Below are 127,397 nucleotides of genomic sequence, written 5' to 3' on the forward strand. Positions count from 1 at the left end.
CTTGGGGAAACAGCCCCCAGAATGTGAAAGGTGTATCCAAGAACAGCATTTGTCTCCCTTCCCCTTCTCTCATATACTCCTGACTAAAGCATGTAACTAACAGAATAAATTTCTGTGAAACTGAAACTTAGAAAATCCATCTTCTGCACTTAATAAAATATTTAAATTCAGATAGTATTATTGAGATTGGAAACAACGCTTAAGATCATTGAGTCCAAGCAATACAGAACCTTTCACTTGACACTTAAAGAAAGTGTTGTTGCTCCCTGATATGCCTATTTGTTCATCTAGTGCTTAGAGCATTTGCTGCGGACAGGGAAAGTTTTGATTGTAGGAGGATATGTTTAAACCCTTTTCCTGAAGTGTGCTGGCCACTAAGCTGCAGAAGAAGATTACTGTTATCAGTGATTAACACATGCATTATTACTCATCACAGATACTGCTATTCTAAAGGCAATTAGGTGTCAAGGATCTTTGGAAAGTACAGACCTAATTCATTTCATGTTACTGTTTGTTCCTGGGAGTAAACAAAAAATACTTGGATAAGTGCAGACACTCAATATCCACTTTTAAAACAGTCACCCAGAGCCTATTCTGGCAGACTACAGGCAGTTTGCATTGTCACCTGACCATGCTGCCTGCCATCTGTATGATTTCCTAATGCCAAGTGGTACTGCACACAGCCAGCTATGCTGGCTCTAGTCCACATGAGGATTCCTGCACCAAAAGGTGGGAAAAGCAGAGCAATTTCAGGTGCAGTATGGCTGTTGCAGCAGTACATAAAATGGCCTCGTGAGAGAATGCATTTGTCCATAACAGTAGGTTAAAAAGAAGGGGCTGGTGGACAATGTTCATTGCTGAATGAGGACTTCATCCTTATCTATTTGGAAAAGTCTCTTTTCTAGGACTTGATATTCTCTCTTTCAAATCCTTGATTTTGTAGTTTTACTGTGACTTGGTTACTGTGCAGTGGTTCAAGCCACTGCTTTACCTTTCAGGAAGAAAATTAACCACAGTTGTTGTTGCATTTTGAAGATTTAAAAAAGTTTAACACAATTCATTACATTTTAATTAATGCTACCTGATGTTACCTGATAATGAAACCTACACATCATTAATGTTTAAAATGAAAATAATTTCAGTAAAATCAAAAATATTATTTTTGCATTCATCTTATGTAACAATTGTAATGTTTTTCTAACACCAGGCTGAATGATAGTGTTCTTCAAAGAGAGAGTCCACAGTCTTCACTAACATCCCTTTGAATTAAAAAAGTATGACTGCTATGATCTCATTGCTGATCACTGATGATGCTAACAATGGAAATATTTCTTGACTTGGATTTGTGCAGTAACTCTTGGATTGCTTTACTTGTATTTGTTAAAAAGCTGAGATGTGAAACAAACTCAACTTTCTTTTGAGCAAAAGCCAGAAACACTGTTTACTAAATAACATTGTGATTTATATTTTGCTGCCTGAAGCAATTTGCTATCTGTTCTATTTAAGGGTTTAGACAGTTTCTCCTTTTCCCACTGAGGGTACTTAGCTAAGCAGTATGTGGAGGCTAGTAGGAATCTTCCAGAAATGTCCTTCCAGCCAGTGGGTCATAGTCATTCCTGAAAGCCTTTTAACATTAAACCTCCTGTAAAGCAGTAAATGCTGAACCAGGGCAGGGGAGTTGTGGGGCTTTTTAAAGTAAATAAAGAATTTAGTTAGTATCTATACAAGTTATGCATATATAATTAGGCTTTCCTTTGATTTAAATTATGGTAATATGATAATTTAGTTATTGCTGCCAAAAAACATGTTAACCTGTTAGATTAACACTGTAATACTTGCGTTTGTATATCCCCAGTGCTTGTAAAAGTGCCTTTCACTTGAGAAGTCCCAAGTGATTTGCACATTGAGCATTACTGCTACTAGACTCTGCTACTAGACTCAGAAAAATGGAAATTCTGAACAACTTGTTTTTAGAGATTAAGACTTACGAGAATTTCACCTGCAAATCACTCTGAAAATAAAACACTTCGAATAATAGTTAGGGAAAGAGAAGGGTATCTTGATTTATGCTGTTGTTATCATTATATTATATTCCTGTCTTAAGCAGAATTAGAGATAAAATAGTAGTACAGCCTGATAGTTTAATACTATTATATCATTTTTGTAGTTTAGAATTTAAATCATAATCTACATGACAAATAAAAATTAGTTGTGAGCCTTTATTCCTAGGTGAGTGTAACAGAAAACAAACAGACAACTTTGTAGGTCTTGCAATTGCTGTTCATGTAAAATTGCAGTATACGCATTGGAAAAATCTGTGACCGTAGAGTGACTTATTAACTTCTATGTTCATTTAATTCCCAAGTTTTAAAAAGATAAAAAGTGGAGTCCAATTCTATAAGATGGAACCAGAGAGAGCTATAATTTGACTGTAACATTAACTTCCTGCAAACATTCTCTGTGTGATAAGATGTAAAAGAAAATTAGCATATTCTTCCTCCCCTGAAGTCTAATTCAAATTATTTTAGAACTAGTTTAACTTCTGACAGCTGAAATGCATACATTAGCTATCTAGAGCCATCTGCAAGGCAAACACATTCTTACCTCATATGTTTCATATAACTGAAACATGTTGTCTTTCAGGCACCATCAGATGCCATGCTCTGACTGGTAATGAATTTTGGAATCATGCATCTCCCTAAGGATTTATAGTGCATGGATTAAGGACGGGGTTTTGTGAATTGCAGTTATTTTCACACTTTGATTGTAAGTCTAAACAATATTTCTTGGGTAGCAGCCTGATTATATGAAGAGTTACTACTCCAAGCCAAGGATTATTTTAGGTAGGTTGGTATTACATAGGATTTAAAAAAATACTACATTTCCATTTTAATTTACCAGGATGGTCAGCTAAATTTTTTCTGTCAGTATCAAATATCCTCCATTTTATAGAGGTAATACATTGAAGCTACATGAGATTTCCCATCTCCAGTCTGAATTTCATTATCCAGCTCAGAAACAGTGGAGTATATCACATGATTAGCATTTTAATACTCATTTATTTGACGACAGAGTAAAAAGGATTTGAAATAATTAATTTTTAATGTTTGCATCTGTATCAGATGACTTACTATGATCCTTTTATTGGTGGCATTTACATTCTCTGCTTCACTGTCTTGTTTGAGGATAAAAGATTACATATGGAGTATTTTTAAGTAATTGCCTGATTATATTTTAATGATTTAATGGAAATGTAGAAACACTTCAACTAAATGTTTAAAATGTTTGATGGAAAATGAAATAGATTATTAATAAGTTAAAATGGTATCTACTGAAAAGTCAGAATATAATTACTGCAGTTTTCTCATCCTAAAACGAAAGTGCAAATTTAAATAAGCCATCATTAATATAGTAGCATAATGATTTGTATCACTTGTATAACATCAATCTAGGAATCCTGGGAGCAATTTTATTTCATTTGTAAATTAGTATTGAGATGTCAAGGGCATGAAAGTGTGTTTTGTAGAGTGGACAATAAAAAATGTGGCTGAGGGAAGGCAGCATTGCTGTCGAGTACCAGAGAGGTATCTGTAGTATTGAGTTCCAGAATATTGTTTAAACTCAAAAACTACTTAGATAAGTGCACACAGGACAGTGACAGCTGCTACAATATTACAGGAATATATTTTAAATTTCAAACAATCCTGTGGGGCTTTTTCAGTAACATTTCCATGTATCATGAATAATCCTGAATGAAGCAGTATACTTTCCTGATCAAGGACCAAGGATTAAAGAGCCCTTAAGAAGATCAGGTCCAGGCAGGCTGAGCCAAGACCTTGAGGGCTCTCATCTTCACAGAAACAATGAGCAAACAGGCCCATAAGCCACTCTTCTGTTCTTACCAGCCATAAACAGAACTGAGGGAACAGTCAGTTGTTTTCTAGGCAGTGGTCTGTAAAATAATCTTGTGCTGTTAACACTGATTGTGCTTTTACTGAGCCAGGCTGAAGGGCATTCATCCAGTACCTGGCACTGCTACCTGGCACTGCTACCCAGTACTGCTATCCAGTACCTCCCTGGAAGCAGCTGCTTTGCTGTCCTTTGCTTATCTGCTATTTTACACCTTCACGGTTGCTTTCCTGCAAGAACCAACCATACTCTGGCTCCTGGCATCTTTTTTACAGGGACACAGAAGTTCCTTTGAAAAGATCTTGGGGTTTTATTTACATCTAATACAACAAGGTGTTTTGTTCCTCTTTGTCATGCATATATATTTTCCTTCCATTTATATATGCCACAACTTACATTAAAGGCTGTAGAATAAGTCAGGTTACAGTTCCTCACCTGTGTATAAGTTCAGAATTTTGGGAGGGGGGTATGTCATGCCTTAGCAAAACCAACTGATTGAAATAGAAGAGCAGCCCCAGAGGGCAAAAAAGCAATGAAAAATAACAGCACATCATCTTGCCGTCTTTGGACAGACTCCAGTAGTCATAGGTGAACCAAAATACCTTAAGAAAACTGGGAGTATTTGGGAATCCTTTAATAAAGCAGAAAAGGAAAATCAATGTGTGCCATCAGATGACCTACATAATTCCCGAGGACTTGTTATGGGACACCTCTGCAACAGAGGACACCAGAGTGCCAGAGGAGACTGTAGAGAGTGCCTTGCACAGCACTCAAAGGGCAGGGAAATCCATTTGGTCTCCTACATAACTCTGCCCTGATGAGAGTCTTTCCTTGAGAAGTGCTGGGGTTTTAGGAGTTCTCCTAGGTTTTTTTCTGTTAAAGGAATTTTCCCCATACGTGTTGCTAGGGGGACAAATTGCTGGGTATTTAAGAAAAACAAAGAACTACCCACTAGGAGTGGGGTGCATCTGGCTACTCTTTTGTTTCACCTGGGTGTGCGATTAGTCGGTCCCTGAACGCTGGAGAGGGAGGCTGGTTTTCATCAGCTGCTTTTCCTTCTGCGGAGAAAAACCCCAGGATCCCCAGCCCGCCTTCCCTGCCCTGCTGGGAGCCGGGCCGTGGCCACCCTGCCCCGCCGTTGCTTCGAGCCTTTGCTGCGTTGTAGCCCTGCTCGCCCAGCCTGCCCAGACCTCCGGGGGGTTCCCCGCTTGGATACATCTTGTCTGCCATCCGGGATTTGTGCTCGTCCCTGCCGTTCCAGCCTGCCGTTCCCGAGGGTCCGGCCGGACACTGGGATCGGCTGCCCAGGGGTTTGTGAAGCCTTTGTCCCATCCCTTCCCGGGATCCCAGACCACCAGTGCCGCGGGTTTCCCGAGCTCGCTCCGGAGCGCCCCCTGCAGCCGCGGGGGAACCATCGCACCTGCCCTGCTCACCGGGAGCCGCCAGCGCCCCTGCCGGCTGCGAGCGGAACTGCACCCGAGGGGAAAGGGCCCGGCAGCCGAGAAGGCTGGCACTGGGTTTGTGATTGTTCGCTGTTACTGCCATGGTTATTGCTGTTTGTTTGACTGGTTATACACATATAGATATATAATAGTAAAGAACTGTTATTCCTGTTCCTCACATCTTTGCTTGAAAGCCCCTGGATTTCAAAATGATAATAACTCGGAGGGAAGGGGGGTTGCATCTGCCATTCCAAGGGGGGCTCCTGCCTTCCTTAGCAGACACCTGTCTTTCAAACCAAGACAAAAAGCAAGCCCAGAGCTTTTTTTTTTTTCCAGTGTCAATCTGATGACTTGTCCAGAAGCATTCCTCTGATCAAATTTGTCGGTTCATTTGGTACATTTTCTGCAGTGTTCATCAGAGATGAAGTTTGTCCTGTAGGATTTGCCTGTAATAAAATAATTTTAGTGAAACCAAACTATGGGACTATACATACCCTCAGTCTTCTTTTAGGAACTTTTTAAAGTAATAAAAAAACTGTAAAAATATGATTAAGTGAAAAGTTAAATGTCCTCAATTATACATTATTACATTTCATGGTTAACCTTCCACAGTGTAACAGTGGAAAGTACTTTCAAATAAGGACACATTTTAGTGCCTTACCAGAAACGTAGAAATATTTCAACCAAAGAAGATATTTGCTGGAAAATTAAATAGATCATTATTATTTTTAACTCAGTAATTTTATTAAGCTAATATTGACAGTATTTATTTTCCAGGATTACATCACAGCAACAAAGAAATCCTAATACATTTAAGATTCTGGAGGTTTAGTTTACTTTCAGTCATAGAGGAATCAAATATAAGTAAATATAAAATGTGAACTTCCTTTCACAAGAAATTCTCAAAACTACAGAAATGCCATCAGAACATGTTTTACAGTAATAGAAAAAGTTTGTAAGACACAAATTCAGTTGCAGGTGTATATGAGAAACTAGATTTTACAGTGATGACTCTTATTGATTCTGCTGGGATCCAGATCACTGCTGAAGTCTATCTTAAATATATTTAAGGCCTTGGATCCCAGTATAAGAAATCCTAAAAAACCCATTTTGGAGAAATGTGATCTTCAGTTCTGCATCAAGTCACTTTAGAAGGAAGGTCTCACATTGAGAATGACAAACTGAGGCAGCCAAAATTAGGAGGTAATGTTTGAAATTTGAATTCAAACCCTTACCTGTAAAAAATTAGATTTTAAGCTTTAAAATTTAAATAATAATAAAAAGTTTAGCTATAAAGTCAGCATATCGATTTCTGACAGTAAGATGACTCATACCGAAATAATACAACTAAACTTTCTGTGATTCTTTCCTTAGTACTTTTCTGAGTACTGCAGACAACTGCAACAACCAGATTTCAGTAAGTAGGAAGAAAAATAACCCCTTAAAGATTGAACTGTTACCAAAGAGAGACTGGTTGTATTGACTCAAGATAACAGTGAAAGAAAAGAAAATTAATTATTCTAGACAGAGAATTACAGATATGTACAGAAAAGAACAGAAATGAACAAAAATGTAGGCCAAGTTCTTCCAGCATTGTACTGCCTTTTGTTATTAAGGGAAAACATGATGTTCTCCTCAGATATTTCTGTTTTACTTACCCATTACTGAGGAATCACTTATTCTAGTCCTCAACCAGTCAATTGTGTGTCGACTCACAGAATTACTCATATGAGAGAAACTTCATTTCCTTAATCATCTTAGTAGTCCTTTGCTGACATCTCACTAATAGCTCTGTATCTCTTCTGCACAGGGCAGACCAGAACTGGACACAGCACCCCAGAGATGGCCTCATCAGTGCTGAGCAGAGTGGCAGGATCATCTCCTGTGACCTGCTGGCCACACTGCCTAATGCAGCTGAGGACACCATTAGCCTTCTTGACATAAGGATGCACTGCTGGCTCATACTCAATTTGAAGTCTACCAGGACCCCCAGGTTCTTTTCTGTAGAGCTGCTTTCCAGCTGGGTGACCTCCTGCATGTATTGAGGCATGGGGGGACTGTTCCCAGGTGCAAGACTTTGCACTTCTCCTTGTTGAACAGCACGATGTTCTTTTCAGTCCATTTCTCCAGCCAGTCAGAGTTCCACTGGACAGCAGCACAACCCTCTGGTGTATTACCCACTTCTTCCTGTTTTGTCCTCTGCAGCTTGCTGAGGGTATGCTCTGCTCCAAAATCCAGGTCATTAATGAAGATGATTAACAGGATAGGACCCAGGTTTTTTCTCTGGGATACACCCCTAGCTACTTGCCTCCAGGCAGACTTTGTGCCCCTAATCAAAGCACTCTGAGCTTGGCTGTTCAGCCAGTTTTAAATCCACCTCACTGTTTGTTAAAGATCCTATTACTGAGAGAAGCCTTGGTCTGAACTAAGGTGCAAATGAGACCATATGCCAAAGTCAATAGTATGGATTTTATTTAACAATAAAATGAGTGTGAAAGAGAAAGACAGAGGGAGAGAGAGAGAGAGAAGGAGTGAAAGAGATAGAGAGCAGAAGATAGTCACCACCCATGGTCCTTCTGGTCCTTCTTTAGCTGGGGGTTCTTGGTGGTATGGGTTTTGAGGTCATTCAAAGCTTTTCACTATTTATACATTTTTGTAAGCAAAGGAATTAATGGTCATTGTCTACACAGTTCTCTTATTCTATTGGCTAAATGATTCCCTCACTTCTAATGATAATTAGTGCCATGCTCAGTCTTCTTCTGGGTTGTGAGTCAGTGGCTGCAATCTCCCCTGCAAGAATTACCTTTTACCCAGTCTGAGCTGACTTCAGCACAGCTGGTGAGCTGGCTTTCCTTGTGGCCCATAAATTCAGCCATTATCACTGATTCATTCTTCTTCCCCAGCTTTGTTTACCTCCCCCTAGGCCTGAGATAACAGACAATAGTACCACCTTTATCTTGTCTCAAGTATTCCTTATGGTGGCTCAGTTCACAGTCCAAGTTTCAGGTATCCACAGAGGCATATTTGGGGGAAGGGGCCTCTGGTGGCTGAAGATGCCAGCTGTCCTGTAACTTGGGGTGATCTTTGTTTGACCAGTGATATGCATATGAGCAGCTGCTTCTTTACACACTTCGTCACAGTGTGAATTTTTGTCTGGATTACCCGGGATGTGCTAGCCAGACCTTGCAGGCTTGGAGTTACGCCATCCTGTCACTCCATTCTGTGCTTATCTCATGACAAAGTCTTTCTGTAGTAACTGCATTTGCAACAGAAAACTGTGATCTTTAAGTCCTTACACTATAACTGTCTTAGAACTTTCTGCTAAATAAAAGGCATCTCTAAGGAGAGCTTCATGTCTTGCTCCAGATCCAGAGCAATCCACATCGTATTTTTCCTCCTTCCTCACAGCATCTGCCTGGGTGTGGGGCTGAACATCAGCACATGCTCTTGATGTCCTACCTTTCTTTTCTGTTCATCTGTGACCTGGAATTCCCTAGAGAAAAGTGTGCATCTCATGATGTTGTCAGGATTGCAAAGAACAAAAGATGCTGAAAACACATCCACAAAAGCAACACTACACACTGTCAAGACAGTTACTTGTCAGATGATAGCTAAAGTAGCTACTCTTACTCCCAGACTTTCACATTATCAGCAATAATTTTCTCTAAAAATGACAAAACATACCTAAACTCTGGTTCTTCCTTCTTTTCCATCTCAGTATCAGTAATTGAGGCTGTTGTTGATGTGATAAAACCACGAGGTGTGTATGTAGAATACTGGAAAAAGCTTAACTTGGATCTGAGCTTCTGTAGGCAGGGCAAACAGCCATGAAAGACTCTGCTGTGCTTCAGAGCAGCTACTCCCGGAGCAGCTATTGTTTGGGATTTTTTTTTAGAACTGTCTCATGGGAGAAGTAAAATGACTGAACGTTTGGCAGGTAGGGGAGCTACAAACATACCCACTGCTAGGCAAAAAACCTCACACACTTCTGAGTATGCATGAAGTTCCTTTGCCTGTAAAAGTTAGTCTTGTTCTGGATTTCTGCTGTCTTCAACAGCTAAATGGTCTTGACTAACAGCACCAGTACTGACTATTCTTCATCATCAGAATGTGTTAAGATCCAGACCATACCTCCAGATGATTTCTGACAAGAGCTGACTGCTGCCTGGAAAGTACTGAAGCAAAAAAAAAAAGGCTGCTAAGCATGAAAAGAGGTAATTCCCGTAGTGAAAAATTCAGCAAACCTTAGCTGCACCCACAAAAGAGATATCAAAGAAGACAATGATTGAAAAAAAATTTTAATTCCACCAAGCAAAATTGTGAAATGGCTGCAAAATAATCAAAACAACTAAATTTTATTGTAAACATTTTAATACTAAGGTAGTTAAGAAATACAAGCTTGCTGATCAGTACAAATTTAACCAGAAAATAGCCTACAAAGGACCTGCTCTGGCTCCAAGAGATATCAACAGCATTACAGCAAACTTCAAATTGGAGCCTTTGAATTGTAACTGCATTTTTACAAAGCTATGTATCTCAAAAAAACCCAATACATGACAAAAAAAGTGCATCTCCACTCTATACCTTTTAGGTGTTTTCCAGTAGCGGATGTCTCTCAGAGTTGGAGTAGTCTTCATCATGTACATTTTTAATAATTTTAAAATAATTTTCCTCTGGAATTAATAACAACCAGTAAAACAATATTGCTCAAGAAGCAGTTTATTGTTTAGGCCTTGAAGAAAGGTAGAATTAAACAATTAGAAATGTCCTACAAAATTGTGAGACCTACTAACTTCAGAAAAATGTTGCACTCTCAGCCATCAATTCTTATCAAAAATGTACAGAAGGGGCCAATTTAGATTGGATTTTTCCTCTTCTTTGTTGCCCTTTTTCAAATAAAACCATAGTAACATGTTATTACTGTATCCTGCAGCCGTAGGGAGGAGGAGAGAAGATCCAGCAGGCAGGAATTGTGCAGCAAGATTCCTTTATTTAATTATTTTACAAACTCTTTTATAGACTTTTTTCTTCCTAGTCTAATTGGACAAAGGATCAGCCACCCCCTGGGTTGACTGGCTAAAATCCTAAAACATCCATTGTCAAAATATTTTCCTACTGTACCATAAACAAAGCTCTGCAAGGTCGCAGGTGTTCATAGTTTATAGAACTCTGCAAATATCTTTGTGTGAGAGAAAAGTATACCATGGGACTAGAAAGAAGCAGGAGAATTTCTTGCTGACAGCATTTTTGTATCCACAACACGTTATTAAAAATGATGAAACTTTTTCTTATATAAGTAGTTAGCACCTATATTACATTTCCTATGTCTCAATATATTTTTGAATATTTACTGAAGGATATTGCTTTATCAGACATCTCAGTTAAAAAAATTTAAATAACATTACTGGAATTTTAGACTATGTCACTTGAGTTAAAGTAATTTTTCATGACATTTTTTTATTTTAGTTTTTTTATGAGATCAAAAGGTAGAAGCAGTTTTGTCTTAACAGGTGAATTGGTCCCTCCCTTTGCTGAGATATGAGCAGTAATTTCATAAGTTTAGAGTGGCAAACAAAAATTGCAGTTAGAATGCCAGTCTTGGCATATATGAGAGAAATGCTTAAAGTTACTGATAATATTTTAGCATACACACCCACACATCTGCATGTACCAAACAGGAGCCTATGACATATGAGGAGCCCCCAGATTCTAAAAGACTAGCTTTTAAAAGACTTTCACCAAATGATTTATTACAGCTTTAAACCTTTTAAAACATTATGCGTACTGCCACTAATAATAGAGCCAGTCACTTTTAGGTAGAGACAAAGTAACTAAGCGGATTATTATTACAAAAATGCATTTTTGTCACAAACACAACTATGTGGTGATGGTGAATTTCAGTTTTCACATCTCTTTAAATTTGCATCTATTAAAAAAGATGGCAAAGTTTATTTAGTCTAACCAGTGTAGTTACACTTGTAATTTTAAATTCTACTCTTATATTCTTGAAAAGATTGTTTTATGCAGCCTGTAAGAAAACTAAGTATTAGTAGTTGATTTACTGCTGGTTTTCAGATTAAGTGAAAGTTTCTGGTCCTGATCCCTTCACAGCCTGTAAGAGGTTGACCATGCTGGAGCTGCTTCAGTAAAGGAATATAAACTCATGCTTAATAAAACTCTGATTTCATTCCATCACATTTGGCAGATGGCACCTTCCACAACACACTTCTCCTTGTTCTCTGCTAGAACAGGGGAGTACACCACCTACTGAAAAACCACAGGTCTCCCACACAAATTCTGATACTAGAGGGACAATATACCTACACTCCCATGCCTTTCTAGATGAAAGTACAGTGTACTTTGAAGAGTCATGCCATTAGAAATAAAAACTTCTTTGTACCTTCCTGACAAGTAAGGCCCTAAAGTATCTTGTGCCATTCTTCAGTACCTGATTCCCACATTAGTTTCTAGTATCTTTTTCTATAATTTAATAGATGCTCTTTCACTTTCACTTGAAAATACCATGTAAAGCAGCAAGTCTGGAATGATTGTTGAACTGGCTGCAGTTTGGTACTGTAAGTCATCAATCTATATACAGAATAACTATAAAGTGCTTTAGAATTGTTTCACAAGAAAGGTGCAAATAAATACTGTGCCCTCTTATGTACTCTCCCATGAGACATGAAGTCCTGGAGAGCCCACACTTAAAGAGTATCCTCAATTATTACAGCAATTTAATAATGATACTGATTTACACTGGAGAATACTTCTATTGCCAGTATTTATTTGGGTCAGTGTCTCACAGCATCACAGCCAGCAGGCCTACTGCTTGCCCTCCATTAGCTGTCTTGCTGAATCCAAACACACTCACCTGGATGGGTAAAAAAGGCACAGTGCTACACTGGAAATCTGCACAAAAATGGTCCTCTTATTGTGCAGAACTTATGGCTGTTAGTTGATTCCTTTTGATGGCTATTTGCTGAAAAGATGAACTGGCAGCACACTGCGGTATAATTTTTCTTTTTGGTTAATAGGTTCAAAATGTCCACAGTGGAATGCTGACAGGTCTATCAGTTGTCAAAATTTTTCAGGATTTGGATCAAGCCACTGAAATAGCTCTGATGAATGTCTATATAATGCATGGTGCAGCACTGCTCCTGCTCCCAAAAGATCTGAGTAAAAATGGGAAGCATCTTTATTGCTTTTATGTGTGATGAATTGAAGCACCAGTGAGTGAGCAAAGTGTGTCAACAGGAGTCAAACCCCAAAATGATTCTATGGATGACATTCTGTTGTGGTACACAGACCTCCCCTAAAAACTGAGAGTACTTCTACAGAGTAATCACTTTATAAATTAGAGGTAAATTATTTTCCCATCAAAATCTCCCAAAGGCAAAACTCCACTGAATGAAGTATGATACAGATTTCACAGTATATTTGTAACCAAACTCAAGTACTTTGTCACATATAGCAGAAGAATCAAATAGCTTCACAGCATGCTTGATGCAGTCTATTACAATTCTGAATGATAAAAATGCAGTGTCAAACATTTTACCTTTTTAAATATTTTTCTATTCACATTTCTGTGGTTCACATGGCTGTCATTTTCCTTAACTGTTATTTCTACAGCCTAAAGAGGGAAAAAGAAATAACAAAGAAAACAGAAAACAATAAATCCTATAATCCAGTTGACTGAATAAATGTAGATTATCACCATGTCCATATCAAACCACCATCCACAGCTATCATCCTCGAAGTCCATATAGTCCATCCTGTGAGCAGCATGTGGGAAATGCCTCCTTGTTACAGTATTTGAGTGCCTTTGAAAACCTGCTGAAAAACAGACTAGGAGATAAAAATCTTTTTAAAAGAAACCAGATTGACTAGCAAAAAAAAGTTAACACTCCTTCCCCCAGTTATCAAAAAGACAAATAGAAGCAGAAAATCTCACACCTCACAGCTAAGTTTCATCACTTTGTCGGACAAGAAGCTATCTGTGGAATTGATTTTGTAAGACTTAAAAAGTAACTCTGTGTTCCATGTCTAGAAAATAATATGTTTGTTTGTTTGTATTTGGAATTCTCTACTATAGTTAAGTAATGCTATCTGCTTATTTTATCGAGATCTATGAACACCTCTCTTTTGGTGCCTTCTTTCACTGACTTTGACTCAGTGATCTAGAAGTGAAAGGCTCCATACACTGTAATCAATCTCTTCAGTAGTTAATTAATCTGGATTCCCTAAGTCTACTGATCTGAATTCTTCAGTAATCAAAACATATCCAGATTTGTATATACATAGTTCAGTGGCTGAAACACATTTGAATTCCTATTTCTAGAGTCTGAGATTCTTTTTCAAAACAGTCTTCAAAATAAATTCTGCTTGCTTTAATATTATGTGCATTATGTTTAATATAAAGCGTACCAGGTTAAAATTCAATTTTTAAATCACTGTTTGTATGCTGATAACACCTTAAAAATATATAGGCAGATGCAAACAAGTCAAGTGGAAGTAAAAATCCTGTGACTACAAGATGGCCTGAATGTGGGGTCCTGTCCTCTTCATTGTTCCCCAGACTTCTCCATGTAGCAAGAGAGGTACTGTGGAAGCATAGATCTTCCCTATGTCAAGACATGAGGTTAGAGAAGAGTCTGTGCAACTGTGTCAGACAGTAGGTTGTGGTACAAAAAAAGCCTGGGAGCTGTGGTGTAAAGGCAGAAAATCTGTCCCATTCTGACAAAGGACAGTTGTACTCTGGATTTTCATCTGTTTTCATGTAATGTGCAATTTTTATGAATCATTCTGTGATTCTTTAATAAATTCTGATAAGAAAAATACCTTCAGATGTCTGTATCTCCAGCCAGAGTGGAAATAAGCCATGTCTCTTAGCCATCTGCAGATAAAAACTGAGAGCTGTAGAGCTCCTCAAAAACTAAACAGCAACAGGGAGTAGGGGTTTGAATTATGAAACAGAAGACCTGAGGGAGCATCAAACCCCTTCTAATGTATTTTCTCCTTCTTAAAAAATAAATCTTATCATACAGGATTTCAGTCCCCAAATAATTTATGCATGGGCATGTATTTGTGAGAATGTGTTATTTAACTTCCTTGCACATGCCTGTGTTGCTATACTCTGAACAAGAACTTCTACTCAAATCACATGAATATGCATGCACAGTGCCGGCAGAGTCTGGCAGACTACTAGTGGGAACCTGTTACTAGATAACAAAAACAATGTTGTGTGCAAATCACACTTTTATATGCACCAAAGTGTGCAAACCAAAAACGATTGTCACTACAGCATCAGCAGGCACATCTGTTGTGTTTTGCAACCTTCTGCTGAAGTACTAGCAAAACACAAAATAAAACTACAAAAAAACTAAAATAGTCTCCCAATTTTATAAATTGACCTACTTTTTAAAAACTTGAGAATAGAAGGTATCAGATAGAAAATTTTACTCTAAAAATGTCCCCAAATGAATAATAATGCAAGCTACAATAACCATTTCCATTATAAGTGCTCATGTAAAATTAAATTATGTACGAACAAGTATTCTGAGGTAATCAGATATACCAAAGTACATAACTTTGGCACAGTCTCTTCTTTCTGCAGAAGATAAGATAGATCTATTGAAAGATTGTGAGAAAAAATGCATGTACAGACGGAGACCTTCCCATATGTGCCCTTGCAGCAACTGGCAGCTTAGTGTGCTAGATCTTTGGAAGCTGTTTTCAGAACAATGTGTTAAAACAGCATTACATGTGTCTCTGCATGCTTTTGAACCAGATCTCACACTGACTCCATTTACGGCACTTTATGTCCCTTGGTGCAAGAGTTTTGGAGCAAAGAAATTGTTTTCCTTTCAGGTAAAACTAGAGACAGAAGATGAGCTCTAAGAGCTCAGAAGTGTTCCAGTAATATGCTTTAACCACTAATGGGCATTTAGCCCTTGGGATTGCAAGTAAGTTGCCTCACATGCAAATGTGGACATCTGACCCCACAGCACCAATTTTTGTGCTCTATTATGGCTCATATAATTGCTAATGCAAGAATGCCTCTGAGAGACCATGAATAATCTTTCCTAAAACATCTTTATGCCATTCATAATTTTACAGACCTCTTGTATCTGTCTTCTCTAATATGCTTTCCAAACAAAAGAACTTTTAAATTTCCTTTGTATGGAAAAGCTTCAATACTTCAAATTATCCTTTCCACAATATGCTTCACCCTGCTTTATCTTTCTCTGAGATGATGTAATCTAAAATTATATGCAAAACTTGAGATGTGGGATCACCGCAAATCTAGACAACGACATAATATTTTCCATTTTGGTATGATTTTAATAATTCCTGCTTACCTTTTGACTGTGCCTATGCATGAAATGTTTTCAGAAAATTAATCCCAGTATTATCCAAATGTCTTTTTTTAAATGGCAATAGCTAATTTACAGCTCATCACAGTGCATATTATGCATTATGGAGATGGATAGCCTTTGTGGCCATGTGCTCCACCATCTGACTGTCCTCACAGTGGAAGTGTTTTCCTTACTTGCAAATCTGAACTTTTCATATCTCCTAATGCTCATCCTCTTGCCATGCATCACTGTGAACAGCTGGTCTTTCCTCTTGGTGGTCTCCTTATTGATAAGGATGATAAGGTTGACTAGAGATCCTCCCCAAAGCCTACCCTTCCTCAGATTGAAGAAGCCAGTTCTCTCAGCCTCTGCTTTCTCGTCAGGTTCTCCAGGCCTCTGAGCGCTCTAGTCTACTGCCATCTTCCCCATACAGGGGAGGAAGACAAAACGGCAGGATTTTAGATGTGGTGTGCTGAGTAGTAGGGGATAAAAGCTCCATGTACAGGTTTTCATACATCATACTCCTGGTCACAAAGCCCAGGCTGCTGTTGGCCATCTTCACTGCCAGGGCACACTTCCAGCTCACACTTGCTCTCCATCAGGATGCCCAGGCTCTTTACAGAGATCTGTCCCCAGGCTGTAAGTGCCCAACCTGTCTCATTGCCAGGGGCTCTTGCTTCCCAGATGCAGGTCTCAGCATTTGTCCTTGTTGAATTTCACGAAGTCCTTCCAGCACAGTTCTGCAACTTGTCTAGGTATCTCTGAATGGCAGCCCTGTGCTAAGTCTATCAATCTGTCCTTGACTTTGCTTTTCCCTGCAGACCAGAAGAAAATGTATCCTTGCTTCCTCAAGGTCACTGATCAAGACAACTGTTAGCTGTCAAGTTCATATTTACTATCATCAGTGAAGTGAGTAATTTAATATCACTGTAAATTTTATCAGCTATATATGTATCACTTTCCCAAATCACATACGAATGTTCTGAACTACAAAGACCGCTGTGGCATTCCAACAAGGACTCAACTTGGCTTGCTACGTGCTCTTCTACACTGTATTTTCCATCTTCTACTTGGGTCTGTTTTTCTTTTTAGGTCCCTGGCAAAAGGGTCTTTGTCTGCTGAACACCTGCATTTCTCCAACTTGTTGTTCTCTCTGAATAGCAGCCCCATTGAGTCTACCAATTTGTTGGCACCTGCAGACTTGATGACAGCATGGAGGAAAAAACCAAAATTTCCAAGTATTCTATAATTTTTCAAGTATAAAGGTGTTTTTATGTTCTTTTCACGAATAAGGTATCATCCCAAACTTCTTGCATAAATGCCCGCCTTCTCCCATACACACATCAAGAGGCATTATGATTCCGGTTATGCTAACATAATAGCTAAATTGCAAGATTTGCTAGTTAAGATGAGCTGTGAGATTTGTATTTCCAAGAAATAAAAATCATATATTGCCAGAGAGGTTTATGAGAGAATAGCACTTATCCTGTGTGAATGACTGCAGGCATGTCCCATTGACTCTGCATCTTGTGCCCCAAGCCTCTAACTCAGTCTCAAGTCTCCACTGAAACTCAAGTTCCCAAAGTATCCAGTTCCTTCCCCAAATCAAGGCCACAATGCAACCACCATCCTTCTCAGATCCAGACATCATTCCTTCTGCATGAAAAGCTTGAACCTCCCCACCCTCTTGCCTCAGTATTTCAGCTCCACACACCCACTGTCTCAGAAGTCTTTTTTTCTTAGAGAGAGACATACCAAATTCCAAACCCTTCTTGCTCCAGGATGCACACCAGGACCTTCAGCTTTCCTATCTTAAAACTTCTTCTATCACCTTTCAAGGCCTTTTCCACAGCAAAATCATCTTTGCAAATCTTCCTTATTATCCTGCTCTTACCTTCCTCTCACTTTCTCTCTCTTCTCTTTGCATATTTCTCTTCTCTTGCCCATCTGATTTCACCCATGGGCTCTCACTGGCTGCTAACACTTTATATCCATGTGTGACTAAACTTGCATGATAGGCTAAACATCTCTCCCCTTTTCTTTTCCATCCCCAAAATCCAAGACCTGCTTTCTGATAGTAGCTGGGCTTCAGAAAAACTGGATGTAAAATGGACATAATTCTTATCTGAAACCATTTTTACACTCACTATGTTGTCTGTCTTACCAGTTATAGGACTTTTGCTGGGCTTTTTGTTTAAATGTTGAATTCTATGACAGTCTCAGAGAGGTAAATCATGTTGAAGCAGTAATCTGTGCATGCATGTCATTTATTGAACTCACTGTGCATATGATACAGGTACTTTCTGCACATGAACAAATCAGCTGCATGCGGGCAATTTAGTGAGGAACACACAGTAACTGCTTTTAAAGGTGTCAAAGAGTGCTGTCTGTTTTATTAAAAGAGTCTAGGTAAGCAACTGGTTACTGTGAAAATCTGTAAAAGCCATGTCCTGAAGCCTTTCATATGGGACACAAGACTTGATTCCATAAGGGATACTCCTTTCTATAAGCCAAAGTGGCTGGGAACCACTGTTACAGCTAGATGTCTGTTTTGTGACTTCCATAAAGCATTTAACATGAAAAGAAGAACATGCTACAGACAATACTATGCAGAAATGCCAAAATGTGGAAGTGTCACTACTGACATACATTTCATTTGTCAAAACAAAAAGCTTGTAAAAACTTCAGTCCTACAGAATCAAGCACCAGGCAAACAATGCTTCTTGCTGTCTGGTATCAGCAAAACTATTGGCATTTATATCTAAGAATAGTCTCCCCTCTCTTAAAACTTTATAAATCCTACATGGATCTGGGAAGAGAATATACCAAAATGAACCAAAAATATACAAAATGGAAAGAATGAAAAATCCCAACCAAAACAATTCATAGAAGTTCCTGTAACAATGACAGTTCTTAAAAATATTTATTTCATACTGCTCTAACTTCTCATATTATTTTCAAGACTATAAGTACTATTTTTTTTGGATAGCTAATCTCAGTGTTTTTCTACAGAGATATGTAAACAAAATAAGCCCAGAATGTAAGGTTGTTAACTACACATCAATACATAAAAGCCACTTGAATTTAGCATTTCTTTGGGTCATTTATGGTCAGTCCCTGAAATTAACATCTCTCAGGCCTTTAGAACAGAGTGGAGGCAACTTGTCATTTGAAGTTTTTCCTCTGTGAAATACTGTAAATTGCATTCCATCACAATTACAATTATTTTCACTTGACAAAGAGATTTGACAGTCTTACTCTGGATAGGAAATAAATATAAGATCTTTTTCCATTCAAATACAGCTTGTCAGATTTCAGTGAAAATTTGTAAGTGAAGTTTTTGCACATTCCTACTATTAGTCTGAATTCTAAGAAAAAAAATAGTACCTCTCCAACAGTTAACAATTATGTTCAGAATACTAAGCAAATAAATAAAAAATCTGAAGACAGTTACTTCTTGCTATTTTATAGCTGAATAATTCAGCTTTTACCAGTTAAAATACAACCCATGAAGTTAGCTTGTATATATAGACAAATAAGCAGATTGTTAGAGAAGAAAACGAGGAAATTTAAAAATTAATAACAAAACCAATAAAGCCACATTAAATGCATGCATACACATTTTACATTGGATATTCTGCATAACTAGAATTTTCACTCATTTATTAAGTAAGAAGTGTATTTACCAATTTTATGAGTATTATTCAATGACTACTATGTCCAGACCCTCTCAAAATTCACAGAAAAAGTAGAACTCCTAATTTCTGTCTTGGGATGCTTATTTTCCTGAAAATAAAGGAATCAAGAAACAAGAGGACTGTGGGAGGGCATAATGAGCTTAGAAAGCAAGCTTAGTCTGTGATTATTATCACAGAAAACATAATCATCTGTGATTATGCTATAATTATCAATACTCACAAATAGAAGCCACTTGGCTAGCTTAACTGCTAGGATATATACTAAAATGGGAGTAATTAATCCACGTCACAGTGTAAAAATCACTTGACTTTGGAAGACTTGAAGGAATTTTGGAAGCTAGTCAGCAAGCAGATCTTTTTTTTAAGTAACTAGGTGAATTACCTGTTTGCTTTTTCTTTCTTCCCCTAAACACACAAAGTACCAGTCAGGATATTATGTAACAGCTGAGGACTGATATCAAGGAATGAAGCTGCATGGTCCCATCCATGTCACAGAGATCTAAATGCATAGGTTGCATACATTCTAGACCATAAAATGTCTTCCTTTGATTTTAAAGGTAAGTTTTGTACATGTATATTGATGACATAAAAATGACAGTTATGGTAATTTTTATGTATTTGCCTTTAAGACGGGGAGTAGTAATCACTTTTGTTCGCATTTCTTTGTAGATAAATTGTATCTTAACAGTGAACTTAATTTGTGGACAACTTCTCTCTTTCCCATGACAGTGCAGACAGTGAAAACCAAGGAATCTCAAACAGCATCAATAATCTATATGAAAGTATAGATTAGTGTAGTATGTGCATCAATAATCTATATGAAAAAATAATTTTGAAAAGTATTCAGAATATTGTAAATCAGTGAATTTTTGTCTTATTTTTAATCTATTTTCTATTTCTTTTATCATCATTCATCTCTCTCTGCTGTTCCTACATTTTACCACTGAACATTTCTATGTCACGTTCTCAGATAACCAAATACTGTATTTCAGCTGATAGCAACTCTTGCTAAGTTATCATCACAAAAGCCTTTACCCATTTGTCTCATACAGCTGTAATGGCATCACCTCCCTCTAGTTTCATTCTTCCCTACAGCTCCTCCCTCCCTAACTACTTACAGCCTTGGGCTCTGTACAGACTGCTACCTCACAATATGTAGAGGGGCAAAACTATTGATATTTACAGGCAGACAATATAATAAGAGATGACTGAATAAGTATAAAATAGCATTAAAAATACGTCATATCCCTTCTTGTCTTTACTGTGAACGCTACTTGGCATGCTGCTTAATTCCCTCTAGATTCTTATTTTGTGACCTGCATGATTGCTGTCTTTTGTCAAAAAATAATATTAACTCAATACTAATGATGATTTAACAAAAACTTCACAGAGTTTTGTTATAAACTGCTGTTACAACCCTTTTAGTGCTTAAGGCTTTAACGTTTGAAGCCAATTTTAGTGAAATATCATAAGATAACAGTAATGCAAATAATTTCTTAAAAATAAATTCATGCATTGGCCCAACTTCTCTTAAGACAGGGACTGTGTGACAGCAGAGGTCAGAGGGAATACACATAATAGGCATGCCTCACCACACCCCTCCGTAAGACAAGGCTCTGAGTATTTACACAAAACATTTAGTTTATATGCAAATCTGACAACATACATCCCTTAATTTCTCCAGAGAAACTGGTGAATGGCCTACCTTGGAGCCATGCCATTGTCTTTAAACAAAGCCATGTTCAGCTTTAGCTAATGTCAATGGACAAAATTCCTATTTCTCATCTGAGCAAACAAAAGAAATATTCCTCCAGAGAATGAAAAATCCAAAGTACAAGACTGTATCTTCAGAAAGCTGGCACAGTTTTTCTGAACTGAAAGTTTTCTGATGCTGACAGTAGTCAACCAATTTTTAGGAAGTTAGCCAAGGTTTCACAGAAAGAGCTGTCTAAAAAGCCTTCATAGATGCTCAACAGAAAATCGAAAATAAATTTTCATAAAGCAGGGTTATTTAAAAAGTTAATAGGAAAGAAGCTGTTTGAAATAAAAAGAAAATGCTTATGAACTGTTAAAAATTCCTTCCTTTAATCCTTGATTAGATGTGTAATAGCTGTTATCTCTGATTTTTTTCTGATGCCATTTCAAACATTCAACTTTATCTACTTGGCAAGGATATTCACCAAAGCTCCTGAATTTATTCTGCTGTTTGCTCATCTCTGGCTTCTTTGAAAAGGCATGCTTAGGCTGGCACTGGACTAATTAAAATATGATCACCTTTTCTTGCTTATTGTTCTCACACATCACCTTGAGCGCTTCCATGGCTCCTCTTTTGTCCTTCATCAAATTAAAATGTCAGCTTTCGTTTTCACTTTAAAGAGTCTCCACAATTCCGTATTGCCTAGAAAATGTTGCCTAACTTTTTACAATTATGCTGTGCAAGCACCATATTCTTCCAAAAATCTTGTCAGGTTTCTGCCCAATAAATGCTCCAGGATCAAAATGAACTTGTGTTTATGTCCAAATTTGGAATGGGCACAGACCTATCTGTCACTGGTACAGGTGTATGAAGTAGTAATCACAGGCATGCTAGGTAGGAAAAACACTGTACATGGCTGTCCTGCTTTCTTCTCTGTCAACTCATTGACAGCAATGAAGCCAACCATCTACCATCTGTGGAAGGTATCTTTTCAGCTTTTTACCGGCTAGCGCTTGTAGTTCAATGCCTTAGAAAGCCTCGAGCAGCCTTGAGAGGTAGCACGGGCAATCTGGCACTTTAGTAGCTCTAAAATCGGTACCTGTATCAGCTGCAGAGCAAATACCATCAGCAGAAGCAAAGAGGGAGAAATACAGCTCCCTGCTCGCTCAATTTCCTCCAGTTAGAAGCTTTCAAAACAAACAGACGACAAGATGCTCACAGGAAGGATAGCAGAGCCAAGAGAGGCCGGGGCCTCCCTCGATCGTCTCTTGTATCGGGGGAAGGGGAAAGGCGAGGACTGGGGGCGGACCCGGGGTGACCGGACAGTGAGACACTGCTGAAGAGTCTGAGTTACATTTGGTTTTGCCCACGCTTAGAACAAAGGAGCTCCGAGCACATGGGCAAGAGCAGGTGTCTTTGGGAGGGGGAGGGGAAGCTCAGAGCAGGCAGCAACAACCATCTAGATGGTAGATGGTAAAAATATAAAATTGTTACTTTTATAGCAAACAAAGTTTCTCTGAGGTATCAAATCAAAGGACTGAAAACCAAGAAAACTTAACTTTCAAGATAAGATATTTACACCAGCAGCGTTGAGACCCTTTAGGGGCTACATGAGTGCAAACTGCTCTCCTAGGCAGTGCATTTCAGTGCTGGGGAAGAACGTATGACATAAACTTTACTAACCATAATAGTTAACAGCTAATTAAGAATATAACCATTTTTTCCTATTCTACTTGGCACAGCTGGCAAGGATTATTCCCCATTTCCACTAAAACACATAAAAACCACTTGCTAATTCCTATGAAGAAAGAAGGCATCTTTTCTTCCACTTGTTCACAGAGACCAATCCTAACCTGATCTAATCAAAGCAGAATTTTGCACAAAACATAAATACTAAAACCAAGAGGTATTTTATGCTCTGAACAAATTCTGTGATGAAAGACTACCACTTCAAAAAACTAGTAATTCAAAGTTTACCTAGGGTGGTTAAACTAAGATTATGTATTGTTTACAATTGTCTCTAGAGAGCAAATAGTAAATATTTATGTGATCTTATTTAATTAAAAAAAAAATTCTTTCATGATGGCTTAAATAAAATTGTAATGGAAGACACTATTGTCATAAAACTGTAGAACATCTCATAAAACAGGCATACTCAGTAGTCTAAAAGTCTTCCTACCCTATCATTCTTTCTCTCACAAGTCAAACTATGAGGAATTGGTTGGCATTGAAAAAAACTAAGAACAGGGCAAGCATATTGCAATACTTTTCCCTCTCAGTCCCAGGGACTTGCAGTTCCAGGATCTCTGTAGACAAATGTGGTATCTTTGAGTTTAACAGGAACAAGAATCTGTCATTATTTAAACCCATGCTTTGGCATAATGATAATTTTATTTAATGTCTTTTAGTTCTTTTGCAGAGTTCTAGATCTTTTATTATGAGACCAGGAACAACAGCAGCCCATACACTTCTGTCCCGATTTTTGTGATCTTAATTACCACAATCATCCTCCCTCTTTTAGTAATCTCTTTCTTTGTGTGAAGCATTCTAGTCTATTTACATATTCCTCATCAGGAAACAATTGAAACCTGACTTTCTCTTTTATCTTGTCTGTACCCTTCCCGTTAACTACCTTGTTTTGCGATGAAAGGAAAACAATGTAAACATTGCTGAAGAACACTAGGTACCAAGACAGTCTCCTGCCACTCCTTGCACATCATGTTAGTTTTTATTATCCCAAATATTTCAGTACTGTAAACAAATGTTACATCTTCATATCTTGTAAACAAATATGCTGGATGCTAGAAGCTGTAATATAGACCCACACAGGACCCATATAATATCCCTTCAGTGAGAAAAGTTAATCATTAATTTATATTCCTTGTTTGGTATCTTTTAACTGGCTATTAATGCTTCAAAGAACTTTCCCTCTTACCCTGAACACAGCTATATTTTATCAAGCATCTTTAGAAAAGGACCTTTTTAAAGATTTTAGGAATTGTAGGCTGCAGAGTCAAAACCACAATACCTCCAACTCCCCTACAAGTTCATTTGGGTCTCTCTGTGGGACCATGGCTTTGTAAGAGGTCCCAAGATGTTCTTAGTTTGTCTCACTGACCAGTATGAACACTTGGTCACCTAAGCAGAACTAAAGATGCCAATCTAACATCCAGTCAGGTCCATGTCAAACAGGGAAAGGCTATAGTATGCTTTTTTTGCCATGGCCATTCTATTCAATCCTTGGCATTGCGTAATTACAGCTATCAATATTCCTGGTACACCAGTCTTACAACATCATGGTTAAATGGAAACAAGCAATCCTGATGACACATACAAATTAGCTAGAATTTGATTCCCTTCAGTGCATTGATGAACCAATAGAGACAAATCAGCAACCATAATTTTTGAGCAGTAAATTACTCTCCTACACAGGCTAGTGCTGGAGGCAATCTTTAGGAATGGAAAAAGGTTACAGAACATTCTTTTCAATCAGAGTGTGGCTCTGAAGGAGTCCCTAAAGAACAGCCACTGCAAAAAAGCTTAAAAGATAAACAAGGCTATTGATACTTGCACAATGTTTTGTACCAACACTGTTGGCAAAATAACAGGGACAAGTGGCAGCTCTGAAGCTGAAGCTTAAGATATCTCTGTGGCAATGACTTTTTTATTTTAGTTTCCCGTCCATTTTATTTTCCTTCCAGATTGACTTCTACTTGGTGAGGTGCAGAAGGAGAGGCATAAAGGCTAGCTAGAGCACAGCTAGGAGGAGGCACCAGCTGGAACTGAAAGAACTTGTGGGCAAGAAAAATGGGTGCAAGAGTTAGGTCCAAGTGCTGAAAAATCAGCAAAATAACAAAGTTGCCATCAGTGGAGCTGACCAAAGACACTCAACCAGCAGGGCTTGGATTCTGTCTTTCTGTATTAGTGTACTATAAGCCTAACAGACGTTCTGAGACAACACTTTCCAGTAAAGTCTCTTTTTTTGGCAGAAAATTCACTTTCTGTGAAGACTGTAGATTGCAAATGCATTTGTGAGAAATAGACGTGTGCAAATTAACTTTTTGTGATTTCACAAGCTCTACTGAAGAATCTTATGAGGAGACACCTGAGAGAGCTGGGCCTGTGGAGTCTAGACAAAAGAAGACAGAGAGAAAAGCTCAATAACACATAAATATCTCGAAGGCAGCTGCCAAGAGGATGGTGCCAGACTCTGTTCAGTGGTGTTCAGAGAACGGGAAAGGGGCAATGGCCATAAACTAAAACACAAAAGTTCCGCCTCAACACGAGGAAGAATTTCTTTACATTGAGGGCTGCAGAGCTGCCCAGGGAGGTTGTGGAGTCTCCCTCTCCAGAGACATTAAAAACCCACCTGGATGAGTTCCTGTCTCACCTGCTCTGGGTGACCCTGATGGGACGGAATAGTAGAATTTGGGAAAAATAGCCCAAAATAAGGATTATTCTGGGATCCTTCTTATATGCCAGCACTACTCTTTATAGCTAAAATTAAATGCTGCACCTTCTATTTTCAGTAACACCTGTCTTGTTTTCTTCTCAGTAGATCACAGTATCTGAACTTGAAAACTAGTATTACTTTTTTTGGTTATTTTTAAAAAAAGGAAATATGAACTTAAAACCTGTAAATTTTCTCAGTTTTTAACATCCTGCTTTTGTTGCCTATCAAACTGAAATAACGATAACAAGGATCTTGAATCAAGAAAGTAAATTTTAGTGTTGTACCCCTATTTTAAAGACAGATATTTAAAAATGTACCAACAGGTATTATCAAAAGCTTTCTCTAAAGGAAATTGTTCACCATTTTCTCTAGAGAATGATTACACAAAAGGACATGGCAGATGTAACCTACTGAGATGGTGGTAATTTCCACTGGTATTAGTAGCCTTGGAAAACACTCTATTGTGTAGTCCTTGACTGATGTAGAAGTCAATCTTTTTATTAAGTACCTAAACAGATGAGTTCAGGAAAAAATCTGCACAGATTTCATGGTATGCAACACTGGAGGAATGTTTTCTAGAGTAAACATTTGAAAAGATAGAAATAAATATTCTATTTTTAACTAGACTTTCAATTTAACTGCCGTATTTTAAATAAAAACGTTAGCAAAAGTAACACTTGGAGGGAATTTCCTATTAGCCTAGGAATAATTATGATTTCAAACAGTCACCAAGGGTTGTAACTCAGAGGTTTCATAATCCCCTTCTCCTGCTCTGAACACCCACCTCTACTTTTCTGGAGCCATCTCTACAACCTTACTCTATATGCAGGCAGCCAGCACCCATCTACAATGCTACCATCACTTTATCCTCTATCTCTTCAATGCATTTCTATCTCAGATTTATGCAAAAACTTTTGAAATAACACTTTTAGGCCCAGTGCACTGTCTCAGTCATTTTTAATTTCCGCACTTGATTACACAAAAGTCACTGTCAAATTAACTATCATATTTGCAATTTAAATTATCCTAATCACTTCTTTTAGCTCACATTTCTGTATCAAATTACTTTTGGAGACTTACCCTTAGTTGGTGAACTTTCTGTGACTGTACAGTGCTTACAGAATGCAATTCCACTTTAATGGCATATAAAGGCCACCTGTTATTAAACTATGAATATATGATAATAGGATCCAATTAAGTTTTGCTATTTAACTCTCCTGTTCAAACTACACTATTTATCGGTTTTAAAATCTATTTAAGGAAACCACTAATTGACATGTTATTTCTACTGTGCAATTACATTTTTTTGAAGTTGCCACAACTCAAAAGAATAAATAATATAATTTTTGTTTATCTCATATGAAACAGAAGACATTTTAGAGAAATATTTAAAATTAGCTTGTTAACTTTTCCATGTATTAAAAATCTGAATAGGAAAAGAAGAATTGGTTTCCTTCTTGAATAGCATTTCCATTTTATCATTAACCTATCCTTGACCAAACAGAGCATACCATATAGCGAGTGATACTATAAGCAATGTTTATGAAACAAATGGGAACTCTGTCGATTATTTTATTGGAAAAAAATACAGTACAATACAAGGGCAAACTACTCTGGAGGAATTTTCATCAGCTTAAAGCCCAAAAGTGCTTGCAGTGCTGAGGTTTTTTCATTTTGTATAAGAACTCAAAAGTTATGGTTGGTTGTATGATTAGTTAAAGATAATTCTACATTCCTCATGGAAAATCTGATATGAAAGAAGACTTACATGTAGATTACCAACTATATTTGGCTTAGTGAATCAGTTCAGGAAAAAAAGTAAGGAAGAAGAGAAAGTGCTTGATTTTATCTAGCAGCCCTGCAATGTTCAGAAAGTCTAAATTAGTTACACTGATAAATCTTGTATATGATCTAGACTTCCTAACAGCCATCTTTCTCTCCTCATATCCTGATCTAGTTCTGAGGTCTGATCTTATCTAGCATCTCTAAAGAGCGATTTACTGTTCAAGGTTTACTATTTTTATATCTGTAGCATTAAAACGATATTGTGGAAGAGGTTTTGTCACAATGAAAGCTGGAATCATACAAGAAAAGCTTCTAGAGTCTCAGTGAACACTGGACCTGCTGGATATGAAGGTGAAAGAGCATATGCATTTCTAACATGGCTACAGAATTTTTTCTTTGAAAATGCAGTATTGTATTGCAGTATTTGACAATGCACTCTTATACAAAGGTGGTTATTTTCACATTCAAATTTGCAAGATTTCACTGCTTTCTAGCACTGTAATCATATCCTGTTTCACTCCAGTCACTCTACTCATGTACCCACCATATTCCTCTTCCCATTCCTTATTTTTGACTTCTGAAATTCTAATATCTTATTAGGCTATTACCTTCTGAATTAAAAAAAAAAAATTAATCTAAGTATTCACTTTACCCCTTCAGCTCTCAGTGGTATCAGGGTTTTGCATTTGCAATGGAATCTAATACAGTGTCAGAAGACTTTTACTGCCACTATTCTCAGTCTTTTATGCCTTTTAAGTCCCTAGGAGCCTCCTGAGGCAGAGAACACAAGCAATTATGAAAACAAAATACGGAACTTTAGGTGCTGCCAAGCACGATTTAGATATGAGCCCAAATAAGCAGTCCAGGAAGAAGTACTATATCTTTGCTTGTTGAATGCACACAAACCTGGAGTAGTTTCTATTGATATAGAAAGTCAGAAGAGAGAGACATGGCAGCAACACTTTTATTAGGAATGCAAAAACAAAGTTTCAGGCAGCTTTGTGGTTTGGGTGTCCTATTAAGTAGGTCTAATCATGCTTCCATTTAGTGTGGGACTTCTAGGCTACCCTGTGGAAACACGTAATTTCAGCATTTGAAATTACCTTTGTTGAACAATATGCCAAATTTTTAGGTACCACAATAGTGAAACTGTATGACCTCTCCAGGTCCTTCTTTTATTTCTAATTATTTATGCTTTGTACAATGCTTAGCATTGTGGCCCTTCATATTTATGAAAGGCATAATTTATATAATACTACAGAACATAAAGGAACTATGTCACATACATAATATATATTAAAATAAACCAATAAGCCAGCATTAACACCCATACTACATTAACTCCTGTTAGAGAAAATAAACAGTCATCTTAGTTTGTCCTGCCAACACCTTCCTCTCTGAGTAATACCAAAGACTCTACCAGACCTCAAACTTCTCAGCTTTGCTATTTTTCATAGCCACGAACATGTCTTGATACTCTCAGTATCAAATCTTGACCTTACATGACATAGTTTTATAAGTGGAGTACCAGAATTTACCAAATTTCACCTTTACAAAGGCCTGGGTAGACTTATAAAATGAATATAAAATGGATGTCCCATTTTATTTTTTCCACATACTTTTAAAAGCAATCTATTCTTACAAACAGAAAAAGTGTATCTGCTAGCCAGACTCAGCACTATAAAAAGTATATACAATAAACTATGTAAGTAAATGTACATGAGGCCTGGTGAAGAAAGGCCATTAGACTGAAAACAGGGAAATATGGGTAAACAATGAATCCTGCATTTAAGTGGTCTAACTTAAATGCTGTTTAGTTAACAATCAGATTATCACGAAAATGTTTAAGTGTTAAAGTAGCAATAAGACGATTAAGATTTCTTCATACAAAAAAGAGAAAATTAAACTAAAACACCCATACCCATTACTCCATTTCATATGTATTTAACAAGCAGTATGGAAATATTTAAAATAATTTATATTATTTGAAACTTTTTATATGACTTCTTTCATAAAAGACTGATTTTTTTTGAGAGGTCTTTATTGACCACACTCAGAACTAGGAACTTTTTTCCTAGAATAATTTTCTTTATTCCACTATGCAGACAGAAATTTTTCTAAGGAGGAAGCTACATACAATTATCCTGATAATGTGCACAGAATTAAAGATTCAAAAATAAATTAAAATGTACACACACAGTTGTCTTTTTACAGTTTGTAGTTTATCTTTAGATTCAGAGCCCTGTGTATGAATCACCCAGGAGAGTTAAACTCAGCTCTACTTTAAGAATCATCCATTTGCCAATGGCATGTATTTCTCAGAGTCTTATTTCCAAATATTACACTTGAGAATGAATGATATTTAGGAAAAAAATTAAAAATCTTACCTTCAAAAACTCTGAATGCTTTCTTGCAGCTTGGTAGAGGCCATTTAGCAGAACTGGAGTTTTGAAAGCTTTCCTTTAGATTCAAATATTCCATAGGGAAAAAAGATCTGGTAGAGTTATTCAGATCTACAATAATTAAGAGGAAAGAATGCATACATCAATGCTCTAAATAAAGTGATAATTTGCATAAATTTATACAAAATAAAAATGCCATATCTACTGTGTAATCCTTTTTCTGATTATAACATCTAATTTTCTTTTAAAATGACATTTACCCAAGCATTTCCATGTATAGCAAGAGCAAGTCTTAAACATTCTGTTTCTTTGGAAAAAAAATTAGAAAAGCTGATGTCAATTTCTGGCAAAATGATATATTTAAGAAATCAAGCTATTTAACTTATAAAACTATGATGACCTCTATGAATAAAAATTATATCCATAAAAGTGACTGGTATGAATTCTCAGTTCATATTGCTTTTTGTTTAACACCCCCACTCAGTAATAGTCAGTAATGCAAAGAAAGGGGAAGAGTCTGAAATTTTTTTGAGATTTTTAAAAATACTTTGGATTAACAGGAACTGAGAAAACATTTGTAGGATGATTCATGACACATTGGAGGAGTTGGCATTATGTACTAATCTCAATAAATCAACATTTTCTCAGGGCATAATTTGGGGAAATACCTTCATGATTGCAACCCAAAACTGCCAAACTAATCTATCCATAGCAGTGCAATGGAAAACAATTTAAAATCAACAATATTTTCCTACCATGGAATTGATCTGCTGATAACAAACAGGGCTGCTAAGCTAGTAGTTAACAGGAAAAACTTCAACCCCTGCCCATGAAACTCCTGCCCAATTCGTGTCTCCAAACCAAGAAGGCTCCAGATAAATACCAACAGCAGCTGCTACCAAATTCTTTCTGCACCTTCAAAAAAGAAAAGACATTCCCGGGTTTTTTGAGAAGGCTTGTGTTTAATTACTTTATGTGGCCCACTGTAATGGTACATACTTTTCTTATAATCACTATTTTATGAAAGGATAAAATCTTTTTCTCTGGCAAATTTAAGAAAGCTAAGCTTTTTGTGAGCAGGATCCAAAAAGAAGAAAAAAATTCCAAATACCTTTGGTTCCAGTAGCTTTTTCTGTGTAAGGGGAAGACAGCAGATTTGAAGTAAAAACTCTATGCTGGTCTTACTCTAAAATTATCCTTTATTTCACCATGTCACAATGCAGGTGGAATGAGGCTACACAATACATGAAGAACACAGAAATCTTCAAATCTTCTGTCTCATTATGTGAAAATAGAGCTACTGCACATATAAACTGCTGTCACTAAAGCAGGAAAGGCCATTTTCTCTCCTAAATGTAAAATGTACAAACTCTGTATTTTTCAGTAGTGTTTTTAAAATTTTTATGGGAAGAGCTTTATATGCTACTGAACATATTTGGATTAAGTACTATTCAGATTCAGGCTTCTGATGAGACTCTGCTTGCCTCTCACAGCATAGACAGAGAACATTTTAATTTCCTGCTACAGACCATAGAAATCAACACAGTTCTTTCAATTTTATTGTCCAAATTTAAATACTGAAACCTCTTTTCAGAAAAGGGAGTGCTGACAAGTCCTACGGGTTTCTAGAAAGCTGCTTGGCTAGGCTTTCACTGAAAGATCCCCTCAGGCTGGCCAGGTCACCCATCTTTCTGTACGTACATGACCCCTTCCCCGCCATGTGCCTGGACCTCCCTTGCACAACCACTACCCTGAATCTGCATTCCTCCGAAGTGCTGGATTTATTGTACATGAGTGTCAGATCTGCCCTTCTTGGAAACAACATAAATGAAACTTTGTATGAATGAAAGTGTAGAAGATCACTCTTTCCTGGTAAGTGAAGCATTTAAAAGATACTTGGTAATTTGGAAGTTACTTGGTGCAATCAGCTCAAAAGCTGATGTTTCAGGTGTATCCTGGGCACCCTATCATCTGATCAGATGTGAGTTTATCCTGATGGGAGAAGGGCTTCTAAGAAGGCATTTAAGAAAGATGGGAATGCATGGTAAACACCATCAGAGCAACCTATCTGGATTGGAACTCAAGCTTAAGGGATTCTGTAAAAAAGGCCCAGTTGATCAAGGCAACCAGCCAGAGGAAGTACCCTCATGAGTCAAATCTGGCTTTGTAGCTCCCAGTTAAACATTGTTTTTCTCCATAACTGATGGATAATCAACCTGTTAGCCTTTTTTTTTTTCAATGTTACATGCATCCTTCTGTTGCAGTTATGTTCAGTCTGCAAAACTGTACAAGCTAAGAAGTGAACTTCTGAATAGATCCTTAATTGTTTTTCTTTTTGATATATCTTTGTAAAATAAATGCACATACACAAATGGAAAGCTGCAGAATGCATCCAAAATAAATTAATGAGGGAAATAAGACATCCCAGCTGCAGCATTAGAGAAGTATGTAAAGAGTACTAGCAACTTTGCTTTGCTGCTTGCACAAACCTATAGTAGCAGTGACTTTATCATAACTTTAAAAAGGCTTAATAAATCTTCTGAGTGAAAAAAAAATTACTATACTTTACATTGCTCTGGCACCATCACTCCTCTTAATGTGCTGATTTTACTAATTTCTCTAAGGATATGGTATCATCATCAATACCACTTGGTTAATTTAAAAGCTGCTCAGTATGTTACACACTGGAAAATTTCAAAATATTTTTCTAAATATAGATAATAAAACAAAGCTAAATTAGCATAGCTATTTTTAAATATATTGCTAAGTCAAGCATATATTGCTATACACTGCACGGCAATATACAAATAGCTGTTGATTTCTCTCATCTGAAGTTGTTAATACTAAATATCTTATACATTGTTATGGTTCTCTATTTATAGTAGACTCTGTTTACATATCTAAGACACTGTATTTCCTCCTTAGTCACATAAATCCTTTTCCTCAAAAAAGCTACACACCTATTTAATATTTTAACAGAGTGGGTGAGGTTGAATGGGATGTCTTGAGAACAACTAGTCCAACCTGCTCAAGCAGGGTTAGCTACGCAGGTGCCCAGAACCAGGTCCAGCTGGGTTTTGATGGGTACTCCACAGCCTCTCTGACCAGCCTGTTTGACCACCCTCCCATGAAAGAAAGTGTTTTCTTGTGTACAGATGGGATCTCATGTGTTTCAGTTTGTGCCCAATGCCTCTTGTGCTTGAAGTGAGGACCACTCAGAAGAATCTGGCTCCTTCTTCTTCACTCCCTCCCACCAGGCATTTTTACACATTGTATGTTAAGTACTTAAAGGCTACAAATAATCCTGGTAGTAATCTCACTTAGATGACTGTAATGTGTTGAAAAGTTTTGCAAATACATTTTAGGAAGCATCTTTATTCTCCCTTTGTGCTCTACCAGTAGTATTTTTCTCCAGCAAATCTGCTAAATAGCTTTTTAAAAATTTAAATAGCCCTAGAAAAAGCTAACTCTCTATCAGTGAAACACACTTCATCGGTACATCAAATTTAAGGGAGCATCAAACATTAGGGAAATGAAATGAGAACAGCTTGAAATCTCTATACACCAGACAGGCAGGTGGTTGAGAGTGCTCAGGCTGCAGCTTTCCATCCATTTCCTCTGCTGCAGTGCAGTCAATGCAGGGATAGCCAGTCTCTATCCCTGACCACCAGCAGCTGCTCAGTGAATCATCCTGGGGCAACAGGTTCGTGTGAAAAATGCCTCCTTCCCACCCAAATCAGTTCTTATTTACCCCAGTCAGTTCCTCAAACTGACCCGCCATCAAATCATACAAAGTTATGCCTGTACAAAGGCAGAGTCTGTGCACAACCAGAAACAGAAGGTGGGCAGCTCTGCTGATCAATGTGAAATCCTACTTCAGTCTGCATCCCTAACCTGTCATCACAGCACTTACAATAGCTTAAAGAGGATCACTGCAAGATCTCTGTAGCATCTAAAATGAAACAAACACTTCTGCATGGCTGAGTCATTCCATTACTTTGTGATCTGTCTATGCACAGTTTTAAGTGCTGTAAATGACCTAACTCCAGATGCCACAGTGCAATTTTATCAATGGTACTTGAATCGACCATATAAGCTTTGGACATAAAAGACTGACTCATGCTGTTCCAGATATTCTATCTGCAGGACTACTTACCCTCTTCTATTTCTATACCCAATATGACATCAAACACCCCCTACCCACCATATTTTCCTACTGTTAAGGTTAAGGAACACTAGAAATGAGGGTATAAGAGGCCAGGATGGGAGATTTAAGAAAATTACCAAGAGTTCTGCCAGCCTTTATTTTCACTTGTGTCCAAATTTAATGTCATAAATGAAAAGAGCATTTTTTGGTGTGCCATTAAGCTAGCAATTTTAAAAACATTTTCCCAGTACGATAGTTTGAAAAATGTTTATTATGTTTGGAGCCTGTTATTATTTAGGAAGAAGAAACCAAAGAAATAAAAAATATCAGAATCTCACTTCTAAAATAAAAAGTTTAGAAGTACAGTGCCTGAATAACTTTTTGACACTGAAGAGAGCCTGCATGGAATGGTCCTAGGAGGAGTTACATGGAAAGAAAACCTTGCAGTGGATTAACATTACCAGAATTTGCTCTGCATGCATACAGGAAGGAAAATTACCAGTATTTTTCTATGTGTAAAAAACTTTCATTTTTACCTGTTTGGAAAAATACTCTGGCAATTGTACTGCGACACAGTGGACATGGAGTGCTGGTTGGATTGTCTTTGGCAAGCATCCTTAAGCAAGGTTCACAAAAGATATGGTGGCATGGATAGCACATGTAAGGATTGAAATAAACATCCAGACACACAGCACAGAGATAGCTTTCTTTATCTCCTCTGAGTCCATGTTCATCATCTGTCTGCAGGTTATCATTTGCAGGCTGCAAGAAGAAAAAGAGAACATATTTTCACATTCAGGTCATAACTGGTTTTGATAAAGCAATTGTTCAGAAGGTCACTTTAAGTAGTGCTTAAGAAGATGGTACACACCGGTGATACTCTTAAATTTAATACAGGTTACTTTTAACAAGATGATGACACATACAACAGGAATGTCAGAAAAAGTTCTCTGTGGGAAAGAAGAAAAATCACAAGACAGTAAAAAAAGGAAGTCATAAAACCAAAAAGGCTGAGTACAACTGTATTATCATCAGATTTCTTCTTTTAAAATGAATTTCAACAATTTATATGTAGCTGCATTACAAAAATCGTGGAAACACAGAATGGTTTGGGTTAAACGGGACCTTAAAGATCATCTAGTTCCTACCCTCCTGCCATGTGCAGGACACCTTTCACTAGACCAGGCTGATCAGAGCTCCATCCAACCTGGCCTTGAATACTTCCTATAATGGTGCATCTACAGCTTCTCTGGGCAACCTGTTCCAGTGCCTCACCATCCTCACAGTGAAGAATTTTTCCCTAATAGCTAATCTAAACTTATCTTCTTGATGTTTGAAGTCATTCCCCCTTTACATGCCCTTGTAAATAGCCTCTCTCCATCTTTCTTGTAGCCCTTTCAAGTACTGGAAGACTACAATTAGGTCACCCTTAAGGCTTCTCTTTTCCAGTTTGTACAAACCAAATTCTCAGTCTTTCCTTGTTAGAGAGGTGCTCCATCCCTCTGATTATTTTTCTGGCTTGTCTGAACCTGCTCTAATAGGTCCATGTCCTTCCCGTGCTGGGACCCCAGAGTTGGATGCAGCACTGCAGGTGGGGTCTCAGCAGAGCAGAGCAGAGGGGCAGAATCCCCTCCCTGGCCCTGCTGGCCGCGCTGCTTTGGATGCAGCCCAGGACACGTTTGGCTCTCTGGGCTGTGAGTGCCCATGGCTGGGTCACGTCCAGCCTCTCACCCACCAGCACCCCCAAATCCTTCTCTCAGGGCTGCTCTTGATCCCTTCATGCTTCAGCCTGTACTGATATCAGGGCTTGCTCCAACCAGGTGTAGTGTATTTCACTTGGTCTTATTAAACCTCATGAGATTCCTGTATACCCACTTCTTGAGCTTGTCCACATCCCTCTGGATAGCATCCCATCCTTCAGGTGTGAAAATACCTTTACTTTGCCAAGAAAGGCAAAACAAAATAAAAATCTCTAAAAATAAAACTGTGGATTTTTCTGCTTTTGAACAGTAATTTGTGAAGGCCATGTTCCAAAAAGAATGAGTTCGAAACAAGCTGCAACTTTATTCCTACAAAGCACAATATAAACATTAGAGTAGAAAGCCTAGGAACTTCTAACATCTTTGGTGACTGCTTGCTTTGGTCAGCACATATGCTTCAAATTTACTTGCACTCATATATTTGTAGGAAGACATAGTTGGACTTCACAAATGGTGCATATCCCATATGAATGTAACAACTTGTGTATATTGCCATGTTCCTGCTTTGCTCTTGTAAGATGACTAAACCTTTCCAAGTAATCTGAAAAATCTGGTATTAATAGCACCCAGGGTTTTTGACTGTCGTGATTAACGAATGGTACTCCTCAATTTAGTGCTCCCACTGAGACTCTCCAAAACATGTGCCACTCACTTGCTCCCCCTCCCCTCTGCAGAGGGCTGGAGAGGAGAATTGGAAGCACAAAAGGTAAAGATCACAGGCTGAGATAAGAACAATTTACTGGGAACGGCAATGAGATGAGAAAATTAACAGTAACAGCAACAACACTAATGGCAGAAAGTATAAGAAAAAACCCCATTATTGCTCACTATGGAAACTCCTGAGAATAGATAATACCCCACTGCTCCCTCTGGCTCAGAACTGGCACCATGCTTACTCAACTGGAAGGAAGCCCTTCTCTCCCTTCCCCTGACCCCAGCAATGACCTGAGGTAGAATAGAACAATCTTCCAGGTCCTAGCCATGTTCCCTCCTGGCTGCTGCAAAAGTTAACACTATCCTGATTAGAATGAGGATATTGGCTTAAAGAAAAAAAAAATTATGGGAACCGGTCAGGAGAAATTTACCATGCTCTACCGCCTCTATCCATCTTCTTTGTTTCTGGTTTTCTCTTTCACAGCTCACAGAACCCATTACAGTCCAATATCCAAGAGACCCACCAGGAAAAACAAAGACAGAAGCATATCAGACACTGCTGAGTGTCAAAACTCTTCTCTCATGCCCCTTATTTTTGCAGTGGCTGAGCCAGCGGCAGTGGAGGCCAAGGGGCCAAAGAGCTCCGGAGCAGGAGAGGCCCGTTGGTGGGCCAGCTCAATAGTTTAACATCACCCCCAGGCTCAGAGTGGGAAAGAAAGCCTCCCCCATCAGGCTTTGTGGTTCTATGCAGATTTGGTCTGTGTGGTTGGCTGGTTGACCATACACACCTTTTACCTCTTAAAAGGTTGTAATGCAGTAAGTTCTCCACTCCAGGTTCCCCCCATTGGCCCTTGCCCCTCGCCACTCCCCCAGAGCTTCCCCATTGGCTCCCATTCCCTAGCCCGCCTTTGTAGTGCTCTCATGCCCTCATATCACTAATCCCTAATGCTTGCCCTGCTCCTGCATAAAACCCTGGACCCTGCATTGTTCTGGGCTCTTTGTCACTGGATCCCTTAACAGTGTGGCTGCTGTGAACCTCTGTCTGTGGGACTCTATACAAGGAACCCCTCCTGACTCTTTGCCTCTGGTAACGCATGAGCTATCCAGCCTGAGTGTGTGTGCTTTCATGCCTCTATTGGCACAGGTGTGAAAGTTAGCCTGCTGGCGTGCTACATGGCACTGCTGGAGCGATCCCTTCCCAGGAATGCTTTTGGGAAAACATGGTGACCTCTCCACCGACCACTGCACCGCGTTACCTTACTCTAAACTCCCAATACTTGCATCCCCTGTCCAGCTGGGGTGGGAAGGGATAGAGAAGCTTTGGTGGGTGCCTGGAGTCCAGCCAGGGTCAACCCACAACACTACATATTACAGAGGCCACTTTTGACACTCATAGGCCATCACAGACCACTACTGCCTGACACTGGTACTAAAAGTTAATGACAATTGTTAATATTGGTAATATTGTGGTTACTGTAGATATGGGAATCTCTAGGTGTTTCAGAGAAGATTACATTTATGGCTTACTGGTTTGGATTTCTGTGTCTCTCATTACTCCCAAAGAGTATCTCTCTCTGTGGGAGATACTGAACTCTGCAAATAATGATTAAGTCCTTAACAGTATGGCTACTGTGAAATGCACTAAAAACACAGAGCGTAAGTATTTAGCCAGGATTTATCAGTTCTGGATAAACACTTGTCCTTTCATTCTGTGTCAGCCTTTGCATTGCACTTTCCAGGATATTACGTGCCAAGAGGGCTTGTAAATTCTGACCTGCTGTGCCAAAAATGCACGGAGATAGTTTGGGTTTAGCACTGTGTCCAAATACAAGCTCTTGTACAACCATGAATGTCAGTAACTGTGTGTCTCTAACCTTAGAACTTACCACTCCAGCTTGATTTTCTCCACTTGACAGGGTCCCAGAAAACTTCAGTGTGTACGGAAATTTACTACAGAGGCAAGTAGGTTGTACTGATAAGCAGGCAGCATAGATCTGGCTGGACTAACATCCACAGAAGCTAGTCACAGACAGCAACAGCTTGGGACCATTACTTCCAGCTCCATGCTGTAGGAAATGCTGTTAGAGCAACGTTAAATACTAGAGTATTACAGCTCTCAGTAAAACTGTTTAACTCAGACTGTCTCTGCACTTACAGCAGAGAAAACTCTCACCAGAACAGAATGGCAAAGGGTAACAGAATTGATTACAGCTAAGTAATTTTAGAATGAAGGAAGCTTCATAATACCATTTCTTTGTAAAAAAAGGGGAAAATAATTTGGCGGAGAAAGTGAGGAAAGTAATCTCAGGTAATTACAGGACAGATGACTTCAGCAGAAATTAGGAAACACTAATACATTGTGAAAATAACAGTCCCCTCCAACCCCGCCACATGAGCTTGCCAGTGCTGGGTTAGTGTTTGCACTTGATGATCTTAAAGGTCTTTTCCAACCTAAATGACTCTCTGATTCTATGTAAGGTCAAAATCATAATTAAAATCTAGCACAAAACCAAAATATGCGGAAGAGCAAGCTCTTGCTGACTGGTTTTGAAGAGCACTGTTTGGAAAGAAAATGGGTACAGAGGAGCTGACAACAACATAAATGTCTTACATAAAGCAATTAAGTAAATAAGAGAGCTAGAGGCAAAACGGCTGAGGACTCAAGGGTAATGGTTGGTTCTGAGACAGGTTTGTAATCATGGTAAGATGAACAGACAGGGGTATCTCAGAACCAATTGCAATTAGAAAGATCAAAACTATTCTAATGTGCAAACAATATCTAGTTAAGAGTAATTTTCTTAGTGGAAGAGATGTCTTTTCCACGCCTTTATGACCCTTTTCAAAAGACCTATGTAGGCACATGGTATTATTCAGTACTGCAAAGCTAAAACCAGAGGAACTTTTTTATGCAAGAAGATAATGCACAATAATTTAAACAACCATTATTTTTTGGTTTGCAATTATGTGGTGCCTATGCATTACTAGAGTCACGGCTTTAGTGTATGAGAACTTTACAAGCATAAACCAGAATGGTTTTCTTACAGGATTATAGAACAAACAAAATTGAGAAAGGACATGTAAACATCAAGGACAGTAAAAGATTGCCAAATAATACAATAAAAACCTTGAAAGAAAAACTATTCCTCCTAAGAAATGAAGGAAAGGTAAGAGCCTTTCATCTTTGCACGTCGATTGGGAACTGCTAATATGGATTTGAAAGTAACCCCTGATATTTCACTGGTTGGATATCTGAAGGACATTAAGAAAAGAAAAGAGAGGAACAGTGGATCAACTTCTGCTTGAGAAGCCTCCAAAACATATTAAGTAACATGGAGTCTAACACAGCGGTGGTTGAGAAGTGGCATGAGGGCATTAAATACAGATATTGGAGCTTGTGAGAACTCACTGCTACTGGACTGCAACGAAGTATTTGATTGAGTTCCACATTCAGAAAGAACACATGCACCACTGAGTAACGTTATATTTAATGTATGATTTATCTGTAATAATGTGAAAGACCTAGACCTAGCGGTTATAGACACTTACAAGAAAAGATTTTGTAAGAATGCTATCAGTAAAAGGAAGTTCAGAGTAAAACCTGGAAGTATGATCAGAACAGTGGTAAAATCAAATAAAGCACATAGGACATCTGACAACGATGCCCCATTATGAATAAAAAAAACTTGCAAAACCCTTCATTTTAAACTGACCTATTCAGAATGCTTTGTAAGCTCAAAAATGTCCACAGCTGAAAGGAATGATGACTGAGGAAAAATCAGTTTTATATTTCATATGGTTATCCTGCAAAGAAAACTGCCTCTAGAATGATTTGCAACTCTCAACCAAACTTTTTATTCTTCAGTTATAATGCAGAATCAGAATCATACACCTCAGGTCTGAAAAAGTAAGAAAGCGTGAGTATCGATACTGTTTTGTACAAAAACAGAACAAAAAGAAATAAATGCTTCTTTGTTGCTGCTGGACAAAAATATTAGTAGGTTTAGTCTGGTTTCCAACAAGAAAGTAGCTTATAGGAGTGCCATGTCTATCCATACATCAGATTGTCCCACAAGAGCTTTTGAGCCTCTCAGTCAATTGCAAAAAAACCTGGCACAAGGGTTATGACATCAGGTACATTGCTTCCAGAAAATATCTTAAAATTGATAGGTATATTGAGTACAGGGACTGAAATGACTGTCATTGTTATAGGGAAGTCTTTAAGTGCTCTGTTGCTTCAAACAGAATTTATCTAGCCTTATTTCTGTAAATAAATTAGTGATTTTTAATGGAATTTCAAAAGTAAACTCAGAAAAAAAAATCCAATATTAAAATGCAGAAAAACCCTACCAAAAATTTTTGCTAGCTATACTAGCAGAAGTTCTTCCAAATTAGGCCATAAGGTATGCCAGAGTTTGTATGCCTGTGAACACCGTTTCAGTTTACTGGTATAATGAATACAAAAGGACGTATTTTGAGGTGTTTGGCAAAACTAAGGTTGAAACATATAAATCATAATAGCGTAGAGATATCAATGCCCATGGCTTAAACATCTTTACAAATCAATAATTGAGTCTAAACTCCCTTCACTCTAAATTTCTCCCCATACAACATTTCAGAAAAACCCAAAGGCAAGCCAAAAACTTCAAAGCAGAGCCAAGCAGCTGAGGCAGCTCTGTGGAGCTATCTATTGCCATGTCCTCTATTCAAAATCACAGAACCACAGGATGGGTCAGGTTGGGAGAGACCACAGTGGTTCTTTTCTATCAACCTCCCTTCCCCAGCAGGGTCATTCCAGAGCACATGGCACAGGACTGTGTCCAGACAGTTCTTGAGTATCTCCAGTGAGGGAGACTCTATCAACTCTCTGGGCAACCTGTTCCAGTGCACAGTTATCTACAAAGTACAGAAGTTCTTCCTCATGTTCAGGTGGAACTTCCTGTGCATTAGTTTCTGCCCATTGCCTCTTGTCCTATTGTTCAGCACCTCCGAGAAGAGCCTGGATCCATCCTATTGACACCCTCCTGTCAGACACCTGTGTACATTGATAAGGCACCCCCTCAGTCATCTCTTCGAGGCTGAGCAGGACCAGTTCCTCAGCCTTTCTGTGTAAAAGAGATGCTCCAGCTCTTTAATCATCTCTCTAACCCTCCACTGGACCCACTCCAGGAGCTCCATGTCTCTCGTCCTGAGAAGCCCAGAACTGGACACAGCACTCCAGGTGAGGTCTCACCAGGGCTGAGTACAGGGGCAGGATCACCTTCCTCCACCTGCTGGCAATGCCATTCCTAATGCACCCAGGGTAGCCTTCTTGGGCAGTGCTAGCTCATTCAGACTCACTCTTCTGCATTTGGGGTTGGTAAAGTGCTCTAGGGGAAACAACTGAAAGACTTTTTTTTCATTATTTTTCTAGAGAAATTTCTTTTTAGAGCTAAGAAGCTAACAGTGGTATTTATTTGGATGTTGGGTTGCTTTGGTTATATATTTTTTTTTTCATTCAGCTTCATTTAGAAGTTGCCTTAGGCATTGGAATTGTTCATCAAGCACAAACACAGGTTGGATGGAGCTCTGAGTGACCCAGTCTACTGAGTGGCATCCCTGTCCATGGAAAAGGGTTGGAACTAGATGATCTTTAAGGTCCCTTCCAACCCAAAGCATTCTATGATCTTGTGTGATTAAGTGCATTGTAGACCAAGGCTTCAAAGGCAACTACTGATAGGACACATATACTAGAGCGTCTTAAAAAAGAAAAAGAGTATAAAAGGCCCGAGACACAACAAGTTAACCAACTTGTTTCAATGAAATATTTTTACTTTGTCAGGAGATAAAGGCTTATTCGGTGAAGAAGTGGGGAAAAAAAAAAAACCTCAGAAAAAACAAACAAAGGGGAAGAAATGATCTAATATATTTTCTTTTTATTCCTGTACATACATCACAGAAAAAGAGAAACAACTATTCTAATTTATTGCTGATTCATATTGTTTTAATCAAGTTAAAACAGGCCAGACAGAATTGTTTCTTGTGCTAGATATTGTACATGGGTATTATGCACTTATCCCCTTTCTTTCCAAGCATCTTATATAATATACTTCAGTTTCTTATCATGATGGATTTGAAATTATTTAAGCATTTTTTGTTATGCAATCTATTTAATCTCTGCAGTTCCTTCTATTGAGTAAATGAGCCTTTAGGCTTTTGAAATATACATCTAAACCAGCAGCTCTACATATTATTACCCTTTTGGAAATTTCTCTTGGAAGAATCATATTTATTGTTAAGGAACACCTGTAAACACAGCTTTTATGAAAATATCTTGAAGATCCCTGCAACTACTTCATAGACTTACAACAAAGTTTTATTCCTATTAAAATAATTCAATTATAAAGATGAATTGAGAGATAGGCCACTGGAAAAAATATTACTCAAAGTTCTTGTACCACAATCATCTAAACACTTTAATATTTATAATCATCCTTAACTAGTATATAAGAAATTAGTAGCATGTTACAAGCTTATCTTCATTTTCATTTTGCATTTCATACAACACGTATACGGTTTATACAGGCATTTAAGAAGACGATGTAAGCATTATAGCTAAGTGGCAGATGAAGATTTCCACCAAAAATAAAGATCCAGGCACAGCTATTCGTGTGACTAGATCTAAGAATAAAGCAAATATGAACAATTATTCATCTTTATTGTAACCGCTATTTCAAACAAAGAGAAGGAAAATTCATTCAGGCCCAGAGGCCTGCAGAAACTTCTCTGAATTTCCTAGAGCCCTGGTATGATGTCTCAATGATAGACAAAAGGATCTGTTGTAACAACTTCTTCATTTTTTTACAGAAGTTGTAGGGAAGAAAAGGCAATTATTCTTCCTCCTTATGGTACTATAGACCTCCTTTGCATTTTGGAAACTGAAAGGATGCAGAATTGGCACTATCATGAGTGCTAAACATTCTACTCAGTTTTACAAACATATTTGAACTGGAAGGTCAAATTAGAGTCCTAAAGAAGTAAATGAACTGCCAGAACAATTGTTTTTTGTTAGTTAGAGCAAAACAGTTGCTATCTACACCTGAAGTCCTCCTCTCCAGTACACTGAGAGTACAACTCCTCTCTAGTACAAACTTGTAGTTGTTCTTGTTCCTGGTAAAAAGATGAAGTCCTGTCAATTTACATACACAGTGGGCTGGATAATCAATAAAATATTTTGGCTTAAATATTAATTTTATACCTGCAAAACCAGCATTTTTTTTTAAATTTTAGCAAAAAGATTTGCAGCACTGAAATAACAGACAAGTGCATATTTCTAAATACTTTTTCTAGGATTTGTGTGAATGTATACACTATTACTTTTAGGGAAAACGCTCATAACGGTATGTCTGTAAAAGAATGTCTTGAACAGTGCTGCTACATTTTGGCAGCTTTGCATAAGTATAGTACAGGAAAGAATGCAACTGAAATGCTTCTTGTCATTCGGTATAAATTTAAGGCAAATTACAGTGATGCATGACACAATCTGAGGTAGCAGCATACAACAGACCCTTAGTGAAGAATACCTACTCTTATCATTAACACAGGTCTCTTCCTCAGCACTATACAGCAGAAAGTGGAGGAGACAACATGCAAGAGTGTTGGTCAGATGTGGAGGTTTGCTACTTTTCTGAACAGCATTTATAAACTGTTTATACTCAGTGGGTCTCCACTTGTGGAACACTGCTTTCCAAAACAGTAAGATCAATGTACAGATTTTAAGTTTCCTACCAGTCTCAATGCTCCTGGCATTTCCCAGCTTCAAGGTAAAGTTCTTTCTACTCATAAAGTCTACAGTAACTACAAAGATTTGTCTGCTAGCAATGAGCAAAAAATCAACAAAATGAGAGTTACACTGAGTTTTTGGCTGCTAGATACAGTTACAGAAGACTTCTTACTGTTTTGGACGGAAAGATGAGTTTGCTGAACTGAACTCTCAGAACAGGCTTTTTCAAAAATGTCTTCAAATAATTTTTACACAAATTCCTCACTATTACTATGTAGCCATGACCATCCTTTCAGTCATCAGCTGTGGTGGTTACATGATCACTCAAATTTTATGAATACAATAATAACATGTTTCCAACACAAGCTGGGGTAGAAGTGAGAAAATTCCTGCCTTTTATTCATCAGATAGAAGATAATTTAGTTAGGATTCATAACAACTATAACCAAAGGAGGTATTTAACCCAGATAAACTAACTCTGCTTTTATCTTTATTCAACAGGATGCGCATTATGGTACGACCAACTCTGACCCTTCATCTGGACACCTGTGGCATGTGACATCCTTCTGTATGGGCTGCGTGCCCCCTGTGGGCCTCAGATTGAGCCTACTATTCACCCCAAAATCAAGAGTTATGAATCTGCAAGTATCCTCTGTTTCCACAAGTGAGGTATAGTTCATAAGATACCGCATAAAAAGAAAGATTCACCTAGTGAGATGAATCGCTTTAAAATAAGTTGTCCTAAAATTGGGAACCTAAAGCTATATTTAGACAATTAAAGGACTGTTCCAGTTTTCAAAAGTTTCCTTATCTGGCTGGAGCAACTGGGTGATCATCTTGCTTAGAACAATCAGGTCACCTATTTAAAGTGGGTTGACTAAGTTTACTAAAACCGGTTTAAATATTGATTACTGAAATCGATTCCATCACTAAACAGTGCTTGGAGTACAGCATTCAATTGCTCTGAAGGAAAATTAAGACAAGCAAAGGGTTTCAAAAAAGAGTATCTCTGAGAAACTTAGGTGAAGGTAATCAGATTGCATCACTGTTGCTTAATTCTTTATACCTACTAAAATGACTATGGAATAATCCTAGCTTCATCACAATCAAATGTTTTAATTCACTTCTTATGCAGTTTGGAATGACTTGAAAAATTCACATACAGTTTTTCCTTAAAATGCAAACACACACATCACCAAAATACACAGGTATCTGTTTCTAAAATAAATCAGGAAAATTACATTAGATTTTCCATTACTACAAACTTACTGGAAGTACAAATCTGTTTGATTTTCTACAGAAGCTACACTGCTTTTCTGGAGATTTTCTCAAAGTTGTAAATGACATTTTTAAAAGTAAAAAATTATTTAAGGTTAAGACTCTAAGCGCCATCAACAAAGGGATCTTTATCTCCATTTTGATAACATAATTATCTGACTCAGTAAAACTTGCAGTTTGTAATCCATCTGTAGTAGACATTGCAATGCAAAATTATAACAATAAACAACCAAAATACAAAAGTGTTTCAGGTGTCCTCATGCAGCAACAGAAAAAAAAAGTCCCTTTTGTTCTTCTTTTTGTGTAACCCTTGGAAACTGATACTGAAACTTGATCCTGTGCTGTTGAGAAAAATAATCCAGGTGGACCTGCAGTAACAAAACGCAGCACAAATGTTGTGTATATTGTTTTTTCTGACAAATAATATATAGATGCTCAGTTTGATTAATCCTTCTCCTCAATTCTACATCTTTATGCTACTTTATCAGAAAATTTATCAGAAATATTATTATAAACTGTGCTTCTGTATCGGCAGTAGTCAGCAACAAGCACTACATTCTTACCTTGGTATTTTATTTGGCTATATCCAAAGTAATCCAAAAAGCAAATAAGCAAAAGCTTATTTTCCTCAAATTTAATTGTTAGATGCCTCAACGTGAAAGTGCTAAAGATGAATGGATTCAAAGGGGTCAGCTGTCAGTATTCTGATACCTGAATAAATCCACTTTCCAAATACTTAAATTAAGCTCCTGTTATGTAAATCTTTTCTGCCTGATAAACAGAGCAGTAATGATTGCTTACTTTTTATTTCATAGTATAAGTGAAAAATTTTACATGCATGCATCTTTCTGTAATTATTAGTAATTTCATACACATATCTGTAAACACTTCATTTCATACAGAGCAAACTACATTCCCTGAACAGGTATGAGACACTGACACTTTATTTTATGGAAGGCATAAATTTTCTGTGTTAAATAAGCAAGATATTGCACCCTACTTTATTTTCCCCAGATGTTTTTTAAGAAGACAGTGAGGCCATTTTAAATTTCCTTTCCATTTCCTTTCTCATGAGCCTTCCTACAAAAGCCTTGAGGGGTCTCAATAATGACCTCTTTGAAGATTTCAATCTTTTCTCTCTGCTACAGTGTAACTGTATATTTAAAAAAATACTGCAGATTTTTCTTCTAATGAAGTATCTCACAAAGCCTTTCAGAAACTGAGTATGAAAATCCACCATCCAAAAAAATATATCAGTGTGTAAAGCTTTTCTTTGGATTTGCAGGATACTGAAACAGAAAAATAATCTACTATTTCACATTTCTCTGCCTGGATTAAAAAAGCAGGCTGCAACTACAAATGTTGGTGCAACACACCAACAGAAAATTGAATTTTATCAGTTACTACTTACCTTTCAACAAAGACAATGTTACCATGAAATATGATTTGTGATCCTTAGATGAAGGCAAGATTCTTGTTTGAGGGTTAACATTTTTCCAAAACATACCAGAAAAAAAATTCACCATAAGCATGATCATCTTCTCATGTCTAAAATGAATCTGAACCTTTGGATTTAGCTTAGCACTGGTACACTTTATCTAAAAAGCTTAATTGCTTGTGCAACAAATTGCCATCTACATTCATTAAAATTCTCACAATACATGGATTTACTGAATTGAATGCACTGCCCTATACTTCTTGTATTTGACCCAACTCAGATATATGACATAATGAATACTTGGATCTGGCTATGATGGCCAACATGCAAAATAATTAATCATCCGAGGACAAAGCACCTCAAAAAATTTCACTGCTGACATCCTAAAAATACTTGCAAGACTGACAACAAGAAGATATAAAAGCGTTAGGAAATTTGTTGAATCATAAAGAAAACTAGAACACATGGCTTTCATGTGAAGAACATTTCAAAATATACACAAGAAAAAAAGAACACCAGGAAGGGTTATTTCAGACTTACTGTTCTACATGGTGTAAAATAAACTGCAATTTATTTCTGTGGCAAAGTATTGTACTATAGTTTGATATTAGAATATCTATCCCCTTTCTGAAAAATTCAACAGATTTCTAACGCTGCCCACTACTGTTAACATATTAGTTAAATATTGTTTCATTTTTAATTATCTATACTGACATTAAGCAAAGACACTACTTCGTACTTCGCATTTAGTAGAACAGTGAGGGGAAAAATGGAATTACTATAAAAATAATCCTAGTAGACTGAGGTAGAGGACAGGTCTCACACAACAGCCTCCTCATAATCCTAGGACTATCAAGTGAGGTCTTGGAAACTGTTAGATGTCAGCTAATAATTTTCATCTCCTTAATGTGGGCAGCATCCTATGTCCTAGTTTAGAAGAACACTGGAAGTCTTTTCTAATGAGGAAACATAACAGGCAAAGACAAAAGACCCAATACAGTGAAGCACACAAAGCACACCAATGCCATTTAATTTGATTGTGCTGGGTTGGTTGCCTCCTTAATGTAAGTTTGTAGATGACAAACTGTGAGCATTTTTAGATGTATTATTTATGTCAGTTCTTCAGGCAAAAGCAGGACATGCTTAGAGCAACAAAGCTCACTTTTATACTGTTCAAAAGCCTGACAATCTCACAAAGAATAAAACTTGTTCAGCTACAAACTTTTAATTTTATGACTTTCACAGTGCACTCAGTGCAAGGGTAGGACTTAATTTTGGACCTTAAACAACACGAGCTAAAGCCCTCAAGCAGAAGATGTAACATAAAGCCTTTGTGAAGGACACAACCAGCACAAATTCTTAGACTGCACACAACAAATTCAAATCTTCTAGCACCTAACATTCTGTTGCTAAAAAGAAGTCTCTTAGTCCTCATTCTACAGATAAACTTTCAAAAGTAATAAAATTTAACTGATGGAGACAACCTGAAAGAAAAACTCAGCCATGCGAGCTCTGTCCTGCTTAAGCCTGAATGCAGTCTTAGCTCTGAAGTCCATCACTGTCAACTTTAGTTATTTAACCATGATCATTTAGTGGACACATGGTGCATGAAACAGATGCGGGACCTGGGGAGGCTGCTGGGAAGAAAACGCAGAGAAAAGCTGTAAGGTGTGTCAAAAAACTACTATCAAGTGCAGAAATAAAAAATTTCTTCATACATAGTATGAAGATATATGGCATAGATATATGTCTGTGCTTTATACCTGTGGCCAAAACAGTGCTGATAGCACATGTGTGTTTTGGCTATTGCTTCATTCCTTGGAATGCTTCCTTTGGTATTTCAAACAGGCTGGGACTGGGCTTGAGGTCAGGAGCTGATAGAGTCAAGACAGGTGACCCATACCACCGAGTATGAGCAATAAATGCTCAGGGAGATGAGGAGGAAGGGGTGAATGCTTGTGGTTTTATTTCCCTGTGCAAGCAACCATTACATGTGCTGAGGCCCTGACTACCAGGAAGTAGTTGGACATCTAACTGCTGATAGAAAGGAGTGAATAAAGCCCTCTTTTTGCTCTGCTTGCACACAGAGCTTTTACCTTCCCTGCTAAATTGTCACTATCTTGATCCATGAGTGTTCTCACCTTCCTTTTATTTGCCCCCCAAGAACTGCCCCCCTATTTGCATTTGCAAAAAAGAGGAGTGAGCAAGGGGCTGGGTGGGTGGGTGTTTGGCTGCTGGCTGGGACAGCCCTGAAGGTTCTGAGCAGGTATTATTAAAAAAAAAAAAACCAAACCAAAACCCATCAAACAAAAAACAAGTCACTTGCTCCATAATAGTGGAATTGTACAATAAAAAATATAACCACTGTAATACTAAATTAAATGATATACAGAAGTTTTTAATAGTTCTTATAGTTCTTCAGCCTTCAATCACAGTTCATTCACACGCCTCCTTACATTACTGTATGTAAACTTTGAGTTTCAACAGCTATTTTTTCAATTCCAGGAGAGACCAATTCATATTAAGTGCTTTAAAACATTATGTAAAAAGATCTTGTCAAAAGCCCAAACCAATTCTATAATGTAATAAAACCCAGTGAAATCTTACTTCCATGATTTTTTTAAAACCCTTCACCATAAGCCCCCCAAACTAAGAGGAAGGAAATCAATGACAGATAACATTGGAAAGGAAACTATGAACTTGTCCTTAGGTCTGTACTACACACCTGCTTTCACTAGTTCAACCTTTGTTCTTCCTGGCACCATATCTAGTCACTAAGGTACTCCTGAGATTGAAAAGATAACACATCAACACAGAATCTGATAAATTAATGCCAAAATATTCTGCCTGCCTTATCTCTAGGTGTTGTGGATTTCCAGTGACTGGTGACTTTCTGAGTGCCTAAATGTAATACAAACAAAAACTTAAACAGTATAAACAATACATCTCTGCCTTGGTAGCAATGACACTTTGAAAAGAAAGGACCTCAGACATTTCTCTTGACAAAGAATATGACTTTGTTCTCATTTTTCACAAAAAGAACATTTAATTCTCTCTGTTTACAACGAAAGTACATAATCTGACAATCTAAATGATACCGTTTTCTAGGTCTGTATTTCAAAAAGGACAATCTTTCAGAAGTTTAAAAGGTATACATGCTAGCATCAAACAGATGCTGGTGTCTCATGTTTCTCTTTGCACTCATAGAACAGATACCATCATTGAGCTCTTCACTTACATCAAATGAGATTACTTTATAATGGAAAAAATATAATGGAAAAAAATACCTTCAAATATTATTTCATAAAATGTATAGCTGTACACATCATAAGAATTATCATATGGCTATCTGATATAGTTTCTTGTGCTAGAGCTGCAATTCTTTTCAGAATCCAAAGGTTAACAAGATTCTTAGAAAAACTTAGAATGAGAAGAATGACTCATTTCAGTTAAAAATTACAGCAATTTTTACAAGGCAGAAAGAATCCAGGAAAAATCCTCAGAGAACACGGTAATTACCTCTGTTCTCCCAGGTTTGAGTATAGCTGTTTTAACTTCAGTTTTGAGCATAGCAAAAACAAATGTATGTTATCATCAGAAATTATGCTTATAGACAGCTCTACTGTTAAGTGTGAATTTGATTTACCCACTTGACAAAGGTTATTTGCCAATTAAAGCTTCAAATAAAATTACCTATTCCAAAGTGATTTGCAACAGTAACCCAGCAAACAATTAATCTCTTAAAACTTAAGATCTATTACCTGAATTAGAGCCTCTTAAGCACTTCTGAAAATATGTATTTTTAGTTTCAGATTATACATTAGTTTTGAGCATACTGATTTATGAATATCAACATTAGATATTTACTTTTAACTTTCAAATACCGATAACTGCTCTGTGAAAGAATATATCGTAAATAATAGTATAATCAATTAAAAGCTATTTTACCTGCAAAATGAAACTAAATTAGTAATTCAGACTGCCCCACGTTACCACAATCAATGCAGCATCTTTTACTGCATCTGAGAAAAATACCACATAAAATGATGATCTCTCAAATTGGAGATGATTTGTCATTTGCACCAGGCGTATACTTATATACACACATATATACAAAAGAAAATTCTTGCAATTGGGTAAGATGATCATTCAACCAATGTTTGGGTTTTTCACATTTTCATCCCTTGAAACACCCCAGGATTTCTAGTGCTCCGATGAAGTACCTACACTGTATTCAGTACTCTCAAAGAAAATACTGCTTGGAAAAAGTGACATGCTTAGTTTTGCATCAGTTCAAACTTAAATTTGAGTTAGCATACCCTGGTCTGCCAGCCTCACCCTTGTTCTCACACCAGTCTCTAAAAACTTCTCCAGATGAAATCTTACTGAACTGTATAAGCATTGGTCTTCAGAGCAGAGTCACTAAGATGATCAGAGGGCTAGAGCACCTCTCCTTTGAGAAGAGTCTCAGAGAGCTGGAGTTGTTCAGACTGGAGAAGAGAAGGCTCCAGGGAGACCTTATAGCACCTTCCAGCACCAGAAGGGACCTACCAGGAAGATGGGGAGGGACTTTTTACAAGAGCATACAGTGACAGGATGAGGAGGAATGGCTTTAAAATGAAAGAGGGTTGATTTAGATGAGACATTTTGCAGAAATCTTTTACTGTGGGGAAAGTGAGACACTAGCACAGTTGCCCAGAGAAGCTGTGGCTCCCCCATCCCTGGAAGTGTTCAAGGCCAGGTTGGATGTGCTTCTGAGTAACCTGGTCTAATGGAAAGTGCCCTGCCAATGGCAGTGGGTTTGGAAATACATGGTTTTTAAGGTCTTTTCTAAACCAAACCATTCTGATTCTATGATTTCCAGAACACATTCTTTTTTTCAGAGAATATTTTTAATTTTCCGAAATTCTGACATGACATAAAAATTTTCTACAGAGATAGAATTAAAATGCCACTGATTCTTAAGACCTTTAAGTTCTCTGAAACACGGATGGGCAATTTTTCTGCTATCAAATGATAAAAATATAGTCAGTTCTGTAATTTCAGTTCAGTTTTAAAAATGTTTGTAGAGAGTAGTTAATTCTGTAGTTAATATGCTTATGATGTACAGTCATGTCCACTCAAACCAAATTTAGTACAAAGCAAGGAGCCAAAAATGAGAGTGGAAAAGTGTCTTTCCTAGAATAAACGGAGGACTAAGTTCAGTCTTAGGATACATCTTCAGACTTTGGTTATCCAACATTATCAGCATGCAGGTCACCCAGGCACAACTGCTAAGTAAGATGTTCCTTTTCATTGTTCTTGCATCACTGAGTGTAAATTAAAATGTATCCTCCCCCAAATATTTTAGTATCTTAGGAAACACTGGATTCACCAGATACACAGTTTGCATTGTACTTTCGCTATGTGTTACCATACCGATTTTTTAACACAAGAATATGCTCACTGCCTTGTGGAATGAGGACAATCGCATGACTAGATGAGCAGGCAGTTCTTAGTGCCTAAGAAGTGCTCTCTAAAGTGACCACTGTCAAATACTTTTCATTACAGAAGTGGAACAGACATCTGGAACTGGGGGTTCAGATGAGTCCTTTCAGAATTGAAAAAAAAAAAATTTGTATTAATATATTTTATAAATTCCCTCCACAAATGGTACTGCACAGGTGCTGAGACTGCTCTAATTAAATAAGAATCAACACATTTTTCCACAATACTGGTTCTCCCTATCCCAGCTCTCCCCCTGTCCCTCCTGCATAACCCCCTGGTATTTTAAGATTTCTTACGTAACATGGGAGGAAATTTACTTTCAGAGTTTTAAATTTTTAAAAAATGTTTCAGACTCTGTTGCAGAAAAAGTAGTCCTTCTCAACACCACCCCCACCCACTAATCCCTATCATTTCTATAGCAGTATAAAAATACTATAGAGGCAAAATACAAACTCCCTGACCATAAAGCAAAGTATCACTGTATATGCTATATGATTTAAGCATGGATTGTTGGATACATTAAATATGCAAGGATAAAAAAGCTCAAAAGCAGATACAAAAGTCCATATTCAAAATTTAGAGAGATAGAAACTGGATCAGAGTTTCATATTCACATTATAAAGTCAGGGTTTCAATACATGGGGATTATACTCTAGCCCTCAACTTAATTCTGTCCACAGCAAATCAGTTCTGGATAATGTCTCATATACTTCCACTGAGAATAATTACATTTTTATAGCCATCATAAGAAACATCCATCAAGTAAAGATGACTTGCTGATAGGAAACAGTATGACTCCAAACAACCAAGACTTTAACATAAGAACATTTCCTATCAGGATTGTTAGACTACGGAACAAACTAGTAGCAAAAATCAAAAATATAAAGCCACTAGCTCAGCTACTAGCTCAGCTGATCTACCAGCTAACATTTGTATACCTCCAATCACACAGTTCCAACTATATTCTTATGCTGGCTACAGCAAACTAGTAAACCCAACATGATCTGATATAGTAGAAAAAGCAATAGGAAAGTATTTAGTTTTAGTCTTTATTTTCCTCTCTGAAATCAGGGCACCATGGGTCAGATGAGACAAGAAAAGTAGAGAGCTCCAGCCAGAATTTTATGGGGGTTCCTTTTCATCCGCTTTCACATGAAATCACCACCTATACTGCCTACTCACACTATCATTTAAACTAAAAAGGTAATCAGATACTGGCATATTTTGGCACTGCCATGTGGTTCTGACTGTGTTGGTATTTTGAACAAAGAACTGTGCAAATTTCCCAGAATATAATTCATAAAACGAAATTGCAATAGTGTATCAGTGAGGTGGTGAGTCATCGCTGATGTTCATGTTTGACAAAAGCAAAACATAATTCCTGGAAAATTCCTGGAAATTTCTGGTTCAATCACAGACATGGTGTGCCCATCCACCATTCTGACAGGCTGGTCTTGTTCAGACAGTCTAAAAAAATCAGTAGTAGGAACTCCGTAGTAGGGAACATGAAGCAACATAGTACAATTATCACACCTTTTGCTCTTTCTTGTGCCAAAAATCTAGCTTGGTTAGTAAGTTGTCAAAAGGACTATCCTGTAAAGTAGAAGGGACTGTGAACTCCTAGTGAGCTTCCACAAGAATGTGTCATAGAAAATGCATCTTGCACCAACAGGCTCTAAATCAGGAAAGGTGAGCTATTGGCATTGATAAAAAGTTTGCACTTCAGCACAAATTTTTGTTGAAACAAAATTTAAACAAAGCACTATTTTGTTTCTGAATAAATTTGATACTAACTACAAACATTTCACAAACATTCTACACTAAATTAGGGGGGCAGTGTCCTTAGAAAAATTCCTTAAATCAGATGAAAAAACAGGTGAAGTTCTTGAGCAAACTGTGGAACGGCTGTACTTCATTTTTTACTAATATGTCTTAACTTCTTTCCTAAATGTAAAAAGATAGAGCTAAATGAATAAGAGACACTCTCCATCCTGTGTGTTCTACATACACCCACAAGTCCCTGGTCTATTACTTCAGCATCCAAATTTAAGTGCAAGTTGATGGGTATTACAGCTGGTGTGGGGGTCAGCAGCTCTGACCCAGGAGGAGGTGACCGGTCCGGGGAGATGGTCCCGAAAGGAATGGCCTTCCCGAGGCCCGGTGTCTTCCCTCAGCTGCTGGCAGGAGGGCCCTTGCAGAAGCTGTCAGCTCTTCAGTGATTGTCAGCTCGTGATTCCAGCTCAGCTCTGCAGGGCAGCCTCCAGGCCAAGCCAGACCAGAGAGAGAGACAAGAGGTTCGTGTGGCTGGTTCCACACGAAGGTAGCTTTATTGTTGGTCCCCTCCGGCGAAGGGGGAAGCCAGGGACGAGAACTCTCTCCACAGCGCCAGAGGGCTTGCTTTTATAGGGATACAGGGGATGGGTGAGGACCAATGGGTTACAAAGGATCTGGGATGGGTGAGGACCAATGGATTACTAAGGATCTGCATAGGGTCTCCTAAAGGATTGTGGGTCTGTCTTTTCTCGCCGTGACCAAAGAAGTGGTTGCCTTTCCAGGGAGTCCTGCTGGGTGATTGCAAAATCTCTTATCTCAGCAGAGATCCCTCCAGAGCAGGGGCTGGGCATACCCCACAGATGGGCACCACTCTGTTTTCAACTTAGATTTCATTTGTCTAAGTAATCACAGCCTCCCAGTGAGCATGCTCTGTTTCACCCCATTCCCTTTTCTTTTTATAGTCCAGCTTCACAACAAAGCACAGTAGAAGCAGGGAAGGTACATGCATTTGCACTCAAGCTCCACTACCTTTTGTTGTTCTTCCACCTTCAGCTGCAGTCCTATGCATCATAGCAGAAGCATGACAAGAGACAGCTAAAAAAACCCCCTGAATTAATTTCTTAGGCTTAGTAGTCTCACTCTTGGATTCCAGATGCACAATTTGTCAATGAACTTCCAACCAGCTCTGTTTGTGCCAGGTCTCTTCCCTCTCCACACATAAAGTACTGCTTACAAGCTGAATGGGACATAAAGGAGTGCAGACAGTGCCGCGAGCTATGTTTGGGTCATGGTTCACTAGCTGAAGGGTTTCGCTGCAGAGGTTTCTATACCTATGGCACTAAAAAGTACTCTTTTTGTTCACATTCCATACATCATGTATATGGATAAGAAAATACTGACAAAGTTTTTTATAGTATCCATTTTGAGGTATAAGAATTGTTTTCTTCCACTATGCTCAAAATCCCATTTTCTGCCTGTTTTTCCTGAAGAATTACTTGAACAATTGAATGCTATGTACAAGAAATGATGATAAAAAGCTCACTACATACAAAATTACAGCAAGTCTGTTCGCACAGAACATGCACAACCGTATCTGAAAAATGACAAAAGATTGATGGAAGAAAAGTGGAAAAATACCCCAACTTATTTTAAAGTTCAAATAAGAAATTGAAGGTAAGATGCTGGGAGAACACATGAGAATTCAGAAAAGCAGCTGCACTGGGCCAAAGCCTTTTGATATGGTGTCGTGTACTGCACACGGAAGGGCAAAAGAAGCTAACTGCTGCCAAGAACACAGGCAGAATATTAGGTAGAGAAACTTAGGACAGATAAACAGATATTGTGAATCTCATCTAATCAGATCACTGGATGTATTGAGATTCAAAATGCCAAATAAAATCTGTCATGGAAGCAAGAGAACAATGTATTTTTGTAGCTGAAAGTGATGAAATAGTGGTATAGATAAACGGAAACAGAGAATTCATATAATATTCTGCTAGAGATAGTAAGGTGTTCACTGCTACTGCCTCTAACAGGTTTTACAGAAGTTCAATCTAGAGAAAATGCAGAGAACAACTAGGAGCCCATCTTAGCACTCTGGCTGAGCAACTACATGCTAGTGCATCTTTCCATTATAAAGTAAGATTATATTATACTAATAGTGGCTCAAGTTAAGCCAAGGAGATCCTCAAAACATTCTGTCCCCACTGTGCTGGGTCACGTACTGTACTTTTCATCATTTATCCCAAAAATTCAGTAATGCTCACACATTCGTATTAAAACAGTTTCCATGCACTAGTCAATGTCCCATTTATACTTAAGGTAAAGGGAAGTGGGTTACTGTTTGAACAAAAGGAATCCAAAAGACAGACATCCACACACTGGTTAATACTATTCTAAATATGGATTCCATAGATTAACAGATTTCAATCCAGAAAGCTTTATCTAGTAGTAATTCTAATACATTATTCATATCCTCCTAATACAGCTTACTTTTAGAAACCAGATCGGTCTGTTGTGCTGTGCTGCAGATGGAAACAGCAGCATATCGTCACACCAACTACAAAAATGGTGCTCTGCCTTGGTTCCCCGATGAAGAGAATTGATCATCTATCAGAATTCTTTCTGTTCAGCATTTTTTCTAGTGCATAAACCCCAAATTCAGTTTGCTAATACACCAAAAGCAGTATTCCTCTTTACTGTAACATAATTAACATACTCAATTCAGTCTGGATTTTGGACCTACCTCAAAAGAAGCACTACTTAACAGTACAAGCTGTGTCATGCAGCCAAGAGGAACTACCAGGTCTGTCCATGTCTACTCTTTAAAAAATCTCTTCACATGTATTTTTTTACAACCTTGTCTGTCCTGTAGAATGTGAGATGGAGCACCAAACCCACTTCATGGGTTTTGCTGGAAAAATGCAAATAATAAAATCCATATACAATAGTCCACATGCAATGCAGTCTTTTTCTCTTTGCTATTCAGAATCCTATTTTCCAACATTGTCAATAAAACAAACTCCAAACTCTAAAGTTCTCTAAACTACAGTTAAGTATATTTGATACGCATCAGACTAAAGGAATGAAAGAAAATCAATCTGACTGAAGAACAGCAGGTCCTTTGTGGGAAGACATGTTGCTTCTGGATGTGCCAGTGCTGAGTGGTCTGCTGCAGGGGGGCTTGGTTTCTACAGATTTTTGCCTTATGACTGGTATCTGTTCCTATTTCAAAGTTCCTGTACAACATTTCACATAGAGCATTTAGGAGTCTCTGATGTATACCTAATTTCCTAAAATTTCCTAATTATTACCAGTTATCTGAATAAAACTTAACAAATCATAAATTGTGACTGTAATGAAAAAAGAGGGCAGAAAACATTGAGGAAACACACAAAAAGGAAGATTGCAAATTTATTTCCATACGAATGATCAGCACACAGTTCTTAGCTTTTTCCAGAATGACCAGCTCTCAGTTTTCACCTTTTGCCAAGAATCATAGGTGTAATGTTTCATGCTATTCATACATGTTTGTTTGTTGTTTTTTTAACAAACGTTTTGCTACATCCAATTGGAACACAGTCAGAAAACTCCAAAGTCATCTATTTCTTCCAGTTCAGGGAGCTCACTGAATGTAACACTCCGCTTTGCCTGGTTTCTTTCACTATTTAATGTATTTTAGTTCCCTCACCATGTCTGGCCTTTTTGATGTTTTCATGAATGTTCTTTGCTCTGTTTTTTGTATTAATTAAATAGTTTCCCTTACTTATTTTCTTAATCTGCAGAATGCTTGACTTGAAAACTAATATGACAAGAAAAACAGTGGGGTAAGCACGCAGATGGAGTTTTGTTTTCCTAGTAAAGCACTTCTCAGAGTTGCACTATAATTCTAGCTCTCCTCTTCCTGAGACATACTAATTTTAATCTGAAAATGGAAACTGAGATATTCTAGATTATGTCTTTTTTTGATCTTCTAATTTTACTTTAAAAAAAGACCCTGAAATTCTTATTTGTTACACTTTTCTGAGGGGGATGTGTGTATGTGTGTGTTTGTTTTTGTTTGGTTGGTTTTTTTTGGTTAGTCACGTCTCCATTTTCTATACTTCTTTGTCTTGGGGTGACTTTATGATGTGTATCCCCTATCGCTGCTCTATGCCCAGAAATTAACTTTGTGCCTTTCTGTGCCTTTAAACTGAGCCTGAGAGGGGGGAGAGGAAAAAAAACGAGTGAACTTTCAAAGCAGTTGTTCAAGGACACAGAAACACACTCCTCTGCTTCTAACAGCAGCAAAGGCGGAGGAAGCACCCTTCTTGCGTTTCAGCCAGCTTTCAGCTCCTTTTTCTCTGGAAGGAGATGGAGAGTTGAACTTTGTTTTCCTGGGACTTCAGTTTTTTCACTTCTTCTCTTCTGGACTGTTTCAACATCAGAACTCATCGAGAGGATTTTTCCACCAAAGCCCCAGAGGTGGGCCCACGACCCAGCTCCAAGGAGGAGGAGAGAGACCACACCTATGGAAGGACTCTGAAATTTTCCCAGGTTTCTCTCCACAGTAAGAGGTTTTATTATTTAGCATTATTATCCTTTTCTTGTGTGTTTGTTAAATAAATAATTTTTATCTCTTTCACTTTCCTCTGAGGAAAATTTCTTTTTTCTCGAACCTGGTGGGGGAGGGATGGTTGCAACCTGCCTTCTCTCAGAGGCTATTTTCCTCCAAATTTGTCCAAACCAGCACACTTCTTTTACCAAAATATGAATTCAAATTTTTGCATTTATGGAAGAAATTGAGAACTATCTTTCTTCACCAGTTGCTTCCTCTCAGTTTCCCTTAGGTAAAATCCCATTTTAGTTCCCAAGCTGCTAGGTAATTATTTTCAATTTGCTTCAGAAACTGTATTAGCAGTGCACTTTAGCAAAAAGTCTAAATCCAAAGCAAAACTCAAAATAGCTTTTAAAAGCTACTGAAAAAAATACAAATGAAATAAATAATGCCATTAAAGTTGGGAGAAGCATCAAATTATTTATTTAGTTGAGCGTTCATAATGTCAAATATTTGATTCTACATACTTCTACTAATCATACAAGATTGATTAGTCTAAGTAGTGCAAGCTCTCCTCACACTGTAGACAGAAGAAAATGAGATATACAAAATATGAAAATAAGATCTCTGCAACATTTGACCTGCAAAATATTAAGATCTGATTAACCTTTTGTCAAAGTTTTGGAATTTTTTTTAATAAAGGCTACAGAGAGAAAGCCTTGTCTAATGAATAGTTTCTTTAGACTAGCATTTTAAAAAACGTAAAATCATTAATGAATCAGGACATTTAATTTATTAATTTTCAATATGTCCAAATGTTTTCTTGTTCATACTCCCATCTCCAGCCTTTAGAAACAATATGTCCTATCTCCTAATGCTCAAATGAAAGCTAAAATAACTTTAAATAGAAACTTGATTACAAATTACTAATAAGGGGAACTGAAAAATTGCTAGCATTCTCACACAGAGCAAATTAAAAGAGAAAGAACCCCCTCCACCACATTCCATCCCCCATATTCCAAACTGTATTAAATGTGAAGCATATTTTTAGCTAAATCATCTGTAAAGGAAACCATTCCCTTCTGATGTGTAATCATAATAATTTAGGTGTTGATATAAAGCATTAGGGATCACGTGACAGCAGAAAAAGCACTGTTCCAAATAAATCTTGGCAATAGCTAGCTTTAAAAAACGATGATGTCACAGCTTTACAGAGGTCAGGGTGTTAGATCACCTAACTTGTTGGTATAAACTTGTTTTTTGGATGTTAAAAAGACATTCATATGCCCAAAAGACTTCCAGCTTCTTCATCTGTAACAGTAGGTGGTATCTTCCCTTACTTCTGAATTATTTCCTTAATTCTGAAATGCTGTTACCATACATGTCTTCAGTATTTTGCAGTACTATATAGAAAAATTCCTTTCACTAATTTGCTACTTTAACTTTGCCATTTCCTACTAGAATCACTGATTGCTTATCAACTGCAGAAACAGTTTATATAAAATCTGATCTCTTCCATTAGTGTGATGTCTTTTGGATGTGTACAATGACTTTTTCTCAGTGACTGCCTGCGTAATGAAAGAAATGTAAAGAAAAAAATTATTTTCAGATAGCATTACTTTCTCCCAAAAGCAGACATGAGGGGAAAAAAAAGTACTTTGGAGTTGAATACCATTAAAGTAAATGGGAGGTTATACATTAAAACATTCATAGATACACTTACTGCTACAAAGCATGAAGAAATAGTTGTCGTTTCCTCATTCCTGGAAGTATTCAAGGCCAGGTTGAATGGGATTTGAGCAATATGGCCTACTGGAAGGAAGACAGAAGGGTTGAGGGGTGAAAATGAGATGATCCCTTCCAATCCAAACCATTCTATAATTCTGATTCTATGAAATAGTAGGGAGCATTAATTCTCCCAGATGTCAGGAACTTTTTTTCCTAAAAAACCCAATTTTTTAATTTGAAGAACCAAGTCCTGCACTCAAATCTCCATACAAGCCACATTTCATTTACCTCAGTTATATGTATTCAGAAAGTTTAATACCCTGAAAACTAATCTGAAATACAAAACTTACTCAAACTCTTAGTCACTGAGAATGAGTCAGTACCAATTCGAAGAAATGAAGAACTAGGAGTACAATTTTTTTGTTTTGTAAAATTCTATCTTAAATTCTCTCCTTACTGTGTGTTTGACGTTGTTCTGGTAATACACAGTAAAACTCGCAATATGAAAGTACTCTTGTATTATTGTTCCTACCATTGCTGAACTTTGATTTTCATCTGCCACAAAGCATCTTACATAACTGCAATTTAGTGTACTCTTCACTCTATCTATGTAATAAGAATCACTTCTGAAATTATGGGATTCACCTAACTGCACAATACTGCAACCTACCTCTGTGAACAGGTCATTGTCTTTCTCAGCTGAGAGACTGCAAATTTCGTAAATTCTTATGATCTAAGTTGTCTGTGAGCTTCTAGAAAAACTAAAATAATAGTTCCTAAACCTTACAGTTTCTGAAAGAAAAAAACTGTACAGTATTTCTACAGTTCTAGGCTGATCATCAGTATTTTCTTGGAATAGCAATCAATATAGCCTTGGCACAGCAGCAGATTCTATGGTTATTTATTCAAAAAACATGCTTTTTTCTTTTTTCCAGACAGTCAGCAATAAAATACGTAATTAATTTCAATGGGCTGTTTCTTTCTTTTGCTGTTTTAATCCAGAAAGGCACAGTGCCTGTGAAGATGGATCAGGATCTTATTTGTGCGTGGGACATTACCCCAGCTATTGACCCTTTGGGTTGTAGCACTATGAGTACATTACTACTTAAGGCAGAGGTGGCTGCATTTGAAGACTTCCTATGTCCCTCTTCAGAAGAACTACACATTACCAAGGACGCAGGAAAAGCACAAATACGTCAGTGAATGCTACTGCCTCTTCTTAGCACACTACCCACTAACGCTGGCCTAGCACAGCAAGTAGCCCTCCCTCTTTTGCAAGATGGGCACATAATGCGTAACAGCTCGTGGAATTCCACTCTGCTGAGATCATTCTATAATTTCTATATATCCTAAAAGCATTTTATAGACAAGCAGCTTAATAACATTTATTTAAAAGAAGGAATAAATTCACAGCACAGCCAGCTATTCTGGCCTTCAGCAGAGCTATTATGACAGCGCAGCTACACCATATTCTAGTCTAAATAATCTAGCTTCAAGATGATCATAAAATATGTTGAAGTACATACAGGTACACTCAGACAATCCTGATATACTGTTTTTATCCAGTAGCATCCTGAGCAACTTTCCCTCTCCAACACAAGTGTTGTTTACAACATAACTCATAACCAAATGCAAACAAAGGTTCTTCCTGAAAATTTGCAAAGCTGTCTATTCCATTTGTTATTATTAACACCAAATTGTGTAGAAGACATGTCCAACAGTAGAAGAGATCAGGTCAGAAAATACCCTCAAAAGCTGTAATCACAAATAATGGCATAAAAAGACTGTAGCTAAAAGTAATTAAGACTCTCAAATGCTGACGTTAAAATGCACGCAACAGGAGGTTTAGGTGCATCTCAGAAAACAGTAGCTTTTACAGGCTATTTTACTCAGATACAACTTCCACAGAAATCACAGCTGCTGTTTTACAAAGGTAAATCATGCATTTGGGCATGAATCCATAATTCTTAATACCTTCTTCTTAATCCAGTTATAATCAGCGACAGAATGAATGTGCTAATAGCAAAAGTCACCATGTAGCAACAATAGTTACCACCAGAGCAAAAGCAAAGAGAAACTTCAGCTCAGCAGCAACCCATGCCTGAAATTTCTTCCTCCTTTTATCAGGAAGTTCAAAAAGACACTGCCTCATGTACCCGCACTGCCCTGTAATGCTGCACTGCTGCTGGAGGAACAGCTGTGCTTGCTGTGGCTGACTCCCCTTGCCCTGCCCGCTGCTTGGCTTTGCTTTGTTTAGCTGTGACAGCAATTTCTCTGACCAGATGTCTGCAGCTAATTTGTTTTACTTTTCTTATATTTCTATGGTACAACAACTAACAGCAGTTATTCCATGTATAAAGAGATAGTTGCATTGCTAATATAATGATGCAGTGTAAAGAAATGCAGGGCTGCTAACAATAGCAGAGGTCTTGAGAAATGGGTACCCAGGACACGATATGGAGGAGTACATGCATGGGATCACAATAGGGTTGGCACTGCAGACTAAAACAGCTATGAGAAACTTCCCAGAGGTCTGTTAAAGAAACGCAGACTTGGCCCTGCACAGAATTGGTTTTAAGGATAACAAACAGAACATAGTAACTGTATCTTACACACATGAACTGCACCACATAAGGTACTTTGGATGTGGCACGAAGCTGCAGTTCAGTGAAGGGAGAGTGAAGGTACAAAAGTATGTTACCAACCTACAAAAATGACCACAAGTATATTCTGGGGTAAATAAAAGAAACCATTAACATTACTTCATTTTACACTCAGTGAAGGACTTTAAACGTAAGAGCGTCCCCTTTTGCCCTGTATTTCCTCTTTTTCTATTTCAAATGACTTCTCCAGGTCCTTGTATTTCGCTAACAAAGGTCTCAACTGAACTTCGTAGGTACAGCCTGCCTAGTCTAGCTGTGATTTCATTTCACTTCCTTCTCTTCCTGCTTTACTTTGGTGCCTAACACTAAATAATGTTTTTAGTCCCCCAGCAGCCAGCTGAGAGATCCATAAGCAATCTGAGAATAATTCTTTTTATGAGTATCATCACAGAGTGAATAAAATCCAAGTACATAAATGCATAACTAGACACTTAAAGGATTTATAGTTTCAATAAAAACACGACAGTGCAAGAAAAAGAACTGTAAACCAATGTGTACATGAAAAAGAGACTTGGAAAGATGAAACAAACTTTGGTCACAAGCTAAACCTTTAAAGCCTAGCACCGTCACTACAAGACTGTCAGTTGCTAGAGGGCAGCAGTATGAACTTAAAAACTCAAGGCTGTGGGACAAAATAACAGACCTGACAGTGTGGATAAACAACGCTGTATCTCACACACCTGTTTATCCAGAGTTCAGATGAACATTGGCAGCATGAAAAGCAAATTGACTTCTTGGAAACTGACCAGTAACCATATTTGTAAGACAAAACATTGATGTTTTCAAAAAGATACAAAAGAACCAGTGAAGCATCATTGAGGAATGAAGCAAAACTGCCAGTATTTTTTCCTACAAATCAGTATCCTTTCCAAGAGGATACTGCACTTTTGAAGCTGACTACAGAGCCTTCTTCTATGTAAAATGACTGTAAGAAAAAAAGCAATATAGCTGGAGAAGTCACAAATGGTATTTTTCTGAGATCTTCCAGAAAATTATCATCATTAGCAAACAATGTAAACATGTAAGAAAATACACACAAATGGAATTTATAAAAGAAATACTTCATCTGCTTAACTATAGCAACTATAACAAGAGTCATTGCTAATATCGGCAATTCCTAGATTTAAGTAGCTATTATCATACCCTAACAGTTTATATAATTACCATGTGCTAACAACATAATCATACCCTAACAGAAGCCTAAAAATCCCCATGAACACAGATGTGCAGAAACACACACACACACAAAATGCAAGCATCCCCTGCACAGGCATTAAGAGCTGTCCTCTGCAGAACAGAGAGAGGAAGCCTGGGTCCCTCTACTGTTAGCTAGCTAGTTCAGTCCAGCAGCTACACCTCAGAACCTGCATCAGTGCAAGCCTCTGGAGGAAGTGCAGGTCAGGAGCTCACAGAATTGCTCCTATTTACAAGTTTTAAATACTTCAATTTAATTACAGAGTGCATTCTGCTGCCACACAATGTTTATGGCCGCACTTTGCCTTTCTGCAAGACATAAAATAACTCTGACAGATAGCTATCTTGTTACAAAATAAACTTAGTAAAGCAGTCCTTGCATTTACAAAGAAATTCCAAAGCCTGAACTCCCAGGGCTACATGGCAAGGGGGAGGGCCCCAACACTTAAGCATATATGGTATGATAGAAATTGTGGTTACAAAGTACCACAGATCAGCTTTCTATTGGAAGTACCAGAGTGATAAAATCCACATTTTTACAAGAAGGATTGTTAGAATACAGAACAAAAAGGATGAAAAGTAAAACTTGCAAAAATAAAATGAGGATACCATCCTGACATGAGAGGTGAGCAGCCACGAAACGGAGTGCGTGGCAGAGGACCATTCCCGTTTACAACACGTCAGACAGTAGGGAGGATGCAATTTTCTAGATTCACATTCTCCTGGGAAGATACCTCAGCACCGGGAAACACAGCAGCACTAGACACACGTGCTGCTTGACACAGTCTAAGAAGCAGACCATTTAAATATTCCCTGCCATGATTGCAAACTCTCACCAAGGTTAAAATAATCAATGCAAAACCAAAGTATCTTCTTCTGAAAGCTACTACTTGAAACCAATCACTTAGTTTACATACTAATTCTGAAATTTTTGTATTTTGTAAACTGTATGCTTATTGATGAGACTTAACAGATTTACAAACTGTATATAATTTTCTATATAATACTGCAAGAGACTTAGAGATCATAATTGCCTCAAACATTGTTAAGACCACCAAATGACTTTGCCCATTATGGCAAACCATATCAAGAGGCAACTGCTCATTGGTGACCACCCTGCCCCCCTCGCCCCCTGCCCTGCCACTGTTGGATGTGCCTTTGTGAATTCCTGGAAATTTGGACAGTAAATTAAGTCACATGATGGGAACTTGAGATAAGATAAAGGTGGTAACATTGTCCAATTATCTCAGACTAGGAAGAGGTAAACAAACTGGGGGAGCACTGATAATGAACACAAAGAATCCACAAGGAAAGCCAACTCAGTAACTGTGCTGACAAATCAGCTCTGACTGGGCCCAGAAGGGGAAGGCCATGGACCACTGACTCAAAAGAAGAGGAAGACTGAGCACGGGAAGCAAGGAATCATTTAACCAATAGAACAAGAGAACTGTATCCAATGAGAATTGATTCCTTTGTTTGCTAAAGTGTATAAATGAGAAGTTTTGAGTGACCTTGGACCCCCACTACTGAGAAGACCAGAAGAAGAAGACCAATGGGATGATGTCTGGATCCTTGGATGGTGATAATTTTTTACTTAATCTGTCTCTCTGTTAGTCTTTTCATTTTCCCACCTCCCTTTTTCAGTTTCCTTCTATCTCTCTCTATTTCCCATTTACTGTTAAATGAAATCTGTACGATTGACTTCAGCATACGGTCTCATCTGCACCTTAATTTGAGCAGAGGTATCTCTTGAATAATGGGATCTTAACACTATTTTGGCATAGTTGGCAGGATACTGTTCTCTAATCTGAAGTGCCTTTGACAATGGTACAATTCCCTCTAGGGGGGTTGTGTGGTTCCTTCGCTGTGAACTCTTGGAAACTTTTCCACAGCTTTCCTCTGAGGAAGGTTATGTGTTTTGTCCTGGGGGAACTTTTGGGAAAAAATGGCTGTCCAGGGTGGCCCGTGTAAAAAAAGTATTTTGCTATCCTTCCTTGAAAAATTTTTTAGTTGCCCCTCTATCCCACAGGTGGAGTTGACGCAAGAAAATTCACCTACTGGTTCCTCAAAATGAGCTACTGGTTATTCAAAAATCTGAAGATGAAATAATGCTATCCTCACAAGTTTGGTGAAAGAATTGTACTTTCAGTTACATAAGGAAAATGAAAATTGAATGCAAGTAGAGGCACTGCTAGCTGTCAAGCATGATGACATCCAAGAGCTTCAGGCAGAGCTTCAGAATGTGCATGAGAAAGAGGGAGAATCTTATGGGAAGAACTGCAGGACATAGAACCTGTAACATATTCTGAAACATGATCTTGTAACTCGACCTTTTTTTGTTCAGTGGAGAATTTGGGAGACAGTGCATGAGTCCACTGTTCGGATAAAGAAAAAAATGTAACGTTTGCATTGACATTTGATGACAAGGAAGTAGCATGTTGATGCTTAACTAAAATTGAAACCAAAAATGATTGCCAGGATCAGCAAACAGCTACTAAAATGGTGCCGTATATGGCTAACTAAGATATCAAAGTCTGGCCATAAATCAGGCAAGATTTAAATCCATCAATATTAATGCAGTGGGATACTGAAAATCTCGGTATACTTCCAAGATGGCAAAGAGGTAAAATCACTGGAGTAAATGGAGCCAGTGTTATCTGTGGAACTGATTAGGTTAATTCATGGCTCCTGGGTGAGAAGCTGAAGTCTGCTAATCCTAACCCTAAAAGAAATCCAGGTTAAGCCATTAAAGCAGCCCCTAATTCACAAGTGGTGGCACTTCCCAAATTTTAACAAGCAGCTTCATTCCCTCTAGACATGAAATTAATTGGAGGAAACCTCCCATGAAAAGATGAGGGAAGAAGCAACAAGAGGAGTGTACCAAACACTTCATGAAACAGAAGTTAAAACTCTACCTGAGAGGTATCAAGCTCAAGCTGTTAAGGGATAACTTGCCAGGGAAGTTTGTGTTGCTTTCTTTTTCTAAGAGTGCCAACACCCCTGCCCAAGCTGAATATCAAAAGAACCAGCTCGAAGTGGGTGAACTGCCAGTGAATTTACATGAGAAAGCTCACAAAAGTCAACCAAGACTATATGATGATGACTTTTCCTTTAGGCCCTTTTACCTTTGTGGTAGACACAGGACCTTTGAATCAACACTGAATGCATTTTCCATCCTACTAATAATCTGTCTATAGTAGGCTGAATTTTCACTTTTCTTTTTATAGGAACCTGCCAACAGATGAGATCAAGCTGCGTGGAACTGATTAAATTTTTTAACTGCCACCATAACTGCTTGTATTATCAGCTTATTAATGTTTGTGATTTGTTTGTGTTTTCATTGCAAGTGACTTGTTGAGAGACCATATATTAGTCAAACCATTTTATATGTTGTTAGTTTGATTTTTGCCAAGTTTGTCTTTTATTGGAAAAAAATTGTGTGGGAAGAGCTTTTACTTTTGTCTTATGAATGTATAATTTTGTCTAAATCAAATTTAGCCTGGGAGTTGGTGTAAGAATTTATGCATATTTGGAACCATACAAATATGTATTAAGCAGTTCTGCCTCAGAAGGCTTTAGATTGATGATGATTTGGCTAAATTTTTCAGAGATATTAATGAGTGAACTAAATAATCCTAATAAAACAGAAGAAAATGTTACATGGGAAATGGGTGACCATTTCCTTTCTAGATAAGGAGAACAGACAGCCATGGACTGCAAATGGGACATGGGTGAAATACAGAAAAGCCTTTTACCAGCTATTAAGCAACTTTACCTGTGACCACTTTCAGAACCAAGTATGTTATCAATCATGAGACATTCCAAATCAAATCAGAGACTTATATTCCCAGTTGAATGTGTCTCATGTACAATTGGCTTTCCTACCATGTGTTCTAATAGAATATTTTAACTTTACCTAATTTCTTTTATTTGTTCTAATCAATATGGTAACTGCAGTACATTCTGCACCACACAAGCTTCTCAGTTGCGGGTGCAATTTACTGTGGAAGAAATTAAAAAGGAATGTGACAAGGGCAGTTTGCCCACTGAAATGAAAAAAAAATTAAAAAGCAACCTGGGATAATATAACTAAATCTGAAAGTCTTATTTTGTGTCAGGATTAAATTGCAACAGAGCTATACTCCATCCCCTGGACAAGAGAGTATAGGCCCGATGTAAAGATGTGTTTGCATAAGAACCTTTTGTATGAGAACTCTTTTGTATATTGACTGAAAACTTCGTAAGCTAGAAGTTAATTTTCCATGGTTTACAGAATTACCCAGCTGGACAGGAACATTACCTATAAAATTCTTCCAACTACATGTGGATGTGATTGAAAGAGAACACCATTTTAAAGACTTCAAAGTATGTAAGCACACCTTGTCAACAAACCCATTCACACTTATTCCCAGTGTGCAAAGGTGCACTAAGGGACCCGAAGATCTGCTTCAGAGTAGGCTGACTGACACATCTTAATACATGACATATGTATCTGTTGGGGATACCTCTTTATGGGATTTAAAAATCAAGACCCACTGTGTAATTCTATGGCTAATTTGGGCCTATATCCAACACACACAGTATTGTGAAAGCCATCACACCCACTACCCATTAAAGAACACTCTGATCCTTGGGAATCACTGGATAGGGGCAGTGGCTAATTAGAATTGGGTTGATAAGTGCATAGCTGTTGTATGCAGTATGATTACTTATTTGTGTTATTGCTTCTGCTGTTTCTGTCTTTTCTCCTAGTGACCACAATCTTTATCACCCCCATGGACAACTTATGAACTGAGGAAAAGTTCCTGGAAGAGTGTTTGAGCCACAGGGTGGTGTAAGGAAAGCCAGCTCAGCAACTGTGCTGACAATCAGCTCTGACTGGGCCCAGAAGGGGGAGGCCATGGACTACTGACTCAAAAGAAGAGGAAAACTGAGCATGGAATCAAGGGAATAATTTAACCAATAGAACAGGAGAACTGTGTATCCAATGAGCATTGATTCCTTTGTTTGCTGAAGTGTACAAATGGGGAGGAGTTTTGAGTGACCTTGGATCTCCATTACAGAGAGAACCAGAAGAGGACCACTGGGATGATGTCTAGATCCTCAGGCGGTGATAACTTTTTACTTAATCTGTCTCTCTGTCACTCTTTTTCACTCCCCTCCTCTCTTTTTCTCTTTCTTTCTATCTCTCTCTACTTCCCATTTACTGTTAAATGAAATCTGTACTACAGTCTTCAGCATATGGTCTTTTTTGCAGCCTAATTTGGGTAGAGGCATCTCTCCAATAATTGGATCTTAACAAATGTAACTAAAATAATGTAGGAATTGGTTAAGCATGTTTTAACAAGGAAAAGGTCTGAAAGTACCTTTCTTTCTTAGCTATCAAAAATTCTGAAAATTTGTACAATGTTTTATTCTTGAAAGTAACATCTAAAGATTAAAGTGTCTCGAGAGACTGTAGATTACATGACTGTGAAAATGCTCATATACATGGAGCTTGTGCATCATCATTTCATTTACCAAAACAATGAGATCTGGAACTTTTAAAGCCATTTTGGGGATCCAGACAGCTAAGAATCTTTAGACTTAGTAGAAAACAAGTATTCAGTATTAAGACATCCAGACTCTCAGCTTTAGAGATGCATTTTACAAAACAAGAACAAGTTTTAAAAAGGTCCCAATACCAATTTAAGTCTTTAAGCAAAACAAAAACCTTTCCCAAAGAAAAAAGAATATATGCATACCATACTGAGAAGACTAATAATATTTCCCAGACCCATTACATTTTCAAGCTGGTTCTCACCTTTAATTGAGAGAGACAGCCTTTAAGTATCTCTCTTAAATCTTGAATTCACAGTGACAAACCTACCTCATGCAGGAATAATTGCTTGTGTAGATACTGCTTCTCTGATTAGTTAGCATGTTTGCTCTTGCTTACCACACAGGTATTTTGTTGCAGGAAATTTATGATGAGAAATTTTCTCTCAAAGGCGTATTTATCATTAGTCATTCTACTAAATTTGAGAGGAAACCAGAACTGTGTAAGTAATTTTATGACTGGCTTTTCTCCACGGCCCTTCACCAAAAATTGCAACTGCCTATGGCCTTTAACTCCGTTCTGCTTTAGATGGTTTGAAGATGGAAACCGTTATTGTATAATTAGTAAGAAAATGTTAACAGTTTGTGTTAGATTTGCAGACAAAATACTTACCTACTAAAGACTAATATTTTAAATGGCAGTAATCAATTCTTTACTCATAGAAAAATATTTGTCTTACAACAAATAATACATGTAATTATCTTTTAAAACATTCTTAACTGTAAAGATAACTCAAAATGCCATTAGTTTAAAGTTAGAAAATTCTGACATGGTAGGTTTCTCATTTAGAAGATACAAATGTTTAGTTTTTCTTTAATCACACTGATTAAATTTCACTGTGTTTTTTCCCACTTCAAATTTATTATTACATCACAAAACATTAAGAAGGCAAATGAAGACCCGTCGTGGTTTGATTTTGCACAGAAAGAAAACTTGATACGATGGAATTAGAAAAAAACGACATGTAGGACGGGGTCACAAATTTTTGCTTGCCTGATACCTGACTCTAGACAGTTCCACATTAAACCAGTATTAAAAGACAGCAACTAAAAAAAAGTCAGAATGATTTCTAAAAGCAAGTCAAACTTTACCAAAAAAGTAGCATAATTAATTTTAAACACTTACCTGCTTCTGTAGACATTGCTCTTGCCTTCTCTGTTTTCTCCTCAGGCTTTTTGACTTGTTTCTTTCTCTCTTACTCAGCTTTCGGTTGAAGGAAATACTCCTAGGCTGCACAAGACCAATAGGTGTGATGTATTGTTTGTCTTCTACAGCCCTTGTAGGTAAGGAAAGGTTCATCACAAACGGTAACCCATCAGCAGTGACACTCCCAGAAGATTGTCCAGTAACTCCAAAATCACACTCACTTTCTGTTTCTCTGTGTAGTAATGTGGTAATGGAAGCAACTTGCAATTGGCTTTGTAGTATGTCAGCACAGGAACTATACAGATCCTGAAAAGAACTACCATCTTTCCTATTGGACTCTAATTGCAAGCCCCCTTGTGCGTAAACAGGTGGATTTTCATTCTGGCCACGGTAAAGTGTTCCCATATTGCAAATTTTATATAACACAGGTGAAAAAATAAGTCTTTCTCTGATATTTAAATCCAAGCTATGTGATCTTCTGTGAAAAGGTTTTACAGTGCATGCATCTTTCTTAGGATAGGAAGAAGGGAGACTTCTTTTTCGATTTAATGCCTTTAAGGGAAGTTTTTTACTTTTTATCTCATATCTGGGAGCTCTTACTTCTAGACAAAGTGCTTCTGTTAATCTTCCAGCACCTTTATTACTTCCAGCCATATAGGAAAGCCCTTGATTTTTTATTCCCAAAGTTGCAGTTACCACTTCATGGCAGGTATCCTCGTTAAAACCAGACTGAATTTTGAGAAGCAAATGATTTTCTGATGATTTTGACAATTTAGCAGAGAAAGGTGGCTGATGCTCAGTCCAAGTTCTGCAGGAATGTATATTTACTAACTGTCCACAGGAACATTCTTTGTTGCAAACAAAGTTAAAGCCCCCTAAGCAGGCGTCACAGAATGGACAGTGCAATTTTCCAATTGTCCACTGAGCCTATTGACAAGAAAAGAAAAAAATAAAGCACCCAACATGTTCACTGAAAATAAATGAGCAAGAAATAATTACTGGAGTTATTTTCTCCTTTAATAAGAAGATTTTCTTCCTGTTTTTTAAATACAATAAAAGACACTTCACAGCAGAAAGAAAATCCACCATAAATAATGTTCTGGTCAAAGCTCTGCTTGCTACAGCGATAAACAATTCTAAGAAATCTAATACACATTTTAAAATGTAGGAGCTTTGAAATATGTTTAAAATTTGTCCATAGATAGAATAATGCTGCAATACTAATGAAAACATCAGATCCTTAAAGCAGTGAAATCAATTTCCCATGTTAATCTGGAATTGGCAAGCACAGCTTCTCAGCTGAGTGTTCTGAGTGCTGATACATTTCTTGCATACTAAGTACAGTGGAAGGAGATTTCTTTCAAAAAGAATATAGCTTTTCAGTTTGATTACCCCACAAAAGCTTAAAATGGTACTTGTATTTTGTTGTACAGAGCATTACAACATAACCTCTGTGCAGATACCATGACAAATCCTTAACACTCTACATATAAGGAGACAGTTATTTTCATTATTTATAATTCTATGAATTTCTTTTCAATCCTGAAGGCCCTTTTTCCAAAGGAAATACATATCAAAGATCTATAAACTCCTACATATTAATACAACTATTAGTACTCCTACATATTTAGGCAACTATTAGTATTTTCAGCAATTATATTTATCTGTCAGGAGCACTGTTGAGGACTAAAGTTATGCAACTGTTTGTAGGATCAAAGCCCAGACAAGAAACAACATTATCAACTCCAGTCACACTTTACTCACTTCAGTGTCTAAAGAGCCATGAATACAGAAGATGCCCAACATTTCTAGTTTATTTCAGCTGCAAATGTCCTTCAAAGTAATTTGGGAAGATGTGTCCATAACTGATGCTTGTCCTATAGAAAGCTACAGAAAATGTCAGGAAAACCAATTTTGTAGTTTCAGGAAAAAAACCCCAGCAACTTGTGTGGAAAAAAGGTTATTTTTCACACACAATGCTACAAGAAGTTCTGGAAACACTTATTTGAGAAACTTACTCCTGTCTTGCGGGTTAAACCCTCAAAATTACACAAAATATCAAAGATGTGTCTTTCATTGCTGACAGGTTTTTTACTTGGGGGAAAAAATAGTTTACATATAACTAAAGGCTTTCAAATTCTTGGGAATTCTGTGAACATACAAAATCTCTCTCAGTTTATAAGGCTGACCAATGTGTCATATGCCATTCCCAAAGGAGAATTAAGCTCCTTCAGAGATTTACTCTTAAACCTCCCACACTCAATTTCCCAGATGCCAGGGGCTAGACACTAAAATTAGAGGGAAAGCACTTTCTAGTGACTTTTTTGAGTCTCCCTGACATGGAATAGTATCCTGAATCTTCAAATGGAGAGGACGAGTGATTAATGAAAATTAAGAAGGCTAGAAGCCTGGAAAAAATGGAAATGCACAACACAGTATGGAGGAAAAAGGACATCTTTATGTCCCATGTGCACAGAGACTGGGAGATGAGGTGTGGTACCAAGGAGCCCGGAATTGATTTAGCATTAGAGTTTGGCAACAGAGTGTGGAAGCATTGACTCAGTAAAAGAAGTAACAGCCTACTAGTGGAGGAGGTGGTAGGGGGAAAATCAGCAAGATCTGAAGGGGAGCTGAGGGTACACAGATTTAGTGATGGACTGCGTAAAGAGGAAAAAATGGAAGTGGTTAGAAAAAGAAACCAAAACAAGTGATAAGTGATGGGTTAAAGAAATGCAGGTCAATAAAGGTCACTAGCAACACTAGCTGTAATATATTTGTATATTTGTAATTACTGAAGATTATCTATACACTAATATGTACATGAAATCCAAGGAGATTGGTTAAGAACAGGGACAGATGGCAAAAAAGAACCGGCTGGGAAGCAGTGGGTTTTTACAGCCTGCAAATAGACTTTGCGCTTATGTAAAATGATTTAGCCTTTGATTCAGGAGTCATACAGGAGAAAATAACATATGATCACAAAATTATTCAGAGCCCAGGAGGATCTGGAGATAAGTCAGAATTGTTTAGCATCCCATACCCTCCGCCACCCCCCACCCCATTTATCCATAAAAACACAGGATCTTGCTGGAGGAGATAGAGTGAACGAGGCAGGAGTTCCAAGGATATTAAGTGATGCAATGAACACAAAGATGTTGAAAGGGTACACAAATAATTGCATTCTCTGCCTTTTTCACCAGAGGAGAATTGCTCCTCTGCAGTCTCAAACAAATATGGCAAGCCTTTTCTGGGCAGTCTATGGGTATTTTGTATTTGTATTTCCTCAGTCCCCAGTTTGACCCTCCAAGTTTTCAAATGCAGAAGCAAAAGGTGCAAAAGAATAATTTAAGAGCTAAAGGTGAAAAGAATAATATTACAATCAATATTGAATCCAATTATACTGAAATAATTTAAGAGGCAAAGTACTGTAAAAAACTGCATCCTTATTATTAAGGATTCATGATTAGGCAATATTGTAAAGTGAGGATATAACTCATGAGATGTGATTTTCAAACACACTTCCAAGATTAGTGTTTCTGAATATAACTATTCTGTTATGTTCATTGAAGTATAAGAGATCACTAATTTTAAAAAGTTTAATTAATGTTTAACAAAAAACCCAAATAGAAGAATAGAAAGACGGAAGATGATTCTTTTTTTTTAATTTTGAATTCTTAAGTTTTACAGTTGTAACAATTTTTTCTCTTTATGCATCATTTTCAGTATGGATTTGCTTAGGGCATAAAGTACTTAACATATAGTAAAATTTTACACTGAAGTCTAAGGAAAAAGGAATGCAACTATCATTTACTTACCAAAATCAAAGATTCATAAAATAAAATCTGTGCGGCAGAAGAAAAGCACTGCTTCTGCTTATTAGTATCTATGCAACAACATTAACTTCTAGATCTAAAACAACTTAAAGAAAATACCAACTGAGGCAGTCAGTACAATAGGAGATTATGAGATGGTTTGTCATTTCAAATGGGCAGTTAAAACTCAAAAGCAGTGACACTGGCTTGTCATCAGATGTTTGAATTTGCAGGAAGGTATCTACTTTCTATTCTTATGACATAAGAGCACATTAAGTATAAAAGACTTAAGTATAAAACACATTATATTCCAAAACCTGAACTCTTAACAAATCTCCAGTCCACTTTTATGGGGAAATATGCTTCTTGTTGTCACTGTCAACCTATATGTTAGTACTGCAAGATATGATGATCAAAACAAAGCAAACACCAAAGCCTAGGTAATAAATATAATATTAAGCATTGAAAAACATGCAGAGATGCCCATGACGGTTATCTGAAGAACCATAAATACATTCATCTGTTAAAGAGCAGGAAACAGAATTAATCACTTGTAGCTCTTCTGCATATATTAAAAACAAAACAAAATGAAACAACATTTAAGAGATTAAAAAAAATCTGTAAATGGTAATGATAGAAGTTACTGAGAAGAATTTCCTCAGTTATAAGGTCTCTGTAACATACATAGACCTTGAATGAAAAATGTCCTTGAAACTTGTTCCGTTTAATTACTTTACGTCTTGAATGATAAAGATTTAAAGCAAAAAAAAAAAAACAAAACCAAAACCTACCTTTTCAATGACACATTTCACCCACTCTGGAATGGCTTCTAAGCTCACATGCCATACACTGCTAGAATTCTGAGCAGCAGCTGAAGGCTGTGATATCCATTAACAAAACAATTGTATTGATACTCAACATTTATGTAAGCTTTTTTTTTCTTTAAATATAGCCATAAGTCAGCTTCCCAAATTCAGTGAACATTAACGAATTATAAACCTCAAATATGATGTGCTTCTTTAAGCTAAAAATCAGGTAGATATTGTCCATAATTCTCTGTTTCTGAATCTAAAAACATTGGACAAACTCCACTGTGGAGATGAAGGCATCTGGAGGTGGCTTTGTTTTGTTTAAAAGAACAGAAAGTATGCAGTTGCAGGCCTTCCAAGAATATCTGGAAATTGATTTTAGAATCACTGTCAGCTGGCACAATTTTTCAGTAAAGATAGAAATATGTAAGTTACAGTTTACATGAAGACTATGATCAGCAATACACAAATGCAACAAGTAGTTTCTAATTAATTTTCTAATGCTTTTTAAAATAACTAGGAGAGAAACCAGGTAATCTTAGCAGCTTTACAATTTTTACTGCAATAATGTGATCAACTGAATAGAAAAAAAGTCTAAAACCTGTAGCATTTTACTAACTGGTACTAAAATAAAAGCAATTACCTAACTGAAATAGAGTTATACGGATGGCTAAAATTATAAGGAAACCCTGGTGAGAAAGTCCTAACATCAGTTGTTAAAATTTATGAATATGGAAAGTTGTGGATGCCTATGTTATGAAAGTCACTGGAATAAAAGTTTCATTCTGCTGAAAATTAAAAGTGGGGCTATAGACAGAAGGTAGAAGTTTTTTAAAATTCTCCAAGAGTTGACAGAAGACAGATAGATCCATTTATGATGTCTATGCTATTGTTTTTGTCCTATCTGTGAAGACTACCTGCATGTCAATTTGCATATAATTCTAAGTGTTTATACTGTGTTTGTAACTTCAACATTTGTTTTCAAATTTGTTCTGCATTTTTTCATTCACATTTCAGCTATGTCTTTGTTTAAAGGCCTAAAATTCATCAGTGAAAACATTCTGAAAACATCATAGTACTGTCTTTGCCTCCCAACCTCTTCACATACAGCATTAAATTACACTTTTTTTATCTGCTACCTACATAACTAGAGAGGAAGCCACTTCAGTCACGTGCACAATGATGGTGGATCTCCACTCACAACTGAAAAGCTCCACCGGGGGAGCTTGGACAAAGACACCTCCTTTTCACTATATTTTTTCCATGGAAGGAGTTGGAATTTCCACATTCTCCCCCAAAAATCACTTCAAACCACGCACAAAAAACCCATCAAATATGAAGTGTGAAAATTATTCCAGAACTTCAAGCTCTGTAAGTGGCATGATTAAATTTTGGTGTATTTATAATACTTATTATATAATGGTCTTAAAAAACCCTTTTGTTTCTACATCTGTTGGCTATACCCCTCTCTAGTGTGAAAAAGGATGTTGTTGCATTACTATTGTGTTAATAAAAAACATCACCACCTTCTATTTGGTTTTTAACTTTGATTCAAGATCATCAGCTGTAAGCCTTTTTGGCACATTTCACAAGACCCTAGCTCTTTATGATTACTAGCTGCCATTATAAAACAGGAGGAAATAGTCTGTCACGGTTTTGTGTAATTATCCTTCTGTTTATTTTAAAAAAGACAACATAAATTACTTAGCAGGGCATAATCCCACTCAGGGCAGAATAATCTTCTGAACTATTTTTGTGCACAGACTATGTCCCATTTTTAAAAAATGAAGGGCAAAATTTTCTGATGTAGGGATACTTCACACACAGTTAACTACCACAGTGGAAATTAGAATCAGTCTTTGAAATACACCTTATACACAAAGAGTTGTCCATTAGGAGATATTAAAACAAAAAAATGACTGCTCTAAAACCATCAAAACCAAACCCCATTTTTATATGTGAAATGGTAATTCTCTACACAGGCTAGTAGTCAAGTGTCCACAAACACCAGCCTTCACGCTGCAGAACATGAAGGTGATCAGTGCCTACTTGGCTTCACTACAATTACTTCTCTCTACGGAACTGTCTATGCTTTACTACTTACCTCCACAGGAGATTAGTTACAAAATGAGGCTACATCTAATACTTCTCCTTCATCTGAAAAAAATGGCACCAGAAGAACTTACAAACTTCTTCAGAAGAAGCTATACTTACTTTGGATGGTTTTTTTCCATTACATTTTGCAAGAAAAATGTATTTCTATATATATTCTACTATATATTTCCTACCTCTCCAACAATGCAGAACACCAGCCTCTCGGTTGTTCATTATTTGAACTTGTGATTCTTCAGCTCTGTATGTTGACCTGTAAAGACCACAAAACATACAATTTGGTCACCTGTTGAAACCACCACTTTTCTCTTGCGATGTAGGAACCCAGAGTGCCGAGAGGATTTCTCTGCCTGTTTTTAAGGGTTCTTACCCCCCTGAACAACATTGTTTTTACCTCCAACCTTGGAAAAAATTACCAATGATCAGACAGGAACTAGAAAATACAGTGGTGTGAATCAGGTGATAGACTATTATGTAAGATTGTCACAGGGTGAAAAATGTAGAGGTTTTGGGCTTCTCTTTGTAGTAAACAGATAAGAGTAAAAAATATCAAAATAGAGGATTGTTGTTGTTCTCTAAACCTTCTTCTCCTTCTTCTACTACTCCATGTCCTGCAGTAAAAGTAGTTTGGAATGACTGGATAGAGAATTCCACAGCTCCTGCCCATGTTACTGAATAATTGGTAGTAAAGTGAAAATAATATACGTTTCTAGTAACTGTTGGTTAAATTATCTTTAAAAGGCTGTGTAAATCTTGATAATTAAAGACTTCACTCCTGCTTTCTGTGCTCTATGCTGTACCTGGGTCATGCTAGTGGCTCTGTTCCTCTGGTAAGACTTAATAAACAACAATCCAGCAACATTGAAACTCAAGGAAAAGTCTTGGTTTATCTTTGAAACTCCATGCAAGGACTTTTAGAAAATTCTCTCCCATCAGGAGGGATTTGATTTATGGCACGGTTCAGTGTCATTGCAACCCTGAAGTCCATAAATATTCTCACTACCACAGAGGAGACTAATACATTACTTATAAACACTCTCTCATCTTGTATAGAATGCCACCTAGATGTTATAAATAGCAAGGTGAAACAGCTGGTTTTATTTCCAGGTTGCATAAAGGAACTAGAAAGCAACAACAACAAAACAATTAAAACCAAAAGAAAATAAAACGAAGCTGGCTAATCAACAAGTAACTTGTCCAATATTTGGGCAAAAGAGAAGAGAACTCCAGTTTTTCTAGAATATGTCCATAGGAATAAGACATTGGTATCCTAAGCAATAAATAAACATACAGACATATAATAGCACATAACAATAATGAATGCTAACATAAAACTATAGATGACAAAGACTCTTCTCTCAACATGCCCCTAGAGGCTTGCTCCCTTAAATTATTTTGTGTGGAAGGATCAGCGCTACTGGTGCATCCGTTTTTCATGGACCTGTATTAACCTCATTGTGAAACAGGACCTAAATTAAGACAACCAGAAGGACAAGACAAATTCTGTTTTTCTTCTTTTGTGTCTTGTTTTGTCCCGATTGTCTCTCTGGTCTTCTCTATCATATTCCAAAGTCTTCCCTTTTTGTCATGTTTTCTCCAAAGGTCCTCCAACTCTTCCTTCTATGTACTTATGCTCTTACCCCTTTGTGCTAGCGACATGAAAAAAACAAGAAAATCTTTTTCATCTACATATCAACTCAAGCTCTATTCTAGAGTTATGCCTACTCAAGAGTGCTAAAGCGCACAGTGCTCACTGACGGGGAAGTTGGAACATAAAACTAAAAATTGGTGTCAAAAGTTTCAGAGTCCAAACATCTGATTTTGCAACTATTTTAACACCTAAATTTTTTTAGTTTTCACTTACTAAAGAAACTTTGAGGTCTTCACTACGGGCTGTCTGGAGAGCACTTTGCCTTGTTGAAACACACACTTTCGCATTTTTCTCATTTCTACCTTTCCTTTTTCTGCCTTGTTTTCCGATTTAATCAAAGACAATGAAACACACAGAGAGGTGACTCATTATCTTTTATTTACATCTGAGGTCTTTGTTTATCACATTTTCTACTTTTTCCAGAAAAGTAAAGGTCTGAAATATAGTTTGACAAGGACAAGCTGAAATGTGTGTACATACAGTAGACTCTGCACTCAAGTGTACGTGCAGTTTTTAACAGTCAGATCCACCCTAAGCTTAAAAAGTGAAATTAAGGCAAACATTCAATATTTTCTTGCAATATCACAATAAATTAAAATGAATTTTTGTTAAAGGTCCATTAACATACCTTAAGACAGCCAAGCAGATGATCATGGAAGAGACACTTAAATTGAAGATACTAACTTATACTAGTAACCCGTCTCATTCCTGACAAAAATGGAATGATTCAAATGCTTTGTCTTAAGCAGAACTTCAGTTTTTACTTAAACTTAGTTTTTACTAACTCCCATATGTCAGTGCTGCTACTTTCTGTATCAGACACATTTCAAAAGTGGAATGTATAAAATAATTAACCTGTCTATGAATGATTACTTTAAAAAAAAAGTAAATTCAGACTCTGATAAATTTTAGAAGTACTGTGTATCACTTTGCTGTTAAAACATTAGGTACCACAGGGTACTGAAAGAATGATTATCAGCTATGAATTTCTTTATATCACTCAAATGCTTTAAAGCCATTCTAATTAATTTATTCTTCACAAATTCATAACACACTTCTAAAATGAATTTAATTTTACAACAGTTCAGTTAGAGCCTCAAATCTAAGACCAACCAGGATGGACTGAAGGACATTTACCATCAGACATTCTTTTTAGATACAGCCATATCCTAATCTACTGAAATACATTCTTGAAATGATGTGATACATACTTTGCATCACTTCTTATATTGTATTTTTTTATCCAAATGATATATTTAAGTCTCCATATACATTCTGTTCCCCTTAGAGAAAAGGATGTTTTGCCATCTGTTGAACAGCTGCTTCATTTGAAGCTGAGGATGCTGGAGCAAAGCAAAACCCACTTGGTGATAGAACTCTCAACAATTTAGATAGAAGACTGATGAATAAATGCACTTGCTATATTTAAAAGACAAGGTTCAAGTCATGCAAACAAAAGCTCTCTAAGGATCACTGGCATTTGAGGTGATGTAAACATCCTCCTCATCTCATAATATCTTTAAGCTTTACTGCAAAATAAAAGGTCTTTCATTTATTTATTTATTCAATTAGTTAGTTAGCTATACACTTTAAAGATTCTTTTTAGTTCAGCATATACCTTTTATTAAAAATAACACTTACATAAGAGAAATGAGTGCATAGTATACGTGTAGTAACACACATAGTATGGGTTATATTTTGTGTAAGCAAGAATTCTGATAGTGAACTGCATGGAAAAAATCCAACTCCAGTGGATACTTTTTTTAACATTATGGCACCGCAGGCTGAAGTGTCCTTTGGGCCTAGGAGTATTTAAAGAGTAGAACTCCTGTAGGTCTATTAAAAATCTGCATGTATGTGTCTTTTGCAGTTCTTACAAAGGACAGAAGAAACTCTACAGATGCACGTTAACACATTGCAGAGGTTTCTACACACATCATGTTTCTCATCACACTGGCATTCACTTTTATTTTGCTTTTTTTTTTTAGTTTTCCATTTGAAACTCCAAAAATAGTCTCAGGCCCTGAGTGGGCATTTTCATCTAAATACTGAGTCATGTGTGTTGTGGCTGTACTGCTTTCAGGTCAGTAGCTTTGTGGGAGCTCATGTTTGCCTCCAAAATAGCATGCAGATACATCAGGATGTTAAAAAGCCTGTAATCTTCCCTAGCTATTTTTGATGACCTTCAAACTCTTTTCCATTATTTCGTACCAGTAAAACCAGTAGCAGAGTCCTAAGACTTCCTTTCCAAGTCAGTCTCTGTTCCCTTTCTAGAAAATCATTTGTCTAATCTTCTCTTAGAGACCTCTGATGCAGATCTCACAGCCTTTTCAAACGATTCCATTATCTCCTTATCTTCCTTATCTTTTATTATTAACATTTCCCCTAATACTTAAATGGAACTTTCTTGTAATTTCCCTTATTTGCTGTGAATACAGAGACCAAAAATTGCTCCTTTTCTTCCATGCAAGAACATTTTACAACTTTAAACACTTGTTACTAGGTATTAATTCCCCTATAATCTGATCCTTGAACTAAATAAATCTTCCTCTTTTTCCTCAGAGATAATGCTTTCTTGATCTCCAACTGTCACTGCAATTTTGTGAACTCTTTCAAATGGGTCAGCTATTTTTGCTGAATGCAAGTTCTGGATGCAGAACTCACTCAAGTTTTACCAGCTGAGGACACTAGACAGTTTGCATATATTTTCAAGGGAAAAAAAAAAAAAAGAATGCCTATTTATATCTAAATTTCTTATAAAATCCAAGTTATATGATGTATTAAGTTTTGGTCATTCTGTTTTCAAAAAGATTGCTAAAGAAATTTAAGTACAACTTCAATTGAAAATTCTCAAATGTTCACAGTGAAGAACTAAACACAAAGCCCTAAATTTCTGTTGAAATCTGGTCTAGAATTTCACCTACCTTGCCCTTCTTTCACAAATAAAAATGAGAAAATAAATATAGCGGCACAAATGGTTATCACCGTCTTTTGTTAAAAAATCACCTGTAACCCCTTCAGAATATTGCAGCCATGAAAATTACAGTAATAATTAGGTTGCAGCAAGAAACTAGGGCAGTGAGCAGTAGTTACGAGAGTCTTGAAAAAATATTAGATGAGTGTCAGCTTTGTAACAGGATGGCAGAGAAAAGCTAGATGAGCTGTCCTAGCCAAAAAGAGTCCATACCAGAAGTTCCAGCTCCCAGAAAAGGAGCAACTGGTAATTTACCCGACACAGAAACAATCATGGAAGACATTAAGGTACACTTTAAAAACTTGCTGCTAGTTTCTGATCTCCAAAGTATTTCTGCTTAAAGAAATGCTTTAAGAAACCTACTTTAACAGTGTTTCTCAGTAAAATAGCACATAAGATGGGGAGACAGAAAATTTAAAGAACTGTCTCCAGGCTGCCACAGAAGAAAAGCAGAAAGATGCATCATCTGCTCCTGTGTGTCCTCTCGTCTATGAACTCTTCTACCAGTTCAGCCATTGTGCGATCAGCTTCCATATCATGTAAGCTAATGACAGTGATGACTAGTTGATGACAGAGGGTGGCCAGCATGTGATACTCTTTCTTTCGTAGCAAGACTAACCATGTAATTAAAAGGAAGTTAAAAGAAAAAAAAAGAAAAAAAGTTACTTGCAACGCATTTTTTAACTTGCTAAAACACCCTACTACATGCTGCTTAAGTCAACAAGGCTTCCAGACACAGCTAGGGTGTGGAGTGTGTACATGGCTTTGACAAGGAACAGACCAGGCGGGTCAATGGAAGACCACGGATGGGCGTGTAATCTCTTTTTTCCATGAGATTCCAAGATCAAAGCTGTCTGTTTCATGCTCTTACACATACAAATACTAGCTGTTGCACAAAAGAAAGGCCGAAACAAGCAGGAATAGGGTGCCATTGTCCCAGCGTAGCGCGGGACACCAGGCTGAGCACTGCCGCAGCCGCTGCCCCCGGACACCCCCGGCCCGGGCGCGGCGGGTGCTGAGGGCCGGCGGCGGCCCCGCCGAGTTAACCCCCGGCAGTAAGGAGCGGGGCTGCACCTCAGGCGGGCGCCGGCCTCACCCGGGGCGGACAGCCCGGCCGCTCCCGCGGCTCCGGGCGGGTATCGGCACCACCGCTCTCACCCCGCGCCCCCCGCGCCCCCCGGCCCGGGCCCGGGCCCAGCTCGGCTCCACGGGCGGCTGCGGCGCCTCCCGCCGCCCCGGCCCCGCTCTGCTCACCGGGCCGCGCCGTGTGAGGCTGCGATGAGGACGCGACGGCACTGGAGCGAGCGGGCGGGCGGGGAAGGGGTTGCGCAGCAGCAGCTGCTCCTGCGAACGGGAAGAGACGGGAGACAAACGGCGGCGGAAAGCGCTCCGCCACCGCGGCCCCTGCCCTCGGGCGGCACACGGCGGCAGCCCGGGCCGCCCCGGCGACTGCTGTCGTCCCGCGGCCCCGCGGGAGCCCGGGACCCTCGCCAGCGGCGGGGCCAGCCGTGCTGCCGCGAGGACGAAAGCAACGCCCGCCAGGCCCGCGCCGCGCCGAGCCCTGAGGCTGGCACATTCCTGTCGTCTCCTGACTGGCAGAGATGGAGCGGGGTGGGGTCAGCCCGACGGCAAGCTGTGACCAGGGAGAAGACAGGCGGAGGGAATTAAGTTAAGGGAATGAGCGAAAGCTTTTCAATAGGTATTGGGACAGAAACTGCCTTTCCTCAGGCCCGAGGAACAAGCCCAGACCCAGAGATCGTTCAGTTATAGAGCGAGGCCAGGGACATCGCAGAGACCGGCGAGCGCCCGCCAGCCGTCACCTGCTAGGCTGGGTGTCCTCAACAGCCCCCGACGGTCGTAATGTGCAACAAGAGAAAGGAGGAAGCATTAAATGAAATGGGGCGCGGGAACGAAGTACACTTATGAATCGTTGTAGGAAATTGCTGCACATCACGCGGGGCTCCATGGCAGGAAAGGCAGCACGGCGGCCCCTGGCCGGTGAGCGTCTGTGCCGCGGCAGCCAAGAGTAGCGAGCTGGCGGAGTTCGTACGGCCTCTCTTGTGCCTCAGTGGAGATTTGATCTCTTGCGGTGACACTGTGGCTTCACCGGGAGCTGAAACGTGCCCGTAGCTGACAATTTCCTAATGATGGTTGCTGCACTTCAAACACTGGAAGGAAACAAATTTAAAGTAATGTAAGAGTAAGAAAGGCTGGCAGATTGCTGGGGAAAATAAAATTAGAGTCTGTTCATTTTTTTTGCCTGTGGAGATGAGTTGGAACACTGATACCTGCATTTCAGGCTTTCTCCTCTATTTATGATATATGATTTCTGTGATCTTTGTATTTCCATGTACGATCCCTGCAGGTCAACTCAAGGTTATATTATCAGGTAGCTGTTTTGGATAATGTAGGACTCACAGTAAGATTTAGGCTCTCATGGAGACCAAAGTGCACTACCACCATTTTTTTTTTTCCCCAGTGCTCTCATTTACCTGATCTTTTTATTAGTATTTTCTCTTTGCTACCCTATTATTATTATTTCTACCCTATTATTACAGAATATCCTGTAAGAATAGAACTATTTGGTTGCTTGGTTTTTTTTAGCTTGGGAGAGTTACTCAGTTCTTGCTATTTGCAGACCTGCTCATTTGAAAAGTTTTCAAACAACGGTGTGACACAAGTGTTTTAAATAACAGTATAAAAACATTAATTCAGAAAGCTGTATTCTTTTTGGTATTTACAGCAAGCTAAATTCCTTTATATCTGTTTGTGCTTAAATAGTGTAATTGGATGTGATGAGTTTTAAAAAAAACCAAAACGTGAACTAACAACAAGCCTGTGCTACAATGAACCATATTCTTATCTTACCATTTTCCCATTCCATGGTCAGAAAACCTGTTGTTTTTATTTTTGGAGGAGATTATTGTTAGGAGCTTTTTTAGTGATTATTACATGAGATTACAACATGAGATCTGCTAATTGCTACATTTTCTTTCTTAGTGAAGACCCAATAAAGAACATCACAAGTAGGATGTCCCAATAATAAAATTCTGTTTTGCTCTGCCAGGATTGTACAGTGATTATATGTAGGAGAAACACACTATTATTTTCAAATAATTTTTAGTGCGCTACAGTATGCTCAAATTTAGACTAAAAGGACTATTAGAAAAAGCGATATTTATCAGTAATAAGAGTTGCAGCTTATAAGGCGCTTTTTAGCAAACTTAATTGATAGAGCTGTAGAGCAACACGTGAAATAGATGAATGAAAGAAATAAAATACAGGTTAAAATGATGAGTTTAAGATATTTCAGACCTCAACTTCTGACATAAAATAATGTTGAGAATATTAGGAGAGAGGTATTTTAAATTTTTTTCATCTCATTTGCTTCTGTTTAAGTAGGATGTAGGGTTGGACTACTTGGATTTAATGGAATCCCACAGATAAGGCGAAATAGTCATGAAGGTGGCACTGGGGGCAAGAAATGAAAAGGACCGTATGGCTCATGTCACAGCAACAGCAAATGGAATGAGGAAAAATGAAACTTTGCTACTGGCTATAAGATTATATTCAGAGCCATTCAGCTGTACTATGTGGTTAACTCTATTTATTATCTTAGAGATAGTGTTTGTCTATCACAGGGCAGCTGGACTGTGCAAGGCTAGGGAGGATGAATTACAGAGGTTAATGGATATTGTTTGTGCTGTGGCTTTGGGACTCACGACAGGCTGATGCAGTAGTTAATTCCAAGGCAGGCTATATACGAAATGCCTTTTCCTGGGATAGCCCCTTAAATCTGTGGTGGGAGTTCAAGGATCAGTGCCAAACTGACACAGTAAGTCAGAAACCAGAGAGTCTCTTTGCTGTTCTGAGGCACTGACCATATCTTGGGAAGACTGCACTGAAGGTCTGTGCAATGGGTCATTGAACAAGGAAGCACCCTGCAGGACTGTAGTGATTTGTGTGTACACAGCAGCACTTTCTGTTCTCATGTCCATGGCAATGAATAGTGTATCCAGCTCACAGGTGCTCTATGAGAACCTCTTAACAAGTGGTCATGTATTCCAATAATCACACAGGAACATGTTATTTCTATTCCAATTGTGTTGATATAACTGCCATGGGGAAGGGATGACCTAATTGTCATTCCTGTAGAGTTTACCAAAATACTTCTTCAATACAAGAAGTTACATTTTCTGCAGCTATTTGGTAGTGCACTAATGACTACCCAAGGCATTAACCCAATCTGTAATCCCTGTTTCTTCAACCCATTAGGTTGCTCCATTATGTGGGGTCATCTCTAAGACCTGCATGTCTATTATTTGGTCATGTGTTATGGAGGAAAATATCTTTTAAAATGGCCAGAGAGGGAGCATTAGGAGAAAAGAATGAAGAAATGGAAATAGTTGGGTAGAACTTTTAGGACTTGATACTGAGCACAAAAGGAAAATTATCTTTGCCATTACCTGTTAGGTTTTTTTGTTTCTTTTTGTTTGTTTGTTTTGGTGGGGTTTTTTTGTTTGGTTTGGTTTTGGTTTTTTTTTCCTTTTCTAAGCAGCTTGCATATTCAGACAGCATTGTATCAGGAGAAACTCAGTGAGCAACACTGGCCTCTTTCACCCTTCACTATAGGATTAATTGTTGGATAAATTTTAATAACCTTAGGCACTACAATAGCCATAAAGCATAACATTTTTACTATATGGATATTACATTTTTGTATATTATTATCTTATTGAGAATACAGCCTCACTTTCAATTCAGCACATCGTTGAAAAGCTTTTCCTATTACAAAGTAAATTGTAAGAAAATTACATTTCATACCCTTTTACTTGAAGATAATGGTTTATATTTGATTTGTAAATCTTGTGATACTCCTATAAGAAATTTAAAGTCTATACTGAATATCCATCAATTAACAAAACATTTGTTTTGCTTTGCTTTTGCTTCTTTTTGAAAAATAATCAAATCCATCTAAAATTTCTGTGTGTGATGATAGGCTGGATTATAGCTAGGCGAAACATTTATTAAGTCACATAGGACTAGGTCTAATAAAGTAATTCTTATTGTAGTTTTCTTAATTTATGGTCACTTTTTCCCTGGAATGGACTCCAGAGCTGTGTTAAATGTTGGGATCCTTTCTTTGCTTCAGAATCCTGCTGGTCAAGGAATCCTGCTATCTTGAGAGAGGATAGAAGAAAACATAAAAAAACATGTACGGCAAATATAGTAAGTTGCTGCACTTTATTGCTTGTCAGCTGTTGAGAACTAGCTCCTAGAAGGAAACTACTTATACAGAAAAGAGATTTATCCCACATTTCCCACAACTTGGGAGGACATACCACTTATCCAGCTGAAAATAAAAGCACTGTTTTTTTTCTCCATGGTGGCAGGTTTTCAAAGAATTTGTGTTCTCTGGGAATATACAGGATGGAGAAGAGCATGTCTGTGCCCAAAGAATTGTGGAGTTTACATCAGAAAGAGAATATCAGGGATTTTCAAGGAAGAACTTAAGTGTTGTTCACTAAACAGACATAACATTGCACTATCAACCCTTTGAAGGGGGTACTATGTTATATTTAGTTTGTGCAAATAATACCAACATTACCATTAAGCCAGTCATTGTAAATCTTGATCAGGGCTTTTGATTAAGTTGGTTCTGTTTAGTTTTCAGCAAAGAAAAACAAAAGTATATCTTCAGCTAAAGTGCTTGACTTGTAAATTGAGCTTAGATAAACTAAAGAAATTCAGCCAGTCTGTACTGCTCAGGAATTTGGGGAAGGTATCTGAAATTGAAGTTAAATTTCTTTAAAAACCCAAGAATTTTATACACAAGCAAGGATAATACTTTCAGAAATAATATTAGAATGAAATGGATAGTTACTTGAATCAGTATTTTAATCAGACCTTCATGGAATAGAAAAGACCAGAAAGGAATCAAAAAATACTGATCAGCAGATAACATCTTTTTTTAGAATGTGGAATAGCAATTAAAACTGCTTAAATTGAAGCTGGATTAGAACTTGGAAAGATTATTAACTTTATAACCTTGGCTGTTAGGGAGTTGGAAAATGAATGAGATTCAGGTGAATAATATACATGGTTATGCACTTTGAGATTGCTGGCAAGAATTTCTGCTATCAGGTGGTGACTCATCAATTGGAAGCAATAAAGAGGTTAAGTAATGGAGTATATTAATTGATCACAGGGTGTCTGTGCACTGATTGTGTGATGCAGCTCTGAAAAGACAAATTCTGCCCTGGACTGTGGGTGTATTTCCAGTATACGCAGGTGAATATCAGTGCTCTGGTAATTTTTTATTTGAAATAATATAGATAGTGAGAATATATATTTTTTTTTTTTAAATTAACTTGTGCTAGAGTAGACACAAAGAAAAATACTAAGGTGATAGAAATGGATAGAGCCTACTTTATGGGAAAACAGAAATAGCTGTTCTTACTCAGTTCAGCAAAACAAATGCTGTGAAAAGTTTTTCTTGATAGGTCAGCACTGAGGAAATAAAATATTATTGCAGCCTTATATAACTTAGAAAATGTATACAAAGAAACCTCCACAAATTAATTGGCCAATAAGAAACTTAGTTGCTGAAAAGTTGTACTACTGGGGAGATTATTGGAAAAGCTTCCTAAGAAAAATATTGGAGCAAAACACCAACTAACTTGAAGTACAGCTGTCTGGTATGAAGTTTACAGAAGCTGGTGGTGGCACTTTTATTTTTGATTTTACACTTTCTGTGAAAAGATTATCCTTGGTAATTTGCTAACTCATGGCTGTGTCTCTTTGTTCTTAGTCCTGACTTCCTTTCCCATGAGAGTCACTGCCTTGTCAGTGCTTAATATGTTTATAAAGATAATATTTCCTAAGTAGTGTAACAATACCTTTTGTATCCTTCAGAGGGAATATAAAGGAATTCAGGGTTTTTTCAATGCTACTGTCATTCAAACATTCTGAACAGCTCTGCACAGTAATTTCTATTTGGTGAAGTTTAATCTTTCGTAGATTAAAATGAAATCTAGCATCATCTTCAGTTTTACTATTGTCTAAATTAAATCCTTGTAAATATTTTTTTATTGCAGCATTATATGAAGCAGTTTGAAATGCATTTCTTTTCTAGAATATCAATTTAACTTTTCAATAGGAATGGGTAGAAAAGAGTGAAAATTTCTTTCACTCATTAGTGCTAATGCCTACACATGCCAGGCTTGTTCTTAGGCTGAGATATAAAGAAATTACCTATAGAATGGTTCGGATTGAAAAGGACCTTAGAGATCATCTGGTTCCAAACCCTCCTTCCATGGGCAGGGACATCTCCCATGAGACCAAGTTGCTCAAAGCTCCATCCAGCCTGGCCTTGAACACTTCCAGGGATGAGACATCCACAGCTTCTCTGGGCAATCTGTTCCAGTGTCACACAACCCTCACTGTGAATAATTTCTTCCTAATATCTAATCTAAACCTGCCCTCTTTCAGTTTAAAACTGTTACTCTTGTTCTGCTGCTACTTGTTCTTGAAAAAATTCCTCTCTAGCTCTCTTGTAGGCCCCCTTTAGGCACGGGAAGGTGCTATAAAGTCTCCCTGGAGCCTTTAGTTCTCCATGCTGAACAGCCCCAACTCTCTCAGCCTTTCTTCATAGCTGAGGTCTGATCATCTTGGCTCTGAACTCATTCCAACAGAACATCTTTCCTGTTCTGGGGACCCCAGAGCTGGATGCAGTGTTCCAGGTGGGGTCTCACCAGAGCAAAGCAGAGGGGCAGAATTCCCTCCCTGGTCCTGCTCGCCGCGCTGCTTTGGGTGGAGCCAAGGACACGTTAGGATTTTTGGGGGGCAAGTACACATTGCTGGGTCTTTTCCAGCTTCTTGCCTGGTTACTATGCTGTTAAACTGAAAATTGTTTTGAGCTTAGCTTTTAAATAGTGTTTGTCTTTTAAATGTAAATGTATGTATGCCTACTGTATTTAATCTTATGTCTTACAAATATTAAATAGAGAGTAAGTAGAGAGAATTAGTAATTTGTCTGACTGCTGAAGAAAACAATCTAATCCGGTTTTGATTTTAGAAGACACTCCAGCTTAAAGAATCACATCATCCTTGATAACAGATCAAAATATTAGTTTCATATGACCTGTTTAAGTGGATATATACTGTGAACAAGGTATTTTTGTAAAAATAATTGTTTCAACAGATTGTTCTGTTGAATTAAATTCTCTTTTGATTTCCTTTTAATGACAATCTGAACTCTCTTTAGTCTGTGAAGTTGCTGGAACTTAGCAGATAAAAATCTTATTACATAATAAAACAGTGAGCAATCAATCTCTAAATTACTCTGGAATTAGCGTGTTTATATATATGTTTCAGTTTCAATTATGTAAATAAAATGTTTAATTATGAAAAACTTACTTGTCTTACTCTCAGAAGACAATGTCCTCATTCAGATACCAATTTCAGTTGAGGACATAAAGAGTTTTGCGATAATTTCTAGCTTTACATTTTTGAAAATTATTTCTGTTTTACAGTTTCTGAGTTGAGAATTGTGGTCTGAAAAATTCCGTGTTGCACTTGCTATTTGCAATTTGATGGCATAACAAAACCAAAATGGAGATCTTTAAAGCTTTATAACATGAGACTGTGTTCAAACACTCTTTTGCTTTATTCAAAAGAACTTCCTACACTCATCCCTGATTATGCATAGTGTTTTTACTGTTACTGAAACATGATACCTATGAATTCTCATGACAGATCTCATAGAGATCCAAAATTCTTATCATATAGTAATCTAAAATATGTAATATAATATGATGCTAAATAGTAAATAGTGTTTTCACTTTAGTTATTTAACTTTTACCAGATTCTACATAAATTGTTACCTCACTGCTTTTGCCATGGAAATCCTTCTTTAATCCTTAAATGTAAACCTTGGTTTTATCCCAACAAACAGGCCTGTTAAAGTGACCATTTCAATTGCCAAAACTAAGTACTGATGGGCTGAAAGAAGTTCTCTGCTTTACCTATAATTCTTGTAGAGTCAGTGCAGAGTGAGATTGCTTAAAAGGTTCTCTGTTCCAGCACTGAGCAGGTTGCTGCCAGAGCTCTCACTAAGAACAACCAACCATGTAACCATGACTCTGAACTCCAGGTAGATGCACTAATGCCACAAGCTAACACAGCAGTTGCTTTTATGGCCTTTGACATGGTTTAGTCGCACTTGCACTTCAGGTTTAAGCCATAGGACAAATACTTAAGGAAAAAGCTATGTGCCCATAGTTTCTGAGCAAGACATTAGGCTTAAAAATGTAGAAAATGTTGTCGTTTATATTATGGGCATTATAAATTGCAGACAGCTTAGGAGCTGCTTGGCCATGGAAAGCTGGTATTTTAAGCCTCTTTTGTGATTTTGGTACAAGGCTTGGTTGAGATACCCACACATATGTCTTCAGTACTACTTAAATTTCTCACGTGTTTATAATGTTGACATCTATGACATGGTCCTCTAAAGCAGCACATAGAGGCCAGTTTCGTACCTGAGGGCATCTCATATGGCTATAAGAGTTTATTTACTGGTAGCTGAACAGAGTCCTAATATTCCATTGAAGTGTGTCTGAGATGCCTAAAAAGTAACTGTTCTTATTTGCCTAAGTATTTCAGTTTTTAAGGATGATGACTGGGAAAACAAAATCAGAGACTGCCTTCTTTTGGGCATCAGTTTCCAGTAGTGAACATCTCTGAAAATCTCTGAATGTGAGATTTGTGTTTCTGCTGAATCCAGGGCATTTTTTGTGTAAACTAAGCCTGTTTTTGAGCTTCCTTACAGGACTTATTAGGCCCCATAGAAAGAGCTTGAAGCTGTCTGTGTGGGGAGTGCTTGGGAGGGGCTTGAGCCATGGGGAGCTAGAAAGTGTCCTTCCTGAGGGACCTGGGCTTTTCTTCCTCTTCTCTGTGAAGCGGTGAATGATGATGCTCTCCTCTGTTCCATGTGTGTGACACTGCTGTTGTGGTGCTGGCAAGGGGGAGCAGCTCATTGTCCTCGTGTCTCTCTAGCCTGTTGCAACACACAAACGTGATTGTGGAGACCAAATGGAACTGGCCATCTGTTGCAATACTCAATAGAATCTTGGTTATGTTAGGCCCTGCTTTACCAGTTCTGCCTGGGATGCATTTTGTGGTGGACAATGAAAACAGAGTTTCCCCCTTTTCAGGAAGGCTGTAAACACCAACATTTACTCCATGCGGTCAGTTTTTGGAGATGGTTCAACACCCTGAGATCCATTAGTTGTCAGTCACCAGGATCAGCAGGTGCTGTGGGGCAAGAGCCCAGGACTTACACAAGTATCATCCAGCCTGATGTCTAGGCAGGCATTTTCTGGGACTGCTCAGAGATCCTTGCAGCCCTGATGCCCTGGCTGAAACAGGTGCTGTAAGGGCCCATTGGTGAGAGGTGGCTTTGGCGCAAGGCACTGACACAGTAAATCTGTGATGCTGGGTGAGGAGGCCTTGGTTTGGGAGTTGCAGCCCTTTCTGCAAAACCGGTCAGTCATCTTTGAGTGTCAGGTCATCAGCATTGCTGGAGGCAAGTGCCCTCCAAAGAGGAGCGCCAGTGACTGTCAGAACTCTTCAGCCTCCAGGAAATCACACCTCTGGCAACACCAGGGCAGTGAAACCAGGGGCAGGTCAGCAGCTGGGAAATGTGCTGGCCCCTAAGAGGACCTGAAGGCACTTGTAAAAGAAGAATATAAAACTATGAAAACTGCAGGAAAAGCCTTGGTCTCCCATTAAAATGATGCAGCTGGTATTTGTACCCCCACCTGTGAAGTTTTCTCCTCCTTCTGGTGGTGTGCACACCTTTCGCCTCATGTGGCTGCTGCAGCCTGAGGTGGATGGGGACTGTCTGGTGGGATGGGGTACAGCCATGTACTCCTTTGCCAGGGTGGGAAGGCCTTCAGGTCCAGCCTATGACTGGTTGCTCATTGGCCCAGACCTGGCCTCCTCCATGCCTCACACTGTGTTGTACTCTTGAAGCTGCACATCTTGAAGCTCTTCTCCCTTCCAGCCTTTGCTGTTCACTACAATCTTGGTATGGTTGCACTCATTACTTCCTTCTGCACAGAAGGACAACTTTGTGATGGTCTTTGGGTAGAGCCATCAGTGTAGTCTGATGAGGAGAGCAGGACTACAATGGAAGCACCTGTGGCCGCCTGGTCAGCAGGGAGAGTGTTATGGCAGCTCAGCCTGGTGGCAGCCTGTCTCCAGGCTGGCCAGACCACATTCTGGCAGGGCATGCCTGAGCAGTCTGCCTATGAGGTCTTGAGCAGACTGCAGAGCCTGCATCCTGCTGCTGGCAATGGCTGTGGCCTGATTCTGTGTTATGAGGCTCAAGGGTAGGAGTGCAGGATCTCCCTTCCCAACCCAGGCATGTGGAAGGCAGGCAGGGTGGGGCTCAGATCCTGGGAAGAGCAGAGGCGCAATCCCATTTGCTTTCATCTCCTGGGCAGAAGATGGGAATGATTTAAACCAGACTGTTCCTCAGGGATGCTCTGGATTTAGCAAAGGTGCCCTTGACTGTAAACATCTTCCCAGCATAATCTGGGTGTGTTGCAAGCAGTCTGGGGAAATCTGTGTGGAACTCTGGTGTAGAAGCACTTTGCGGTATGTAAAACGAGAGCTTTTCTAGCCAGAAACCTGGCAAGAGTTTCTGAACATATGGAAACTCACAGCATCTGCATGAGAAGACAGTCCATACTGTCTTCTCATCTCCCCAGTCTTTGCAAGTTTTTGTGTGGCCTTTTATGGAGAGAGACCTGCTGTTTCCATCTTGTTTTTCAAAACCGATGCCTGCATCCAGAAATGGCATGCCTGGGAGCTTGCTCTGACCTGACAATGGAAAAACCACACAGCTCACAAAAGCAATGGCACTTGATCTGTACCATTGTGTGGTCTGTCCCTTATGTCAGCCCCGAAAAGCCTGATGTCTTCCCTGTCTGCCTTCTCAGCAGGACGCTGTCCTCCTCATTGGAGCTATTGACTATTGCATCATTTTCGGAAGAAGGTGTCAAAAATCCACCTTTGGACCAATAAAGTAGTAAGACTTTCTGTTTTGAAATGTAGGTTGTTAAGTGGCCGAGTATGTCCTTTGGGAGCAGTAGGAACTCTTTCCCAGGTTTCTTATGTCCAGAGAAAATTCCAGCAGTTGCAGAGAACTTCTAATGTAGTTTGGTGTCACAGATAATTTCCTTCATTTGTGTATACATTAAAAATATACCCATTAATTTTATCATGAAAATTATTATGCTGAGGCTATGAACTTCGCTTAGTGTCAAAATTTTAACAAGGCATTGAAAAAATATCTGCTGTTAATAGTGGGGGAAAAATCTGCAGATAAAAATCATTCCACAGAAGATAATGAAAATGTAATTCTGTCAGATAACAGTTGTCTGCAGCTAAGTTTTATTTCCATTTGCTTTCACTCCCCTGACTGCTGCTTGCTTTGCCAAACCCAGACTTAAAATGGACTGAGCATCCTGAAGTTAAGCAGCCTCATTAGTCCAGTAGACTTGACTGTATGCATCATATACTTTTCATACTGTGATAAATATGCTTTCCTGTCATGTCTCAGGACACAGGAGCCCGAAATACATAGTAGTTAGTCACAACATTTTGTACACAAGACTTTCCAAATATGAGAAAAATGTCAGGATTTTTAGTGAGCTGATAGGTGATGAATATTTGACCCAGCTCAGCAGAATCTTATAAGATATGAGACAGAAAAGCTATAGCAGACTGAAATTCATTAAACCTTTTCCTGTCTTTTCTCATATGTTTGAAACTTGATCTAATTATCATGATTACCATAAAATAAATAGATTAAAAAATGGGATGTAGGAAGAAAAGGAAAAGAAGGAAAAAGCAAAGGAAAATGAGAAGGAGGAAGTGAAGGAAAAATGAAAAATAAAACAATTCCTAAAATCCTTTTATCTGGTAGCATGTTCTTACATCCTGGCATATAAAATACTTTTGTATGTGTTTTGTATATGAAAGAAGAAAAATGTTTTAAACTTTGAAATATGACAACTGCTACAAAGAAATTAACTTTGCTACAAGAGAAACAATCCAGTGAGATTTTGAATATTTCTGGGGAGGGAGACTCCACGGCCTCTCTAAGCAATCTGTTCCAGTACTCTGTCACTCTCACAGTAAAGAACTGCAGAATCACAGGATAGCCTGGGTTGGAATAGACCTTAAAGATAATCTAATTCCAAGCCTCCTGCTGTGTGCAGGGACGCCTTTCACCAGCCCAGGCTGCTCAGAGCACCATCCAACCAGACCTTGAACACTTCCAGGGATGGGGCAGCCAAATATCCTCTGAGCAACCTGTTTTAGTGCCTCACAACCCTCACAGTAAATAATTTTTTCCTAATATCTAATCTAAACTTACTCTCTTCCAATTTGAAACCACTGATGTGCCAAAGAATCATATTCCCCGCCTTTGTCAGGTTGGCAGTGAGAGTGTACTAGTGTTTGTAGTGCTCCAGGAGAACAGCTGGAGGAATTTGTGGGCTGGAGCTCTCTGTCCCAGGCACATGCTTCCCCGAAAGTTTTCTGTTTCTGAGTAGCCACTGTGTGTGGGCAGCACATCAGACACTGCTGTTGATGCTTCTGAACGATCCTGAGACACAGTCATCTCCTGAAGCAACCCATCTGTGCTGAGGCCTTCAAGTATCACATCACTGACCAAAAGAGCTAAAGAGGCTATTTCTGCATTTGATAGATATCATTGTCTGACTCATGCCCATAACCATGTTCTCACATCTTCTAAGCTGAGAAATCAGATGTATGCTTTGGCATATTTTTAACATTACAATTTTGAAATAAAGTAGAGATGTCAGGATAATTGAATTTTCAGCTATTCATATTCTTCCCAGAAGCTGAATTGTCAGTGACTGAGAGCAGTACAGCCCTGATATAAGCTGATGGTCCTGCACAGTTCAGATCCTGCACTGCACAGTATACATGCATTTCTCACCTTGCCTTGCAAAAAGTACAGGCTTGGGGTAGCCACAGAATCATAGAATGGCTTCGGCTGGAAGGGTCCACAAAGATAATCTAGTTCCAACCCCCCTACCATGGGCAGCAACACCTCCCACCCACTTGATCAGAGCCTCATCCAGCCCTGCCCTGAACACTTCCAGGGATGGGACATTGGCAACTTCTCTGAGTGACTGGTTCAAGTGTCTCACCACCCTCACAGAAAAGAATTTCTTCTTAATATCTAACCTAAGCCTGCTCTTTGCACTTTAAAGCCACTACCCCTTGTCCTATCACTACTTGCCCATGTAAAAAGTCCCTCTCCAGCTTTCTTGTAGGCCCCTTTAGGTTCTGGAAGTCTGCTGCCCATTGTAGGTATCTCCATTTAGGGTTTTCTTTGAATTTTCCATGTTTCATCTAATTGCATTTTTTAGGCACTTCTGATACCTGCTTAGCTTCTATGTGTTTTCTGTAGTATCTGCTTTAAAACATTTTCTTTGTCCCATTTGCACATATATGTCTTATTTTGCCAGGGTACTAATATTCTTTTGTTCTGGTTGTTAACTACCTTTTCTTATTTGCATTCAATTTTTATTTTTTCTTTTAATCTGGCACTGCCTTTTCCTTTCATTTATTTACAAAGCATCTTCTTTTTCCATTAGACTTCTGTCTCTCTCTTAACTTCTGAGCTGAGCAGACACATGTGGACCGTATCTTTTGCTGACTGTAGAAATACGTATGGGATGACTACTGGCTGTGGTTTCAGTGGGCCACCAACATATAGGGAAATGTAAACCCTCAGTTGAAATCCTTTTGATAAATGCTGGGTTGAGATTGCAGTAAGAGCGAGAGGCTCGAATATCCAGCAGAGGGAGTGATCTCCTCAGCCAATACCCCTGTGATCGGGGTGTCTTGACTCCGGCCTCAAGGAAAGAGCATCAGCATGCCGGCGGCGGCACGAGAGTGAAGCTTGTGAGATGTGCAGAAAGAGATCCCTAAAACACATTGTGTAAACTACCTAACCAGAAAGAAATATCTTGAAATGGCTGTAATTTTTATGTAACTACTAAAAAGTTTGAAGAATTTAGGAGGTAAAACTCAAAAATAATGGTTAGCTGGTGTGGTGGTTTAACCTCAGTGGACAGCTAAGTACTACACAACGGCTTGCTTGCTCACTCCTTGCTCCCCATTCCCCTGGCGGGGAGGAAAATCAGAATAAAAGAAAAGTAAGCTTGTGCTATGACATAAGAACAGTTTAATAATTAAAACAAAATAAAATATTATTACACTACAACTACTGCTTCTGCTACAACTACTACTACTTCTTATACTACTACTACTACTACTAGTAATAATGAAAAGAAGAGAGAGTAATAAAGCCCAAAAGGAACAAGTGACACACAATACGCAAAGTCTCACCACCTGCTGACCAATGCCCAGCCCAACCCCCAGCAGCAGCCAGCCGCTCCTGACCACCTCCCTCCAGTTTACGTTCTGGCCATGATGTTCTGTGGTGTGGAACATCCCTGTGGCCTGTTCAGGTCAGCTCTCCTGGCCATGCTCCCTCCCAGTGTCTCTCGCATGTGTTCACTGACAGGGAATGGGACACTGAGAGGTCCTTGGCTTAGGGTGAGCACTGCTCAGCAACAACTAAAACATCAGTGTGCTACCAGCATTACTCTTGTGCTGAACCTAAAACACAGTACTGTACCAGTGACGACAAAAAAAATTCTATCCCAGCCAAACTCCAGCTAACTAGAAGTGTGAGATATTAGTCAGGAAATAATTTTAACCAGTGCTGGTGATATTTGTCTTAATGATTGCCACAAATCAAATATCGATGAAGTGATATTAAGTCTCTAATATGGGAATTTAATAGCTGGAACATGTAATTTATCACATCAGTTCATTAAAGCATAAACTGCACGTATATGTCTTATTTTCCCAGGGTACTAATATTCTTTTTTCCTGGTTGTTAACTACCTTTTCTTATCTCTTTCTGCTGAAATGCTACCTCTGTTAGTTGAAATTCTTATTGGTTAACAAAAGTTTTTCCACTAGCTATGAAAATTATGTAAACAAATGATAAAAACAAACAACTCATAAAAGCTGACCTATTAATTCACTGGTAATGCCTGGAACTTTTTGAATCTCAGTTTGATCAGTATGTACTGGGCAAGTAGCAAGGTAAAAACCTCCGGATGTTTTTCCAGAATGTTTGTTATTAATGACTCCAAAGATTTTCCTGAGGTAACTTCCTGGGAATGAATGGAAAAGTCAAGTTGATTTATCCATGAGCTGTCAACATTTTGAAAGCAGTCATTGATCTCTAGGTGTAATGAGCACTAAGAAAGGTGTTGACTGTACTGAAGTATTTAGCTATTGCTTTGTCAGTTTTTACTGGAAGCAGAGAAGGGTGAATAGACATGAGACACAGACAAAGTGGACTGACCTGAATAACAACATAGCAATTAAATTGACCCAAATCAGCTTTCTATCATGTTTGCTATCTTCTCTTCCTTCCATAATTTACCAAAATTAATTTTTGGTTCTATAAAAAATAAGGCTGCTGAGTAATAATCCTTTAGTACATATAGATTAGAAACAAAATTAATGGACTTGGTTATTATGAGCTAAAAAATAATTATTCAAACTGTTTTTGGAGAGGTAAGTGTCAAGATTCAAAAAAAAAGAGTCAATGTTAGGAACAATACCAACTTGTTAATGATTCAAGTAACATTTTATTGTATGGATTGCCAGTGTTCTAGGATGCCATTTTAGATCAAAACACAACATGAAAGGAAATTGTGGAACAGTGTGTCATTTTCAAAAAGCATAGTGTAGCAAAGTTTATTAACAATAGGGCATGCTATGTAGCAACCTAAACCACACCTAGTGGAGCTCTGGGTAAGTAATCCAGTCTGTAATACGTATAGATTGATTGAAACTTGGGTGAAGTAAGGAGGTTTAGTCTTGTTGATCTTTAGGTCATGCCAAATGCCAAAGTCATATTTACCTAGACTGTTGTCCCTGGGATAGGTAGTAAAAGGATATTTTGTTCAAATGGAGAAAGGATTACTTTGTTCTGATAGTGTTTTCTCAATTTATCAAAACCGTGTTATAAAGTGTGCACAACAGCTACTCATTTAATACTTGGAAATACTTCTAGAATTCAACAGAAAGCAGATGCAACCCCCCAGAAAATTTATCTGGAAATTATCAACATTGCCTACTTGCCGTGTTTTTGTTCAGCACCTGTCACCATAGAACTCAGCATGGCTTTGGTCATTAGAAGCTACTTTAAGAATATCTAGTATTAAAATTCAAAGGGAGAATACAGAAGTATCTTGCTCACCATAATTATTGCAAAATATTGTGGTAATTTCGCAGTAGCCACAACTGAGGCAGGGAGGCAGTTGTGCTTCATTCCACATTGAGACAGAATGTTTCTCTTAAAAATCTCATCTGAAACTGTGAACCATCAGTGAGTAATATAGGTATTGTCATCTAATAAAATAGGAACATTATATCAAGTGATGAACACCTGTGACTTATTTTCACTGTCTGTTGAACTCTGAAAATAAGGCTGAGATTTAGTTGTTATTAGCCAAATAACAAATTAGCAAAATTTGTATTCTCCTCAGAAAGTGAGGTGGTACTAGGTAATGTTCTCCTTAATTTCTTTTGTTGATTAGAATACCTATAATCTAGATCTAAACAGAAAACCAAAATTTCAAAAGATAAGGGAAATTGAAGTTGTTAGCAGTGAAAAACAATAAAACTGAGGTACTAAGAGGTGGCAAAGGCTGTATACACTGGAACTCTCAAAAGGATACGATGATTAACATGAAGATTTCTGCATTATACCATTGGATCTGGACAATATGTAACATTCACAAAAAAACCCTGAAATACTGGCAGAAAGATGGGTGGGTGATGTAGCTATTTTTGACTCTACCTGCTGCAATTATTTTGATATAGAATTAAGGAAAGCAATTCTTGTGATTTATTCTGATACAAATATGGGGTTTAGAAGACGTAATAGGATATTAATATATGAAGGAATGTTTCTGTCAGATTGAGTGTTTGGAAGTGTTTTGGCAGCAGGTGTCATTCTAAGGATATTTTCTAGATTTGATGTGGTTTCTTCTTTTTTTTGTAAGGGAAGAGGGGGAGCAGGTTTCTGAGGGAGGGTTTGACACTTATCTTAGGCTGAATTATATGATCAGAAAAAAAATTAAACAGTGCTTCAGAAGACTGCTCTTCTTTAAAAATAGATATAAACAGACTGCAGAGACCATCCCAATGCTGTGATGTAAGTGGCTTAAGTATATACAAGGACAAGATCAAGACAGAGACTTTATTCAGACATGTAGCTATACTTACTTACTTCATCTTCATATACAAGGATATTTTAACAAACTGTATGAATTTTCACTGATTTTTGATCCTCAAAACTCTCTTCTGCAGTGTCACCACAAGGTCAATTAATTTTTAAATAATTGTGTAATGAAATACAGGTTTTTTAGTGTGAGATATATCAATGACAATCATATATGTTAATTCCCATCATTTTCTCACCATCAAACTGTCTCCAAAACATCCTCCAAAATGCAGAGTGCACTTGGCATTGTTTGTGTTCTAGGGATACTTTTACCAAGGAAAATAGTGTATGTTGGAGAAGACTGCTAATGAAAATTGACTAAAAAGCATATATTTGACTTCTGTATCTTTTCAAAAGGAAATAAAAATATATGGTTTGTGAAATGATTGACTTATTGCTTTTCACTTTTTTCCTCCCCTGGGAATTAATACCATATTGATTGTTAAATACTTTTGTCAGGCTTCAAGGGATAGCAGAATCTACTGAAAGAAATTGGAAAACCTAGTATTTATAATTAGGTCTTCCCAAGTGCAACAAGTACTAGTAAAAATTGGTATTTTCAGAAGTGTTATTTCCCTATTAGATCTTTCTGAAGTGCCTTCCATGCTCTGTCAAGCATTGTTCTAGATAGTTACCTAAAGTATATTTAGTGGATTTGGTTAGAGTTTCTGTAGTCATCATGTAATAGTATATAGTATGGTATAATAGTATGGTATAATTAGCTGTAAGCTCAATACCAGTAGTATTTACCTTGAGAAGAACTTGTAGTAGCTTAAAAGGAAGAAGATGGATATTATTGCTTGCTTTGTATCATACAGCCGTAGAATCATTATTAAGGTTGGAAAAGACATCCAAGATCATTGAGCCCAACTTTTGACTGAGCATCACCATATCAAATAAACCATAGCACCACGTGCTATGTGGGGACTCCATCACTTATCTGGGCAGACTGGTTCGATGCTTCACAAGCGAAGAAATTATTGCTGAAAAAGATGTTGACTTTTATGTAAATTTAAAAAATTTATTTAGTGCCCATAAGCACACTGCCAGTAGGAGTATCATGTGGTAGCAATATGTTTGCAAAGTACAGTAATTGTATGGTTTCTAAAAGCTCTAAGGGAGCAATGTTTAAGAAAGTAAGGTCCAATAATGAGAAACAATGAAAGAAATAATCAATGTGTGAATATACGCTTAAAAAATATTAGCACATATAGATATCAGTTAAACAAAAATCTTGCATTCATTGAAAAGATGTGATAAGGCTTGGCAGTCCTTTTCACAATTTGTTCAAAAAGTCACCTCTCCCTTCTTCTAGACTGGGCAGTATCTTTCAGGAAAATATACTGTCCAGGTCATACTGAGATTCTTTCTATAGGCTGTTAAAGGTTATGTCTTGCTCTAAACTATAGGGGTATACGAAACCTGGCCTGAAAATCAAGAACTGTCCACTCAAAGCAGGATCGAGTTAAGAACCAGTATTTACCAGGGTAAATGCTTCTTCTGCTGAGCTGTGTGACTGTGGCTAGACTGTCAAAAGTTCCTGAGTGTTGCTGTTATCCCCAGAGAATGGTGAATCACGACATAGGTCCAGGTTAAAAGATATGGCCAAAGCAGAGCTAAAACCTCATTTAATGATTTTCTCCTCTTTTATAGCGTAGTTCGCAATAAAGAAATTACATGATTGACTTAATCACTCACCACCTCTCAAGGTGATAGGCCGAGCAGTAAGACACCCATTTCCAAATATTATTCTCACAAGACTGAAAACAATTCTAGTGTTCTGGCAACAATAGCAGGTGTAGAAATAGTTTACGTTCTTACAAACTGTTGTCCATCCAGTTCTCACAAGAACGAAAGCTCTCACAGAGAAACTGTGAGAAGCTGGATTTCTCTGTTTCTCAGCTAAAGCATGAGAAAGGAAAAACTTCACAAACTGCAGAGCTGGAAAATTTCTCTGCTCCTGCCTTTTAGCATCCAAACCTGAGTTTCTTGAAAGTTGTCATGATGATTGCTAGGACTAATGCTGAATGGTGGAGTATGCAGAGACATGTATACTTGAGGGTTTCCTAAGCACCACTGCAACAGGCTTTCACTTTGAATTGTGGTTTACATTTCTGTTATTTTAATTAGTTTAAAAGTTATCATTATTTATAAAATGCATTTATAGGAAATAGTGCATTCAGTTTATCTAGACCATTTAGGTGAGGCCATGTGTTTTGGACTAATTATTGCCAGAATTTACCCTGGGGCATGACAAGTGCTTTCAGATGTTAGACATCAAAAATATAAAAAACTTGAAGAATAACTCTTCTTCTGACACCTCTAAATATCTAGTGTGTCTCTTTAAGTACAAACTGTAATGTGCCTTGGTACTGGGTGCCCCAATTGTGTATTTATTAAGTTTTACTGGCTCTGACTGATCTCATGTGTAAAGTGTATATGGATCTGAGTGGACTGTGATTGCCCTCTCCAGCATGTCTGCCATAACTTTAGAATTTACGTGCATCACACTAAACAAACAGAACAAATAAACACACAACTCTTTGATTATTAGGTTTTCAATACTATCCAGAAGTCTCAGATTTTTCTGTGAATAGAAAAAAACCATGATGAGCCATCAGTAGTGTGCAATGAACCTCTTTCATTCCAGACTACTGCTGAGGGAAAATAACTAAATGTGGATGTCCCTTTTCTTCAATAAAACTAAACCAAGTGGCTACCAGGAAAGGCAATGGCTTTTATGCGTTGTCTCAGAGCACTTCATGGCCCAAAACAGGTAGCACCACAACTATAGTTGTTTTTTAAGGGCTAGATACTGGCCATCCTCTTCCTCATTTTGAAGGCATGCAGGAGAACACTGAGCCATAAGTTGTCAAACAGAGCTCCTTCTCAAAATTCTAGAATTGGTATGGAAATCGCAGGTCTCTTCTGGGCTGCTTTTATTGCAAAAATATTTCTGATTTTCAGTGAGATATTCCAATTCTCTTTCTTATTCTGAAACCTAATGAGAGGCTCATACTTCTTCATGGATATAAAGATGTATTTGTATTCATCTTTGGCTGAATGTACTTGCCTTTTGGCTGCTCCTACCCCACATGTTGAAGTCAACTACCTGAATAAAGAACAACACAGACAAGAAGGGGATGAGGACACTGAGAAAGAGTGGAAGTAATAATACTGCAGCTTGGAATGAAGAGGAACAGAGGAGATACCTCTCTTACAGTGCACCCAAGAAGGCTTCTTGAAGTTGTCAGCTGTCTTATGGATTTGAATGTGAAGCTAAATGCTGATATTAATGCAAATTAATGCAAATTTAACATGAATATTCTTAAAAGCTTGTGCTGGCCTTTCCCCACTTCTTTGGAGAATTCAAATCCCAGGGCACAGCATATGAAAGACTAGAGAACAAAATCAGTTTGATAATTTCTTTAATATAATTTAAACTTTTGGTCTGGTACCATGTTGTGTTAGGGATGAGTGCACTGCTTATTGCTCTTTTGGAACCTGGCTTGGATTACACTGAGACCTAACCCTTCTTGCATTCCAGTAGAGTAGTATCAGTAATCAAAAGAGAAGGATGGTAAAACTGAAGAAGCACATATGTGTCGGGGCCCTCCCCCCTCCCGTGGGCTCCTGGGAGAGGGGCCCTGGGGGGAGACACGGGATTTCCCTGCCCCTGCTCAGCCTCGTTCCCCACGGGTTGTTCTGTGTTCCCCAGTGTGGCCAAGGACCCTCGGGTCCCGTGATTGAGCAGTTCCTCGGCAGAGCCCCGGCCATGCGGCTGGAGAAATAAACATCTCTGAAACATCTATCAAGAATCGGTCCATGTATATTTCCTTTCTACGGGCCTCCTTGATTGATACGTGTGTTACAGTATCCACACTGTAACACATATGGTAATAAATCCACTGAAAAGAATACAGGCTAGGGCATAAATCTACCATCTGCTCCAAGATTTACAGTCTCCCTTTTTGCTTACTAGACAGCAAAGAGATTACCCACCCTATTTGCCTATGATGAAAGGAATTTTTCTGCTGTCTTGTTATAAAATTATCTGGGCTGAAATTTGCTTCTTACCTGGGCTTGCTCAACTGAGCCTCCTCAGTGGATGGAAGCAGTATAATGTGTAAATTCTAGACAAGAATCTCCCTTCCCACAATGAAAGGTGTTACTCAAAAGTCATTGTAACAGCTAGTGGTTTCTTAAAGCATGATGAAAGAGAGGGTGGGCAAAAGTTTCTACTAATAAGGCAAATTGGCTGTAAACCCGCATTTACAATTTAGAAATGCAACAGAATGAGAGCACAGTCCTGTCTTGTTTAGGAAATACTTCACTTTGCTGTGGTTATTTTTTTGCAACTGGGATCATGGCACAGTAGTGTCCTTTTGTTCCAGGTGTTGCCCAGCAACATAATGTGGTTGCTTCTACATATAGATAATATTTATGTCTGCACAAAAAGAGACTAATTCAGTACTTTGTACCTTCCAAACCTTCAGTCAAAATTCCTTATTTTTGAGGTAGGTTCATGCAGCAGAGCAAGAGTGGAAGGAAGCTATTTTCCACCTCTTCTGAAGTGGTTGCTACTTGCTTGCCTTTCACAGAATTCTGCTCCATGCACATGAGTATGGAGAACTATTGAAAACATGTGGAATAATCTCAGTGTCTGTAGAAGAAATTTGAATCGGTATCTCCAAAGCTTAACTCTTCCATTTCTACACTCTGTTACTAATTAACCAGAGGACAGCAGTCCACTGAGCAAATACACCAGCGTAACATTTACATTTCCTCTACTTTTGGAGCTGGTAATTGTGTTCTGAGTGAGACGTAACACCCTCAAGGCCTAACGATTTGTCATCCCCCCAGAATGTCCTTTCAGATTAGTTTTTCTCGTCTGAATATAATGTAATTAACAGTATTGATATTTCAGATGTCTACATTTGACTCCAGATTTAAGACCTCAGACAAGAATGAGGCACTTAAAGTCTTTTCTCTGAACTTTTGTTCCCTGTCACTGATCTGCATTCTCATTTGGATCACACAGAGGTTTCAAGCCGAGAGTCACAGCTGCATATAGAGGAAATAGAATCTGAAAGGCCTGATCTGCAAGACTGCTAAGCACACAAAATTTAAGGAAATCCTTATAGAAATCTTTGAAATTCAGAAAACATTGAGAAGTTTTTCATCTTCAGTAAAAAACCAAAAGAAAGCAGAAAGAAAAAAAGAGAAAAAACCCCTAACAAACAATAGAAAAGAGGAAGAGACAAAGTTTAGGTACTATGTAAAATTTTAAGATATACTAAAAATGCACAGATAGACCATTGATCTGTTTGGTTGAACTGGATTTTTATTATATTTGACATTTATCTCTCTTACAGTATTTTCTCAGTGAAAGCATCCTAAGTAAGATTATTTTATTTCTTCTTCTGTCTCACTGAAGGTTTCTGCTGGAAAGCTCATTAGTTCTACTTTTTCCTGATTTGAGAATTTGTAGGCTCATGTGAAAATAGGAGATGGTCTAGAAGGTAGATGGGGATAAAAAAATTTCATTCTGAGTATATCCTTTTCATCTTTAAGATACTTTCCCTTCTAAATGCAGCTTTACCAGTAATACCCCAAATGCTTTTAACTTTTAGATAAGCAGCAAGGGCATGAATCATAAAGACATACTTAAGTCAGTTAAAAGCTGAACTTCTTTAATATCAGCCATTTCCTTTTGGTCAGAATATCTTTGAGAATTCAGGATGTTTCAGACTAGGCTTTCTTCCCTTCTTTCTTCTGCAAATTTGAGGAAACTCTGGAGAACTGCCACTGCATCAGAGACTGCCGGGTTCTCTCACACTCTGAACCAGGTGTGAATAGGAATGTTGAGAAAAAGCTCTTGATACCATGTAGCTACTATCCTTGCACAGAAAGGGTGTGGAATTGCTCATACAAACAATTACATCCATCAATTTCATGTAGAGAAAAACAAAAAGCAATTCCATCTTTCTTTCAGTGTGATACCTACTTAACACACCCCTTGTCTTAGTGATTGTTGTTACAGGGAGCAAGTGTAGCCACTATTCTTCAAACACAGAGACATTTGCATCACTGTCTAGATTATGTTAATAATTACATTAACAGAATAAACTACCTCAAACAGTTCTAAGGGACATAAGAACCTCACTGTTGTGAGCTGTCTTTTTGAAACCTACTAGTAAATTGAACTGTGCCAGGGAGCACTCCTGAGAGCTGAAATTCAACTGTACATGCTGTGAAATTTTTGTTGTGGTTCTGTTGGTGTTTAACAGCAGTCAGCAATCAAGCTCCACACAGCAACCTGCTCTCTCCCCCACCAGCACAATCTGGCAGAGAATCAGAAGGGTAAAAGCTGGAAAACTTATGGGTTGAGATAAAGAGAGCTTAATACGGAAAGCAAAAGTCATGCACACAGACAAAGCAAAACAAAGGAATGAATTCACTGCTTCCCATGGGCAGGCAGGTGTTCAGCCATCTCCAGGAGAGCAGGGCCCTAACACATGTAACAGTGACTTGGGAAAACCAACCATCACTCCAAATGTTCCCCCCTTCCTCCTTCTTTCCCCCACTTTATGCACTGAGCATGATGTCACAGGGTCTGGAATATCCCTTTGGTCAGTTGGGGTTACCTGTCCTGGCTGTGTCTCCTTCTAATGTCCCAGGCACCCTCAGCATCGTCACCAGTGTGGCAGTACAAGAAGCAGAAAAGGGCTTGGTGCTGTATAAGAACTGTTCAGTGACAAAAAACCCTCCCTCTATATTCTCAGCTCTGTGTTCAGCACAACTCCAAAACAAATCCCCATGCCAGCCACTGTGAAGAAAATTAACTCTACCCCAGCCAAAGCCAGCACAGGTCACTAGTATATTTTTGTCCCACATGAGATTGCACTGTTTCAAATAATTTCCAATCTCAGTTTGTGATATATTATGGATCATTTCCACTAGTCAGATTGCATGTGCCTAAGCCTTTATAGGCTAAGATAACTTAGGGGTGTGGAAGTGAGCTGTTCTCTCCCAGATGGCACCAGCAACTGTAATGCAGGCACACTTAACTAAACTTACAGTATATGAAAAGTCTCAAGAGAGACCACATAATTTTTTTCATTGGCATAATGAAGGGCTAGTAGCAATCTCAGTCTGTAAGGCTCACTTATTACCTCTTCCAGGGTAGCCAGCCAGAATGACCTTGTCTCCTTGACATCTGGCTGAGCATGCTAAAACCAGCTGATACACAAATCTTATCTCCTTCCCTCAAATCTCAACCAGAAGTGATGATGCTCATTTAAAAACTCTTTGCTTACTAAGAAACCTGTTACCAGCTCTCAGTCATAAGATTTACTTGTATGAAAGCAGTGATCCTGCTTCTTAAATTGCATCTGTGAGTGCATTTTCTCACTCAAACTAGGCAAAAAAACCCAACCTAAAACTGCAAATGTACACTAAAAATCACAGAAAATATATGTTATTGCAGGAAAGTTCATTAGGTGTTGAGAGAAATCAAGAGAGAAATCCCAAAGACATAAACCAGGCAGTGTACAAACTATGTTTCTGAATATCACTTTAATAATGTTTCTGTCTGTTCTGTGTGTACCCATCCAATTTAGGTCAACTACTAAAGATTCCCAAAGCACAAACTACTCTGACGTACTCTGGGGAGATAAATTAGTTTTACTTAAAACCAATTACTACTACAGTGATGTAGCTGAATGAAAATAATTAAGTCATATTCTCAAGGGCAATTTCATACTTGCTTAAATATAAAGGTATCAAAGAAACTCTTAAACACGTGGAAGGCAAGAGATTTAAAAGTTAATCACACCTGTCAAAGTTAAATAGATTCTGCAAAATTCTGAAATAAGCAGTCAAACATTTCATGTCGTCACCAGTGACAGTAATGGAATTCCTTTTTTAAGACACCAGTTTCATATTGTAATTACTAATTCTTAAGGCGTTCTTTATCCCTTCTCCTGATGCCTTCTTACATTCTGGAGTGCCTCATTCTTCGTCCTGGATAGCAGAGTATTTTGCTTGTCTAATACTACATCTGTGGTATTGCAGCTTCCAGCTAAAAAAAATCGAAGAGCCAAATAATGAAGGTACAGAATCAAGAGTGGCTGGAACTTTATTGCCATAAATGTGGGAAGACCTGGGAGTAATTCTGAACAGCAATTCTTAGTCTTGTCTGGATAACAGTTTTGAAGACTTTAGTAATTTCAAGGATTATCTGTTTGAATATACCAATGTCAAAATTTTCTTTCCTTCCCTCTAAAGGTAATTAATACAAGGTATAGATAAAACTTGAACGGGGATTGCATATTAGTGTGGTGTCTGTTCATTGACAGTATCTGTATTGACCTTTAATCTGTATAGTATTTTTTTAAAAGTTGAGTGTATTTCCACCATTCCACCTTATAACTAAAGTCATGTTAAAATTGCGTAGGGATGAGGTATTAAGACGAGCTGTGAAATACAATTACTTATTTTTGGATTTGACAGAAGGGAGGCAAAAATATTGCAATTCTTCTGACTGCAAGTCATATATTCCACAAATAATAAACACCTCAGAAAAAGTACACAGCCACTTCTGTTATGCAGCTGCTCTTGCAATCTCTCCTCAATTTTATCTTTTCATCATTCTCAGACTGAACTAGTGTACCCTGAACAGAAGTTAAAAGCAGTTGGAGTCACAGATAGAAAAGATTTGGAACATAAGGAGAGCTTTGTTGATCCTTCTCATGTAAAGTATGCTGTATAGCTCTGGAGAGATGAGCAGGAAACTGACCAATCCCCAGTGGTTCAAAGCATTAGTAAGAAATGTTAGAGTCCCCAGTGTTATAGATGAATTACTGAGAGTTGGCTTTTGCCGTATGTTGTATGAATTATGGGTTATATTATGAGTAATATTATGAGCTGTGATGTTGGATATTATGATATTTTCCCAGGGGAAATATCAAGGTGATAGGGTATGCTGAAATGTTTAATGTTGCTGGGGTGGTCTGGTTGTAAGGGTTGGTTTTGCGGAGCTGTTAGGTTTGCATGTTGTAATATCAGTTCTGTGGGGTTTGCAAATGGATGGGCTGCTGCCAGCCAGACTTCGAAGACACCACCATGAAAGGAATAGGACTCCAACCAGTGAGGACCCTGAAGGCCACAGCAACAGAAAAGCGCAGGCTCCCAAAAGATTGACACGGAGGTGAGACTATGCAAAACCATAAATAAATATGCATTAGGCTGATGCAACCACAAGGGTATAAAATGCAGGATCGCCATTTTGTGGGCAAGCCTTTGGTACCCAGCCACACTCCCAGTGCTGTCCCCTTTTGCTTTGCCATTTTTATTGAGTTCTCAGTAAATTTTAATAGCCCGTTTCCATATCGGATCTGGGTCATTTATAACCCCCAGATTAGGAACTTTCAGTATGAACATAAGGAAAAGACCATGGATGAGGAAAGGAATGCAGTATATAGTCAGTACATAGTCACAAATGCTATTTTCTTTATATGGCTACATAGATTATGAATTATGACAAAAAAGAGTGACTGGCAAGTTTGTCTCACTGAGGATTTTCATTGAATTCTTGATGGATTTGAGTTTGGTCATCAATCCTTTTTTGTTACTGATATCCATGGGAGTCAGAATTTTTATATGGTCTATGAAGTCTAATGAATACAAAAGCAAACATCATTCCTTGCTTTTTAAATGGGAAAGCACAACTGTGCAGAATCCTAATAATTATTTAGTCCAGTCTTACGGAGCAGCAACTGTAGTATGTTGATGACTCACTCAAATTTGAGCTGTGGCTTTGTATATGAACTTCTGTATTTTGATTTTTTAATTTCTGTTTTCTGAAGGGTGCCCTTCAAGTTAAATGAAAGCACTACTTTATGGCCACAAAACAAGCTGAGCACTAGAGATGCAAGTAGAACATACTGTAGTAGGTCGAGACTTATTTAATGGACAAGTTGCTGATCCAACGGCGCTTCGTGCGATTTGCATATTTGAAGACAGCACAAGCGCAGGAAGTCCCCTTTTGTTCTGGTTTTTCCATGGGGAGCGAGGGGGAAAATGGGTGCCGGGGTCCATCTCTTGGAGCGGGCCTGGGCCTCCCCTTCCCCGGCGCAGCGACACAGCCCGCCGTGTGGCAGCGGGGGAACCATCCCAGAGCCACAGGCAGCCAAAAATAGCCATGAACTGCCACACAGCTAAAACCGCCCAGCACAGCTTCTGGGGACCAGCGGGCCTCTTCCCCTCTCCTCCACATGGCCGGTGCGGTCCCCACAGACCAGGCGGGAGCCGGCGGAGCCTCTCTGCAGCCAGCACAACTTGTACCAAACTGAAGACACCATGCAGCCAGCAGCATACAAGGGAGCAAGGCTTTCCCCAATGTAAAGCCTGAACAAGATCAATTCCTTAACATGGCGATGTCAAGGTCAGAAAGAAAGGGGAAGTAAGTCACATGGGATGAAGTCAAGATGCCAGCATGGAAAGAGAGCTGAGGTGCTTTTAGAGCATAGCTTAACAATGTTTTCTGCAGGCCCTGGTAAAAACTGCAATATCACAAACTGTATGTCTCTGTAATCCATTTGAAGTGCATGGGGGGATGGAGAATTCAGGCGCAGCATGTGAGGATATGAAAATGCCTATGCCAAGTTATATAGAAGCCGTGAAAGGCTTTTAGAGATTTTGAAGAAGAGAGCCTTTGTTTTCAGGCCAGAATAACTCATCCTTAAAAGAATAAAACCCATATTATGGGCCCATGACTGCAGTATGAATAGACTATGAGATTTTCATGGGAGAGACATTTTTCCACCGCAGCAGATTGCTTCCAGGTGGGACTGTTGCTGGTGACAGCTTGAAAACCACGTTAAAGCAGAAGAAACTCTTTTGCCGTAATATTGGAGAAACTTCTAAGAACTGCAACTCTGACCAAATCCCATGATTTGTTTTTGCCTTATGTGGGTTCGGTGGGAAGGAGCGGGTGCTGGAAGAGAGGGGAGTTTGCTTTAATTTCTTACTATTTCTTTTTACTTTTAATTCTGTTAGTAATAAACTTTTCTTCATACTTCAACTGTTTAAGTCTGAACCTGTTTTGCCTTGCAGTTTTTCAGTTTTCCTCAATAATATTTATTTCCCCTTATGAACAAATAATAGATTTCATGGGGCTTGGCGCCTAGCTGGCTTCAAATCATGACAGATTCTTATGAGAACACTTTTTGGAATAACAACATAGATTTTGTATTGCAGCCTTGGCTTGGAATGATCTGTCTTAGCTAACAACTCATTTGAAGGTCAAATTTACTAGGGAAATCATAGGGTAGAAAAGGTAGAAAAGAAACTCCTTCCCACCACTTTGCTTACAGTCCCAGTGGCATTGAAGTATTCTTTTTGTTGTTACATTTAAGAGATGATCCGCGAGGACCAAAGTTCAAACTTTTAAAATGTTCCATCAGTGTTGCTGATTTCTGACAAAGTAACTGTGAAGGACATAGAAAAGCATTGTAGAATGAAACAAATAATTTGAAGAACAATCTGTAGGTGATGTAACTGTCTAAAAATGGCAACCATTCAAAATGGAAAGTTATCTGAGAAAGAGAAATTATCAATAGTTTTTCCATGTAGAGGAGTTAATTATTAAGCTTCTCTGTATACTTTGCGAATTATTTTTTAATAGGAAAAGCAAGAGATAGTTGCTACATTGTTGGACATATTCTGATTTCTCTTCTTCAACCCCATCTGTTGGAGTTTTGCTCCTTTTCCTGCTTCTGCAGTTTTTACCTGGTCTCCTAGTAAAGAACAGTAGACAGTAAAGTGGACTTTGACTTTGGACTTTGAACATCATTTATTTCTTCTAGTTGAGCTTAAGAATTTGATGCCACATATTTTCTTTTATTTTATACTATTTTAATATCAGGTGTCTGTAATTACAGTAAACATAATTATACTATTAATATTTATTATTATGATTATGAAATTATACTAGAAGAATATAATGTCATGAAGTCATAGAATTATAGAATATCTTGAGTTGGAAAGGACCTCCAAGAATCATTGAGTCCAACTCCTAGCCCTGCACACAAGACACCCCAAGAATCACAGAATCACCATTTGCCTAAGAACATTTTTCAAACTCTTCTTGAACCCTGGCAGACTTGGTGCTGTGACCAACACTGTTCCGGTGCCCAACAACCCTCCAGGTGAAAAACCTTTTCCTAATATCCAACTTAACCACCCTGATACTGCCTCATGCAGTTCCCTTTGGTCGTATCACTGGTCACCAGAGAGAAATCAGCCCCTGCCCCTCCTCTTCCCCCCTTGAGGAAGCTGTAGACTGTGATGAGGCATCCCGTCAGTCTCCTCCAGGCTGAACAGACCAAGCTGTGTTGCTCAAGCTGCTCTTCAAACAATCTCCCCTCAAGGCACTTCACCATCTTCTTTGCCCTCCTTTGGACACTCTTCAATAGCTTTATGTTCTCCTTCTACTGAGGCACCCAAAACTACAGACAGGACGCTCAAGGTCAGTCTCCACCTACAAGTGCAGGGTAGAGTGGGAAAATCACCTCCCTCAAGTGTGCAGCAATGCTGTGCTTGATGCACCCTTGAGATTTTCCACATATGGGAGAGCATGTAGCGATAGATTTGCCTGGCTGGCTTGTCTATATGCTTGCATACATACTTGAATTTCCTGTTTGTGCCTATCCCTTCAAACCATTGTAGTCTGAGCCAATTCTTAGCTCAAATTGCAGAAACCTTGATTCTTACAGTTAAGTTCTTCCTTTTGTCCTTGTGTGTTGATCAACAGGCAGACTTTACAAACTGTGATTCTTCTGGGTTTTCCACATATGCAAAATGTTGCAGCAGGGCAAACTGAAGCAGCTTACACGGAGCAGTTCAAAGGCCTAAAAAAATTTTTGATGTAATTATACTTTACTTGAATTAACTTGAGTCAATAAGTTACCTGTGCAAAACAGATTTAAACAAATATTCAACTCATTTAAGTGTCTCTACATTAAGGGCCTTTTTATTGTTTGGTGACCAGTATAGGAAAATGTGAAAATGCTCATCTTCAGAGGCTCAGAAAACAGAAGTCCAATAAACACGTTTTGTACACTGGCTTTAGAAATCAAATGTTATTTGGTCTAATTAGCAGAAGTACACAGGAGCAAAACATTTTCCAATGAAAAATGTTGTCCTTGTTATTCTATAGTTTAATTAGAATTAAGATATACCTGTGCTGATATAATAGGCTGCACTCAATCAACCATATAAATCACAGCTTACACTGACAGACTGCTTCCCTGTTGTCCTGGTTTTTGGCCAGGACAGAGTTAATATTTTGCAGTAGCCAGGAAGGGGGCAGAGACTGGAGCTGTGTGAGCATGTCTGGGTTGTTATTCTATACCACCTCATGTCACCCCTGGGGTCAGAAGAATGGGATTTCTTTCATAGGTGCAGAGAGTCTATTGGTCAGGGTAAATTGTCTCAGGGTGGTGCCACATTGGATCGGTTGGTGAGCATTTTTTGCTTGTAAGTCACCCTCTTTCTGTATACTTTTTAGTATTCTTTCTGTTACTGTTTGTTTTCTTGTCTAACTGCTGTTTCCAGTAAATTGCTCCTATCTGTACCCATTATTCTTGCCTTTTTTTCTCCTCTCACCAGAAGAGTGGGGGGAGCGAGCAAGCAGCGTCTGGTTTGGGAGTGTCTCGTTTGTGGGGGAGACTCAGCTGGGGAGTGCTATTGCTAAATGATGGCACCTGTCCTATGGAGCTCCATGGGCTGCAGGGGCTCAGATGCCTCACCATGGTCTTCACCATGGGCTGCAGGGGAAATCTCTGCTCCAGCATCTGAATTACCTCCTTCCTTTCCTTTTGCACTGACCTTGTGTCTACAGGGCCATTTCTCTCACATATTGTCACTCCTTTCTTCTGGCTTCAATTGTGCATTTTCTCCCTTTCTAAAATACATTATCCCAGAGGCACTACCACAGCTACCGAAGGGCCTGGCCTCAGCCTGCAGCGGGTATGTCTCAGACCCAGCTGGCCCTGGCTCTGCCAGCCATATAGGAAGCTTCTTGCAGCTTCTCACAGAAGCCGCTCCTGTAGCCCCCTCACTACCAAAACCTGGCCATGCAAACCCAATACACATGCTTCCAGTAAAAGCTAGATTTCTGTTTTATCACATTAATTTTTCTGTGAGGTAAATTTGCCCTTGGAAGATACCACTTTTGATAATCTTTTGAGCACTTAGGTATCTTAGCCAATAGATGGTGAATGGGACTTTCCAGGATAAAAAAATGAAAAGGAAATATTTAAGTAGAATAAAATAGAGACATGAAATCTCTGAAAGTTTGGCCAAGGAAGGTGTGTTAGCCTACGATAGCTGTCATCAGCCTATCATGGGCTTTGTTCTCAAGTATTCTTGGCCCCTGAGTTTCATCATCTTTATCTAGCTATTAAGACAAAGATGCTCTTAATACCCCACTATCTGTTCACAAGTCTAAAACTGAGAACCTCTTTTCTAGTACATGTGAAATCTGAAGTATAAGAAAATAATAAAATGTTACAATAATAGAGTTTTTTATTTCCCTGTTCTGGAAGATAGTGACCTTTCTGCTAGGATTTGTTAGTATTCAACGGTTGAGGTGCATTTAAAATTTTATTTCTCTTTTAAAATTTTTGTATCGAGTTAACTTGTTCTAATGTCAGATATTATTCACTTTTTCTGAAGTAACATTTATAAGGGGAAACATCAACAGAACTTGATGGAAAAATGATTGTGTTTTTAATAATCATCCAAGAATGTCCAATTATTTGAATAAAATAGTTTTGGAGGGATGTATTTCTAGATTACAAATCATAGCTTGTTTGAGCAATTTCTGCAGTCTGGTTTTCTAATCTCTTCCTTGTTTTTTTCATTTTTGCATTCCATAGGACTTTCCCAGTGAGTTGCCATTACTCTAAACAACTCCTGTCATCCTTAATGATAACAGATGTCTGAATATTGAAAAACTGTTTTTTGTTATGAGACAAGAACCTGTTGGGCCTAAAAGACTGTGCAACTTTACCCAGGTTTAATGTCAAGGTCAGGTATTGTTTCTTTTTTACTTAAGCCAAAACAAACTTCTAATTTTTTTTTAAACATTGTGGACTCTTCATTTTCTAACTGGCATAAAGAGCCAAGTTGAAGATACAACACCCTCACTTCAAAAGAATTTGTGCTACATTGTATTTCTTAAGGGGCTCAATGAGCAAGAAAATAAACCAATACCTTTGAGAGAATAAGTTGATTTAAATTTTTTCAAAACGTAGTTACCTAAAGGTGACTGGACTTTAAAGGTAGTAAAACTGAGGTAAATGCTTACCACAGAGTCATCAGGGAAAAGTTCCTACAGCTAGAGGGAAGTCAAAAGATCTGCTTTCAAAGGACAACCTGATCTTTTCTCTCTAATTTTATGACTCTATGCCAGTGAACCGCATAGGAGAAATCGCTCTGGATAAAATAAAATAGAGAGAAGAAAACATCACTGTGTATCAGCCATGAATTTTAATCAAATAAAGGACAAATGTGCGGAATCACATTTCTGTTAATGCATATGAGACTTCTGTATTAATGCAAAAGTTTACTCATCTGTGATCTAAAGAGAATAAAATTTTATACTGTGGATATAGATAAAAGTGTAAAAAGATACAATGTTTTCATTCCTAGAGCTATAACTAAGTCCTATTTTGAGCAGAAAGCAATTATTTTCACTGCTGTGAACTGTGTACAAAAAAATGCAACTGCTCATTTTTAAAATGTTGTTTTAATATTTTGTTTTTAATTTTTTAACTGTCCAACTTTCAGAGACATTTCCCAGGCTTTGGAAAAATATCTCCTGCATATATTTCACTCTGATCTCTGTCCATCTTCATGCAAAACCTTTCACTGTTACGTACTGGTGGAATAAAAATATACTTGTTAACATTTGCTGATGGTACACAATCCACCTCATCCAGTGGCAAACATTGAGAAGGAAGTATCTTGACTAAAGGGAAAAAAGACCCTGAAGTTCTCATGGGAAGAGAAGATGAAAAAATATTAGCATGCAGACATTAGCTTGCTTCTCACAGATGATACTGAAAGTTTTATTCCTAGAAGATTATGCCAGAAATATGGTTGTGTGGGTCACTGTGAAAGAAAAAACTGGCAAATATGTTTGGTATTTCAAAGTCAGTTACATTTCTTGAGTTGTAATTGTATAAAATTGACCATATGAGTGTGTAAATGTCAGCATCAAAGACACTGGCAAAAGAATGAGAGAACAGAGCACCCCAGGGGAGAAGGGGCAAGCATCTTCCCACAGATTAAATAATTTAGTTCTAACTGGTTTGATTAACCATGGAATTAGCACCTGCGATAAGATTTTTTTTCTTTTCGGAAAGGATCAGAACAGCTGCTAAGGAGAAGACACACATGATGGCATCTCCAGGAATTACTTAACTCACCAAAAATCCCCAAACACTCTCTTGGGTATTGGAAGGGAAGCACAGCTGTTCAACAGGAGTGTGTATGAGATGTAAGATTCATCCTTACACTTTCTCATAAAGGTGTGCCAGAATTTGTAGATTACTTCTGAATTTACACCTGGCAAATGTTGATAACAAGGAAAGGATTCTTCCCACATGCCGTTGTACTCCCATTTGGACTGTCTCAGGCACGTGAGAATCGGCCTTGTGAAAATGCTAATAACACAAGTGGAGACCTGTGAATGAATGAGTCCTGTCAAACATTTGGGCACAACAGTCACATGAGAGCTAATGAAAATCCACCTGTAGCATCAACGTGGTCTTTGGGATCCTGCTTACAGAAGTACAGTAGTTGCCCTATTTTGAAGGATGTCACACTGCATATGTTACAGATCTACATGCTGAGAAGGAAAGAGGAGCAGCTTAAGGGGTTTCTCCTTCCCTGTTAATGAAATTGATTTGTAAGAAGCATGAGGTTTGCTAATGGAAAGAGAGTTTTATTTTAATGTTTTGTGTCTAGTTGTGGTTACCATGTCACTGGCTGTATAAATTCTGTATAGTTTTGAGACAGGTATAGCCTGTACCTGCCTTATTCTTTCTGGTATCCTGTTCAGCCAAAAAAAATATGGAGAAACAGTGAGACTAACACATCTTTGGTGTTGTATCCAGTAGGTTTATTAGTCTTACATTTCAATCTTGACTAATTATTTTAGCGATTTCATGCAGGTACAGTAGAAACTGATTCATCACTAAACACAAGTTCCATTACACAATGGCTGAATAAATCTATGCTAAAGAATAGACCCTTTCCCCCCATGTGATGCATGGCATGCAGCTGTGTATTATTTCTATAATCAGTAAATACTGGAGAGAGATTTCTTAAAGATTAGATGCCTCTGAAAGGTATTGCTGACAGCTTTTAAGTGTTGCATAGCAAGACTGATTCACCACCTTTAGGCAGACAGAAATTACAAACTCCGAGTGTCATTTTTCTATTCACATTTAAGAAATGTGAAATAGAAAATTCTTTATTGCTACATTTTATATGAAGATTAGGTCCTTAAAAGCGTAAGTCGCTGTTACTGTGCATAATATGGTATGCATCAAAGCAGAAGGAACATAAAATACTTATCTGATATTAGCAGCATTTTAGCATTTGCTATGTATTATTGTAAAGTGGAGAATTTTATAGGTAATAAAGGATAAAATCATCCACAAGAAGAGAAAGAGGTTCTGTGTAGTACAGACTTAAATGTATAAGTTACTTAAGATTGTATGTTTACCTTTGTAATATTTGAGCACAAGTCTGTCCATTCTGCCCTGTTACACTAGGCATGTATGACTTACATAGCATAAAGACAAAACACTAAATTATAAAAACTTGTGTTCATCCTTTTAGCACTAGCAGAACCCAGAAGTACTTAGAGACAGCTGAGCAGTGTTGTAAACGTTTTTACCAACTGGCCTGTCCTGGAGGTGTGGTAAAACTTGGGTGCTGCTAATGCTCAAACTAGTCTTGCAGAAGACATATATGGATGAATTTTTGAACAAATCAGCTGGTGAGCAAAGTCCTAATCTAATGGCTCCATATAGCTGAAATGTGTAGTAGTCCTGAGCAACTTGGCAAAATTGAATCCCTTTAGCAGCTGTGATGTCACAGCAAAACCAAACAGCTTCCCTCCCCTAACCTTCCTGCCTAGCTCCTTGATAGCACTGCTGTCTCTAAAGCAAACCCACCTGATCACTCATAAATCAGCTTGGTTTTCATTTAGCCTACGAAATTAGTGAGAAATATTGCCCCTGTGAAACACCACCAGAGCATCTTACCTACCAATCTTGTGAGTGTTCCCCCAATATATAGCAAAATACATAAGTAACCCACAGACTGCAGAACTATTACCTTTTGGCTGGAATCACCTTTGATTGCTTGAGATAAGGGATAACATTTCTTCCAAGTTTTTTTTACTCCAACACACGATCCTGAATGAATCTGGTATTGTTCTGAATTTGTGGCTGGAGTCTTTTCTAGGAGAAACAAATAGATAATTAGGAAACAACTAGTTGGAGATGTTTTCTAGTAGGAGGTGTTTGCTAATGCTTTATATCAGAGAACCGATTGGAATAACAATATTATTAAAGGAAAATTCCTTAGGGAAGAGGAATTACTATATAGCAAGTAGAAACTGTTTAAATTCACATATTTAATAGTCATAAACGTGAATGTAGAAGTAAGAATACAATTACACTAGAAATTTGAAGTACTTTGATATAAGGCAGAATTCAGCTGTTCTTATGTTCCTGAAAGGACACCTAAATGAATGCAAAGAGCTAGTCAGTGGGCTCTTAGCATGATCATTTCAAGGACTATGTAAGAGAAGTATAAAAGAAATTTTATTGAAATCAGGATGGCAAACTGACCTGTTGTGGAGAAAACATAACTAACAAAAAGGGAGAAAAACGGCTGCATGTGCTGTTACTAAATGGACAAGAAAAAACAGATATACCAGGACAAAATTAAAAAGACTAAACAAGAATAAATGAAACAAAAAACCCCACTGAGAATCAGACAATATTTTGTGATAGAATGAAACAGAGACTTATTCTGTAAGGGAGAGTGATGGTTAAATAATCATAGGTGCAGAAAAGGACAAAATAGCTGTCAAAGAGCTGTTTATTACTACTTGGTTAAAGAACTTTCTTTACAATGGTAAACAGATCATAACATAAAGAAAAATACAATATGTGGATATGCTGTATGACTACAGGTTGCAAGAGCTGGTGAAGCTCGGTTTTGTTTGATGAAAAAATCCTGAGCATTCTTGAAAGCAATCGAGATTACTGCTTCAAATGTGGAAAAGATAAGGCATGTATGGAACATAACTTGAAAAGTAGGAAGAAAGAATTTGAAGAATTTTGAGTTTTTTAGCCTAATGTTAACATTGGTTAAAGTGGTATAACAGCCACTTTTGTGAGCATCTGTGGGACCAAAATAACAATTAAGTATCCAATGTAGATTTCTCAAGATCAAATAGTGGAACCCAATGTAATTTCCTTTCCCCTTTTGGTAGAACAAGACTAGTAAATGAGGGACAAACAGGTTATATGAGATACTGGCTTTGGTATGTCATCATTCTGCTTGACATTCTTATTTGCAAACTAAGGAAGGATGGTCCAGATGAAATGGTCCTACAGTGGGAAACACTGTACATTCCTCGACTGTATCTCTTAGTCTGGAAAGGCATTCCAATTCTGCATAAGCCTGTCTATAGCATGGTTCTGTTCAAGATTTTTGTTAATGGCCTGGATTGTGGAAAACAGAACATATTGAAAAGGTCTGCAAATATTGCTGGAATACCAAGGATTTTAAATGTTTTGGAGGGAAGAGAGGAGGACTGGCATTCAGAGTGCTCTTATTATAATAAAGAGTTGAAACTCCAACGAACATTACTTTTGTGAATGTTATCCAAAAAACCAAATGCAAATAATATTACCTTTGTTGTGTATATTATATTGTTAAAGGCTAGTTTTTCTTTAAATTCATGGCATGAGTATATAGGCGCTAGGGAAAAATGTCTTAATTAGCAGTCAGTGATCTTTGCAGAATTGAATAACCCTGCAATCCACTGCACTAAACCCCACAACAAGACAGAGATGTGTATATATTTTTTGAGGAATACCTGAGTAAGATTCTCATTATTAATTGAGCAACTGGCGTGATTAGAAGCTATTTTAACTTAACCCAGAAAAACAAACCAGGCTGGATAGATGAAATAAACTGTAGTGCCCATTTAGGAACAAGCAATCAAGCATAATCACATATCATATGATCATAGAATTACAGAATCACAGAGTAAACGGAGATGGACGGGATCCATCAGGATCATTGAGAGCAACTCCTGGTCCTGCATATATAAGATATGTGGGGAAAAATCACAGAATTGATTACTCTGAGGAGAGACACTAATGGAACAGGATGGGAGGGGAACAGAAGGGATAGAGTCTATTATTTTAGGACGACAGTGAAAAAGCGAACTTAAAAGACAGCTAATGTCATATTCTGCACAACAGGACATATTGTTACCACTAGGGAGAGGATACATAAACACACCATCAGGCTGTCCAAACTGGCAACACCAATTTATACAAATGGAGAATAATTTTATTACAGCAAAACAAGATACTCCTGATATCTGGTTTTCCTTTGTGGATTTTCTTTGTGGAAAACGGCTCCTGAAATGGACTGTGAACTTTTTCCCAACCGTGTTTGGTATTGCAGTCTGTTGACTCCTTTTGTGCTCCCCTAGTGCAGTTGCATTAGTTTTTTTCTTGGAAATGTGTCAGTAGAAACTCAGGCATGTCTGACCACCTGCTATTCGGTGTGAAATGGGGGAATACAGTCTGCAATGGTCTTTCATGAGGTGTGACGCCAGAGCTTTTCATTAGAATAAACAAGGATGGGGGGCTCTGGGGGGCGCCCTTTAACATTTCTAACTGTAATTTTTTTGTGTGTTTGTTTTCTGAGCTGAAGGGGTAAGATATTGAGGGAACCTTATGTACTTTCCCTATTGTAAGGTATTAGATTAGTAGAATCCTTGGTCCACTTATCCTGTGAGGGCTGTTAAGAGAGTGATTTGAGACCAGGAAAGTTGTGGCAGAAACCTTCCTTCAATCATTGCGCTAGACTGCTCTTTTGCTAATAATGTGAACAATAGTTATCAGAAAGATTATAGAATTCTTTATGACGAGGTATGAAGAATCTGCTATCTGAACTCATGCTAAGAAAGGGTAAAAGAGTGGAACAGAACATTGTCCTCCTTACACAATCCCCAACTCAGAGAAATATTCCAGTTTATTGTACCCAATCTGTACTTGAGTAGAAAAAGTAGTGGATAATTGAAGTGTATGTATGTGTATATAGCAGAAAAGGTGGTATTTGACTCAACTGGTTCCGTTAATTCCTAAACTCTGTATAATGAGAACTTTCCCACCTTTTCCTGAAAATTTGTATCAGATGTCAGAGTTAAAAAAATAGCAAGATAATTTTATCACGGACATCTCTTTAATGACTGTTGTTTTAAAGTGTATCACTCCAGAGTGAGGCCATACTTTCATAGTCATCAATACTAATAAGCCATATTACTGAATCATTTGTAAGAAATTGATCCAAATCAAGCATGCAGCTTATGGCTGTGTTTATATTGCTTTAGGTAAAGCGCACTGTGAAATTCATGAGAGCTTTTATGCCAATAGCCAGATATATAGGAGGTCAGATAATACTGGCCTTATGGTACAAAGTCAGCCCATCAAAAAGTGCAAAAATATCTCAAGCTGCCAATAATTTGTGCTGGATCAGTGCTTTTGTGTCATGTGATAGTACTGATTTTGATCTAGTACTGGGAGCTCTAAAGCCAGACTCAGTGTGTCATGAAACTTTGGACTAATGCCTTGGTGGCAGTTGTTTTCACAAGTACATCCTAACTGGTATGAAAAACTCCTCCTTTCATGTGTCATAGCTTAATCCCACACCTAAGTACCATGCAGCTGCTTGCTCACTCCTCTGCAACCTGCCTTCCCTCCAGTGTGGAGGAAAATGGAAAAGAAAAGTAAGACTTGTGGGTTGAGATAAGAACAATTTGATAATTGAAGCAAAGAAGAATACCATTACTACAGTAAGATTAATGATAATAATAACAATAATAATAGTAATGACTGCTGTGAAAGAGAGGGAGAGAGAGACTGAGAGAGAAGAATAAAGCCCAAGAGAAACAAGTGACACACAATACAAGGTCTTACCATCTGCTGACCAGTTCCCAGCCCATTCCCCATCCTCCTGACCACCTTCCCCCTGTTTACATCCTGGGCATGATGTTCTGTGGTATGGAACATCCCTTTGGCCTGTTCAGGTCAGCTCTCCTGGCCATGCGCCCTCCCAGTGTCTCATGAACCTGCTTATTGACAGAGAACGGGAAACTGAAAAGATTTAGGGTAAGCACAAATTAACATCAACTAAAACATCAGTTTTATCAACATTATTCTCACCCTGAATGCAGCACTGTACCAGTTAGTAGGAAGAAAATTATCTCTATTCCAGCCAAAATCAGGACAGAATGCATGTTCTTATTTCTGCATTGCAGTCTGTCACCACCTCACCACTTCTGGCATTGCTAGAATGCATGAGCTGGGTTGCTCCCTGGGCCATGGGAATTAAGTGTTCCCCAAAATGTTCTTCCTTATTTACTCCTTTTTAGACTAGGAAATTTCAGTGATTCAGTGAATAAATCTGCAGATTCCACTAAGATATGCAAAACCAACTGAGGTGTGATGCCTTGTGGCATGAGGTAGGAATGAATAGTCACAGGTGTGTAGCACATCATGCACAATTAAACTAATAAGCTCTTCTGGACAAAACAAGGTTTATTGTGGGATAAAAGGTGCAAAAACATACATGACAACTAAAATTACCACGGAAAGAAAAAGGGAAGGGGCAGTGTAACAGACTACTGATTCTGACTGCAGTTAAACCCTTGGCTTTGCCCTGAGTCTACCAGTTCTCGAATTGCATGAAATGGCCAGTACTCTCCAGATGACCCAAAAACCTCTGCAAAGCAAATTAATTGCTGAACATTACAGATTTTTTTTTAATATTCAGAGAAGTGCTGGGTACTAAATATGCGTTTGTCATGCCCAGCTCGTGTGAGTATAATTTGCAAGTGATTATATATTCACAGAATGGGAAAGGCTTTGTTAAGGTTGAAAATATACTAAATCCAGATCTTCCTTGAAAAGAAAGGTCGTTTTGAATGTTTTTGTTTTTAAAATGGGTGAGTACTTTAGTGATCTAACAGTGACCAAGGGGAAGCAGCTGAATGCTTATGAACAGATGTAGAAATACCTCCAAACCTGCTGGTGAATATGACTCTTTATGGAGATGCATAGGGAAATAACTTACCACAAAATTTTAAAAGGCTTTTCAAAACTGGGAGAGATGATTATTCTGAAAGTTACTATAATCCTTTAATTTTCCTTCTGTGGAATATTCTACAGCTAAAGAGTCTCTTCTCTGTCTGTAAAGAAAAAGAAATTTTTGAAGTGCAATTGCTGTAAATTAGAACTTGAAGCTGAAATGAGACTAATTAAAACTGGATGTTGAGCATGGGCTGTAACAAAAAAAGTGCAAAATATTGGAACAAACTATCAAAGTTTCGTTGTTTTTTTTTAATGATCAACTGCCTTCAAATCAAAATTGGATAATAAATTATTTGAATAAGTATAGGCGTAATTGGCAGAAACAGAACAGCTTGTGCCACCTAAAAGACCAGGCTAAATGATCAGAAATTCCTTTGGGATTTAATTTTATCAATTTCTGGAAAAATCTTTTTTTTCACTACTGCCAAACCTGCACTTTCACTAGCTGAGGATCCTGCATAACCAGCCATTGTACATCATTTTCTCATTTTATGGATATTGCTAATTTCAGAAATATCCCATGGCAGCGATCTCGTGCCAAGGCTGCAGCCTAGTTTAGTGCCAATGTGAAACGAAATGAACAGAAGAAAATCTGGATTTGGAAGTGAAGTAGATTAATGAAATTTAGAACTATATGAATTTGTATCTGTTTAGATAAAGGAGCAATCTCTCCTCTCCCAGAGTCTAGGCAGTTTATCACAGAAAATTCTGGAAGCGTGCAACTATTAAGTGTTCAGATTTGCATACGGGGTGTGTGTATGACACATTGAGCATCAAGTTACAAATGTAGTAATACACCTGAATTATCAACCACTGCTTCCCAGTTGCTACGCAGTAGCTAAAACATGCCCATGCACTGGAATCTACTTTTCCTCAGATGTACTTCGCCTGGGATGCCTTCATCTCCGGTCATTTGCACTTCCAGTCTATTCCTGTGCCTCCGAGGTGTTACTAAGAGACATATTGTATCAACTACCACCTTGTAGGTGCTAAGAGAGTTTGTCAGCATAGCTGTGGGCCTTTTCACACATCTCATTTTGGTGCCCAAGAGCATTCCAATTTAATTGACTGGAATAGTGTGAGCTGCCTGCCTGGCTTATACTGAATGTGGTTACCAAACTGGGTGCTGCAATGGCTGATGCTTCCCAAACTGTTTAAATTATTAAAAGATACTAATAACTGAAGTAGTAATTAAATACAATAAAATGCCTACTTGTTCTGTTACTACTTTCTTTCCATTAGATAAACACTTTTAGCTGTACTCAGTGTTAACCTAATTTTTCCCCCAGATATCCATGAAATTCCCAGTCCATAAATATTTGTGATCTACAAAAATGTGTGTTTTACTTTGTGTCAAGTGTGACTCCACATCTCAGAATGATAAATAGTGGATATGTGTAGCTAAAAATTGATCAGACATATTTCTGTCCACTTTCTCACCATATGTCAAAACCAGTCTGGCTTCCTGAGGGTAGATGATCCTGGAGAGTACAGAAACACATGAGCTTGCTGTCCCTTGGTCCTATAGCACATAGCCAGATTCTACAGTGTTTGACCTCTATGCCTAGAAACTTACTGAGTATGAGCAGAAGGGGTTTCTGGAGGAGAGATGGTCTTTCTGTTTTTAACTCACAAGCTCCAATATTTGCATATGTAACATATAAGCACAGCTATAACTCCTATAACCTAGATAGAGTCATTATATCATTTTCTTTTAAAGGAAGGATTGTTCTTTAAACCACGGCTTTCTTTGATGGTAGGTTATATTCACTCCAGCCAATAATTTTTATTGTACTTCTTTCAACTCTAGCTATAAAATGCACATAGCATAAACCCTTATGGTATGTATTAAAAGTATTAAAAGTTCAGTTACCAATAATTTAGTGATAAAGTTCTCCCCAACTTAATTCTGTTATGCTTGCAGACTTCTTTGCATAAGAGATTAATATCCTACCAGCTTTTATTTGTTCATTCATTTCTTTCAGTATTTCCACTCTGTGTATATGAAGAGTATTTGGCCAGTTCCCAGCTAAAAAGTCAGCCAGGACAATTTCATTAGAGTGCTGATGAATTGTTTCTTCTACAATGTGAAAACAGTACTTGCTGTTTTAGTGTCTTTGTGAAATTGACTTCCTGAAATCTGTAATCAATTGATTAGGTTCCTCTTTAAATATTTACTAAGCTATATTCTCCTGGTCCCAAATTCCAAATATACTTTTTACTTAATCGGCAGAAAAACCCCCCTTCCCAGCCCCAAATAAACAAGTTGTCCCTAGAGAATATGACATAAACTGACCTGATTCGACATTTAGAGCTATTTCAGTATGTTTCACTGGTACTGCAGTGCTTGGCTCACATCTGTTAAGACAGAAGCAGTTTGTGTAAGTTCCCACACCCATTTCAAACCATTTCAGTGTTTTCAGGAGCACGTGAGGGTATTGGCAGCCTTTGGCAATTCTTTGTACCTCACTGCAGCCCAGGCAGTAACTGACATCTGATTTAATTTTAGGATTACTAATCTGAACTGAAATGGTGACTAAGAGACAGCAAACCCTATTGGAATATTACAAAATTCTATTCATCAGGCTCAAACCCAAGGGATTTCATCCTGGAACTTCTGAGGATTATGTAATACATACTCCAAGGCTTCTTGCATTTTTCCTATTAACTGATTCCTAATCACAGGTGTCTGAAAGAAAAAACTAGAGATTCCTGTCTGGAGTATCACAGTATGTTGGTTCATCCCAGCCACTGTTTGTACCTACATATTTAAAGGGCATTCTCACCTATCTTTGTTTCAAGACTACATGCTCTAGTAACTCTCTATTGTGTCCATATCACTGTTTAATGTGTTGATCTGATTTAGAGATTTGACAGATTTATGTGCTTCCCTAAGGCAGAAACACCACTGAATGAGTGAAGAATACTGATCTGTAACGTCAAGCAGACATGGTTATGTGATTTCATTCAGTAGCACTGAAAAATGTAAATGCCTGCCAGTTTCAACACTTTTATAAGAATTTTGCTGTATCAGGAGTTACCTCTAAACATTCAAATAGTCCCACTCTAGCCCCCGGAATCACTATCTTTTAAAGGATGTGTTTTGCTACTGTAATTGCAGGCTTTAAACTCTTCCAAAAAAGGCTTGCTAAAAGCAGCACAGCTACCATTCCACTTCAATCTCCACGCTATACATTTTTGAAGAGAACTGGCATAGCTTTTGCTTCTT

The 127,397-nt window shown here is 38.1% G+C and overlaps 1 protein-coding gene across 1 annotated transcript; it reads right to left on the reverse strand.

Moving 5' to 3' along the window:
• Positions 1-12,764: 12,764 nt before the first annotated feature.
• RNF180 (ring finger protein 180) lies at positions 12,765-83,908 on the reverse strand. Its single transcript, XM_032095227.1, is given in 7 exon segments — positions 12,765-13,184; positions 29,726-29,851; positions 34,424-34,649; positions 70,883-71,830; positions 75,507-75,593; positions 77,730-77,889; positions 83,516-83,908. Coding segments are annotated over 6 exon segments (1,713 nt in total). The 5' UTR covers positions 77,853-77,889; positions 83,516-83,908; the 3' UTR covers positions 12,765-12,981.
• Positions 83,909-127,397: the final 43,489 nt, after the last annotated feature.

This window comes from Corvus moneduloides, chromosome Z (assembly GCF_009650955.1).
Source record: "Corvus moneduloides isolate bCorMon1 chromosome Z, bCorMon1.pri, whole genome shotgun sequence".
Taxonomy (NCBI): Eukaryota; Metazoa; Chordata; class Aves; order Passeriformes; family Corvidae; genus Corvus; species Corvus moneduloides.